This window comes from Zootermopsis nevadensis, unplaced genomic scaffold, assembly GCF_977971745.1.
Source record: "Zootermopsis nevadensis isolate Lab colony 2312 unplaced genomic scaffold, Znev_1.0 Znev_ptg000001l, whole genome shotgun sequence".
NCBI classification, from domain to species: domain Eukaryota; kingdom Metazoa; phylum Arthropoda; class Insecta; order Blattodea; family Termopsidae; genus Zootermopsis; species Zootermopsis nevadensis.
In genome coordinates this window covers 16,314,863-16,459,041 of record NW_028259133.1, presented here as the reverse complement: position 1 = coordinate 16,459,041, position 144,179 = coordinate 16,314,863, and the positions used below count along the sequence as shown (strand labels likewise).

Here is a 144,179-nt window from a genome sequence, read left to right as displayed (position 1 = left end):
TGTGATTAATTTCATTGACTTAAATTCTAAGTAGTCTATCCCCATTCAAACAGAATATAGTATATAATTCTATTTAGAATAATTCTCTTCCATGACAACAATATATTCTCTTCATCTTTTTTTTAACAAACAGAAGAATATCGATTCATTGTTATGGCAACTTTCAGTCTTAAAATTTCCCACACCTAGCAAAAGCATTCCTCAGAACTCTTATGCAACATGATAGATTGAACTCAAATAACATCAAGAGAATTATACTGAGTGAAGAATGAATAACATTCTGTTAACAGACGACTCTATCAGACTGATGGACTACGACGAGGGAAGAATGAACAACACTGCGTAACTTACCTGTTTGTGAATGGGCAGTGTCAAGTGGCTCCACTTGAATTACGAACAATGTGTGGCAGACATCCGATTTCCGTATCCGAACAAGCGAACACACGCACTCAACAGTTCACAGCACACTTCGCTAAACATTGTCCTGGCGAACCCTTTGATACAGGGCCCAGAGCAAACCGAGTCGCATCTTGTCACGAAGTGCTTTACACCCCTCCAAGACGTCAACTCCCCCTCAACAGTAGGAATGCAACATGGCGGACAGGTACATGAGCGCGGGTGCGCGCTCTGTTGGCCGCGATCGATGTACACTAGAGATTACGTCACTGGAAGTGGGGTGAGAGATGGTGGGGGCAAACCTACGGAAGAACGTGGGAGTAGAATTTACAAGTTTGAAATTTTACTCACACAAAAGCACAGACTGCAAGACAATAATTAACACTTGTTACTGGTGCCGATGACAGACACACGGCCAGGTCAGTGGCTGTCAATCAACACACCAGCCACCATGTCTCCCATTCTACTGTCGACACGCAGTGGTGTTCAGCAACACGAATAATCTATACAGCAAGAACTTTCGTCCAAGACCACTAACATGTCCGTCGCCTTTATATGAGGTGGAACCTGTCTGTCTACTGATGTTCGACTGGAGACACAAGCTACGAGGGCGCCCCGAATGTAGATCGATAAAATCCAAACGACGAGGCGACGGCTGCCTGCCTGCCTCCCTGCCCAAGAAATGCATAACCCGTTGTCATAAGTTTGAATTCCTGTAATCACTGCATGAGAGCATGACCCTTGACGCAAACATGAACCGGTGTGTTCTTCTTTATTGCATAATATGCTGGATAACCAATGACTCGCGGTAGGTTCAGTCGGTAGTGACTGGTATTTTGTAGACCAGGACCGAAATCCCAGAACTGTTGGATTTTCTTTCCACCAACACGACTGAAAAGGGTATGGGGCCCGTTCGGACACTTTCCAATGGATAAAAGGGATTCTTTCCTGACAGTAAAGCAGCTGGAGCGTGAAGCTAATGCCTAGGTATTACAAACGTGGAATTTTATTTCTATGCTCTCATTATGACTTTATGGGAGGTTATTGGGCACAGGGAAACTTAACTTCGCTGTGTAAGATAATCACTTCATCGGCACTTAAAACCTATTCGTTTCATACATTTGTGGTCTCTCTCTTTCTCTCTTGTTTTCAAGGTTTAGATGTGTCATATTTACTTTTGATTTATAATTATGTTTTATCCTTTTTTTTATTGAACAGAATTTACCAAAAACCGAAGGAAAATTTAATTTTAATCTCGCAGTAGAATTTCCTCCACTACAGATGTGTTTGTTCATAAGACTCAGTCTCCAGGACCTCATTTGGAAAAGCGTGATGCATCACGGGAGTTGAGACTGCACATTTGTCGCCAGAAAAATAACAAAGACCACGACTCGACAAAAGCCTGCGGAATTTATCAAACTTGATCATGTCACCGATTGGCTGGATGTAATACTCGTCTGACGGAAGAGCAGATTCGGTGACCACACATCATTACGGCCTACACGTGGGGCAGAAACACACACGATCTGACAAGGATTCGAAAAGGAAAATGCCAATATAAGAATCGTGCTGGTAATTATTATGTTGCTATTATGCTTTTCAGCCGAATTGGCGGCTGGAGCGTGCACCAGTCACATGTACTACGTCTTGGTAGGAAGTAAAGGAGGGAGGTGGAGGGAAGATGTAGCATTGGTTTCTTAACAGACTGAGGTCTAGCTGCTCATCAGACCTCCTTTGCGCTGATTGGTCACTCACAAACAGCGTAACTCGACTCAGCCGCCAATTCCGCTGAAAAAACAAAATAGTTTCCGAAAAATTACGAATTTACCACAAATTGTTAACAGACAAGAAATATAAAATGAACGTTGGGTGTGTAGTGACTGGTTAGCACTCCATATTCATATTCGGGGAGTCTTCGGTTCGATATTTCTCGTGAATTTACTCCGGTCCTCCAGGAAAATGCCGGAACAATTTATTAAAATAGGCCACGGCCTACTCCTACATATTTTCCAGATCGTCATCTATAAACATCCAGCAAATTTTCGTCTCGGCCCACAACTGGCAGACGGAGGAGGTTTCTTTCGGTGATCTTCTGAAACACCACGCAAATTTAGACCAGACCAGCCACTGTTTTAAACGAGACACATTGGACGTAACACGGGAAGGCTTGTAATGAATGGTTACTTTAATATGCTCCACTCATTCCTTAGCAAAACTACGCAACATAAAATTATACAATAAGAACTACTGCAAAACGGAGCCGCGAATAAAAGGTGTCACCGGTCCTTGAAGAAACGGGGTGTGAAAGCGAGAAAGAGTCAAGCAGTCAAGGCCATCTGAAACAAATGTTCCTATTTCTCTCAAACAGAATGGAAGTTACATGTACAATAAATGAAACATATCATAGACCTTTGTACTCCCTTGTACCCTCGCTGAAATTGCGAGAAAAACAAGTGAGTAGTTACGTTGAATAGTTGACAGTTCTTTATATGTCCAGGAAATTCCTGATTCTTATATAACCCGACGATGCAACACATTTGTTGTCACGAAATTCCATCACTGAACCACTCCAACCCAGTTTGTACCTTCACAAACTAAACTGCATCTTAATAAAATCATTCGATCTGTTTCCAAGTGTTCCAAGAGGTGTTTCCACTAGGTTTTCAAACTAAAATTTTGTGTGCACATCCTTTCTCCCCCCCAGTGATGTATGCCTACAAGTTCGGCTCACCTCCATTTCCTTGAGTCACAATCATCCTAGTCAAGCTCCCAACAATGAATCTTAGAAATGTACGTAACTGCTAAGGTCCAGTCCATTGTTTCTCAAACTTCAGAGATTTTGTTTTGTTTTACGACGAATAAACACTCTAGCTTCTTTCATCTTAACTAGCAATGAAACTGAACCGTTTCGATACTCTGTAGGATTTGGTGATTGTTGGTGCCGCTCACAACAAAGATCACAAGACAACACAGAAAAATGCACACTTTACCGTGAACGACACCAAGTACAAGTACGTAGTGTGCCCTATATTCTTATAGAAGACTTCATTCAGTAAGACAAAAATATAACATAGATGAAGTCCAACAAACTTGAGAGTTTAGAGAACGCTGTCCTTGGAACACTTGACGAGATAGACATGGGATTGGGGGGGGGGGGGGGTCACTTCCTCGGCACCTGCAGACCCTTCCTTTTCGCTTCAGTGAATGCACAAAGGCTCCGTTGGCTTACCTGCAGCAAGCACCTGCTGCTTCAAACAACTAAGAAGAAAGCCCAGGGACGCACACACAGAATTTTCTGAATACAGGAAAAAGAATTGTAAATTAAAGGTGTTTCACTTTCAGAATAGCAGGCAACGTCAAACCAGCTTAAAGAAAGTAAAGCACGCCAGTAAACGCTTCCAGTAGCTAATGTATACAGTTCAGCTTCCGATGACAAAAAGCGAAAGGCTACAAAATAACCTTTCTCACAATTGCAGTTTTACCATCTCACTAGCCTTAATTTCCGTTTATTATTTTATTAACAACAAAAATCAACCAAAATTGAACTGATATATAAATATGATAAAGTAATATGTTAATATTTGTTTACATAAAAGTTATATGTGTGTGTGTGTATATATATGTATACTTTAGTACGATTAAACGTTGTAAAGAACGGACAAAGTTATATTTGACCTTCACGAGCCGGTAGTCAAATTTTGAAGATTACTCTCTTCTGGGTTATTACCCCGTGTGGTCGCGTATAAATTGACCGACATTTCAGAGGTGCTTACTACCTCCATTATCAGGGAGATAGTCTTGTGAAAAATGACGGAAGATAGTCACCTTCATACTCTGAAATCTCGCTTAAAATTTTGGCAGCACACCCCTGTTCAGGGTCATAGGCAAAGGTAGAACAATGTCTTGGAGAACTGTTTACAACCAAACCTGCAAAGCGGTCACAAACACGTCTAAGAAGATGGGCTCTCTTTGTGTGTGCCTGTGGCTTCAGGTCAGGTGTAGCAGGAGATGCCCAGCTAGACCCAACAATGACGTGGCGAAAGTATGAGTCATCTTACTACGGTGTTTGTGCCGTATGGGAGGAGCACAAGGAGAAGTGCGAAGACCGGTTTGTGCAGCATCGAATTAAACGCACAAAATCTTCATCGTGTAGAAAGTGGGCTAGTCTGTTAAAAAAAGGCTGTGTAAGCTAACATTCCACTGGTAAGTGCTTAACTAACACAAGGTAATACGAACAGCGTGGATTATATAGGCCATCAAAGCAGAAAAGTAGGCCTATGTATTCACACCTAGTCACCTGAATTCAAAATAAATTTATATGCAGACGTGCTATAAAAATAGGTAATAAATATTTTGAAGATAAAGTATTTGGATTCAATAACAAAAAATTAAAATAATATCAAGTAACAAATTGAGAGGAAATTAAATTCAGTAAGTGCGTAATATTTTGTTTTGCCTTGTCCTATCCAGAAGCGTAAAGGTTAAGATACACTTTTTTTTCTGTTGAGGGTGTTTGAGAATAAAGTGTTGAGGATCATATTTGATCTAAAACGGAAGAATTGAGGGATGAACAAATTAAATAATGAGGAGAATCAGTGTTTGTACCATTCACTTAATAATTAAATCAAAGATGAGACGAGCAGGACTTGAAATGCAGAGGTGTATATACTTTTTATTGGAAAACCAAAGGAAAAGGAGTCAATTTGAGATAACTTCGTTTGTAGACGGGAAGATAATATCAAAGTGGGTTATAAGAAAATCAGATGTGGAAGTGTGAACTGGATTGCACTAGTCCAAGGCAGTTTTAATTGGACGGCTTTGGTTTTGGACGATAAACCTGTCGGTTACTTAAAATAAGCAATTTCTTGACTGGTTGAATAATTATGAGCTACTGACGGAAAACATTTATGGCTTTCTATCTTTACTGTCGATAAGTGAATCGAATCATAGGCGCCGCTAGGATTATTTCCGAGATGCCAGAAGGAAACACGCTGACAATCGGAAGTCATTCAAGAATAATTTTATAGATAGACATAATAACCGAGGCTGTAAGCACCTCTGGAACGCCAATCAGTTTTCACCAGACTACACGGAGCAACATTCCAGAAGACACTCATCTTCAGTCCTGGAATTGTGTGTGTGTGGGTACATACCTAACCTAATTTAATTTAGTGTTATTTTGATACCAAATGGTACCGGTACGCTATACCAAGCCCATAACATCAGTGGACATGATTTATTTATCTAGAAAAACGGACAATGACCTTCGAACCTTCTTACGTAAACAAATGTTTTAGGTTTGAAACTATTGTCATTGAAGTGGGAAATGTAATGATTAGTACAATTTACAACATGTTTGTAATTTTCTTTCAGTTACAAGTTATCCTGTACTTCAAATAAAAATGTGTTTGTTTTATGATTGTAGTTATACCATTTTCATTAATCTCTTTGTCTTTATTCGGGACTACGAAATCATTTTTAAAGATGTACTGTAAGACAAGAAACCTCCGACTGAATGCAAAAGTCGATATCGAGAACTGAACCCAGAATCTGCAGAATACTAAGCGATATTACAACAGCTACATCGCATCTCAGAGAATCAGTCGAGATGGATGAGACAGACTGGGTCGCGTAAGCAAGTGAGAAAGACTTCCAAGAAATGAACAAACATGGATCAATAGAAGTTGATTTAGCTACTCACAGGAATTCCCGAAATGTCGACCAATCGAATACTTTTCCACAGGCGAATAATGCGCATGTACGCTAAACGAGCCACTAGAAACATTTCAATACACACAACAGCCGAAGTTTAACAAACGTTTGGTATTATGTGTGGTACAGAGGTTCAATTCCAGAAGCAAACGTACTGGGGTTTTCTGGCACGCAGTTCCAGGTTGAAATATATTGGTATAATTATGACATGAGGCCGTTTTCATCGCTACTTTTTGGTATCTTTATACTTTTAAGTAAACAGTAACGAGACTAGTATGTCACCTCAAACAGGGAAACAGAAAATTAAGCAGCTGCTCTGAAGGTTTATACTACATAATTTGTCTATGATTATAGCGCAGCGACCATTTTTTTTAAAAAATAAAAAGCGACGGTACGATATAGGCTGTGTAGCGGGACCTGGAGTCTCATTTCCCCAAATTCAAGACACGGAATTACGTTTTACACCACTCATTTGACAAAAAGTGTCAGAGCAGTGACCCGTCAAAAACAAAAAAGTAGCCGTCATCACGGTTATTCATATCTTTTCGCGATAACCTTAGTCCTTGTAGGAAAGTGCTGGAACAGTGTCATTAAATTTTCTTCGTCCTTTGAATCACCTTACACGATATTACGCTGTAGGGTTAACTAAAGAGCTCGAAATTGACTATATTTGTTACTCCAACTATAAATACATTAAACCAATTATGTTCTTACAAATTAACTAAAAAATGATCAAGGTGTCTTTCCGAACGTACCAGATATAACAGTTGTACCTTGCTTGACTCATCACCATAGCAACTTTGTATAATTTGAAACTATGCAAATTAAATAACGTTATATAACCTACAAATAACGTATTCCCATACAGAGTATCCTTGTCAGATGATGCAAACATTAAGTTACCAAAGTTTTGAAACTTTAGTTTGTACCACCATCCCTTCATGCATGTCTGTTCACACACTATACTCGTTGTTCTGTGAATATACTTACCTTCACTCAAAAATTGTGTACTATATCAATGGAAGATGAGATTCAAAACTCCCTTACAGCACTAAAGCTATAGTCTAGACTAGACTATAGTGCTTTCCTGAGCACAAGGGCTATCTTGTATTTCTTTTAAACGAAACTATCAAACATGGGTGGCATAGCTCCACAAATGACTGCACTTTACAAGATGAGCTGCAGTGAAAATTTCATTTTGCGGAGAATATTCTAGGTTAAGAAACTTCTATCAGACTACATGGCACTATAAACAAGAATACACCCCATCTCTGTACTTAGTCATGAAAACCTCAATTTGTATTTTCAATATGCTCTTGCTTCTATTTTAAATATATACGGCACAGCATGTACTCCAGTTATTTACATGCTTTTGACCTACTATGCAGCACAAATTCAGTTCTCTGTTAACAATACACCATCGAGCCATTACAAACTCAACTATATACAATGTTAAAGTAAGGAATAAGAACTGTCTTCACTGAGCAACTTCCAACCTTTCATGTTTCCAAAATGATTTTGGACAAAAAAAATGGCATTTAAGGATACTGAAGTACCTTCTATTGCTGAATTTCCACAGTTGAAGGACTGAATCCTTTTAGGTGTTATTGTACCTGCAGTCTGCTGCATAGCACTGAATTTAATGGAATGTTTTAACATTTTCATGTCAAACCTATAATTTAGATAGATTTACTGAAAATGGGAAAAGATTAATGTTTTCAGCAGGATATTTGTGCATGGCAAGACTGGAACTACACATGAATGTCATGCACAGCAGAAGCAAATTATTTGGAAACTGTTTCAGAGAAACTAGTACAACTGCACGTGTAATGGATTGTCCAGCCTTTGCATATCAACCAAAGAATGCCCACAAAGTCCAACATAAAAATAAGCCAAGTTCACTATATTTAACAAATTATGGAGCTACAGCAATTACAATTTTTCATTCAAATTCTCAATCATAAAATCCAATGCACCATCAACACTGAAATAAAAATATGAAATATATTTCTTATTGAAATGTGTCAACATACCACTTTCATAACCGCAACCTACCAATCACCAGCAGATTTTACTTTTCAAGCAATGACTAGAAGCCATTATATTTCAGTGGGCACAAAAGACCTATTTTCCAAACCTGTACACTCCTGACAATTTTACTACTACTAAAATTCAACTACAAAATCCCAATACTATTTTAAAAATTCTCATTACTACCAAAGGCAGCAATTAGCCATCCGTCTTCAAGTCATACTCACACTCATTACAAGGCCTCCACTTCTCATTCTTCCAGCATGTTGATCAGGAACATTCTGAACCAAAGGAAAGGACTTGAGCACATATGGAAACCACATGCAAATTTTTTTTATTTCCAACCAAATTTAACATAAAAAAAGAACAACCAAAAACATATCCACTTTCCTTGTAATATTTTCAATTATGGCCTACTCCTCTGTACAACATTGGCATTACATTAGACACTGATGGGCAACATTATCAGCACCTGACAAAAAATTATTGTAAGGGGGTGTTTTCCTAATCATTTAATGAATTTACTGAACAAAAAACACAAGTCTCTCATGCTGCACATATCTCAGATTATGATGTAAAAATAAGATTAAATATAAATAATTCATGTGGTATGCCTGTCTGTGCCCCACCCCCTGCAGGTCAGCATCATTGTGGCTACCATAAGGAGAGCAGGCTGCTTACTCATTTCCCCTTTTGTGAGGGAAACTGAGAAACAATTAAGAGGTTTAAATCAAGTCACAGTTGTAGCATTTGTTACACATTTTTACACATAATTCCATTACTGTCACTCGCACATAAAATCCAAAACACATTAATTTTGCAGCAAATTTTTTTTTGTTCACAGTCAGTATATGGCTCAAATGAATATTAAACACTGCACTGGCTATAGGATACATGTTTAAGACTTTTTCAACTATTAATGCTCACATAATTCAATGGCATGTAACTGCAGAGCACAAGATGGTTTGCTCACTTGTGTACCCAAATGTGCAACTTGATTGGGTATGAGTAATGAAGTATCACAAATGTCACTATTATGACTAATTTACTTTATCCACATCCCAAACAAGATGGTTGATATTTTCAGAGCTGTAGTCAATGTCGGAAGCTACTACTCTAATGGAAGCACATTTCATTGTTAACTAAAACCAATTTCAAGACTTCGTTCGATGTGTCGACCAATCCGTACAAATTGTGTACTTCCCACATCACATATTGCCAGCAGCTTGAAACCCCAAGTACGCGAGAGTGAGCCTGGAATTATCTCAAACTGGTTATACAGATACAGCTAAGACTTCAGAAATTGATCAGTAATGGACCATGTAACAAAACTTGAACATGAAGGCCTCTGTTGAAGCTGGGACATGCTAAACATGCCCGCAGCAAGAAAACCAGGGAAAAACAAAAAGCAGCCAGTCAAATGTATATTAACACTCCCCTTCCAGCCCTCAATAAGCCCTGGTAAAGAGCCCCTGCAACAAACTCATAAGCAACCCTAATTATCTACAATATGGGCATCAAGTAATAAAGTTTAAGTATCACACTTAAAAAAAACTGTGCTATATTGAAAGTTGTCTGAAAGTCAATTTGGTGCAATTCCACAATTCCTGTCTAAAACCAGACCCATTATGTTAGGTCAAATATTAATATTCCACATACCATACGTTATTGCTAGTTTTTTAAAATGTTAGTGTATAACCAGAATCAATACTGTGGTTAAGAACACTCGACAATATTCGTAATTCATGCTCAATGAAGTCACTGGTACAGGCAGTACACAAGATATTTCAAAATCATATAACCATACAAAAGTCAAAAAATGCAAAGAACACGTTTCCTATTTAATATACCAGAACACGGTTACTTTGCCATTATCTCCAATATCGGAATGATGGATGACATTCCACTCAAATATAAGGCAACTCATGAAAGTTAACCTGTAGCTATAGGAACAATAGTAACTGTCAAAATCCTGAATCCAAAGCAAATGAAAACCTGTGATACCTACCAACACAAATAAAATCCCATGTGTTGTCACTTTATAACTGAATCCAAAATTTTCAGGCAACTTCCAATATATCACAAAACCACACAAGAAATTGAAGTAGCTTGCACACATTAATGCTTTTGTTAACAGAATTAGAACCCAACTGTACTAGTTTACAAGCGCATGCCGAGCGTGATATGGGCTTGAGATGTGACTATGTTGGAATGACCGCATGTCTCACTATTATAGATACATATCACTACCAACTGTATGTGCATACGACTGTTGCCCATATCCCACCACCAACATGCAAATTCAGTACCATTCTTTCTTTCACTCTGCACCACTATTTGTTCCACTCTTTAATTCCCAACAAGGGTAAAGGGCAATACATTATTATGCTTAGGTAGCTATCTAACCTGTAATCTATACATATTTGTCAAAAATAAATTTGTTAGTTAATTCTGTACAATGAAGGGGAGGATGTCATTGCCAAAACACACACACATTATAAGATCATTCTCATACGATCAAGCACACTGTAACAAACTGTCAACCTGTAACCTTGTGGTCCCCCCCCCCCCCCCCCCCCAAATGTCCGAAACTCTCTTCAAGCACCAGACAACTTTATATTCTCTTTGAAGCTCCTGTTCCTGCTCCTTATACATGGAAAGGTTTGCAACGTTCCTGGCTTCGTGTTCCCATATCAGTCTTTCAAAATGGAGGAGCATCATTAGCAATGCAGGCTGACAACGAAGGAGAACCAAATCATCTCTACCCAAGTGACATCTTTTAGGACATTCGTACCGGGTAATAACAACAGGTTCTCAAGCAGTGTGGCTCTGCAACTAGGAAATTACACCAGAAAGAAACATTACAAAGAGAAATAATTAAGAGAGGGAGCTATGATAAGGGTTCATGTCAAAGATTAGTTTAAAATATTGATATTACCGTATTATTTAGATACTATTACTTGGCAACAGTATAGAAAGGGTCAAAAGGAATACATAGGCTAATAATCTTGAAAACCTTCCAACAAGCCTATACATCATTATGGTAGTAAGAGTTAAGAAATTCACATATGCACACTATCCCTGATATAATACAGACAGTATTTTTTAAATTCAGAATAAGGGCTATCACAGTTACTGCACAAGTATACACATGCATATATACACATACATATGTGTACACACACACACACACACATACATACACACAAACAATTTTTACAGATGTGTACGATTTCCTCCACCCTTCCTCCAAACCCCTCCCGTACCCCAAGTAGCTTTCAAATGCAACCCCTCATGGAGGGCAATACCTCCATAAACTGTATCACATTTTTATATTAAACATTTCTGCTGTAAAATTATTCATAAACTGAAAACTCCAACTGCAATCAAAAGATACATGGTTAGCAATGCAAACTAGCAATAAACCATTAGTGCCTACCTCATGCATGGCCATGATTATATAGATAAAATAAAAAAATCCTGATTTGCCATTCAATTACATGTGATACATAATTCAGGCAACAATCTTCAATCATCATCACATCTGCTTTACCGTATAGATGTAAGTTTAGATAATATGTATTCTAGGTATGCGTGTATGTTATATAAAAGTCTGTCTTGTATTCTTTAGTGTTCACAGCTGCAACATAAAATAGCACTGTTGATCAGTTTTCAGGCACTTGGTGCCAGCTTTGGGCTTTATTGGGAGTCAGTGTCTCACTAGGTTATACCTACTGTGCAGCGTTATCTGCCGTCTAAACACCTACTCACTACAGAACTGCGGCTTTCTTCACTTTCCAATTCAGAAGCGACAGAAAATGAAAACAAATTCAGGACACTGGATACTTCCTTCCCTGTCAATTATCTCTGAAGAATATTTTAAAACTGATGGCTTGACAACTTTCACTATCACAACAACAAGATCTGATTGCGCTTCCTTACTTAATCGGGTCAGCCTCAAATTGTTGTATATCCATTTCGTTGATCTGAAGAAAATGTCAATATCCTGCCAAAGTCATGTTCCAGAAATTGCTGAGAAACAATAATGGTTGGGCGAACTCTGTGGTGGATGCATCTGCGAGACCTCCAACAAAATCGACTGCTGTGAAAGTCAACACCAAGTGCAGTACACTCACCACCGTCATATGCACCAACCTTGGTTGGGCACTGGACATGTTATTTAAAGATCAATATAACATGATTTTGGCGTTACTTAGGTGAACGTGGGCGAAGGTATTCGCGGAACCGAGGCACTCTGTCTGGACCATCTCTTCGCCTCAATCCACCTCTGTCTGAGCGTTCGCGATCATAGACTGGACGAGGACCTCCCCGTCCCACATTGTATCGTACCGGACCTTCTCTAAACTCTCGCTGTGGTGGTTCTAATATGGAAGAAATATTGATAGACTTTACTAACACAATGACCACCCAATAAATACAAGTAGAAGTAGGCCTTACTTTACCTTCACTGGCAGAATACTTGGTTTAAACAAGGCAGCCAATGAAACCCACATCTAAATCAAGCATATCAATCCACAATTACCATCAAATTAACCCTTAATGTCCACATGGGACAGACATCTTTCTCATTTATAAGATTACCAGGGAGGAAAGAATGAAGAGATGGGCAACCTGTTTTCGAAAGGGGGATAATCATCTGAAAACTTCTGAGAAAATATTTTCATGCAAAAGTGAGCACAAAAGTTCTGTATAATTCAACTTTAACTTCTTAACAACTTGTAAGATTATTAAATTATTTTTAAATGTTCTCTAAATTACATGGTATTTAAGAAATGGGGGAGGAGTGGGCCTCCTTTCCCTACCTGAATAACACACAAAGCTCAAGAAATCCTGCAGGATTAAAAATTTAGAACCTAAACATATTAGGAAATGTATGCATAGCATAATTCAGGCTTGTCCATCAGAATCTGACCTCTAACCTTAACTAAGGTAACCAAATGAACCATGGTAATCAAGGCAGTGAGAGATTACCCACTGTCACTGCACAATTTACAAGCATGGCTTTAACAACTAACCTCGTACATCACCATGCTGCTGCACTACACGTGTTGTGCTTCCTTCCTTCTTCCGGTCCCTCTCCTTTTCTTTTTCCTGTTCTGTGCTCTGTTTTTCACGCAACATACGTTCAACCTTCTCCTTGTGGTGCTGTGCAACTTGTGCATAACTCAGGCGTGTTGGACCTCCTGCTGCATCCTGTTCAACACCATCCATCAAAAGCATAAACTAAAAGGATGTGAAGAAACAAACAATGACCTGCACTATTTGGAGTCAAAAAGTGATCACTAGACATATAAAGACAGCCAATATATCATACATGTTGCTATGCGCTGACTCAGCAAACTCAGCACAAAATAAAAATCTCAACCTCTTCCCCTATCATTACTATTAACCATGCAAATGCAATTCAACGTTTCACCAAAGAAAAATTGAAGTATAAAGCAATTTTAAAATCCCTACTTCCTTAATAATTTCCACACCAAACACCACCAACAGCCAAAGAAAAAAGTACAGCCAGTCTTAAAATTACATTCACTGTAACATTTTCCCACTTTCTTTCTTGGCCATCTGGAGAATGTGATAGGAACGTTTGTGTACAACCGTCTTTTAAATTTACAAATAACACTATTATATAATCACAAACTAATAAAAGGAAAGAAAAAGTGCATGTGGAATATACTTTGGTCCTTTCACCTTTTGACCAAGAATGTTGGTCTGGTGCCAGGGCCAATGGTTACCAACAGTTTTTCTCCAATTCTTTGCTACACTGTCACCATCAGCATCAAACTATCATTACTAGACATCATATCTAATGCTGAATTGTCATTTCCTAACATACCCATGATGGGTGGGGCCATGCAATTCTTCTGTCCAGAATGGTTAAGTGGTACATAGTCATTGTATCATTCATACTGTAGAGAATTTTTCTGTGGTTAATACAGACACAATGCAGACAAAATGGTCAATACAAGTGAATAAAATGTTGGCTAGTGACACTTACAACTTCAAATGACTTCAATGTGTTACTGACAGTAATGCCCATGCATTGTTGAAGTTCACAGGCACTGACAACATAACAGCAGCTCACCGTAGACCAGCAACGGCCATCAGACCAGTGGACTAATAGCTAAGTGCCCAATATAACTCCTGTGCAACCAACATCCACTGAAGTGTTACTAAATATGGTTCTGTAAAGAACTTACCTTTATGCTCTGTTAAAAAAACCACAATCTTGTGATTTTAAACTTGTTTTTTGCCACTGATGATGACCTCTTGAGGTCATAACGCATTTGGCATTAGTGTCCTTCAGTGTAAACAGTTTTGTTTGTATGCATATTTTATAGCTTGTAGCAGTTAGAGTACATACCAGTTTGTCACCCTGTGGTGTCTAGCAGCAGATGATTCACTTGAAAGCAAAGCAACTGGCTATGTACCTGGTAAACAGTCAACTGCTGATCAATGCTGTTTCAAGAATCACCAAATCACAGCATGATCAAAGAAGGGTTAGATGAGGCTGATGAGGCTATCTCATTTGGGGACACAGGATTTGCATAATTATGGTGTATATAAACTAAATAAATAATTTAAAAACACCAAGTTTAGCTTACTGTTGCAGAACAAACATCTGCCTGGGATGGAACTGAAGTCGGAGCGGTATGGCTAGCCATGGTAGCAGAGCCAGTGCTGGATGTAGTGGCCACCATCAAACGGGCAGGTGCTGGTGCAACATCTGTCACCACCACAGCACTAGTCATTGTGGCAGCATTGGTCGTGGTGGGCACTGGTTTGCTGAGCGAGGTAACTGCATTTGCTGCAGCTTGTTTTTGTTGCTGCTGCTGTTTGTTGGTAACTGATTCTCCAGGCTTGCTACTTATAGACCCACTCACACCAACTATTTCACCATTTAGGAGAATATCATCAGTCTTAGTAGATTTGTCAGCCATACATTTGACAACAGGAACTGTCCTGTAAATAAATGGATTCCCAGTTTAAAAACGAGTAAAAATAAAGCAGTATTTTACACAAGAATGAAAATGTGGATAAAACTGTGAAGGGAAACAGTCTTAGATTACAGTAAAGCTGTCCCACTAAATGTCATGAGGGTGAGGAGCTATAGCTCCTACTCATTCTTGACTTCATCATTAGATGGAGATGAGTGGGAAAAGGTACTGAAAATATTATGGCATTACATGCACACAACATTCAAGCACACCTCCACAAGGACCAACAGATGGGATAACATTTACAGGCAGAACTTCTAGAAAAAGCAACAGATGTTCTAAATTTTATTAGGTGCAAGTGGTAACATATAACACACAAGGCACAATAAAATTAAGGTTTTGCTGTGTGTCTCATTTGACGCCTAGGCACAAAAGATAGTGACTGTACCTAAGTAACACAGAGACAAAAAAGAGAGAGAGGATTACCCAGAGTTTATACATGTAAATCACTGAACACTAAATTCAACGCAGTGCAACCAGATCTGACGAGAAATACTTCGAGACTGATGAAAGCATTTTCAGTATAGAAACAATCTACAACAAAGTGAGAAATTTCTTTAACATTTTTTGTGTAAGGCTGTACAAGGAAAATTGCTGATACTAAATCGCAGGCTTAAATTATCTAACATGCTACAACAAATAATGCAGTTAGTAACCAACAGTGATATGTTTGGAATTTTCACACATTTTCAACACAAATGAACATACTTATCTGGAGAAGGGGGTGGAGTCTGCAAGACTGTATGAAGACCTGGGTCACTGCTTGTCCCCACATCTTTCACTTCTCTGTCACATGAAGGCGCAGGGGATTGAGCTTGGGAAGGGAGTGGAACTTGACTAGTCTGCTGAGGTGGTGCTGGAGGCTGTTGTGCCTTTGTCTCAGGAGTAGAGGCTGCTTTTGGAACAGGAGATGCTGGTGATGCTGCGCGTGGAGGAGTGCAGACAAGTACACCACTGTCCTTTTCTTTAGTGTTTGTGCTCTTCGGTTTGGTAGTGCCTTTTACGACATCTGACAACCTATAATGCATAAAATAAAGCAAAAAATTGCCCTAAGTGCAATTACATGGCATCTGTGAAGAAAGAAAACATTTAATACTGAACACTAAAAACCATCACCTCATTAACAAATGTAAATGCATGTAGACACTACTTTCATATCAGCAGTTATCACTGTAGTTCAGTACTAGCATGCACATGCACCAACAGCTCAGCAATACGGGTATGAGACAGCATACTAGAACAAGATGCTGCACTCTGTGGTGTAACAGTCATCCTTTTTATAAGAAAAGCTTATAAGACCATGCAGTACTACGGAACAACCGAACAAATCACTGAAAGTATCAGCCTTAAAAATCTAGAACAAAGTAGAGAGTAAAGAAACAAGGAACCAAAAATATGGTCAATAGTGCAGAATCAAGACACACCTGACAATGTTAATGATTAATTCATAAAATTAGACCACTGTGTCTCTGCTGGGTAAGACGATATATTGATGAGTAGGATCAAATACAGAACACTAGATGCATCAACCCACGAAAGAAAATATACACATCTGGTAAAACAAAACTCTCAATGGTGGTTGATTCATGCTGGAGTCCAGATGGTTCTGTACAGTAGCAGGGTCCCTACTGCATTTATTTGAATTAAATAACTCAACCAGTGGGTGACAAATAGCACAACCAATGATAGTTAATCCTTGCACTGGTTACATTCACGTTACCTGTCAACTTCACGGTCTTTTTAAATATATAATTTAATTATCAAAGTTACATTTAAACACATGGAACTGACTGAGACATAGATCTCTTATTTTGGGTTATATTTCATATTCAATATTTCTGTGACATATAGTAACCTGAACTTGAAGTCACATATGAAACATTCACACAGAACAGAATACAATCGGATAAAATACCACACTGACATATGAGGTGGACAAGTAGTGAACTGAACTCTATGTTAAGACATAATATTCAGCTTATCCAATGAAGGCATAAAATTACAGCACAATATAAAACACACAAGTTTTTCACATGTTTTCAAATACTTTAAATGGCTTGTGTGTCCAATGAGATGATGATTTACCTTTTTTATTACATTTTAAACACCTTTCTGTAAGAGGCAAACACGTCCAAAGCATGGATTTGCTAAACCCTCTAGAGCCAAGGTCAAGAATGCACAGACTTCTAAATCCATTCTATGCCTTAACTGTTAGGAAACTTTACTTTTAAATGCAAAATATAACACTACTCACACGTACTAATCACTAAACACCAGTTGTGACTAAATGTTGAATGACAGTGGTAACAGCTTCTAATAGAATTGTAACTAATCAAAATCCAGTCTACACATGGATTAAGTTGCTAAAAAGTCCCCTGCAAAAGGTATTCATGTCATTGTAATTGCATAAGGGTAATTCAAACAAGAACAAATGCTTTACTACAAGGGCAATTTGAAAATTACTGGCAACACTGCAGAAATCCACACTGGAGTTAGCAGGAAACAACTTTGCCAGAATACAAATCACGCTGCATTATCAGCCTGTTTTCACAAATGCATATTAATGTTAGTACTGTACTGTAACGGTATGAAGCATTAGGTGACACACAAAACCGTACTTAGAAAAATGTTCTGGAGGTATAGGCAGAGTTGCTTCACCAGAATCCAGGCTGCATGATGGTAAAAATCCATGCAATACAAAGGAATATAAGAAGCCTGTGGGCAAGAAGCTCTGACAAACTGTGGATGCATGCCCTTCAAAGTGGGAGAGAACTTTATGTCTGATAAGCCAACTTCAATTAACAACAGAATTATTTCTTTTTAAATTTCAACATTACACAAAAGTTTAGTCCTTATTATGTAGTCCCGAAACCATACTGCTACTCTAGACTGTGGACTTCTTGGCTATAATGCCACGCAGACTTGTAGGTGGTTACCAACATCTGGAAGAAAGCTACTGCCTCCATCTACATGGTATTCCACTCCCAAGACTATACAACATAACCCTTATGGCCACAACCCATATTTTTCACAGCTGTAGAAACTTTGAATCTCATATACTGATAATTTATGTGGAAACTACATACATTACAGAATGCAATATCTCATTCACTTTCAAATCACAAAGAATTTGCCTTCTTGCACAAGCATTGGTGACACTTTACAGATTTCCAAAACATTTTCTGCAGAGTGCTGATTTTTAGTCCCAGATATCAGAACTGAGCTGCATTTTGCCAAATTGCCTTCACTCTTCCTAGACTTTGCAACTTAATATAAAAGGCGCTCTCACACACAGCTGATCCATACATTAAAGATGAGTGTTCAGGCAAAACTAAACAGATAAAATAAAGTTCACTTGGACATTCTGGATAAACAGCAACATATAAACAATGTTTTACATCTTTCTACATTTATTTTACGCTGAATTCGTCTGATGCCCTTGGACGTAAATATTTAGATGATCATGTGTTCATCCTGATGAAAATGTTACACAGAACAGCAAATCTATTGAACTACATTCACAAGAAATGCCTGATACTAACTCACCTATTTTCCCATTGTGAACTTGAACTGTCCACTTGCACAGTCTCAACTGGAGGAGTGCTCTTGCAACTCACACCAGCTCCTCCTTCCAACCCTGGTAATGGGGGAAAGGCAGTGGCCTCTAGATCAAACTGTATTCCCTTTGAGGAATCTGTTCCAGTGCCGTCCCTGTTTAGGGGCTGGGGACTACCTCCTGAGGTAGATTTTCCACTCCCCATCATGGATGACCTTCCAGGACCAATCACCTCATCCTCCTTCCTCCTTCGCCGATGTCTACAAAGTCAATATCGGAGAAATCAGCCGAGCTCACCAATTGCAGCAACATAAAGTTACACACATGAACAGGGACAGACCTTCCCCTACATGTGCATTACTGATAAGGCTCCGGCATCTGTAGGTTCAGTCCTGCATCTGTCACTGCCACCATTTCTCCAGAAGTGATGTTATGCACTGTATTAGCCACCAACCAAAAATGCCAATGCACACTACACAGGTACCACATTCCCCCCTTAACAATTTGAGGCTATCCACATCATGCAATTTCATTCCAAAGCACATATTTACACACATACACACAAAATTACTGCTAACAGCCTAATGGGATTTCCATTATAAATAATTTCAAACCATTTCAAATTTACAACAAAGAATAAAAACTTCTACCTACAGGGCACTTCAATAAGACAACTATCCTCAGGACTATGATAGTAAAAGAAAACAATACACAAACCAACATTTCCAATTTTATATTTTTAATGACTTATTTCCATTTACAAGGAAAATACTTTTGATTTTACAGACATGTTGCTGGAGGCAAATTTGTAGGAGAGGGGGATTAAATATGGCCAACATTATTACAATTTCAAAATTTGTATTTTAATGGCTATTAATTCTTCTTTACAAAGAAATATTCACTATTTTAACAGACAAGAGTGGAGTGCTTAATAGACTTAATGAGAAATAATTTATATTTGATTGTTATAAGTGCATAAAGTTTTCATAGAGCAGAGCTATGACTATTCTTAAGTGACATGTTGGTACAAAAATAACTTTTTCAACCAAGATGGGCTAGAATTTAAAATTCCCACGTAATACACATTTATTGCAATGCCAAAAATTCTCAGAGAACTGCTGTACACAAAAACCTTGTCATAAATATTTACAAAAGAAATCACAATTATATTGGAAGGGGATGAGGAGTAGGGGGAGAGAAAGATTTGTTAAGAATGCATGCTGTTTAGTCTAATTCAGTCATGCCAACAACACTTTTAAGTTGAAGTTTCAAAATTTTGATTAGATCAATAACTGTTTAAATGCCAAATGATGGCAACCACCCTCATGTATGTCTGCATCCACTCTACATACATTTCTACAATTTTATTCAAGTTCATTTCTAAGAGACAGGAATTTCCATGCTGCCTGTTATAAGCATTTTAATTCTGTGCATAAATTACAAAGTTTCTATAAGGGATATTTTCTCATGACTAATATTTTAGTAGGACTCTTTGCCTGTAGGATCCGTGACCAACCATAAAACCAGCCAATCCAAATTTACATAAATACCACCACCACCTTCCAACAAAAAGTGACATCAAAATAGAGCAATGAAATCAGCACAATAACTTTTGTTATATGAACTTCAGAAACCAGAATCAGTTATTCACTACCGAAGTATGCAAATTAAATTTCTCCAGTCAAAAAGTGAGACACCTCTATTAGAAAGCAGAAATTGTAGAGAATACAAGCGTGGGACAGGTTAAGACAAATGTTTAATTCCATTGTTTTGAAGAAAAATAAATGTCTGCCAAAGTGATGAATATCCCAAGAACCCTCCAGGCAGCAGAAATAATAAAATCAAAGGTTCATGATTTTGTTAAAAATGAAAGAAGACTGGCTACCTAAGAAATGGTTGAAAATGTAGGAATTCCTTACAGATTTTGCAGAATCATTGGGAATGATGCATGACTCAGCCAAATTCAATCCATAACCGCTGACATGGGAGAAGGCTGCCTGTATGTGGCATCTTACTAGCTTGAATGTATAAAAACCAGTAAGAACATCATGAAAAATACCTAACAGGTCATAGAATATAAATCTAGTAATGAACCAGACACTAAGCAGCAACCAATACAAAAACAATATTAAACATGCCAAAAATATGTGTGCCAAATTCATACCAAACCAGAGTGATGCCATTTGTCTTCAATCATGTGCAACATGGTCCACAAGACAACCCCATTACATGCAACTTATACTTTGTTACTTCTAAATTCAAATGCTTCTCTCTTATTTGCAATGCAAGGGCCTACATCCTCAGGTGATAAGAAAATGCAAACAAAATAAGAAGTTTGAAAGTAAAAGAAGACACAAGAAACAACATTTTCTTCTAATGCTTGTATTTTTTATCTTTACTAACTTCTGTGGATTTGTTGTTCATCACAGATTGAGCATCATTACCTTACTGGTTTGATGTCTTGTGATTAAGTATAATGAAATGCTTCTAATATTACTACAGTTTACAGAGGCATACAAATGCAAAGGCACCAACTAAACTTCATATTCAGCTCGGGTGACAACTGCTGGTATAGACTAATAACAGCAAGAAACATTTTAATCAATCCACAAAATAAATAAACTGGTCAGAACTGTTAACCTATGCGATTACTGGAACATAATGTCCTTTCTAACTGTAAGAAATCTGTACAAATTTTCTGTCTCCCCATTTTATGAAAACCTTGGACTAAGATGAAGGGTGAAGGAAAATAACTGAAGTAAAATAGCCTTTACACTATGCATGGTTTTCCATGCACTCAAAAATAAAATGGGGGGGGGGGCAAGGTGCAACGAAAAGTTGTTCATAAAAAATACTGACTGGTGGCACACTGTAATCACACTTCAAATATCAAGTAAACCCAGTTTCTGTAAATGTCTCACATCATCCTCCAAAATAAACGTAGTACTAAATGCTTCCTCACAATGTAGCATGCACATGCTTACAGACAAAAGTTTATTTAATAATGCAATTATAAAGAAACTGACCAAACAGTTGTACAGCAAATTATTAAAGAGCCACATTTCTGATAGTTTTCCCTAGTTTTATGCACAACTGATGAGCAATAATTACCACCAGGATATCTGTAATTACAAAATCTAAATGTCATTGTTTCAACCACTGTTCCACATACCTTCCACAAACACATGCAAGTAGGCCCACTCATACAAATTACATATAATCATCTGTCTATATACCATTCACCTGTCTAAACTAAGTTCCTGAATAATGCCTGGTTAGGTCTCCACAGAATCAGCATGCAGGGCCTGTATAACCAGACCAGTAACACTGAGATAGCATCAAGTGATGAACATTTTTCATTTTTATGCACTCATTTTAAACCAGTTCTAAATAGCACCACATAATGAAAACCGTCAATGTCAGCCTGCTGAATCACAATGAATGCCACATGGACCAGTAGGCAGATACCAAAGTTTGGAAGAATATACTGCCCCCCTCCTACAGGAATTCAGATAGATACATTGGTATCTACATACAAGTCTACATGGTGTTACAAATCAGAAGACAAAAATTATCTTCACTGCCATGAGGAAAACTGCTACTGCTGCATGGTAGGATGATTATGAACCAAAATGAAATTCACATGACCAACCTTCATTGCAGACTTCTTAATGCAAAACTACAATTAAATGTTCCATGTAGCTTTGAGATTAAATATGGACGGATGTAACCTCCCATAACACATTCATTTATACCCTTTTTATGAAGAACACATCATAACTGTATATTAATAATGATAAAAGTTCTCCCCTGTGCTTAAGCAACACACCATGAAGGCAAGAGCCACAAAGGTAAGGCACCATGCATTCTTAATCTTGACTTTAGACAGAGGTAAGTGACAAGATCTATATTCCATCCACCACAATGAACAATATGGTGTAGTCCATCTAGTTATCCTTCCTTTCTTAAAGTCTATTAGAAACAGAAACCACTGCAACGAAAGAACATGTGGTGCATAAAGGCATGATAATGTTAATAAATCTCCACAAACAGTGTCAGCTGACAACACCTATCTAGAAAAAATTGGTTTAATACCTTCCATGCCATGTACATTTTAAAAGAATGTAATTTCTTTTGCAATTTCAACAATAACTTACATATTTTACTTTAAAGAACATAAAAATAGTTGGCCTATAGTGTCAAGAACTGGGAGGAAAATCTTAAAATCAAACATATTTAGTCAGAAGAGGTCACTGATGCAACTTGCATGCAGAGTTAAATTAACCAGTGGATACACTAGTCAGAAAGACACCTTTTAAATTAACCAGAGTAACATTTCTGCCACCATGAAAAAATATTTTCAGGAAATTCTCTCGCACTGGTGTGTGACCTCAGTGCCCATAGATATGATACATTTGAATGCGTTACCATCTGTTTAAACTGGAACACCTTCCTACTCGAACGTACTACACTCCGGCATTCACATGGAGAGAAAACAGATTATTTTAGTTCATGACAAGCAAATCTTATGATGGTGCATGTATGTTCCATGACTCAGCTATCTGCAGTAAATTACCACTTTCTTCGCACAAATTTGCTCCTATATGGAGATGTACTCTCTGGACAAAACATTCAAAACAACTATCACTCAGTGAGTGGAGTACCTGTAAATTACTTCAGTCCACGGTTTTTATCACAATATAATGTGTTAATTTCTCTGCTTTTGTTCAATTTTAACCATATATAGCAATTCTCAATTTCAGTTCAATGAACAGGGAAATACAATGTGCCTGAAAGTCATGATGCAGTTTTCAAGTTTTGCTACTTAGTAGCATCAGAAATATGGAGGGGTGTGTGTGTGTAATAGTTTACCTTTTATTTTTATCAAAACCTTTGGTAACTAATCAAGTGTTTACAGTGTAAATAAAATACCATGCATTCACCTGCCTGAAGGCTCTAGACCTGGTGAATGTACGTACCCGTTCCAAGTACTGAACTCTCATTCACAATTTGTATTTAAGAGCAGGCATGCAATAAGTCAGTATTCTTGGTTCCAAAGAAACTTTCAAGAATGCAGAGCTGCTACTGTGAAGAATAATGATTCTGGAAAACGTAAGTATGGATGAAGTCTGAAGGTTTCTGATGATGCATTATAATATGACTCTGGTCTGATGCTAGATCAACCGAGGAGCCCAACAAAAACGGTTTCTGTCCTTTCATTTTTACCATCAGACATGAAGATATGGCTTCTGAAATGTGATTTTATTCACAATTTAGACAACGGACAAAGTCCAAGAAACCAGTTTTACAGAAGTTGGTAAATGGTTTCTTGAACATATATTAAGAAATCAAGCAATGTACTGTGATTTGCCTGTGTACTAATAAGAAGCTACTGATGGTTTCTAATTATATTCATGCTGTGAACACCTGTTTGTTTCAGTAATATTTTGAAAAACAACACAGATGCAGTTGCAGTCTGGGAATGCTTTGGTACCTGTAATCTTCATACAGTGAAACCTCTATCCATCATTCCCCGAACTATCGTTTTCCCGGATGCATCGTCCGTTTTGTTCGGTCCCGAATACATCCCATATAAAATAATGTTACATTTTCCCACTTCTATCGTTCCTCAAACTATCGTTTTATTGCATCAATCGTTCAAAAATCTTAGTCCTAGCCCACAATTTTCCCGCAATGACCGTTCTGAGAAATCATAACGAAATTTACGCAATATTTTTAGAATTTAAAATGCTGGGTTTTGAGATAAATTAATACCGAAACACGCACAATGTTTTTGGACTACACAGTAGCGGTAACCTGTTATGTCGCCCAACCAGCACAGATTCTTTTGGAATGAGGGGTCAGCGGTGCAGGGGTGATAGTTGGAGTGAATGGCGGTGCTCATTGTCAGAAATTTTACGAGTTTAATTAGGGTGCACTCATATTTCGTTCCAGCGATGCCAGATGGCATGTGCAGTGTGAATTTCTTCATAAATGCTTTTATTATAAGTACAAAGGAAAGGCGGGCGACACTTTTCATTCTTCTGGTTCATCTCGTTTCCAGTGGTTCAGTGTCTTCCTATTATTGTTTGCGGAGGGGGTGGGAGTGGTGAGGAAGAGGAAGATGACGAATGCGAGCCCGAAACTGTGCCAAGTTTTGCCAAAGAACATGCTGCATTGTCAAAAGTGAAGTCGTTCTTTTATGCGCACATCAGTGAACGTGACGAAAACATTTTGAAAGTGGAAAGGGCTCTGTTTGGCCTAAAACGTAAAGTTTCGACAAACCAGTTGTCCATTAAAGACGTTTTTGGTAAAAAGAAATAACTTTGAAAGAGAAACATTGTTTTTTTAAATTTTTAATGCTTTCCCGCAACTATCGTTTTTATTTCCCACCCCCGCCAAAAACGATGCATTGAGGTTTCACTGTATTAAATGCTGCTAGTCTATGGGTGATTGCCATGATCACCATCAATTTATTTCTAGTCACTGTAACTGTGTTACCAATATAAACAATATTACGATTGTCAGAACTCTTGGTTGACTCATGATCGCTCTCTGGCATGTTGCGAGTAGTGCTCATGAACATCCATTCGGTATTATGTGCAGTGCCACTCCACATCACCCTTCATAAAGACTACCAATATCCTCTAAAACTTCACATATATGCTAGTCTTTCATCAGACAGTGAGCCACGTGCACTAATATTCATGTTTATGTAAAATGTGAAGTCCCACACAGAACCAAACAGCATGAAAGTTACTAAGCACAGCGAATTATACTTTCCATTTGATAACAACAAATCTAAATAAACTCTATCATAATCTGGCAATGTGATATATGCAAAAACCTTCATTGTATCCACTGCAATGATTTAGAAACATCACCTTTCAGCAGAGATTGTAATCGCGAGCATAAACAACAGACGGCTGGTGGATCAGCCAGTCAAGACATGCAGCAGAACCCTTGGCCACATGGTACTAGAGGGGTTAAGGACTTCTGTATAGCAAAGGAATCTTGCCTTGTGACAATATTTTCAAATATGATAACATCTGTATAAAGAAAACCCACACACACATTCAAAACTCCCGAGTTTCACATATGTTGAATTCTTTTACCATATCTAGCATTCACCATTTGTATATGAACCACAGCCCATTCACACTTCAGAAATAAATATGAGGAAAACAATTCACAATGAAATGAATTCAATGTAATTATTACCTTGGGGGCATAGGTTCCTTGTTAGTTGAAGCTTCTCTTGACTGTCGATACGAATTGTCTTCACTATCTGAACGCTGAGAAGGGCCACCAGGAGTACTCTGACTAGGTCCGGTGCAAACTGGGTCACTGTTATCCTGCAGTACAGAGGGGTGATGGCTCTTGGAATGATTGTGATGACACTCAGCAGTTACTCCAACAGCTGGCTGCTGTGGCGGTTGCTGTTGCTGCGGTACCTTAGACACAGCGCTACTACTGCACACACTCTTGGCAACAGCCGAGCCAGTGCCACCTACTGCACCACTCACATTCCCTGTTCCTCCAAGATGATATGAATGTGGAGTGTTGGACTGTCTCACCAAGCCAGCACCATTATCCATTAAATTTCCACGGTCACCACCAGGTTGGTTCCTTTTGTTTCTGCAGAATACATTACCACAAACTTAACCTCAAACATTACGGCATAACTTAACTGGCGGCACATGAATCACTGCCAATCCCCATTCTAGTTAGTGATATATGCAAATAAACTGCACAACTACTTAATGAATAGTGATTTTAGTTTTCTTTTCTCCTACAAATTAAACAAACTATGAACATTACTACCAATTTTAAAATAGGGCCCAGTATAAGTTTTGTAAATAATGTTTAACGCTTGGGTCTCACAAAGTAGAGAATTTGACTACTAGCTTTAAGAACTCTATTCAACTATGTTACTACTTTTTTGTAGGGTCTCTCCAGGCAAGTTAGTAACAATATTTTCATGTTATATACTGACTTAACAATGACAAGTGTCTGACAGCTCAAATTACTTAATAAGCCCTTGTGAAATACTTGTTACCTGTGATGACATACTTAATTTTAGTATTACAAAGATATTAACTTCTATATTGTATGTAAAAAACATTTGAGCATGCTGACAATTTGTAGTATATTACCATGAAATTGAAATCCACTCTACTGTTATATCATATCCTAATATCAATTTGAAGCATCCAACACAAACTGCAGTCATATTTTATAACTAACGTACACTTTGTTTCACCATAATTTGCCCCACATGCTTTTGCCAGTCTTGGCCATCATCACACACTTACAGAAGTGCTATGAACAATGTTATTGCTTATGAAGTCACGTTATCACTAATTTCAGCCAATCAGAGCACTCAGCAGGCTTCAGCTAATAACCAAATCCCTTTTAAAAGCATTTGGAGCTCAAATACTCTTATGAGAGTGTTTAAGATAGCACTTAAATTTTATACACTGTTTTTATCAAAATGATAATTTTACAATCCACAGTATAAACAAATGGTGCTGTAAAACAAAGGGCAACCAATTCTACCCCTAAAACAGAAACCTAATGTGCTTCAGGGCGCATCTGTGTAATGCTGGTCCCCAATGTGTTAACATTTGATTTCATCAATATTCAGTTTCCAAAACAGAAAGCAATAAAAAAAACTCCTCTAAGAACTCTTCAATAGCAAATTTTCAAATTATTGCTAACACCATTACCTGCGAGGGATAAATCTTGAACCTGGTGGTTTACTGAATGAACCCTGTGGTGCAAGACCATTCACAGAAAACACACTGCCAATATCGAAGTAAGCGTGACTTGCTGGACCCCACGGTTGGAGCATACTTGGAGGATAAAATGGCTGGTGCTGTTGGAAAGTCTATAAAAAAAATAATCATACACATGCCCGCACACACAAATGTTTAAGTAATATATATTGCGACAGTTAACAAAATGAAAGGCTGAACTTGTAATTATGTGAGATTTCATAATGAAGTTCTGGGACAGCATACAAATAATTTTCCAATGGAATAACATAATTAAAATTGTCATGTTTGGAGGAGAGAGTTAACTACTTAGTGGGTACATGGTATAATGCATAGAAAGAGTATCACGGAATTTTTCAAACAAAAATGTAAGAAGTCCTCACAGGCAGGACCATAATTATATTCAATAAAAATTTTGATAAGTGTGACCTAACACATACAGCATGTCCCAAAAAGATGTATATACATGCACATGAATACATGTAAATAAACACGTAAACTAAAAAGTACCTTATTCTCATCAACTTCACTCGAGAGATACAGGCTCTATTAAACCATTAAATGTAGACACGGATGATTATCAGAAAAGTGGCAGGAATTATGTTCCATTCAGTGCACAAAGCTGTATATAGCTTAACTGTCCAGAAGTTGGCTATGGCTGAACATAGCAACCTAGATCACAGTATCCTGCTAAATGATTCTAGTACTCTGGCAAAGAAATAGACATGAACATCAAGGAAAGATACAGACTGAGCTCCACCCTAACACGAATAGGGACGAGTTCTACAGGGGCCATGGACGCAACAAATTCACACTCTGAAGGAACAGGCCTTAAAGACAAGATATACTTCCTTCTAACCTGAACTTCCTACTGTATGTGGAATTCAAGATTAATGGTTAACTTTGTATTTCCAAGCTACACAAAATAAAAGCCTTACACCAATCAGGGCAGAAATGCAACTGATGCAAGTCCTTTATGGTAATAATTATGTACCATCAATAGAGCTGAAAGGCACACTTGGAAAAAATGTGTTTCAAAGCACAAAAGACATGTGTAACATTCTAAAATAAACACAGCAAAGTTTGGTACACAGTTCAAAGAAAAACAATGGAAAGAAAAGGATGCAGAATATGAATAAAAGAAAATTTCAGCAAAAATTCTGCCAATGTGAAATAGTAATATAAATGTTACTTACATATACATGAACCTGATTTCCATAGTTAACTGTAGGAGGTATTGAGCTACCATTAGTATACAGAAACCTCTGCTGGCTGCCCTGGTAAGCAGTGGGGTCATAGAGTGCTGCAGGTGGTGTGCGGTAACCATTCTTCATTGCTGCACCCAAAGCAGGAACTGGTGGCATGGGCAACCTATTCATGGGTTTTGCTTTGATACGGGCCATTATAGGCTTACCCTAAAACAAAAGGTGACATAAAAATACAAAGACATTCTCTATAAGACCTTGAAAATGTTTTCTACTTTCCCATGACACCCCATTTTCTGGCATCCTATGCTTCATTTACACACCACTAACTTCATGTCACATAAACTACACACTTACAATTCAATTAATGCCAAGTTTGTACAGAACCGTTTAAGCTACTGCTCTCAAGTATGAAACTTGAAAATCAGGGCACATGTGACTTACGAACTGTTGAATAATTGGATGAAACAGAGACGAACATGAAGTTTACTTCATCAAGAACCTGTGATAACATGAAATACACCATCATCTTGCCATTATGCAACTGCTTGCAAACAATCTTTACACAAACCAGATATTCTTTCACACATGATGCATCTTATACAATGTAACACATCACAGAGAATTTTTTTTAATTATTCAAAATGTGAGAACACAATCACTTAATTAAATACAATATATCTTCATTCAGTCAATCTGAAAAAGTGCACATGACAACACAACAGCTGAATTTTACCTGGAACTCCCTGACTTCTTCCCTTAGGAACCTGTACGCTCTCTGGGCATCGTCATCAGACTCAAATGTCACATACCACGAGTTATTATGTGCAAATTCACATGATATTAATCTGGGACAACCTTCACCAGAAAATAAAGCCTGCAACATAATTCATACATGGCACATAACCTGTTTTTTTTTTATAGAGAACGTACTCTTTAATCATGTAACATCTGAATATTTAGTCAGTATGAATTACAAATCCCTCATAATTATTCATTTTTATAAATATTTTACAAAGGCACTTTTATTTTCAGTATTTACTCTGATACACAAATTGTAAAACATTAAAATATTTTAAACCCTGTAGCTGATGCTGCATAAATGATATGTGAAAGTTCAACTTTGTCAACCAGCCAATTCAATCCACTACTTCCAAATTTCTTGTCCTTACTTCCATAAATTTTAATCACCGAAGTTCTATACATATTAATTTTCTAATATTCTCATCCTATTATGCAAACTAAAACTGTCCAGCTACGTGTCACAGATGTTCTTTTTTTTTTGGGGGGGGGGGGGGGAGAGATAGCTTCTTCTCATTCTTGACCTCAACACTACATAGGGGTGAGTGGTCAGCATCACACACCAACCATGCTTCACAATTGAGAAAAGGGCCCGTTACACACTGAATATTAGTCTGGGTGGGCACCAGGGCTAGAAGAAAAATTCTTCAACCCTGCCTGGGATCAAACCCTTCACCCAGTCCACAGTCTGACACTGAACTAAGTCACCCCACCTCATCCATAACCTCTTTTATATCAGCAACACAGGACAAACTGTTTATAAACAGCATAGTTCTTTTCTGTGCAACATCCTCTATTCCTTATTTTATTATTTTCTCCTAGAACAAGTACCTTCCTTAGGATGTTTCACAATACAACAGAATAAAAAAGTTTCTGAAACGAGTAAGAATTTCTCAAACTGAATTTCATGATGAACTTCAGTTTTATAAATCCTTGCTGTTTCAGGTATTTCAGTTCTTAAATAATTAACAATTATAATGACTTTGGATTCTGCTTCTGTAACATTTGAAACTCAATTATTACCTACATTTATTATGAAAACATATTTTACATTAACTTGTAAAAGACTTTCACATTTATTTCTCACAATATATTTTTACCTATATAACTGTAGGCGTGACTATGAAAAATTAACAACAGTGATTACCAACACACACATGACATTTCAAACAAGCATATTCATGTTCTATAACTAATCTACTGTGACAATTTTGGACATTTTAAGAAGACACTACAAATTAAAGAACAAATCCTTTCACAATGATAGAAAAACTTTATGCTAACTAGTTGCTAAAAATATACATACTTTAACTTCATCTAAAGGTGTATTGTCTGGTATTTCACGTAAAATAACTATGCACCGCTTATGGTTTGGTCGCACCTTCTGACCCTCCTCATCTACTTGAACATTTGGTGATTCTAGAACATATAGGAAACAAACTTTTTAGCACAGTAATGTGCCATTAAATACAAATTACTTTATGTATATTTAAGGATGAAGTTGAGTGGGAGGAAGAAATTATAAATAAAACAGTTTTCACTCAAAGTATTAATTACCGGTGCATAATCAAGCAAGCACAGATGGGAAAATGTTTAGACTGCTTAATATTAACAAATATTAGCACTTTTATTTTGTACCTGGGAGATCCATGGTTTGGATCTCATCCTGGTGTCCATTTATCCTGATCTTGTGATATTTATCAGTCCCTTTAGAGAGATTCTGGGTTATCACATTAAAATACTGGTAGGCCATAAAAACTTCACCTACAGCAAACCAAGTCTGTGTACATATATTTGAAATAATACCTGTATCCTAATTACACGTAAGGCCATTACAATTACCTCTTAATACTTCAGTAATTAATTTGATATCCTTTGTTAGTTTCTTCACTTGATTAAAATTTGCAACAGTCCAGATGGGAACATATTGGTCATTATCCATTTGAGACAGCAAGTAGGCATCATTGGCCAGATTCTCTCTGAAAGACAGTTACAAAATTAGCATATAAAATCTTGTATCAACTAAAACAGCACAGCAGAATTTGTAGATTTCATACCTTTCATCCTGATCTACAAAATTTAAGTTCAGACTTGTACTGTACAACTGTGGCAAATCAGCCCCCTTACCAACTACCCAATTATTAATGCTTTAGAGCCCTATGGTAACTATATATACCACCAGGTTTAACCCAGCATTTTGTACCTATGGGCTTCATATAATTCTCACTGGAAATAGATATTATTTCCTCAAACAGCATTAATTAGTTACCTTTCCACTGGAGGTGTTGTGTTTTCTTTGAGGTATAGCCTGGATTCTTGGATGGATGAGCTTCAAAGGGTTTAATACACAAAGAATACTATATTTCACTATTCATAAGCTCATATACAATTGAGATGCACACCAACGCAATCCACATCCAAAGTTACTTATGGGCATGCCCCATGTACTGTATTTATACACTGATGATTCTCTATATTTTAAAACATGGGTCAAGTTCTGTAAAAACTTCACGGATCTATTTCATGCATAAAAAAGTTAACCTGGGCAAGATTTTAAATTATACCGAAAGAGCTACTTAATAATTCACTAGTTTCAATTATTATTAAACTTGGTTGAGTTCTGGAGAACTATTCTGTCTTATTCAGCATCTCTGTACAAACACCTTAGTTTAACACCCCTCCTCCAACCCAAACTTCATGAATTATTTTGCATACATATTGGTCTCTATAATTACAGCATTATGAATTGATCTGCATGATTGATCCTAACATTCATAACTGATAACTAGCCTCTACCTTGCCTTCACTTTCCATCTAAAATCCATCAGTGAAAACTACCCTCTGCCCAATATAATTTAAATTTTCTTCCCATTTGAAACCTGCCACTAACACTAATCCACACCTCTTCAATATCAAAATCAATGATAATTAACGTATCAATTATTACATAATCATTCACAGAATTTACACTATCAATGTCTGGATCCAATAAACTCACTTTATATCTAATCTTTCAGCCAACACAGCTGATTTACTCCTGCTACTAAAAGACTTCCATGGCCTTCAACCCTGAAACTTACTACTCCATCAAGGCAGTCTTGCAATAAGTATATAAAGCAAGAATTCGTAACAAAATGTTACATTTATTGGAATTAACCATGACAGACAAGGCCTATGACAAAATAACAACCAAGCAGTTATAAATACTTCTGTACTGGCAGCACAAAACAGAACATCTTTACATAATATGGCACCATCAATTCCCCATCTTGGATGTACATATAGATCAGCCAGAAACAAGTATTAGGACTGACCACAGTTCTGATACATATTGCACTGGCCTTAAGAAGTGTCTACAAGGTATACAAATGGTGAAACAAAAAAACTGTCAGCAAAACAGCGGAGTATTTGACTTTCTACATAATGATTTGTAATTATGGAAACTAGAATAGAAAGCCCATATTTTCATCATATCAAACACACATTTCCTTATATTTTACAAACTTGCATGGACTTTTTATATACATACGACCAAACTTTTGTATTTTTTTTGGCCCCTAGTGCACATTCTGACAGAATGATCATAATCCTGTAAATCTTTTTGGACAAAAACCACAGATAAGTATACCGAAGAGTTGCAGTTGTATTACAGTTGCCTTTCTTGGATTAAGAAAACATCACCATGGACACGTATGTGAAAGAGCACATGCACGGAAAAATGTGTAAAACACAAGGTTCATGGAAATTAAGGTCAACCCAACAAAACAATTCGACTACCAGTTTCAAACATACACAGCTCTTCTGAGACTAACAACTTACATAAAATGGTCACTGAAGAACTTACCTAGAGAAGTAATACTCGAGCTGAGATGAGAGCATTTGCTTTAACTGCTCCAGGGGGATGCCACCATCTGGCCCTGAAGGATTCGGGTCAGCGGGCGATCCCCCTGGCGGAGTGTTGGCTTGGGCGTAGGTCTCCAGCGAGTCTGTTATGCCATTCAGTGAGCTATTAAAAGAATATAACATTTTTGAAGTACCATAGTTTAGATGTTCAACAGACTAAAGAACTGAAGCCTCGGCCAAGAAATTTTTTGCCAATCTACCTTCATCTCGACAAAAACATTATCACAAGCATACACAAATCATATCAGGTTAAGTAACTGATATTAATCTTGCAGTTCTAATTTATCTAGAACTAGGGTGTAAGGCAACAAGTAATATTTCAACATAAATGGAACTTTAAAATAGCATACTTACTACTTTCTGAGTTCTAAAATAAAACCATAGTAATTTAAAGGAGTATTAATGTCTTACGTCTATTGCATGGATATAGCCACAAGTCTAATTTGCTGAAATTAATGAAATTCTATTGCACACTGAACAGATGAGTTAAAGAAATAGCTGTAATACTAAACTTCTCCTCTATGCTTAGCATGTGTTTTGTAGGACATTCCATTCTGTAGGGAGCTTTTATCAGGTCTGCAATGGAACATGTAACATAGATGACCATTCTAGACTTTCATAAAATATAATTTCTTGCCATTTCCTCTTCCTACGTCTCTTTCATAGTGCTATTTACTCTTGCATGCTTTGGCTTCACTCAGTCTATCAACTAATGCACTGTCTGTGTTGTAAACTGATCACTTGCAGAAGCTATTTTTAATCTTAATATTCTATTACATCTATTTACCAGCAATTCCATTTGTTCTTCAGCTGTTATATCTAAAAACTCTAATATTACCTATACTCAGAACTCGTGGAAGTAGTGGTGGCCAGGGGATCAGGGGTGGCAGGGTACACCGCCCCTGAAGGGAGCTTCCCAATGTCCCCATTCATGTACACGTAACCTGTAATTAAAACATGGCTGTCAAAGCGAGATACAAAACATAAAATGATGTGGAAAAGTTTCTGCAGCTATGCCATTTGTCAACAAACATACTTGAACCATTACAATATCTACACTTTATAGCTTCTTAAACACTCATGCTGTGCATTATTTTTTCACTCCTTTACAAAAGTATACAATTTTAAAGCAACTATCTGAACCCATTGCAAGAGTATTACTTTGTATGCTTCCTCCCAATTCACCTGTAAAAGTTGGCCAAGACAATTTCTAGTTTCTTCAGTCCCATTTATGATCTTGTTTCCAGGATCTTGCCACCAAACTAATAAATTAACCTCTATTACAAAAGAATAGGGGATTTAAACTCCTGTACTACTGTACTAATGCCAGATTTGAACTCAAAGGTACAACAGTTTTGCAGATTACTACTGCAATACATGGGAAGCTGGACTACATGGCTTACGAAGATCAATAATGGCAGGTTGAACACAAACAGAAAATCAAGATGCATGGGACATGAAATATTTCAATGTAATTTACAGCACAGTACTGGTGTCTGCATGGAATACATAAAAACCATGAGACTTGGTTGGGGGAGTTTGTCCATACAAACCTATGATTCAAATTTAACAAATCTTCACAAAATTTAAAGAAAATGTTATTAATTTAAGATAAGAGAGCAATTTTTCTGTCCTTATTCACATGATTTTTTCACCAACACAATACAAAATTAACAATGAATATTCATAAATTAAAAGGAGCGCCAACATAACATATGTTTGCACTACAAATATTAGAGAACATAGCTACATTTCTAAAACCAATTAAAAATATTATAGCTCTCCACCAGGACTTTTCAACTTCCTTGAGTATGTGACCCCAGATTTCCAGGAATCCAAAGGAAGTGTATGTGCACACATGCTTTCTTGTGCAATTACTATTAAAAACATTTATTTTTTCTCTAAACAGCAATATGTAGGCCAGAACTCTACATTTACACACAGAGGTATACTTGTAACCTACAGGTCAATAATTACTGTTCTACATGATGCAAGGCAAACTCTTGCCACATCAAAGAAATTTCAAAATCTGCATCAATAATGTTAAAATTATGTATCTGCACAGTATTTAACATGTTGGCTACCACAATGGTCACCAGTAGGTTTCATGAGACAATTTCAGTACCATTAGACACACTGATGGGACAAAGGTTTATCATTATATAGATGGGAGGCTTAGTCTTCACAGAGTGAAATAATGCATTTCTAACACCACAGCAAAAACAGGAAAGATGCATGATGTTTGTGATAGCCACTGGGGTGTTGCACAGTTCATACAGTGAGAGTTCTGGATTCTCTATTACAGTCACATGACAAAATTTACACCTGGGAAAATCACTTGGGTGTCAACATGTTGATGGTAGTTTATTAACAGCAGAGGTTAGTGTTAAATGAGGATAATATGAACCAAAATGGAAGAAATGGAGGAATAGATCTTTAGTTCTCATGGTGGTTAAGATGGCTGTCTTCTGGGTTGTACGGTCATATAGTCTGGTATTTAGAAATTTACTGGTTACAAAGGTGCTTGCTGCCTCCATCATCAGGATGATAAGTAAATGGAGGAATGGTCTATTTTTCAAGGTAATGCCTGATATTCGCCATTACAACTAGAGGTCTGTGCTCAAAGAAATAAAGAGGGTGACGTGCGCAATAAACTACAATGAAACAAAAGTTAAAATGGTCCATTTCAAGTTACAACCCTCATATTCACCCTTGCCCAAAATACACACCCTCCTAGGACAGCTTATGCTCCAGCTCTGAGATTTTGAATCACTTACAACATGAACAAGTCTGAATTATTAATGATGAGTGATCACTCCTAATAACAATATATGAAATACACTGGACTAGGTCCTGCAAGAAACATAAGAGCAGCTTTTCCAGTATTAATGTTCAGAAATTTAAGAATTTTGATTTCTGACATGACAACTGTAAATACATGTTGAAGCCACAGAGCAAATTAAAAAGAAACATATACATTATAAATTTAAAAAAGGACCAAAAGCTAAAAACAGGACATCGTTTTCTGGATACTTGTATTAATTATCTTGTTTGCTTAGTACTCCTCATTGGTTGTCACGGGATTTTCAATCAACACTACTAGTGGACAAATGTGGATGTTGTACAGTAATCTCCAATACACTTGCATATTCACACATCAGGAAAAAGTGACAATGAGATGCAAACTCTGTCAAACAGGTAAAAGAAAATGGGGGAGGGGGGTATATAACAAACAATTTACTATTCATATAGAATGGCGATCCAGTTTTGATTATAATTGATCAGAAATGTAACAAAAGCTGAGATGAATGGGTCTGAACAAGACAATTTTATTTCCAAAACAATGTGCTCACAGAAATATGAGTGTAACACTGAATTACTTTTGTGGAAACAGACAATTTAACAGGTTCTGAATAGAATAGATCCTTTATAGGCATATGCCTATGAATTAATAACAGAAGCACAGTATGTCAATCTAATATTCAATTAACTTAGCATCAGTTCTGCAGCATGCAAAAAAAGTAACGAATCATTTTGTATGACAAATGCAGGGTGAAAACCTCTTACAAGATATTTTTCTTCACTATCCTGTGCAAGAATGTTTACAAGTAGTTCTTGTGACAACAATTTATTAATACCTAGCTCCACACACACATACTCCAGAGCGTAACAATACAAATTTGACACACAGCTTTATGCTGAAATTATAGCGAGGATACACCCTAATATGGGATAAACCATTGTTTCCAAGTCTGTACAGCCCTGCATGGAAGCTGCTAGTCCATATGCAATGCTTCACGACGATAATGGAACGGTTTAATTTGATTTAACATGCTTCACTCACTAAACATAAACTTAAAACGAATGAGAGAAATTCAAACGAATGAACACTTGCAAACTCATCACAAGAGCATGACTCAATGTACTGCAGAAGCCATTTCTGATCGTGCTCTACATATTTCACGTATTTCAGGAACTCTAAGAATGCTTGTACTGAAGTAATAATAAACACCATACAAATCAACACATTCAAGCAAATCCTATGCCTGTGAAAACACAGATATTTAATTTCCTACACAAACCCGGAAACCATGTGCCTTATCATTAAGCTTCTTTTATCGAACTTTTCTCAGTGAATGGATGCATTCGTAATTTCCAGGCTCACCCTCTCAACGAATAAGTTTTCTAAGTAAAAAATTACAAAATTAAGGTATGTGTCAATTTGAACGAACAATGTGCAGCCAAGTTCCACAAAATTAGTAAATCTTACCGTTGTGAAGAGTCTTCAAACTCAACACTAATTCTCACGGAAACCTGCAAAATGGCCGACACAGAAGGCACATGCCACAGAAACGTTGCATCATGGGGTCGCAACAACGGTTTATTCCGCTATCTATTGGAACGAACGCGAACGTATACATCCAAAAAAACTTGCGAAACGTAATTCGTATCTTATGTAACGCATATAGTATCACCAATAAAATATAACGTAATTAATTTTTATATCAGAATGAGCTGCTTATATCCGTTTTGTTCAACACTTCAGTTCCCAGGGTATATAACAATGAATTACAGGATGGAGAACCTCAAATCCTACAATTACAGGATGATAGTACATTGAAAAGAATGCAGAAAGAAGGGTCGTGGCCTAATTCAAGGTTCTATCCAGGCTTTCACCTGGAGGGAATGAGTAAAACCACAAAAAACTTCAGGTAGGATAGTCTGTGTCCGGGTTGAGATCTGAACCCGCGCCCACCAGAATACGAATTACTCGACTACGACGTTCAGTACTGAGTAATACTGACCACGCACTGAAGGCGGTCCAGGGCTGCATCACGGTGCTTTATTGAGGACCGGGGCGCCGCCCAGAACACTTTTAAAAAACAATGATGTCAAATACAGACGGTCTAACTTATACATCTGTACGTTGTGCGTCTTTTAATTCTGCATTTAAATATGTAAAGGCATCATTAAATAACATAGATAACATCATCATACTATGATTTCAGCGTGGAACCTGGCCGATCCGGTACTTTGGCTATATTTTAATGACCTCTGAATAAGGGGGATTTCCAGATATCATTACAGAAGGAATTGTGCGTATTTGGGAATACCAACAAGTGAGTTTCGGAAAAAATAACCTTATACAAAATTTAATACTTGTACTTGTCTTATGATATAGTAGGTTTATCATTTTTTCCTATTACAAATTTTGTAAAGAGATGATAATGTTGCGTCATATTGTGATGATTATAATTGTTTAATTTTAACCGTCTAATCACAATAAAATATTGTATTAAATATTAAAATATTATTACTTATATATTATTTAATATATTTTAAATATTAAATGTTAATTGTAGTAATAATATTTTAATATTTAATAAAATATTTTATTGTGATTAGACGGTTAAAATTAAACAATTAAACAAATTTTGTAAAATAGTATGATTAAATTACATCTGAATTTCATCTGTGATTCTGTCATTTTTTTATAAAAGGTCTTATGTAAATGTGTGTACACGAAAACAGCTGTCTTCTCGGTCGCTGCGCCGTGTAGTGTTGCAGAATTTTACCGACGTTTCCGCGATGCTTGCAGCTTCCATCATCAGGGCGATGAGACCATAGACAAGAAAGACTACACGACGACACAACCCAGAAGACAGCCATCTTCATACTCGCCACCGTGGGAACCGAAAATATCACATATGTACATACCGTCCAAAGAGGTGAATTCTGCGTTAGTGGTGTCCCAACTTGAGGGCACATCGATGCTGCCTTCAGATTGCTTGCTTTCGAACACGTCGGCGTTGGGGTTTAGGTTGAGGGCCGCACCGCTGAGACTAGGAGTCACCTAAATAAAACAAGCACAGTGACAATAGCCGTCATCTTACTGGAGCGATTTACTAGAACGATTTACTATTATTATTTATTTTCAAGCCAACACTCATAAAAAAATGTTTGCACGAGTCGAATAAATAAACACGGGTACCACAACTCGCTCCAGTAAGTCGTCTTCGCAATGAACTCATGTGAACTAGCCTTAACCGTTTAAAGCTGAATGGGAAATATATTTACCAGCTGCGTTAACATTCATTAACTCTGCATTTTGTATTTATAGACTTTGAATGATGAATCATTTACTTACACAGCATTAACAAGTTAATCAATACAGTGATAAACTGTCGTGTTTTCTTTGCGGTACGGATTGAAGTCTGATTTAGACGAGCTTCAGTTTCATAGGGTTAAGGAACTCGATCACATGCTACTGAATGACCATCCTCACTCCTGCAAGCAATCTGCGGTCTACGCCTTATAACTTGCGGGTCGAAATGCTCGAACGCCTACCCATCTGATTATGACCGCAATAAAACGTGATAAGAACAAAGATTCAGCTGAAGTTCGCAATGTGTGAAGACAAATACTGTAATTATCTTAAGATCATTGACTATTAATGTCTATTCATTGAACCTCAACGGAATACATCCTCGTAATTTTACCATCGATTCATTATAATACCTCAGGATTCTGACAAAGCTATGGTCTTACTCTATTTTCAACATATTTTCTGTTGGCATGGAAGAAGAAAACAATGAAATAAATTACAATTCTGTCTGAAGATAACCAGATTTGGAAGATTAATTACAAATTCTGCAAACCACTTAAACACAATCGCTAAGAAACAAAAGGAAATGGAACATGTGGCAATGATACCAGAAAACTTATAATAGTTATAGACAGCAAATATTATCAAAGTTAAAGAATCCAGATATTTAGAAAACACAATTTCAAAAATTAAAGAGGCCGTGGATTACAGGCCTAACAGAAGAATGCCACAAAACAGGAATAGTCACATCGGCAAACTCTCGTCAGACTAAACACGGCTACATAATATCGATAATAACACTCAAATATGGGGAGTCAGATACGAGCAGAGACGAGATTCCTTGGACCACTGGCGGGATTTACAAAATTTGATCACCGAAGGACTGTAGACATAATGGAATGTTTCAACTTAAAAAAGTGGAATGCAGATTGTCGAAAATCAAAAAAAGATAGAAGGAATGCACAGAAATACACTACCAAAATTATCACTGCAGTATTACAAATCCACTGGCAAAACAAATGTTACTGAGGTGGTCGTCAACAAGATTCAAATGGAAAGACCAAAGAGTTGATGGAACAGACTCTTAGACTAAAATCCAAGTAAAACAGGTCGAGACGTAGAGGTTATGTTTTTAAATTACGAAACCAGAGTGATGTTGACAGTAGTAAGTATTACACATTTCTCTACAAAAATTACTACCGCTATGGGAAAACGAATCTCGCACACAAAATTTAAAGTTCTGAGGGTTTCGGCTATAAAATGACCAGGCCTGTACTGAAGACGCAGGTCGATATTAATGGATAACTGTTAAAACGACTAAGGAAATTCCTTCTGAAACAAGCAGGCTGGTGAGATGCTACGTCAGCCTTCGTTAATATTTTATTTTATAGACCCTCATCTAAACAAGACTTGAAAGGTGTAACCTTTTCCTGAATGCACAGCTTCAACATTCGTCCTCTGAAAATTCTGAATTCTGAATGCTCCTACCTGAAATAAAAAGTTATAGTGGAACCACGGTTCGGGAAAATTTGACGTAAATACGTCTCTGTATTTAAATTATATTTACGTCTCTGTAATGTAATTTAATGTAAAGTAATGTAATGTTATCTTCAATGTCATCCATCTTGTTACGAAAGCGGATTGTTGACGGCAGTAATGTAACACAACAATTCTGAGTAAATAGATGACGTTTCCTAGGTAACATAACAATGCACGTAAGCTGACCATTGTTGTCGGTCCATATTTACACATTGTTGTCGATTTGTTGATACGGATCTTACACATTTTTCTGTCACTTTTTCGTAACACTTTTTCGTAACATGTTTTTGCGGAATGACCCTTCCATATAGACGTATTTACGCCAAAAAATCACATCATACTTATATCACGCAAACGTAACCATAACAGCTTACTGTTCACAATACGCGTAGCAACACACTACAGGCGATGTCATAACATAAACGTATCTCGTCAACTTAGGATTTATTCATTGACGCTTAAGAACTTACCTTCCTATTCACAAAAGAAACGTGAGAATTAAAATCTAATGCACATACATTCCACAATTTTTCCGAAAAATGCATGGACATTGGCCTACTCTCTAAAAGTTGCTTCTATCTTCACTAGAAATTGTTTATCGGAAACTGCTTTTTGCGAGAACAGCACAAACTTATCAACAACATCTGTGTATAGAGTACGATATACGTTGAAAGTCTCTTAATCTGGGAATTCTGAAGATAAGCATTCTTAAAGTATGACGTCTGTTATTTTATTTCTAACTATATACATCACACGTTCTTAATGACTTCATTCACTCTTGAACCAATAATAATATAATTTATCATGTCTTAACTGTGATTAGCGTGCTAGAGTCGTAAGCATGTGGTCATAGGATCGAGACAAGCCGATTCTTTTTTACACACAGCCACCATGTTACTGTCTCACATTATACAAAGAACTAGAGCAGGGCGCTCCTTTCGGAGCTCCTAGGGGGGTTTGGTCAAGTTTGTAAAACGCAACCAACCTTGGTTAGTCCCGAAGGGGAGTTAGTTTAGTGTCTCATTCAAGTGATTTAATCCCTGAGTAAGAAACTAAACTAACCCCCCCGAATGGGTGGTTTAAACACTTGACCAAAACACCGAAGGGGGTTGGTTGCGTTTTAAAATCTTGAGTAAGACACTAAACTAACCCCCGTGTATAAACAAATATAAGGTGATATTGTTGATGACGTCATTTTTTGACGATGGCTAATCCTTTCGGAGCGCTTCTTGTAATCTGATATTTTACTTCTTTACGTCGCTGATCAGAGGCCAACAGTTCTTGGTTAGTCAACTTTCTACGTCCAAACCCACCCTTGCAAGTCTTCTTTTTTTCTATTGTTTTTTGTTGAATAGTTCTGATGTTTTAGTTCTTTACGTAGCTGCTTAGAGGCCATCTGTTCTTGATCAGTCAACTTCCTACGTCCAGCAACACCATTGCTAATCTTCGTCTGTTTTATTTTGGTCTTCCGTTCTTGTTTAATACGTTTTTCTACGTTTATCAATGTAACTCTCCCTTCGTTTTTCTTTATTTGTTAAATAGGTCTGATGGATTAGTTCTTTACGTCGCTTTTCATAGGCCAACTGTTCTTGGTTAGTCAACTATCTACTTCCAACCCCATCCTTACAAATCTTCGTCTGCTTTTTTCCCCTTCTGTTCTTGTTGTATACGTTTTTCTATGTTTATCAATGTAACTCTCCCTTCGTTTTTCTTTATTTGTTAAATAGTCTGATGTTTTAGTTCTTTACATCGCTGTTCAGAGGCCAACTGTTCTTGGTTAGTCAACTATCTACTTCCAACCCCACCGTTGCAAATCTTCGTCTGTTTTTCTACGTGTGTTATTAATATGGTCTCGTTTAACAATGTAAGTCTTCTTTCGCTTATCCTTATTTGTTAAATAGATCTGATGTCTTAGTTCTTTACATCGATGTTCAGAAGCCAACTGTTTTTGGTCAGACAACTTCTACGTCCAACCCCACCCTTGCAAGTCTTCGTTTGTTTTCTTCTGCTCTTCTGTTCTTGTTCAGTAAGTTTTTCGCTTTTCTTCATTTGTTAAGTATGTCTGATGTTTTAGTTCTTTACGTCGCTGTTCAGAGGCCAACTGTTTTTAGTCAGACAACTTTCTACGTCCAATCCCACCCTTTCAAGTCTTCGTTTGTTTTCTTCTGCTCTTCTGTTCTTGTTGAATAAGTTTTTCTGCGTTTATCAATGTAAATCTCCCTTCGCTTTTCTTTACTTGTTAAGTAGGTCTGATGTTTTAGTTCTTTACGTCGCTGTTCAGAGGTCAACAATTCTGGTTCAGTCAACTTTCTACGTACAGCCCCACCCCTGCAAATCTTCGTCTAAAAATCTATCATAAAGTCAGTTTTCATAATAGTTTTCGTAATCGTAATATATCGAATGAGTATCAGTTTACCTTGTTGGAGTTGGTACTTCAAATACTTGATAACTTCTTCTTTCACTTTACTGATGTTTTAGGCCAACTGTCAGTCAATATTCAAGAATGCTAAGTGCTCCTTCTGGAGCAGTGATAGTGCGACTGGCTTGATATTTTTTATTTCTTTGTTGTGAAGCGTTATATTTGTTTACTCGACATTGTTGTGTTCCACAACAATGCCGAGTAAACAAATATCTGTTGGCATTGTTGATGACGTCATTTTTTGACGACAAATTGGTTGAAGACAACGACTAATCACAAATTTTTATAGTAAAAAAAAAATGACTGCAGAAGAATTATGTATTAATATTTTTCGAAACTCTATTAACATGCATTATTGCCATGACCCTACTGTGTCAGTCCCACCAAACAAGTACGTCTGTTTTCAAGTTTACATTACAGACTGTAAGGAATGAAAAATTGACAGTGGGGTTCCGGAGAATCTGACGTAAATACGTCTATACGGAAAGGAAATTTATATATTGGCTTTATTCTAAATATTTCCTTTAGACATGCTTTACAGTTGAGTAAAGTTTGATTAAGACATTGCTTTTAACCTTGAATTAGTTACGCTTAAGATGGGTCTGTGGTAGCTGAAATACGTTATAAAATTGTACACTTTAGAGTATCAACATTTCGTGCAAACACCACATCTATACAAGATTTTGATCTAGTAGTAGTACATTGAGGATTTGACATCAACATTAAGCCTAGTGTTTCCTAGGTAACAACAATGCCGAGTAAACACGACGTTCCCTAGGTAACCATTGTAGTCGATTTGTTGATACGGATGTTACACATTTTCGTTCCACGTTTTCCTTTCACTTTTTTGCCGAATGACCCTTCTGTATAGACGTATTTACGTCAAAAGACAGGTTTTAGGGTAGAACCTAATGGTACAACGTTCGTACAAAATTTCATCCAAATCCGTCTAGCAGTTTTCGAGATAAATTATAAGGAACGACGGAAGGACAGTCAGGGTGTTTGTGCACATCGCGTAATTTTTTAAAATTCAATCCGCACCTCAAAGAAACACCATATTTCTCCGTTACTAAGATCAACTATTTAATGCTATCAAAGGAAACAATAGCTATTAACGCTGAGTCATATGAATTCAATGTCAACAAGCTGCAGAGTTACTTATTATTGAAGTAAATGGCGTATTAAGGTAGATAACTCCTTCTGTTGATTAAAACAGTAATCGTAACCTAACTGATTAATTGCATGGGCACAGAGTCCTTCGTCAGAAGCTGATAATCTCTCAATTGGTCAGAAAATTCCCCGTGATGGAATACATCCTGTTTTAACTATCAAATTTGTATGTTTGTATCTTGTTTTATTTTACTATATGCGAAAACTTGATGACCATCACTAGGCCAGGCCTGTTTAGATCAATCAAATACAACAAACTGTTAGCACCAACTGAGATTTTGGGTGACTCTGACACGACTCTCCTGAGGTTGAAGTGGACTCGAATTCTTTGTGTAAATACAGTGTGATGTCTTTAAAGCATTGCCTGCTTGGAATGTTTGATACGTTTGTCGTTTACGAAGTCATGAACTAAAAATTCGCAGTGTTCGTAAAGAGCCCGTTTTTGGAAAAGCCAGATAAGTGACTCGAGAAATAAACTGGTAAAAATATTAAATACTTCAAAATGGGCACAACTGTACCTAACCTGAATTCGGTCAATCGTATCCCGTCGAACACAAGCTTGCTTTAGCTTCGTACATTATTCATGTTTTGCGGTAAAACAAATCAAAGCATAATTTTTGACAAAGACCAAGCATTTTTCGTAAGAACATATCAGGAGACAGAAGCTAACGTGAAGATATTTTTAAGAGTCATCCGTCAATTCAGGAGCGTTCTGAACCCTGTCAAGCCTATATTCGAATATCTCAGCTCTTCCGTCCATCTGTCTGTCTGTCTGTCTGTCTGTCTGTACTCATGCAATAGCTCGGGAACGGCAGAACGGATTTTCATAAAATTTTATACTGGACAGTTTTACGAAAAGAATTGTACAGCATTTTCAGTTTCTATTTTAAATTTGTAAATCTTTAACTATCTCCTTATATAAGTACAGTTTGTTATTAAACAAATGATCTTGTAAATGGAGACGAGCTGTGTCTTGTTTGAGGTGCGAAATTAATTTTCTTGTAATTCTGAAGGCCATAACAACGTCAGATCGACATCTATTTTGCTGGTTCGTTTATGACAAGCCTAGATACTAATGAAACATTATTTTTAAAAATATATTGTACAATTATTGCAAAAAAAAATTTAAAATTTGCTTTCAACCCGTTATTTAATAACAAAGAAAAAGTACTCATGTACGAAATGTGACAATCTAGAAAGTCTGAGGCACCGGATTTAGTGATCCTCTTGGGTTTAAAAGGTGGTGACGTCTTGCTTAGATTGCACACTCAATACATCGGTATACTATCTAACTTGTGGCATTTTCAAACTGGTCTATGGGCACTACAAAACGTCTTTCTTCTGTAATTTTGTGGAATTCGGTGAAATAAAAGATTAGCAATTCACCGTTGTTTACGTACATGTAATTTTTCTTTGTATCAGTGAACCGGTTATTTTTGTAATACATTTACTTAAATGATGTTACCTCACAATATATTGTTTCAAATTTTACAAAAACGAGAAAGTTATCACTCATTATATTGGGCTTGTTCCAGACGTATCGACAGTGAAATGTGTAGACTTCACTGACAGAACAGCGTTTAACACATGCACTCTTACCCAAACCAACATGATTTACCGATTCACATACGTCATTAATTAGGATTCTTACCGAGGAAGTGGTTCTAGTTGATGTACACAATATTCCGAACTCTTGAAAAACTATGGGACCTTCGAAAAACCAGTCAATCAAAGTTTCCATCACTTGACCACAATCACTACCAGAAACAAATATCAGCGTCCAGGGGCACAAACATCGCATAACTAAGTTAGCCGCATCCACACTGCACTCTGGCAAACGAGTAGACTGCATTTGTTTGAGCGCCGCGCGGTCGACGTTGGTACCGCATGCACTGCTGCGCAAACTCGATGTTTCACAGGACTGTCCGTCCGTCCGCATGTAACAAATCCGAAACTACTGAACGAATACTGCCAAAATTTCGGAATGGAAAGTGGGTCTCCTCAATATTTAATTTTGATTCATATCGGCTCCACCAAATCTATACATTCTTTTTTAACGAACATATAAAACATTGTTCACAACGAAAAACAGGCTAATGTATATCTTTAGATATTCAGCTATGTTTCGAAATATTTTCGATACGATGAACATTTAAAAAAATAGAAGTACAAACGTCATACCAGTACAACTGGATGCGCGTTCATTTTATTTGTGTTCTGTTCCTAGATAAACTACACAATCACATATTTAAATAGTAACATCATTTAAAATGTACTTTTATGGAACAGATAAATACAATTGTCGCGATTCAGTTCCTACACGGTGTTAACAGGCATAATAATTTCGATTTAAATGCCATGCCATAAGAGCGTAGTTACAGTAGCCTAGACGTACAGCAGAAAGAACGTAAATATTTGAAGGCAGCAGAGAAAATTTAACAAGAAATTATTAGTATAATATATTTTCATACAATTGTTTACATGTTTACATACATTTTTTTGGAGGGAACGGCATACATTTGCGGAAAGGATAAAAGAATTGAGGAGAATAAGGGATTAAGATATGAAAGAAGTCATTCCGCATTAAATTTTAACCGAATATGTGGGTACATATTATGTCTCACGACCAAATTTCACACTCCTAAGTTGATTAGTTACCACTACCAAAAATGAACAAGTTGTAGAGTTGTTGAGGCCGCTATGTTTTATATTAAATTGCAACTTCATATTTTCTCGTCATTATTGACAGGTAATTTGACACTTGTACAAATGTTACTTCAATTTATTTCTGGTCTGACGATACAGAATGAAACATGCGACGTTAAGGGCACCGTAAGTGTTCCCAGATAATTTGGAGACCGAAATTCGAAACAGACGACTTATGCCTCCATCCTACTCCTTTCCGATTCATCAATCACATATCATCCTACTATTCGACCCTACATAACCTAAGCAGTCAAAATAGCGCCTTTAAATAAACCATTAATCAAATATTTGAAATATTTATGACAGATATTTTTGCAAAACACTTTGAGAACACACTACAGTGGAATATGGGCGACAGATCTACTCATACAGTTTAATAAAAAAATATCAACTGACCTTGTTCAAAAAGCACCAGATGCTTCCGTTTGTTCACGTCACACGGAACAATAGACTCTCACTTTGCGGATATCCTATGCTGTTAATGGCGATAGCCGCCAAACGGAAAACCTTCGCGGTTTCAATAGTCACTCACAACATTGCTACAGTGTCGACATTCTCTCTCATTATATTCTGCCATCGCTAGTTCTTTGGCACCTCAGATGAAAACATTTCCCACTTTCAACAAAAATTGCGTACATTTAAAACAGGTAAACTGCATTGAGAAAAGGATGTTATGGAGAATATTTGGACCCAAGAAACAGCTAGCAACAGAGGATAAAGCAAAATAACAAACAGCCCCACAATTTATATCCCACATCAAATCTTATTAGGACGATTAAATAAAAGCATGAGGATGAGGGCTGGATTCATCTGCGACGGGCACTTGTGGGAAGAAAGTGAAACTTCTTGTTCCATAAAAGACGGTCAATGCATTGACCAGTTGAGTGAATATTACGTCCTCAAGAAAATATCTGCTTCACGTAATTTGTGTGAATACATGAAAACTAAATTGAAATGTACCAAGCTCGTCACTACATAGTGGATTTTAAGTTGTGAAGATAGTAATATTTACAGCGGCATGATTCTAACCTATTTATGCACTACCTCAGTACAACAGTACAAAATAGCAATTTAAAAACAAAATATGCGTAACAATGGTTCCTCGCTCTTATAGCAGTGTAGCTTACAGAACAGAGCACACCCAATAACATCCTGTCAACAGTAACATTAGATCTCAGTTACGAACGACAATTAATGGTAAGTACATTAACATTAAGATTGTGTATAATAGAATATTATGTATCTATTATCAACGGCAAAACATCATTACGTATTCTACTAATATAAAGCAACTTAATTTTGGAGTTGATTGCGTGTACTCATTCATGTTATCTAACTATCCTCTTTGAATTATTGCAAAGATAATTTAGAGTCAAACGAAATGTGAGCCATAAATGCCAGACTATAAGAAGGAAACGTCTAGGATTATTTTTAAGATTCCATGACGACATCATCAGGAGTAATTCAAGAAAACTTGTAAGCTCAGGATAGAGTGAGTATTTATCTTTCGAGATTCGAAACAAATGCTGTTCGATTGCAAGTGAGGTACGGAACTGATATGTTCGGCGCGTGCAATTATGTATGAGTGCGTGTGGAACAATAAATCAATAACTTATATATCCCATTTGAAAATAAGACTGCTACAGTACTCGTAAACTACAGCAATGAATAATCGTGCCTCACAATATAATACAATTCAATTACAGTGTAATTTGCTTCATGGTCTGTAAAAAACATAAAAAGTCTTAGGCCGCAGCACTCAACTCGAATGTTCCTCTTGAATAAAGTAGTACTTATTCATAAATCACCGTAAATCAGGCAATAATATGTACATCAGTGACAATACCTGATAAGTTCTTTGGTAACTGTAAGATTCCCACAAAATGCAGAAATAAAGCTTTTGCCTCAACAATATGGTTCATGTCAACCAGGAAAGACAATTACTGTGTATGCAACAACAAATATTTTTTTAATTTCCAACAACAGGGCATTTTGTACAAGAACACGCCCTTCAACTGTATTAGAACATGCCAATTACCGAAAAGAAGTAAAATTGTACTTAGGTTTCTTTTCGCAAATCACCAGCTGCTTCTACGTTCAGGAAAATCAAACATTAATGCTTATAACCGGAAGTATATTTCTCTTTTACTCAGTACCTTCAGTGGAATAGCCTACTATTTCATATAACATGTCCCCATGAAGTAAGCCAATTGAATGGAACAGTCCTTCCTGAGAATCTAATAGTCACTCAGCCAGTCAATAAATTTTATTGAACTCGAAAGTTCATCATCGTGTTCAGAAGAGCCCGTCACTGCCACCTACCATCAGCCAAATTAAGATAGTTCACGCCTTCATATCCAATTATTTAACATTCGTTTTAATATTATACTCCTATTTGCGCCTAGGTATTCCATGTGGTCTCTTCCTTTCATATTTTTCGACCAAAACCCTGTTCGCACTTATCAATTCTCTCATTCGTGCCATATGCCCCACCTATCTCATCATCTTTCACTTTATCATTATAAACAGGTAAAATTGAAGCTCTAATAAGACGAGATACATATTTCTATTTTAAAACCTATTATTGCTCCTGAGTTATTGTAAAATAAATAGGCCAAAAAAATCACAAACTAATAGTCACGTGAGTAAATATAACTTCCAGTTGTTATTATTTCTATTAATATTTTTTCTTTGCATCTTCTTGTGCAACCTTACTCAAGTTCACAATCTAAATATTTATATGTATTTCCCGTTAAAATATGTTTTATTTGTTATGAATCCTTTTAAGCTTGATTAGTTATGGAAACAGTGTGCCTAGATCCAACCATGTTCATACGTAACTATCACTGTCCGATTGTCACTATGCATATCATTATCATCATCATCTATCATTCTCAATGCATCACCAAATAAAAGTAAGGCAAATTAACAAATTTTCCATATCTTAAATGAACCCAGCAAGCCTACTATAAAATTTACTTATTTAACAACTCCGAGGCACAGAAAAGAATTTGATGGCTCCTGATGAACACAATTCACACACACATTTTCCTCTGCCTTCAATTAGACACAAATCAGATGGCCCCACAAAATATTCTGTGCAGAAACTGTTAATTTTCATTGTTATAAACATATTCAATCCTCACAAAAGGGATTTATTACACCACCAGTGAAAGGCACAGAAGATATTGTACATTGTAATTAAAGAATAAAGAAATGTCAACTAACAGCGTCTTACCGTTTCCAGTTGAAGTATTTCCACCCCATCACAGCACAAATTGTGCTGGTATTTTACGCACTTGGTTTGAATTTTGATTACTCTGCAATTTTCACCGTGTAGGCTACTGCAGAATGATCTGAGTGACGTCAGCTCGCGTCGTCGGATCGAACATATTTAGCTTTTTGCGTCGGCCACTTGTTGGCGTTGCGGTCTCACAGTCAAATAAAACACACGAATGGAATCCAACATTTCATATTATTTAAGCAGTGTTTACATCTGGTTACACTGTGTATAGAATCTGACAGTTACAGAAACGTGGAACAATTCTGTCTCCACTTAAGTCACGACACTCTAAGAGGTCTGCACGAGCCGAAATTTTAGAATTTCACCTGGCCCAAGCCCGAAGTTTATCTTTAAATTTGTTACCGTAACCCCGCCCCCCAAGACCGAGTTACTTTTATTCTAGCCAGAATAAAGCGCGATCTATTTACAAGTTACTAAATACTAAGTGAGTTTGCCCTGACCATCGTGCCATCACTACATATTTTAATGAATAAATGCCAATAATTCTTTAATTAATTATTTAACTACTCTCTAAGCGCATATGAGGTTATTTTGGCATTCGAGGAACAGTACAAAGATACAGGATGCCAAGTTTGTAAGGTGTTATCTCGAATTATTTCTGGGAGGGGCAGCTACGGAAACCCCAGAGAAAATCAAATCTGTGAGACTTGTTTATGGGACTCGACCGTGTCGCTAGCAATAGGCGAGAGCAAATGCGAACAAAATTTTCTTTGCGAAAAAGAAATGGTCCGAGAATGCCCGAAATATTCTGAGAAAAGCCTGATTACTATAATTTGATCTAGGCCCGATCCTCGAGTGGGTCGGGGCCGTGTATAGTAACTCTGTGGCACTCCATACATTTTGAAATGTTACGATAGAGAAGCTCCATTTTAACCCTTTAAAGTCTACCGGTAACCAAACGTACAACCTACATTAACAATCACTAATTATGCATTCTGCCAACAAAGCTCGTTTATCAGCTAAACAACGATTATTTCCTTAAACAGCAATAACAAATGAATCCTTAAAATGGTTACGGGTTGTGCTTTCATTGAGGTAATGAATGACGCGGGGTTCAGAACACAACACAAACATCTTTCAGAATTAGAATGTTTGCTTAAAACCACAACACGGCGTGGCTCCACTTTCGCAATATGACCGATCAGAGCAACGCCGTTATTCCGCCAAAGTCGGGGAATTTCTTATATACGAAACTATGTGAAACTAAATTTCGGCCAAAACTGGAGCCAGCCCACTTTTGCACTGGGCCCTTCTGTTGTGTCTACGTCGTTCGTTGTACATGGCGTATATCAATGTGTTGCACTCGATCACCGTCCCTCGTCCGGATTTTCTGACAGCATTTTTTTTTCACGGCCAGTTATTAGTAGCAGTTCGGCGATAAGCAATGCAGTTTTAGATAACAACCCATAATTCGAGGAAACACAACCTTCAGGGAAGTGTACTGCATATTTTACAGTGCCACGCGATTGTACGCAAAAAAAAACTAAACAAAGAAACGGACACTCTAACGAACTACAATATTAGTGTAGAACAGTTTTCTCTAATAATATCTCCTTATGAATACATGTTGGCGTCATTGTTTGCCTGCGATGTTAGGTTCCTCACACTTCCTCTTCAGGCTGCGTTTTCGGCAGTTTCTAACATTTTGCCAACACTTTATAGCAGTATTACCAATAATTAAGAATCACGCAAGTGTATATAAATTACGCTATCCACAATCATGTGGTCTTCGCATAATGATATGGACAAAATATACCCAAAACGGCAAGACCAGGCCTGTCCCTTCGTCTGCATATTTAAGATCGAGAGTCGTAGAACGGGTTTTCATGAAATTTGGTATAAACGTCATACCACTGAAGGTTACTCCAACCCCATACTTTCTAATTTAATAAATTCTGTAACAACGTTGCAAACGCACTAACATTTGAGGTTAGAGCCATTTAGTGTCCTGTAATGAGACGAGGTGACAGATTTTCGAAAATATGTATATTTTATTACGCTTGTTTATGTAGAATATAAAATTACATGTCTGCAAAAATATGCCATTGGAGATAGGCTAACAGTCGCTCAGAAAGTCAAACGCCGTCTTTTATGTAAGTTAAAGATTCATCACTGTGTTTCCTACCACTGGATCCCTTCCTGAGCCTGATTAATCCATCCCACTCCCACACACACATCCACAATCCCCATCCAATATCATCCTCCCAAACGGGCTATTCCCTTCAAAATAATAATAAATGTTAAATTGCCCTGGGTTTTCGTACCATCTCATGAAGACGCATAGGAGTTGGGTGGAAACAAAGTTGGAAATTCGTGTTATTAATCTCGGAATTAGATGGAGGCAAATGGTCACCTTCATGTTGTTTCTTATCGCCTAACTCCCTTGCAGATATGCACATCCAGAATAAACCACATCATGCGAGACGTGGCAATACAACTGCTGCAAACTCTTGGGCAGAAAAAGTGCTTTCCACTTAGAGACAGGTCCAGAAACAAATTTCTGAACTGTTTGCATTGTTGTAATGCAATTTTATATGGCCAAACATAGACAGGTATATATTTTACGACATGACTTTGATCAATAAAATTGCAGTTGTTGCTACTAATTAAAGGTACATGTACAGCGATAAGGTGTGGCAAGCATGATTTAGTGTTGTGCGCGATAATTGTTGCTACCATATGGCAAGGACGCTCCCATCCCACGTGTTCGTTGTGACGTCTCGCGCGCGCCGCCGGGTTCAAGTTGGTATCGATCCAAGATGGCGCGAATGGACCAACAAAATAATATAGGGGGGGGGGGGGGGGGAGAGTTCTGTGTATATTGTGACCTGACCCCACAAGCCAAGGAGAGGTGAACCTCGAAGGAGGCCGGCAAGAGTCCACACAACGACGTCAAGCAGTGACATTGTTCAGAACAGACAGCAAACAACAGTGTTCTCGTGACATATGGCAACTTGTCTTCCACTCCTAACCTCACCTTCTGTATGATGTAGCAGCGTGGATGGTAAGCAGTACAGATGTAGGTGCCATTGGCGTCCAGGCAGGCCGTTAGCGGATCGGTCACCACCGTTTTGTGGGGTGGTTGAAGTTGCCCGCTGTTTCTCTGTTGGGGCATCTGCGATGAGTCGGGAACTGCTGAACATGCCGACCTGTTGAGTCCAGGCACTCCGCCAGCCGCACACGACGACAGCAACGTCAGCCCAGCTGCTCGTCACGGCCCCCTCCAGCTGCGGACGAGGACGCCGGCGCGCTGGCATCTCGTCATCTCGTTCGGCTGAGCCAGGTTACGTCGTCCCGTCCGCAAACTTCAACCGGACAGGTCCTTGGTGTACACAGGGAAGTGCAAGCAATTGCAATGCGAGTCGATCGGTTGAAAAAACAGAACTGGTGCCGAAAACGTAGTATGCGGTGTACCGAAAAACAGACTTTAAATATCATGTATTCCCGAATGCCATTTACACCGACCGATTAGAAATGGGGATGAAGTAAGTCCAGGCTTTCCGTTACGTTTATCATATGTGCATGTGCAAGTAGAACATATGGTTGCAAGCTAGCGGCTGGATTGGAATTCTGGAAATTGCCATAACATGTCCAATTACTCAGGAATTGATTTACGTTTAAGTCGTGGTGGAACAAATTGTTAAATATTAATTAGTTACAGTTTATTTAACGACAATCAGTGTTTAAAACTTCTCAGTAGGCAGGGGCAACCTCAATGTAGCCTCAGGACGAATCTTGTTTTCGCATCATGACCGCGGGAAGTTATTATCAGTAGCTGAAAAAAATGAAATCCGAAATCGAGGCTAGTGTTATGCTAAAAACTGTCGAAAAAGAAACTAGATGAAGTGGACAAACAAATTGAATAAGATTATACAGAGATTAGTAAACGATATGAGTTTCTCTTGTATGTGTTGGCTTGAGTAAGTCCGTCTTATCAAGCATTAGATATAACATCTACAGTTCAAACAACGTCGTTAAATAACACAGGAATCCATCAGTTTGGTTGGTATTTTAAGAAAAGGGATTGCGTTCTCTCCTTTACACTTCTTTCTTCCATGGAGACTGATCGTTTTGAGTTGTTGGGTCGGGTCTTCGTAAGTGGAACTGTGTAACTCCACGTATATACTTTGTTCGAAAACCTGAGGCATTTCAACGTTTCCTCCGGTCTAAGGTACAGAAAATATATGTACAATGTATCATGCATTGACATTTCATCCCTCGGAAAACGTGTTGCTGCTATATCGATTCATCAATTAGAAGAGGTCTAGAGCCATTGACACTTTCACTATATGATGACGTAACATTCTGTAAGTGTTGGTCTAAGATTGCTTGCAGTTTTCGTTCCACATACCGCTCAGCCACCAGTGATACGTCCCTACCCACAATTCTACCTCTGTCTATTTTTAATTATACAAACTGAATGTGTAGGTACGTAAATTCTAATAATCTGCAGACATGCATTTTGAGTAAGCGCAACCGAAGTTGGCATCACTACATTTCGATCGAATTTGGGCTTGAAAATGAGATTTTTTAGTTTGCCGTCTAAAACTGGGAAAAATAATGTTTTACAGCATGGTATCTTACCGCGATTTTTTCAAACCAGAAGAGCCGGTGTTTCAAGCGAGCTATCTCATGCACAGCACGGGAAAATATTCATGATGTTACGTTGACTCTCAGTGTACAGATCTAGAATGCCCACCACTCCCAAACCGCCTGACTCACAGATTTGTAAACGTCTAATTAGTCTCAACAAAATCGAACTTGTGTAAAGGGAACTAATAATGCTGTCAGGTTGTATTACAGTGTTATGTTGTAGATGTAATTAAATATTCATAATGTGAAACCGTTACTGGTTTACATTCTGTAGGTGCAAATCACTTACGATTAACATTCATTTTACAGATGTATTCCTGTTGATCCGCTGTCATTACTATATGACGAGCCCTTCAGATAATGTTCTGCGTTCCTTTACGAAGGCCTCGGAATTTGACCATATCTTTAGGGGTCAGTATGTCTAACGCAGTTTGTTACATGCGATGTTGAACCAAAGGTTTGTTCTGCCAGACAATGATGTTTCTCAATTGTGAGAAAAACATGTAAACTATCTTCGCAAAAACGAAATGGCTCGCATTCGGATGACACTGCGTTCGACTTGGGTGAGATGAATATATCTCGATGCTTTGCAACTCGACCTGTTGGAAGTTAGGATAAAACTGCTTGACCATCTACAATATGTAGCATGTTTACCATACATCATTCCAACTCACACAACTTCGGCAGCAGATACAGCATTAAAATAAAGGAAAACTACGATCCTCGCAAACTCATCGGTTGGAATTCTTATGCTTGACGAATGTTAAAGACAAAAGAGGTTAGCTATGCCTTGAGGAGGATGGCGTTTGTCCTATCAGTTGCACGTAATATAAGTTCTGACCAAAACACGTTTTTATTTAGTACCAGACATTTAACGGAAATACTTTTTATGCTGGTAGTGTTACCGGTTTGCTGTTGACAATCAAATTTAACCTTTGCATCTGTCATCTCATCCAGCAAGGAAATTATAAGATGCTGAAAAGCTCTTATCATACTGCTGCTGCACATCAGGGTGGAATTTCAAGGTCCAATCTCAAGACAAGATAAGTATGATCGGTGGACTTACCAATATGTTTTAAAGGTTTTCACCATTTCTGACAACACTCCTGCAATATTGGGTGAATCAAAGTGAACCCGGGGGTATGAGCACATACAGCCTTGAAAAAAGGCATTCTTTCCATTAAAATAAAATGTTTCTTGCATATTAACCACGGCTAAAAGTGTGAGCATATATATATTTTTAATTTAATTCTTCAAATTTTGTCACAAGGGCATTCTGATTAGGGCAAAACGTTTTGGAATGGAAATAAATGGAGGTGACCTACTTTAGGAAACAGGATGGAAAGCCTGAGAAAACAATTAATGCTGTCAGTCAGGATAGTCAGTCTTTGGCCTTAATCTTGTGCATTAAAGTCTTTCAACAAAGAACACTGGATAAAGCTCACAATATTATGGCAAAAGGCTATTAGTTCCTTCCATGATTCTGCAACTTTGCCAAACATTTTCATCTCATACCAAACTTAACCTTCCAATTACATCCAAATGCCAACTAGCCACTAAGATATCACTATTCAATTTAGCAAGAATCTAAACTATATAATGAATGATCAATCAATACAATAATTTCTTGTTATTACATACTAAAAGAAAGTTAAATCTGACTTAAGTTTACACTCAAAACCTATGGTTTTAACATAAATACTTCTGCTGAACCAAACTGATGCATGTTTCATGCAGAATTACCTACTGTTACAACACAAGAGCTTTTATGCATTGATGTAGTGAGTTTATATGTAAAAAATTAAAACAAATGGCTTTACAATATTTTGTAAAAATTCTCCATGCAACATCAGTTCCTTCTCAAGTTCTTTTGTATACATGACCAGTCATTTTTAAAAGATGCTCTGAAGCACTGTGAACATGATTAAGACCCACACCCCTCTACCAATAGCACTTTTAACCAATCTATCAGCATCTTTGTAACCATTTTATTATTGGTATTCTGATGGGGCCATCTACACTCACTGGTGGACTTATATTCCTCGATTACATGCTACTCCAAGATACAATGCAATCTGAAATCACTGCACCCATAAACAATTGCCCTTTCTATTTTATAACTTTAAAAAAATGTTGTATCCACATGAAAACCCCTATGTCTGGAGTTTTTCCCCATAGGGGAAGACACCTATATCAAGGATTTTCTATCACCGTTGTAGAATGTAATGACCGCCCATCACTGTTCTAATGGATTAACCCCAAACACATACTTCAGTGCATTAGATTTTGGTGTCACCTTTTTTCTATTGCACAAGTTTGAAAAATGCTTAGCATGGCCCAATTTGTAAGGTACACTTTGGTTAGGTCATGTGGGATCTTATCCACACCCAGTGAAGGCCCTGCAAATTCTTACATCACTTGAATTGCAGCTGACAACACACTGTCCATACAACTCCCAGTAACTGTTCTTCCAATATAAACTTATATTTGACTCTCCAAACATTAAGCAAAATTCATTTTTTGGCGATAATGCCAGAGGTAAAAGTGCGTCCACATATTATGTCTTCAAAGCACAAAATTTTCACAATTTTGCATCCAGCAGCAATGTGGCGAGAGAAAACATAATTAACTGTTTACAAATGAGAAAATAAAGTACCTAAAAGCCTTGACCATTTTACTTTTGCCACACAAATGTCCATTACATGCAATGTGAAATAACCCCCTTTTCCATTCTTGGTGTTCCACATGACCACTTTCCCATACAAATTTCAGCCCAGACATCTCTTTCCATTCAAGCTTTATATCCAGCTCACTCGATGTTGCAGGCCAGTGTTATGCGGCTTCAAGAACTTCTTGTCACACCACATGCGTGTTAGGCATCTGGATGTTCCATAACCTCCTAGATTTACTTAAACATGGGGGGGGGGGGGAGGATTTATACAAAGAGACAACACACACAGTAACTCCCAAATTATATCTGTTATAACAATTGTTCACATTTCCCTCATAGTGGACAATTCACCCAAAAATGCTTACACTGATAGATCACACATTCTAATCTCACTTAACTGTGGCTACTCGATGAAGAACACAGTTAAAAGCCTGTAAAACATCAAAACAATAAAAACACTTGCTACTGTTCCATAGGAATTAGGATACAATATTATCACATGTGCTGATAAACTTTTATTTGAACAACTGAACCATCATACACTTGAACCAGTCCATTCAACTTTTTAAATCTAATTCATTTAACATTCAAGTTCATGAATTTTAGAACAAAATTAAGTTAACCACCCAGTCTTAAAAATCAGGAAAGATAAACCACCTATTTGAAATGAAAAAATTTAATGAAAAACAAATTCTGATAAGCTTAAACAGTCATACTGAAGCTTTATCCGAACTGCAACTCATATCTGCATGATCCCCCCTAAAAGGCACGAAATATCAAATTGGAGAGGTTGGAGATTTGAATCATCAGTATGCAGTGCTGTTATGCCAAGTCAATACCATACTCAAACTAAATGTACAGTAAAATGCCAAAGGCCTAAAACAAGGATCAACTAAAAACCAACAGACAGCCGAGCTTCAAAATGTATCTCCTATACAAAAATAGTTCTTGTAGTTACAAAACTGCATACATCCCCCATTAAATAAAAAAAAAATTCCAATGTTAACACTTTTTCCTCCTAATTGGCTCATAAATTTCTCTAAAATCATCAATAGCGCTGAGATACATGCTATCTCACACAAAGCACGCACATTGCCTCTAATTGTAGGACAAACAGCCTGGGATTGAATTGCCTGTATCTAAAGAGCGTTAAAAGGATGAAGAGCTAAGATTATTGCTTGCTTAAAGAAAAAAGAGGGGGGGGGGGGGGGGGGGGGGAAAGGACAAACCAGTAGCGATATTGTGCCCAAATTCAACAATTAATAGATGTCAAGTGTCCCACAACAGATACCGATAACACCTTGAGATTCTCTGGTTGCAGTTAATTTAGTGTGTTGGGAGGATCATTTGTGAGATAAGGTTATTAAAAACCATGAACTTTAAGTTGTTCGGGCTTCGCAAGGCCAGCTTTGGTTAACCACTGGCAGATGTTTTCCCTCTGGTCACCCTGGAGTTGCAGCACTTCACCGTACTCGGGATGTTCAATCACAGTGCCATTGCAGGCGAACTCCTGAGATCAAAACACCAAAATTATATTGCTATACAGACACACTAATATATGCCAAACAGATGGATACATGATAACAATGGAATTAGTTTACATTATTTACGATCTCTGGATTTTGGCTTTATTTGCTATCACAAGGCCTAACATATCCAATCTCCAATAATCTGTCACTTAAACATGATTTTACTTACATTTATTAGTCATGACACAAGCCAGTTCATGTTATCAGAAGTTTAAATAAATCACAAACCCTGTGACAACTATTCCGCACATTACATGATACTGCTTGATAAAATGGTTTAACTATTTAACTACATGGACACCTTACTGTAGGTCTATTCTCCAAGTCCAAGATAACGTGTTATCTCTGGCAGTCTTTAATGCCCAATTGACAGTAAAGTCTGTGCCACAGATATTTTATATAGCACAATTCCGACACCTGGAAAATCAGAGGTGTGATAACCAGGCTCTAATGTGTGCAAATTATTTAACATTGTATTCTAACCTTTTTACATGCTCGAACAATTTTCTTCAAGTCATACTCAGATGATAGACCCTGTACAGTAGTTAAAGTCTTTCGACCATTACGTTGCTGAATTCTTATATGCACGAGACCGTCTTGGACATCATCATCTGAACCCTTGATTGCATCAGCAAAGGGGTCTGAAAAGAAAAATGAACGTAAGTACAGAATTACTCATTTGTACAAAATAGTAGCTATTCTGTGAAATAAAAAGGTAACATGAAGTAACCTCTGCAAAGTTTAACTGGCTTGATCCTGTGAAGTGGTCTTGGAGGTCAGTGGTATTAACACAGGACATCAGTCACAGGTCCCCACTATTTTTCTTATATTGTGCTACATTTTGTTGTATGTTAAAACTAATTTTGGCATTCTGTTAGCAAATGTACTTTGTACAGCAAAACTGTAATAGCATAGGGACTTATGCATTACAGCTACTGCTTTTCACAAAAGAAAGCAGTGACAAGTCTGTTTTATTGGTTGTTAATCCTCTTTTACCACAACCTTCAACCAATAAATCCTGGGATCATAGTTCAGTAAGAATCAGAAAACAAGACATTTACATATGCTAACAGCTTTAGAGGCAGTACTTTCCACAGTAATACACACTCCAACAGGCTGCATGCCTCTATTTTGCAATAATATATTCCAGCAATGAAAACATATTTGTGCCACAATAAACACAAAATGTATTTTAGAAAATTCCTGTTATGAACAACAGTATGTATATTTTTCAACATCAGGGTCAGACAGATGCTCAATCCTATACAAATCATAAAACTTGATCAAAGTTCAGACAGACAATGTACTGAAGTGGTAAATATGTGAAACAGAAAGTAAACCAAGGTACCAGTAAGTCATTTTTAGAGACTATGAAGAACAGAGATGGTGTGGCAGTGTTTGAAAATGTAAAGGGTTCAGAAAAACACAGACAGCAATCAATTATGATTAATGGAAGGTGTATAATTGTATGGAAACAGGGATTCTGCTACCTTACTGCACCACTTCCTTACATTTTAAAAATCCCAAAACAACAGCATGTGAAAGACAAAATATCTACTTCCAATCAGCAAAACGAGATGCTGCCTTTATTGTACAGTGAATTTACATATATAACACTGTTACTGTGATAGGAATATGTACTGGGGGGGATTTATATTTGATACTTAAAGCCCTTTGCATGCAACAAGAGTATATATGTTAGGTTCTTAGTAACATGTATTGCAGTCCATATACAAATACACATTATACAAGAACTTATGTTAGGTTGGCCCTTGTTCAACTTGCACATAAGTTTGAACACACTTATAATTCTCTTTCTTGGATTTCTGTACAAGTGGTTTGTTGATGGTGTCATGATTTCCTGTTAGTTTTTGAATATAAATGTATGAGTGTTACATAGTGGAGTGGAATGGGCATGGAGAGGGAAAATGCAAAGGTCAAGAATGAGAGTGAGTGGAAGGGTGGCAAAGTCAAATACTGATTCCAAAAAAGAAAAATTGACAGTGGAACCACAGTTCCGGAGAATCTGAGGTAAATACGTCTTTGTATTTAAATTATATTTAGGCAATAAATACAATGAAAGGAAGTTTATATATTACCTTTATTCTAAATATTCCCTTTATACATGCTTTACAATTGAGTAAATAGTTTAAGACATTGCTTAATTAACTATCCCTCATACGTTCAGCATTAGTTTTTGGTATTTTTTTGGGAACTTCAGGTTCATTATATAATACTCCTATTTTGTGATATGTAAAATCCAAAAACAGATATGGAAAGACCAAGAGGTAATACGTATTTCGTACGCAATATGTCCAGATCCATCTCTTACGGTTTTCGAGAGGCGGGCGCTTAACGTGATGAACAACAATAATAAATAGGAATCCCTTACCTCAAACTTTGTTCAATTTAAGAGACCACGATGTCCACCCGCAATGAACAATTTAATTAAAACTAAAATGGAGAGAGTGGAGGGCAGTATCACAGATTCTTAATAATTCTTATATAAGATAAGTAATTGTGATATTCTAAAACGTTTTTAACAGCACAATATTATCTACTCTACGACGCACCTTCTACAAGCGATTCACAGCTCAGCTCTTTCCGCAATAACGAAAGCGGATTGTTGACGGCAGTAATGAAACACAACAATGCCGAATAATTAGCTTCTTAGGTAAAGGAGTAAAGCATTGTTATGCACGCAGGAGTTCATATAAAAGCTAACCATTGTCGGTCCATATTTACACATTGTTGGTATGGATCTTACACATTTTCCTAACGCTTTTTTGCCGAACGACCCTTCCGTATAGACGTATTTACGTCAAAAATTCCCTGCGTCTGAATCGTTTGAAAATATTCCCATCTCTACAGAAAATGATGCATTAATAACGGCATCCAAGTTCAATGCCCCCATCCTATTGCTGACTTTCATTATCTAGAACGTGGGAGCACTTCTAAACGGGGCAATACATCTCTACCTTATTAGCAGAAAACTTAAATAATACATCACATACACAAAAACTGTACGTATGCCGACCAATTTTTAATCGGAATAGCACATAGTCAACGATCAGTAACCTTCAATGAAGTCGATTTCGTAAGCCGCGTCCTTGTAGCACCAAACACGAAATGTGCATTCAATTTCTGACCGTTTAATACTCAATACATAGCACCTTGCCTGACTTACCACTTATAGCTTGTAATCGACATGATACGTACAAACACTTATTCAGCGAATGATTAAATTAGGACAATGGCCTTCTTCGACTCACAGCAATTTTTGATGCGCAGTAATCCACTTGCCGCTGGACAAAAACCCTAACATCGAGTAACAATCTTCACTTTTAACAAATACAATTTTATAAAAACTCCTTATTTCTCGGAAATGAAATCGCTGCAATAAGTAACTGTACATACACCTAAACCAACCCAGCTGCCATTTTGTTGGGATCTATAGATTCACTAGTTCACATTGCATTAAATTAAACTCACCGAATGTGTTCAGATTCTGGATGGACATACGACAAATAAGATATGTCACGTTTCAATATACACCTGCAAAGTGCAAAAGTTACAGACGATGTTCTCAGATGAACAAAATAATTACAAAACACACAACAGAACCTTTCACTCCACTACCTTGTTCAGCGGAAACCCGGATGCTTCGTGAATGACGTGTACAATGACGTCATTGCAAGGCGGAAAAATTGTTAGTGACTACTGTCATCTAGTATCAAAAATTTGAAGGAAGCTGAACTACCTACAAGGTACAGATCATCGCTACAGATGTCAGCAGTAACCGGCCGCAAAGGAAGATTTCCCAACCGTCCAAAATCTACTAAATTTAATTGCTTTCGTAATTCAAAACCATTCGGCTTATACAAATCACAAGATTCACCCGTGTTAGCTAACGATATTATAATAATCACATAAAAACCAAGATTCCAATTACCTATTTACATACATATCGATTGTATGAACCCAAATGTTGAAATATGATGTGGAATTAAGGAAAAGCTGTCCCACATGCCACGTAGGCGCTTCGGGGGGGGAAATCAAGATATAACTCTTAGTCACTCTCATCCTTGCACTCGATACGGCTGAGTGGTCAGTGCCATGCCCAAATCATGCTTTACTCCTGGGAAAGCAGCTCAGTACCCACTGGATAGCAGGCTGGGTGGGAAGAATATATGAAATAGGTAACAGAAATACAAAACACTATAAATATTTCACATAAAACAATGGTTTTCATCAACAGAGTAAGAGGACCATGTATTTAAACATCTTTTAATGCTATATTAAATTGTGCCATTTTATTCAAAAGATGTTCGAGTCTTGAACAAAATGGAATCTAGTAACAAACTAAACCAATTAAACAGAGAAATGTACTACTTATTAAACCTTCATAAATAGTGAAAATATGGAAATATTTTGCAAAATACAGCAATGTCAAGCGGAGGTACTATGTAGCTGAAGAAGTGTTTTGGCTTGGGCAGTTTGTTGCTGAAGGTACTTCTTTCATTGGACTGCTCCTGGATTCTTGGCCTTCATCAGGCATGGAATCCTGGCAACCAAATATATTATCAGCTACCTACTACAGTATAGTTTTAGTACAAGTACTCATGACGTAAGACTTGAGGTTCTCACAGCGGTGAATATGAAGATTTCTGTCTTCTGGGTTGTTGCGCTGTGTAGTCTGGTCGATGTTAACCAACGTTTCAGAGGTCATACTGCCTCCGTCATCAGGGCGATGAATATTATATTCATCGCCCTGATGACGGAGGCAGTATGACCTCTGAAACGTTGGTTAACATCGACCAGACTACACAGCGCAACAACCCAGAAGACAGAAATCTTCAAGTACTCATGACATTTACACAGCAATTCAGATACTTCAATCAGAACGAAAACATGAAATTTGTCAGGTGCAGGCAGATGGATGACTATGTTAGACATCTATTTTAATTCTTACTAAATAGAAACAAATATAATTTTGATTCCTTGAACTTCAAATTAACAAGTCTGTACTATAGCTAAGTTCACTGAAAAGGATTCAAATATGCAGGGAGTTTTGAATACAAAGTAGTAAAAATTAAAATATATGCAAGTCTTTTACATAATAAATGAACCAAGAAGTGAGAAAGGGGAGGTAGGGTATGAAGTACATTTCTTAACAAACTCCCTAGAGATATTCAACTTACCCTATCAACTATAATCTGCTCTTCCATACTTTCACTGCTACCAGCAGTGAGAATGATGAGAGAAGCTTCAGAGAAGTCTGATTCATCAATGTATGTGACTGGAATTTGTGTTGAGACCTGCAACACAAGAACCAAAAATTTTGAATGATATGTAGTGCCTTAGAAAAATATTCATTTCTGTACATACTCATGTATTTTCTTCTGGCATATGATGATTTTAAACAATTCTTAATACTGTTGTGCCAAACCTCACTAAATGAAAATTCTGTGCGTTCCTGCAAGTGGACCACAGCATCACTCTCTTCAGGCTCAGCTGATTCTGGCCTAGAACCCTGCTGAAGCTTCCGCCAGATTGTAGTTTTTGGAACCTGTAACACCCACACAGTATTTCTTAGAGAAGGAAGAAAGCTATTTTAAGTAACATTTTTAAAAAAATTCTCAAGCAGTGTGAATTTCTTAATCATGAGGTTCATAATCTGAAATTTCTTAATCACACCTTTAAGATCATTAGATTAAAAGTAATCTTTCAGTTATAGTTTTAGTTATGCACCAAATTAATATTAGAAATCAGATACTGTTAGTTTTCAAATACCCTGCTATTCACTATCTTCGTATTGTCAACCTCACACATCACTATAAACCTTTTGACCATACAATATAAAAATATTCAGTAGTAATGACATTGGAATGGTTTCTTTCAAATTATAATACATTACATTATTATTACTGTATATGATATAACAAGACGTTTTTTAAATTTTTAAACAAAATAGTTATCCTGACTAAACAATGTTCAGAAGTATTATCATGGGCTTAACTTTAGAATCTCTAACATAAAATAACATCTCAAGTTGTTCAATGACAGTGACACCCAACACATTTTTCAGTCAGATAGACATGAAGAGATAATTTCTAAACACTAATTTCATCTTTGGTTGACCGACTCTTATAGTTCAGTGGTATCCTGTTGTACCTGAAACGTGACAGAAGCCACAGCTTGTGACATCTTTCTCTTTTTACAAGCTGCTACAGCTTCACGAAGTCTGTGCTGCTTGAAACCACCAATATCAGGATCTCGTTTCCGCAGACATGACCACGGGAGTCTTCCGGCTTCTACCAATCTAACTTTTTCACGAAACAAAGTTGTCTTTGGTATCTGCAAGTATAATTAATTATATTACTTCAGATATGGTTGTATCTGAAAAAATTAAGAAGCCAAATATTGAGCAATAATTTAAAACTGCAACCAACCAATTAAAATCACTACCTATAAATTGGAATTAACATTCTGACTATCGACTGTAATAATAGATACGTGGAATGTGCCAAGAAACACAATGTATATACGTCCACATAAACTTCTATCTCTCCAAAAATATCTCCAGTCTCAACCACCTGCTACAGGCTTGATGGTTTAACTCAGTTTTATATAGCTGATTGCAGTATTTTAATAATCGGCTGACCTCATATATGTATTCATCACAGTTGAGGATGAGAATTCTTATGTTTTACAGCAAACTTTAGTTTATGCCGGGATGATTAATAATGAATTAAATTGGATAAGGAAAAAGTTATCATGGACTAATTTATGGTCCTATCCTGACATTTGTATAAAAGGACTCATTAAGGATACCTAGTTTTTGGACTAAGATTTCAACCCAGAACCTTCCAACTATAGAGCAAGTGTTAACCACTTTGCCACAAGGTTCAGTCCATAGTCAGCACAAAACTAAATGATATACAGTAGAACACCACCTGGGGATTGATAAAAAAATGGTGTAAATTATGGGAAAGTGTAAATATCAGGAAATGAGAAAATTATAAGCTCAGTGCTTACCTTCACCATAACACCTTACTGGAATGTTCAGCAGATTAAACAATGTATGAATATTTTTACAACATATAATGGTTAGAATCTAAGAAAAGTATACAGTATCAAAATGCAAGTTAAAATCTGTCAAAAATTACATACATTTTGCAGAGAGTATACACTCAGCCAACAGCTACAACAACAACAGTTATGTTCAATTTAAAGCAATCACACATCAAATGCTAAAATAATGTTTTCAGGATGGTGACTAAGTTGTCGTCATTGAAACTAATAGTTAAAAATAGAAGAGTACCAGTCAACCCCCCCCCCCCCCCCCCCAAGAACATTATAGCCACAATATTAATATAAAATGACACCAAGGCCAAAAGGGAATATCAAGATATATGCATAACTGGAGATATGGTCTAACAACATGCCTCTCTCTCTTAGGTCCAAATATTCTTATCAACACCTTGTTCTCAAATGTCCTCAATTGACCTCCCTCCCAGGGTAGAAAAAAAAAATTAAAAAACTCTTTACAGCTATATGATTATGTTAAGAGAGTCTGCTTATCACCTGAAACTGGTGAGACACTTTGGTGAGGTTTTCCCCTCTTTCCAATGCCTTTACTGCTGCCTGCTTCTTATCCAAGCCATATGACTGCTTCATCCTGGCTCGACGACTCATTGCATAACTACCCATTTCCTTCTGTACACGTCGCCAAAGTACCGTCTTTGGAATCTTAAAGAGTTCAGCTGCCTGCTGCAAACTTGCACCACCTGCAACAACAACTTAGAGAGTGGGAAGGATTCTACTACAGATTATATAATGGAGCAGATCCTTGCCAGGAATATAAAGCAGAGTGATAATTGCTACCCCACAAAATTCAAAATGGAGTCAACTTACCTGCAACAGCTTGAACTGCAGCTTGTACTCTTTCACCAGAATGTTCCTGTCTCGTGATAGTAAGAGGAATGCCTTGTGCTCGAGCTCTTACATACAGAGTTGAGCGAGGAATGCGATATGTTGCAGCTGTTTCCACAAGAGCTCGCCCTGCTCGAAGGTCCTCTAATGCTGCCAACAACATGTCTTCACTGAAGAAAGAAAACTTCAACAGGAATGATAACTTATTTGAAAGCTAAATTCCTGCAGAAATAGCTATGGTAAAACATAAAATCAGTCCAAATTATCATCAAGAGAAAAGAAATTTCAAAGGACAGTCTTCCTCACTCTTGCACACATTCCAGGGCAAGTGTAATCCTTTGACATGTCAAATACCATAGAATGAAATGCTAAAGCTGTGTTAATAATACTGAAATGAAATGTATAGGGCACTTGAACAAATAAATAAAAGGAAATACATCTTCCTTACTAAAAACAGTATTCTGAACAGAAAACAACAAAGAGAAGTCAACAAAATTTCTACTTTAAACTGCCAATTTCACATAGAGATATGCAACTGATGAAATATAAAAATTATTGACTTCTGATTATAGTCATACAATGACTAAAAATTTGATTACGTAACCTCCAAAAAAGAGACAGAGAATGACCCACACTGTGTTGAAAAGCCACAGATGATGATAAATGACTATAAATATGTTCACATGAACGTTGTCTTCTAAACCGAGTGCCATAGGTGAAATAAAATACACCCACCTACATATCTCACAAAAATAATTGTTTTGCATTACATCTGTGCTACAACTGAAGACTTTTTTCTCAGACTCTGCAAAAATTTTGCAAATGCACAGAGACAGTACGAAAGACACTCTTCAACAGCCCAACCATTATGTTTATAATAATTCTCCATGAGGTATATCAGAACATGAATATTTTTACACATTTTATAACTGACGAAGATTGTCCTACACACTTAGAAGCACACTAAAAGTTCACATTGTCATCCAGATTTTACGTTGGTAAAAGAAATGTGCTATGCAAGGATACAAATATTCAACAAAATGTCATTATGGGGAATAAGCTCCATCTGAAATGCAGAGTAGTACTACTGTTACTTCCTCGATTTTAATACACACATCTTCAAGTTTTAAAATTTATGAAGTCAGGGTGGATGCAGAATCATTTTTCCTGAAAACCTATTACTAAATCATGGTGCCTTAAAATTGAGGAAATATAGTAATTAAAATTCTCAATACTAACCTGTAATACTTCTTACTTGTTTCCCTTCTGTGTTTCTTCTTCTTCTCATCTTCATCTTTCTTATCAGACTGTGGTTGATCCTTTGACTCCTAAAATAATATTTAACATTATAGTAAAATATAATAAAAATACTACAATGTCACTGTTATACTTCTGTTAAGCCCAAAAGAATCTTACATCAACTGAGGTTGACTGCTGTTCATTCACATTTAAAATTCAAATAATTTTATTATATTAAATTAAAACTGAATTAAAAGTAAAGGACCTCTGTATTTAGTCCTCTACCACGATGATGTTCAGAGTGGCAGTTAAAGCTCTATTAGACAAGGTCTCTTCTCTCCATAACATTGAACCAAAATTTAGTTTGAATTTTTGATCTCTTTCTCTCTTTCCTCTCATGCATGCTACATGCCCAACTTGTCTCAATCATCCTTATTTTATGAACCTAATGGTATTTGTTACAGAGTACAAAATATGAAGCCCCTCATGCAATTTTCTCGAGTTACCTGTCACTTCATCTTCTTAGGTTCAAATATTCTTTCTTAATAATAGAAAAGTAATACATTTGGAGTGAACTTGCCAATTTTGTATTTACTGTAGAAGGCTCTTCATGTACTCTTTCAGAAGCTTCCACAAAAATATCTACTGATTCTGTCTGTGACACATCTGGCAACATATTCAAACAATGATTTGACTCTGGATTTCCTTCCAATGCTGGAGATGACGACAGAGTTTCTGGATTAGATTCATCACTATTTTCATTTCCCAACATGGGTAAGTGGTTACTGACCTGATATAATAGAGATATTTTATAATAATGAGCTGAATCAAATAAGTACAGAAATAATATACATAATGAATTCACATACATAAGATGTCCCTTGATTAGTAAGGCTCAACTGGTGATCTGCAGCTCAGTTTTACCCATACATAAATTCTAAATCAACTCTGTACACAGTGATCTGAGATTCTTATGATACTGAGTATAAATATGGCTCTCTTCTGGGTTGTAGCACTGTGTAACTTGGTAGAAGTTTACAAAGAATCTTTGAAATGTTAGTCAACTTCTACCAGACTACACACAAAATTATTTCATATGCTGCCATGCTTAATTTGGAACTATATATATTCAACATATAAATACATAAGTTAAGAAGAAGTAGTAGTAGTAACAACTTAACATATAAAAGCCACAACATAAATTGAAATTCAGTACTTACTTCCATAAGGCCCCTTATTTGCAACACTTCAGCTATTTTCAGGACAGATGAAAAATGATCGGCACCAACATTTAGCTCTCCACGATATATGAATTCAACTATCGATCTTACATCATCAGAACTCATTTCACTTAAAATTATATAGGGATGAGAATCTTCTGTATTGGTTAAAATATCCTGAAAAAATTGAATCCTTTCTCATGCAGACTGTGATGTAAAAAAACAAGAAATACTACACTGCTGTTTTATGGAAAAAATTTTATGCAATTATATTATTTTCTAGGCATGGTACTATGAATGAGATTTAAAAATTAACAAGACACCCTTTTCATAATATCTTAATATCCCTGTGGATAAATAAAGATGAATAAAGATGACTTTCTTCTGGGATATTGTGCTGCGTAGTCATGTAGAAAATGATTGATGTTTCAGAGATGCCCCATCATCAGTCACCTTGATCAAGGAGGTAGTAAATACCTCTGAAATGTCAATTAGTTTCTATGAGACTGCATGGTGTAAGATCCCAGAAGATACTCATCATATTCATTACCATGAGAATGAATCTCGGCAGGATGAATAAAAATTAGTGAACACATGGATCAACAAAGTGAAGATGGGGAAGACAATAAGGGGCTGCAATAAAGTCATGAAAGGGAGAACTTTTAAAAGGCATGTTGACTGAGAGGCAAGAATATGATACCAGACTAAAAAGATAAACTTTCAACAAGTATGACCATACCTGAAAATAGGGGCTACATGCTGATAGAACAATACGATGAGCATGAATTTTTTGACCCTCAGTACATAAAGTTACATCCACCATAGATTCTGCTTGCAGGAGCTGTGTAAATATTTCAGCCACATGGCTTTGATAGTTGTTCCACTTCAAGCAGTAATGCTGAGGCCTGGTACTCATGTCAATCTAATGGGCAGAATGCAAGACACAATCACTCATTCCACAAAATATAAAATTACAGTTCCTTGTATCTGAGTATTTTTGTTCTCAGCAAATATAACAACTGTCCATAACTCCAATGCAAAGAATCGTTACGCCGTGTTTACAGTGCTGCACCCTTTGAAGGATTCATAAGTAAACACAACGGCGATATGACAGAAGTCCAGTCGGTAAAAATGTTAACTTCTATCCATTTGTTGAAAGTCTCCCAATAAAATGAGAGTTCCTTAAACAATGACATGATTATAATATACAATTCATTACCCCCTTACTGAAATGTACTGAACCATAAAGTAGTCTGATATAATACGATACAATATTAAAATAACACTTTACGTGTTATTTTAATATTGTATCGCGCTCGGCTTTCATAATAAAATTAAATCTTACCGTCCCACAGACAAAACAGAAGAAAAGTTAAGTCTGGCTCGCAACCGTAACATAATGGTCATGCAGATATAAACTGCTTTGTGATCAGATCAAATGGCTCATCAACAGCCGATGACTTGTTGCGAAATCTTCTGTGAATAGGAGTTCTTGTGAATCATGCCAAGATGTCTCCACATACGATGTATGTTGCTCCAAATAAGGTGTAACAGAATACTGGTGAGTGACTGTAACGTTATTTATTGCCCAATTTATGGGTATCTGTGATAACAAGCATTATTGGAATGTTCGGACCAATTATGGAATTTTGAGAAGCGAAATGTGGCATAATTCTGAAAAGTGTTAACGTGGACAGTTTGAAAACCCATCAGATCACCTAATGCATTTGAATTAATTGTTATTTTATATTTATGGAAACGTACTGATGATCCTTCGAGTTCCGTAAGTCATTAGTGAGTTATTTGCATTTTTTTTAGCTGGTATATTTTCTTGACAAAAGTCATGGAAAGGAAAGAAAGCCCATCTCAACTGCAGAAACAAAGTAAGAGAGCAAAGAAGACTATGAAAGGATTGCAGGCAGACCAGCCATTAGAAATACAAGGACGTTTAGAACTGACAAAACAGATTGCCAGAAAACAGGTTTCTGAGGACAGAGATGTTCAAGTGGAGGCGGGAGATCTCGTACATAAACAGAAGAGACATTTTAAGAATACGTCATATGATAGCAAGTCACATGATAGAAGAGACATTCCTAAGACACTCATCTCAGCTCTACTGGAAGAATTGAATGATGACATAATTGGTGAACCTACTGGATTTGATACAGGTAAACAAAGAAGGCAACATTAATTCTGGCAATACATCTGCCAAAACTAGATACTGGGAATGACTCGTTCAAGTGCCTGAGCACTGTGGGTCCCAACTTTTCGTTGGCTTGATCTATAGACATTCGGTAGGAGTCCTTGGATGAGGGATCGGCCTGTCGCAAGGCCTCTACCTGTACACAGGACAGCATAACACAGAAAAATGCAGACAAACATCCATAGCTTGAGAGTGGGATTCAAACCCACTGTCCCAGCGACCAAGCGGCAGAAGGCCCATGCCTCAGACTGCGCAGCCACTGCGGACCCCAAAAACTAGACACGGTTGCCCAATCCATTCACTGATATGCAGATGTGTATACTGAGCAGTGACATGAATAATGAATGATATGAAGCTAGTATGCAAGAGATGACATATTTATTACTGAGACTAAGAACAGTAAATCAACCTTGTATTTTTAAATGTTCAACCATTAATAACATGGCAACTGTGCAAATATCTGACATGGGAATGACACTAGCATCACTTAAGATAGGGTCCTCTTTTATAGCTGTACATACAAATTCTGTATGAAAAGTTTTGAAATTAAAAAGTATAAGCATGCACTGATGTGAAAATTTGAGAGTATACCCGACAAAATGTATTTCTATGATCATTGATATTTTGTATGGGTCAATGGCAAAATGGATCATTGTACAATATAATGTTTAATTTTCAGTTGTAAATTTCACCATATAGACTGAAGCATATGAAGAAATGTAGGTATCGTAGGTTCTTCCCAGAAATTTTTGCTTACTCATGTGTCCCACATATCAGAGTTCAAGTGTAGTAGAGTAGTTAATATGAACAATGCCTTCAATTTTAATATTTTCATGAAGACAGTGGGTTTCTGCTACTGCCTACTTATAGGAGGATCATCTAATATTTTTGTCATCAGGTAACTGTTCCACTTTGGATCCACCTCCTACTAGTCTTCCCTCAGACAAGGTGTATGTTGAATGTAAGAATGGGTTTGCTACTACACCAAGGAGAAAGATGTTCCATCCATTACATTATACTGAAGGAGACATTATCAATGTGGAAAATTCAAAGTCTGTTGGGACACCTCTTGAACTTGCCATACTTGTCCAGAAGTGGTGCCATCCATTCTACACATTATGTCATGGCTTGCTTGGTGGCATGGCATTATTGCATATAATTCTGGTGAGTCTGAACCCAAACAGATTGCTTAAAATTTGGCAGGAAATTCTGTCATGAGGAGTTAAACACACAATAATGGTTTGAGTGTATATAATCACAATAACATCCTGTCTGGGGCCCACCAACTCTTGTTTGCAACAGTACCAGGGACTCTTTCCTGGGGGTGAAGGTAGCCAGACTATGAAGCTAGCAATTCATCTCGGTGTAGTGTTGAGGTTAGGAATGAGTGGAGATTTATTTCCACTCAGAATGCATTCATAGCATGGAGTTTAGACAGTATTTTGTGTAAATTTCAAAGTAACTGATACTGGCACGATTTAATGTTGAATAAATATGTGCAAATGTTTGTAGAAATGTGGGTTTATATTCTCAGCAAAAATTTGATGGTGAATTTTAATATGTTACTAGATAAACAAAATTAATGAATGACCATTTTGTTTACAAGTGCAGGTGTATTATGCTGGGGACTCCAACTTTGTGTACATGTATACACAATATGCCAGAATATATCAAACTTTATTCCATGTCCTGTGTATTTTCTGCTTCATCTCTATACTGGACAGGTAAGGTTTTAAATCATAACTGTAGGAATGATTTAGTGATTGTGTCCTAAATTAAATGGCATATTGAAATTTTACTATTATGAACAGTATTCAGATCAAATTAGATGATGGTACAGCTTCAAGATGACACACATAATACATAAGAAACAAATCTGGTATCAAGAAGTAGTAACACAAAAAATAAAACTAAATATCATGCAGAATGGAGATTGTACTCACAGAACAACATGATACATGATTATGCACATAACACAGGTAAGAGAATTAATGAATTGAAAACTATGTTAATTATAACTCACTTTAATAGTCACAAGAATGAATTAAACTAAATGAAGTAAATAATATTTTATGGAAAATATATTTAATGAATTTTCTTTCACTTAATATTTTTATGGTCTTGTTCATTTTGATCATCTATATTGTTTCATGAGGTTTCTTTACTGTTTTCATGTACATGATTTCTGTATCTCTTTTACAGATGTGATGCTAAACATATGCATGTTCCTTACTTGGCAGACTTATTTAGATACCATATCACTACAATTCTGGTTCTTGCTGTTTATATGTCCACACTTGTCTTAACCTTTGTGACAACAAAATGGGATGACTGGCTGGTCCTTTCACCATACAGCACATCAGTTAAGAATGTTTCGGTATGCAAACATTGTAGTCAGGACTAAATATAAATACTGTTATATCAGTTATGAAGTGCATGATTAAGTTACAAGTATGGTGGCTTACCTTATTGTGTTGGGATATTTATAAAAGTGGGACTTGAAAGACATGAAATTGTAATATTAAAATGTTTAAAAGAAATAGGGTAGTAGGTTGTGGACTGGATTCATTTCACTCAGGAGAAGTACCAGTCATGAACTCTGTGAATATGGCAATGAACATTAGTTCCATAAAAGGCTGGGAATTTCATGACTAGCTGAGTGACTTATCAAGAAAGTCTGCTTCATTGATGTCGTTAGATTTTGCTAGATTGGCACATTTGTAGAAAATAGGCAGTATATATTTCCAGAATTTTTTTATAAATAGTATTACAGTTTATTTGAATTTTCTATTTACTGTTCTTCAAAGTTCTTCTGTTCATTAACTTTATATTTCTGTGACATATCTTGCATCAAATACATTTTGGTCCACAGAATGAACTGAATGATCATTTTTTTAGCTGATTAACAGTGTATATACATTTATATGCATTTGTTGATTGTCTTGTGCAGGACACTGCAGATGCATTGAAAGTGTGGAACAACCTGAATCTATTTCGCAACATTGGAGCTATTTCAGGATGGGTACTAACTGCTTTCTTTCCAAATGAAGATATGCTGTACGTTTATTTGTGCAATATGATGAAGTACCAGACTGTAACTGCACATGTTGTATCAGCACGGTACTAAGTGTTGGTTAATTTTTTCTAATGGGTCAATAGAAATTGCATAATCAGTTTTTTAAACCTACACAAATGATTCATTAGTTTGTAATGTTCTAATGAGAAGAAGTACGGACCAGAAGACGCATCTGTTTGTCAACAAGCCCAATGCACAATTGTAAATTAACCTTTGAAAATAAATGAAATTATCTGTAATATAATAAAATATTAAATTGCTATACATGACTCTCACCACCATATTCATTAATGAATTCTTACCTCAAGACAGAGCCATACCACTAATCTTAACATCCAGTATCTGTTTCCAGAACCAACTGTTCTGCTCTTTAACCTTGTTAATTTAAATTCACTGACCTTCCTACACTACTTGGTGTGCAACCCAGACAACACATCAACCCTTTAAAGCCCAGTGTTAACTACATGTTAAACCTGCTTTACGTAATTATGGGTTTCATATAAATCTCAGTGTAAACATCAATTATTTCCTTAACAGCAGTTCTGTCATGGAGAATCATTTTATACCAATGAAATGAGAGTAAAAGGTCATACATATAACTAATTACATCTTGTAATGTATATTATCTACATGTTACACCAAACTAATTAAAAATTGTTACAATTAAATATCCAAGTTGAACATGCCTTTCTCTTTTGTGTGCTGTTCAAAATCAACCAAATTTTAGTTTTATAATTGTGGCATTTTGTTTTTTAAAAAGTACTCACTGATACCCACAAACATACAGGTGCTTAAGTTATGAAAGGAAATTTGTCTGCATCCGGACTTATAACCATAATTTAACATTAAGTAACACGACTTACTATACTATTCACACTACATAACCTAAAATTAATTAACATGACAAACAGCAGCAATGTATTTACTTTAAAGCAATGAGTGCAGCTCTACCTACCACTCGAGCCATATATGAACGTGAAGCAATATCATACACCTAACAACCACTACACGATGCAACGACTCTGTGGTGATTCGACCAAGATGTACGTATTGTTACATACAGATTATCCGAAAGATGGCAGAACGCAGTAAATGTCCAGTGGTGGCTCGTGGAAAATATTTTATAAGCGGTATTGAAAAGATCGAAACCAGACATTGCACATTTAAATGTCCCAAAAGTTCGTCTTTATTATGACTTTCAAAATTCAATGAACGTTTTATTTGTGTTTTTAGCAACTGATCTCATTCTGAGTGAAGTACGGAGGTATTTGTAAACAAAAGTGTTGATCTTTTAGCTTAAGAGATAAATGGCGAAGATAATAGGGATTACATAATGTGGGCTTCACTGCTTATTAAGTAAGCTAATGTTTATAAAGCAATATTCTAAATTTGTAAACAAAGGGGCGATATTTGCTTGTGCATGTCTTTTAATAGCACGCTTTGGTGCCGCGTAGGTAAAGATCCACCCACTCCTGACCTCGGGATTATATGGAGGGCGCTAAACCCCGCAGTTTCCAAGGGGTGGTCCCAGATCAGGTATTGACATGGTTGCTAAGAAAAAATACCTGTACTTTCTATACTTCGGATCGAACTCCGATCGTCTAGCCCCATAGCCAGCCACAAATGTAATGGATAATTAAGATGATGCATTCGGTGCAATAAAGGAAGTTGAGATGCATAAAAGACGCAATATGCACATGAGAATAAATAACCAGATGAACAAATGCAACCTCCATACTATTAGTTCATTTCATACACTACGTGCAAAGAAGATACAAACAGGCAACATAAAATGTTCAGCAAAATTCTGTAACTCAGAACAACTGACCTATATCTACATTATTCTTTGACTGCTTTCCTTGACACTTCGTAAACTTTTTAAAGTTGAGTGGAAACTATATGTACACCCTGCTTTAACATTCAGTAATTCTGCATTTATGGGTCTTGTATGATTTTAACTGCAAACAGCAATTATTTCCTTAACCAGTGTTAAGCACTGAATTTTTGTAGAGATGAAGTGTTGTGCTGTCTTTGTGAAACAGACTGAGTTCTTAAATGTTCTTGGTTTTAAAGAGTTACACCTGATATCCATTTTTATTTAAATCTATAAGTAGTCAGGGAATCACACAGACAAAAAGTTTATGATTTCAAATGAATCCATAATGTAGAAAAGTATTCTATGGCTCTTGCACAATATGAAATTTAGTATTTAGTACAGTAAATTTTTTGGATGTTCAAAGTAGTGTAGGCTGATTCATCTATACTGGAGATACAGACTGAGAACACCATATTTAATATTTGCCATTTTTCAAAGCCTATCCATGCAGAACAGCAATGGCACACACAAGCTACAAAAGGTAATTTTATATGCTAAAGATGGTTTTTCAAATGTGGATAATGTCAGAAATTGAAATTTTAAATACCTTTTAATATCATACTCATGGGGTGGAGGGGGAAAAATATGAACAAGTCCATTAAAATTAAAAATGAATTAATTTTCTTCATATCTTAATCCTTTACCCTGTATCTTCCTTTCCTAACTTTGTTTCTTACCACTTAAGCATAAAGAAAGACCATAATGAACCCTCTTAAATATAAATGCAATTATCTGAAGATGACACACAATTTAAAACTAATATAACAATAACTTACTGATCATCATCCATTTCATTCCTAAGACTGCTGAAATTATGAGTGTTCAGGAACTCATTTATTCTTGAGTAGTTTCATGTATAAATATTTACAATAGCCTGATACATGCATTAAGCATCCATATAGCACAAAATCTAACATGCTCTGGACAACATAATATTCCAGTTCATGGAACTGGATGCAGAGATCTATTAACAATAGGGAACGTGTTCACAACAAAAACACTCTTTTATTTTATTAAATGCCTTCACAAGGAATTTACACATAATTAGTGTTCTCCTTGTGTAATATGATCACTTATAACACCTAAAGAAATTTTAAAAAATATTATGAAGTAAAGCCAGCTGCAGATCTTATAAATTACTTCTAAGTAAATCTGATTATAAATAATTATTCAAATGCAGTAACAATTCAATGTGCAACAAGGCATTGACACAGTCCACAACAGAAAAGCCCCATACCTTCCAGTTCTGTAACAAATTAATCTATTACTACTACTACCAAATGTTAAGAGTGTCTCACTTCACACTGCTTGTGAAATTTGTTTTGAAACTCTAGCTGACCAACAGTATTATGAAGGACTCAACACATCAAGCTTCAACTAATAGGTCTAATCTAAATTGATTACATGTTCTTCATATCTACCATGAGTAACAAAACACCTTATGGACCTGTCCATATGTGTTGTATTTTTATAATGGGGCAGGCAGTCTTCATAAGAGGTCATTGCTGCACAACAATGGAAGACACATTGCTGATCAACTGGAGCCAAAGATCATTGTGGGAACATAGTGATGCGCAACAATAACCTAGGTTCACCTGTACTGTGAGTTTAGCAAGAACTGTAAATTAATAATTTTTCAATTTAGTAATCTAATTGTGTTAGTAATTTGCATTGGAACAAATTCTAGCTATATTATTATATTTTCCAGTAATATTTTTGAAGTTTTCACATCGACACCATATCTGTATAAAATCTGTATGCTTACACTCAATCTTCCCATGCTGAACACCAAACGTTTATTAGTTATCACCATAAAACAAAGCTGAAAAACAGATTTCATGAAGCTGCCATGTTGTTTGAACATAAAAAAGTCAATATACTCTTTCAAAATATATCACAGAAAATTTCAGAACCATACTTTTAAAGCTATCAGCATTGCTCCAATTTTGACAGTGCACATGGCCACCATGAAATTATTGACAATAAAAAATTGAAAAATACAAAGATGTAGTGTCATGATATGCATAGCAGTTTCATATAACTCAAATCAGATGGTCCAGAAGTTATTATAGAGGGGCAAATATACAAACATGACGTTACTTTAAGCCTGTATTTTCTTATCAAATGAGGATACAGGCTAGAAAAAGTGTCATGCATTGTATCCTTTACTTTTTCTCCACATGTTCTTCTTACAGCTTACGATAAAAAAAAATTGTTGCTTAGAATTTAAGTTTCCTATACCATTCTTTTCAGCTGCATACTGCAATTTTGGGGGGAAAATTCAATGTTATTCCTGCTGACATGGACTCTGAACTTGCAGTTCAACATTTAACCAAAAGACAATAGAATCTACTGCAGTTAATTATCTCTCATATATGTAGTGTACAAGCAATACAAGATTTTTTTTAATCTGAGTGATATGGTCTCAGAAGAAAGCAATTATTTTGGCTAGTGCACTTAAAGAGTGCAAATCCATAAAAACCATTTGTTGGAAACAGATACTGCTAATTGAGAACTGTAGATGAATGTGATTTAACAAACACATATAACTAATTTCAAAAATTATTTAGTATACTGGAAGACATTTTACCATTAGCCTTCAAGAGAGTTCACAGATGGAGAGGGCCAAAAGGGGGAAAAGTTGCATACCACATGAAATATAAAGTCTACAGTTTTTGCACTACAAGACAAAAAGCAAGAAGTACGTGTAATAATATAATATAAGCATAAAATTATGTTTATATTGTTTGGAATATAGAGTTTATCTGCTTCAACACTGTCAAAAAATACTGAACTCTGATATACATTTTAAGAGAGATCATGTGTACATGAGAGGTGAAATACATGACTAGGATGCCTTTCTTCTAAGACATATTTCACCACTAACCTCTAAAATCAGATAAAAGCTACCATACTGCCCACTACAACGATACACTTAAATTTAACTTGCATATAAAGACAGGAATTAAAATCCATTTGAAACCTGTGTACAAGACTGAAAATTTATTTATGATATTATGTAAACAAAATTCCAGGGAAAGATGGCTGTCTTATGGGTTGTATCTATCATCAGGGCCCTGATGATAGATGCAGCAAGGACTTCTGAAATGTTGGTAAACGTCTGCCAGACTACATGGTGCTACAACTCAGAAGACAGCCATTTTTGGACTCTACACTGTGAAAAAATCAAATCCTACTAAGATCCCAGTAGCATAATGCTAAGCAGATCTATTATTCCAACTTCTTCAGAGGTCTTTAAATCTAAAGATTACAGTATCCTAAGAGGCCCATACAAATGGCAGCATAAATGTGCACAGTAAAAAGAAGTAATGGTGTCCTGCTACATGCGATATAGGTGTGAGGGGTGAGTGGTCAGTGTCATGACCCAGCTGCACTTTACCCCCAGGAAAGGACCCCAGTACCCACAGGACAGGAGGCTGGGTGTGTCCCAGAAATGGTACTGAAGAAAATAAAACTTGGGAGTCAGATATCTGCAATAACTTCAATCTTCTGGAAACCAGCATGGCAACAAGATGAAAGACCCACAAGTTTTGGCATGATTTAATTGCACTTTATAAATGTTTATCAGCACTAGAAAGTTAAAAGTTAAGAATATAAGAACACAAACTTTAAAAGTGAGTCTTATGATAAATTAATGAATAAACTGAAGGGAACTGAAACAGCAGTTGATTGAAACATGGCAAGGAAAAAGAATTTAAATTATTGGAATAACAATTAATTTCATTTTGGATTCTGTACCTAGAGCCTGCATTGCCATTTTGCCACTGTAACATTTTAAATGAACCTTGATCTGTAATATTATGCCAATCTGAACTATTCAGAATTAAAACAAACCTGCAAATCCAAGAAAAGACACAAATTTCAAATGGATGGTATATATAGTATATACTGAAAAAGAAAAGTCACTCTTTTGTGAACTTGTACAATCTACTATACTACATGAGAAAAATTGCACATGTATCACATAACTGATAACAGTTTAACAATACTGTGCCTTATATACATCTTGAATCCTGGAAAAGAGAACACAATATTAACAAATTTGATATACTAATAAATTAAGAGATAGCTGGTCTCGAACTCTGCAGCCTGTAACATTATTAGCTAAAACTATCTGAAATACAAGAATAGAATGGTGCATTAGAGTTTGGAATAAACACATTATAATGTGTTCTTTGCAATTTTACATACTCGGTGGCCTTGTTTTTTTGTTTCTTACTAATACAAATCTTGTTTCAGGGAAATTACAAATTACTTCACCATGCAATTAAGCATGTACTGAAGAACAATACTGATCTAAATCTTGCACAACATCTCTGAAATACAGTGAACCTCTTTTTTCAATTATACTCATTTGCCTTCTGTCTGCTATATCCTATTATCATGCTTATAATGTAATATTTAAATCTTACATCATAAATTATATATATATATATATATATATATATATCACACTGTACTTAAATTATCAAAACTAATCACTAGTTACATATTAACTGTATTTTCTTCAACTGCAAAAACAAACATAAAACAATACAAGCAGAAATTATTTTAATTTGTATTTCAGTAAATAGGCAACACTCTGAAAAATGTTTCAAACTGAAGTTATGTATTTTAATTAATCTATACTTTATTTCATGTACAAATTAATTGTAAGTTGACATGTCACAGAGGGAATCAATAAAGCATAATTTCAGATTCATGCAAAGTATTCTATATATCTGACAGATAATGGAAAAATTCAATTTGTTTTTAATTTTAAAGCAGCCTCCACGAAGTACCAAAATGTATCTAAATCTATAATGGGACAAGGTCTCAAAATTATGAAGATAAGATAACTGCAGAAGGTGGTAAAATATGAGAACAAAAGAAGCCAAAAAGAAAGGAAATGAATAGATACAGATGAAATGATAAGAATTGTTTACTTACAGCAGAAATGTGATCTATTTTTCAGCATAGACCACCTTCAAATTCGTCATCACTTTGATGAGACTTTGTTTCATTTGATTCTCCTGCAACTGGTTTCCTTCCTTCCTGCATGATAAAAATGTAAGATTCCATCAGCATCCTGCTCAGCCAGTGTTTAACAGAATTCATACATCTAAAACCTCATTTTAGCTGCTGGCTTTATAATATCAAAGTTGTTAAATTAACTACAAGAATGACTACAAGCCAAAACAGAAAGGTATACTGGTTTCGCAAGGCATCCAATGAATGGTTTCAGAGAGGAGGAAGAAAAAAAACTGTTCCTTGGGGAGGGGGGAAGATATATATACACACACACACAATTTTAAATTATTGAACTTGTGTATGTGTGTGTGCCCACTGTTACCATGGCATGGTAAGCATGTACCTCAGCATTGCCAGCAGCTGCAGAAAGGGCTCTGGGTGACACATATGATGGAGCAGCATTTTCTCGGACAGATGGCTTGGGTACAGGCACCTCACCTTCAGGCAGTGGCAAATCTCTAGCTAATCTGGAATATTCGACATCCATATGCTTGATGAAAGGACTGCTGAGAGCTTGCCTGGCTGCTTGGGGATCCTCCTCATCAAAACCCTGCAACAGCATCTCCAGAGTCTGTACCTGTTAGCAAAAAGAATTACAAAAATCAGCCACAACGAAATTTAAGGAAAGGTCACATCACACCTGAAGCTAGTAACATCTGAACATGGAAAATAGAAAGAGCAGATGGATGTGTAAATAACTGTTCTTTATGGTGATACACGATTTTATAAAAATTTTATAATAAGAACATCACATGAAAACTATGTACATGGTATAATATATATATTTATCTTGTTATTTGTAACTTTGGTGGAAATATTTGTTAGTGCATTTTCTTAATTTTATTAGGAAAGGGATGCATAAGTACAAGGCAAATAAATTATCATTATGACAATGTTGTTGTTCTGCATTATGATGCTGTGTGGACTTGTAGGTGGATACTATTTCAGAGAAATCAACACAGTATGATTCTCCAAAATGCTGGTATCTGCTTACAAGTCTACACAGTACCATAATCCAGAAAAACTGTCATCCTCAGCTCTGTAAGAACCTAATATATTACCATAATGCCCATGTATGAGTTCTGACAGAAGCCATAATATAAACAAATGGATTGCATTTTATAGTGACATACAATTTATATAATGCAGTTGGGAGGAACATAGATTGCAGGTGTTTGAGAATAGGGTGTTGAGGAGGATATTTAAGCCTAGGAGAGAAGATGATGGGGTATGGAGAAAGCTGCATAATAATGAGCTTAAAAATTTGTACTCCTCCCCCAATATTGTCAGGGTGATTAAGTAAAGAAGAATGAGATGGGCAAGTCATGTAGTGCACATGGATGAGGCAAGATGTGTTCACCATGTATTGGCTGGGAAGTCTGAGAGGAAGAGACCACTGGGGAGACCTAGATGTAGATGGGAGGATAATGTCAGGTGGGATCTATCGGAAATAGGAGTGGAAGGAGACTGGATTTTACTGGCCCAGGACAGGGTCCTATGGAGGCCTTTGGTTAAATCGGTGAAGAACCTTTGGGTTCTGTAAGCCATCTAGTTAGTTAGTTAGTTGCTTATTAAAAAAATAGTTTTACAGCTGACCTCAGAAACATCACAGCAATTTCCCCATTCTTTGAAAGCCTTCTCTGCAGCAACTGTGTCTCCACGTGCCAACTGTACCAATACCAATGCAACAGCCAAGCGACCAATAGCAGCTATGTTTTCAGACTGCTGGTGCAACCCTATTTCTCTGCGTAGAGCATCAGCTGCCTGATCATACCTGAAGCAAAAACCACAATCTTGCCTTTCAGGGTAAGATAATTTGATTAAAGCATTAAAGTACATAAATATTTTATAAATAATAACTGAAGAAGAGCCACAAATTATAGTTTCAAGTTTAAAATCTTATAACAGCACACATGATCACAAAGAAATTTTAATTTACTGTATGAAACATATAGAGAAACTGTACAAAGATAGGATTTGTCTTCAGTGGCATGATGTTCACACTAAGTTTCATGAAAATCTGTGAACTATTCAAACATTTTGGGAGACAGACAACTGAATGGACACATACATGACATCATAAACCTATATTTCCTTAAAAATAAGGAAATATGGCTGTAAATAATTACACATCCTATAATTATATATAATTTCTTAGTCATTTTACTTTATCTACAGGACTGATCATAATTACGTAATACAAATGCTTATGTCACACTTATCTCCAGAGGAGCTCTGTCCAGCTCAAAGATATTTTTGTTGTCTACACTTACACTTGTTCAGAATGTGGTCCCCTTATTTTTTTATATAGTTGTGTATTAATTTACTGAGACATAGCAGCTCAGTAGTTATAGGCTGGACAGCTAGTTTGAGAGTTCTGGCTGAGTGTGATGGAAATGTTGTAGCATATTAATAGACATATGAAGATGTTCCCCACACATTACCTGTATCCAATGCCAGAGTCAAGAGTGTGGAGCCTTATCTCCATAGTTCTTATTACCTCCACAGAGCTGGAGGCAGTGCCAGTTAACAAAGTTACAACTAAAATAGCTTTCAGGATTATTTTTGATACAAAACCTTAACACCACAATGTGGGAATACCACCAAAAACTACTTGAAAACCACATCCATTAAATTAATTATATTTAATAAATATTGTGTACAAACTTTTGTGATAAGTGCTAGTTCATTGCAATGTTCAGGGAAGAAAAACTAATTTTTTGTCTTAATGTTCATAGCCATTTGGAACTTACATGGGTTACAAATCTTTAAACTATTGAATATAAACATTTAGGTGCTGGATAAATGGACAGACATGGAATTCAAAATCCACTTTCTTATCCTCAAAGCACATAAAGTATTCTCCATTAAAATCTATTATCAACTTTCCCTCAAGTAAATTATTTCTTATGAATAAAGAAGTATAGTAATAAAGCACAACTCACATCTGTAGTTTGACCATGATACGTGCAACTTTACTCATAAATTCAGCCCCTTGTCTGGGACTATCTTCAATCTGTAACAACAGTAAAAACAAAATATCACTCATACATTTTTCAGTTATCCTGCAAACACTGACATGAGCACTGAGATGCCCACTACATCCTGTCCTATGCCAAACAAAAGTTTATGGCATAACTCAAAATTATGCTTAGAAAGTAATATGGCAGATGGAAAAGAAATATTTTTGAAGAAGAGCTACAACTGTAACATTTGCGACTGATATGAATGAGAATCTGAACAACGATGTCAAAATGACAATGTGGATTTTCTTGACAGAACTGAAAAAAGAATTTGCCTTCTCACCTCCTACCATGTCTTTCAGCCACATACTGTGGAATGAAGGAAAAAACCAGAAAACAGACTGGTAGAAACTGAATAAATTAAATGAAACTTTACTTAAAATAACTGAAAACTTAATTCACAAAATTAATAATTTGTGCATGGATAACTGACAGCAGTCCACTATATATATTGAGGAAAGTTAAGCAGGTGATGTAACAAGATTGTCTGCTGAAACATTGAGATTAAGCTATACATGCAAAACTGATACATACTAAAACTACTTCAGCAGCACGCTGATACAGTCTGAGTGCTTGCTCAGGATGCTGTGACTCCAATAATTTGGCTGCTTTATCCAATGATGCAGAACCTGAATCAGGAGAGCCATGTTGCTGGTACAAGTTACACGCTCTTTCAGCCAGTGATGCCACATCCCTGTAGTCTCCCAAATCTTTGCACACAAGCACTGCTTGATCAATACACCTACAATAAAGCACCAAGATCCATTTAGCACATGAATTGTAATACAATATGATTTACAGAACTACTCTACTACAGAATATGAATCTTAGTTCACGTATGAGTGGATCTGTGAGAGTAGGTGGGTAACAGAGTATGTACATGAATTTGCAATGAGGATGCAACAGCCTTGAAACAACAGGTACATACATTTCTTAAATTCACAATTTTATATGAATGATTTATGTTCTAAAAACCTACCTCATAAGTTTGTTCATGCAACATGCTATTATTATCGATTGTAGAAAATTAAAAAGTAAGATTTTATGGTGAACTCCAATGGCATAATGTCCATATCAAATTACATCCAAATCTGTCAAGCAGTTCTAAGTTGAATCATACAGACAGACATGGTAAGTCTGATATATGTTCATGTCATGGGCACCATGCAAAGAATGATGCAAGCAACTTATCTCAGAAAAATAATAACTTGGGAAAAAACAAATAAGTGGAAAGCAGGAAATCAAATAATCCTTTCTGGTTATAACAGCACATGATACCTAGCACATGCATACATAATTATTATCCCCCACCTTCCAAAAAGGCATTAAAGTAAATACTTTGTGCAAACTTGGCTAGAATAGTGTGAAATATGCAAATTCAAGCATGTTTTCAAGTTTATAATGAGAGGATTTGTAGCATTTATGGTGACATCAACTACAGACCTAATGTTAATTATGACTGGCCATAACATACACATACACAAATACCAAGTAAGCAGTCTAATAGACTGACTGCTACTGATTAAACTATTAGAAGGAATTGTTTTAGACACTGAGGCCTTAAATATCATTGTCAAAATGGTGTAAACTTATATACAATGTTTGTCACATTGCAAACATGTTACTGTAATACTTACTTGGCAGCATGGAATAATCTGAATTTCATGTTAAGAATTACATTTGCTTGCAATTAGCTATATTCCAATATAAAACACTAAACTACATGTTGTTGGTTATTGCCCATTGCCTCTATTTGATATACATGACATTTTGGTATGCGGATATCATGCCTATTAAGTACCTTGGTAGCAGTTGAATTTATTCCTGGCTGGGAAAAGGTGCCTCTCAGCACTAAATAAGATACAAGATGATAACTCTAAGAGAAAATAATATTTATAAAAACATCTAGCTTTTCTCACAAAATCACCACCTTTGCAAGTTGGGTGAGAGACATTCTCGTATTTATTTGTAATCCTAACCAGCTGATCAAATGTAACATGACTAAATGAAATGAACTAAAAGGAATCACAATTTTATTTTATCACTACTAAATAATAAGCAAATGAGGATTTATGTAACACAGATGTTTCTCTGAATGCTTAGCATATGTTGTAAAACGCCCAACTGACAACATATAACCACATTACAAAGAACAGCACATAGATTATAAAAGGATACGATCTGTTTTGCTTGTGGCAATCAGCAGCTTTTAACAGACATTCTTTACACTGCTCAAATGACTTGCCATTTTTAAAGCAAGTAGCTGCAACAATTAAACAATGCATAAATATCTATCAGTGAAAAGGCAGCTCAGCATAAATACAAGGAACTCCCAGTTAATAAACTGTATCACACTACCTGCTTTGCTGTATTCATCTGCTGCAATATCAAAGTCTGGTCTCCATTTTAATAAAGAAGTCTTCAGACTGAAACAGAAGAATATAAATCTGTCTACTGAATTAAACTGTTGCTATATTTCAACAAAACAGCAATGCTGTTTAGACCTACCCAAATAAGAATGGTTTGCACATTTTTATAAAAATGTGTAAACCATACTGATGGTCCCGCGCCGTAGCCGCTCGGTCTGAGGCATCATGCTTCGGACCGGTGATACGGAATGCGCGCTGGTTCGAGTCTCGGGGGAGAAGAAATTTTCTCATGAGCTTTCGACCAGTGTATGGGACTAGTGCCAACCCAGCATCGTGAGGAAATTGGGGAGCTACAATGAGTAGCGTAATCCAGTCAGGAAAGCTACCAATGGCTGGGGGTTCGTCGTGCTGACCACACGTCATCCTATATCTGGTTGGAAGACCATTCGCCTCTGTTTAGGCATGTGAACGTGAGGCCAGCAGTCAAGCTAGTCGGCTTTGGCTCTCTGGAGCTGTTACGCCACAGATTTAATTTAATTTTAACCATACTGATGTGTTTACTAAACAAATAAGGCTTTGTGCAGTTTGTATCTTTATTTGTAGCTATCCTTCCAATTCCATATCTGACTTAATGCAAGCTCTACAAGCTTCTCTCTCTCCAACTTCTGGTTTCCTCACATCTCAATAAGTGGCTCCAGCCTCCTCCTTTATAATACACAGGACACATTCCCTGGTCTATATATTCCCTAACACCCCTAAGTCTCAAAATGCCCATTTTTACCATCCTATACCTCTTCTAGCCTCTTGAGTGCACGTATAATTTCTTTTACTTGATGCCATGTTAATGGAGACAAACGATGTAAGTGTAATTATCACATGAAGTACTACTTAACAACTTTTAGTTCATTCTTATCAAGATTGAAATGGTAATATTTTTTATATAATTAAGGTATATTTAAAAATGCCAGCAGTAGGTCATGCTGTATAGTGTTTAATGTTGGAGTGATTAGTGAATAATGAATCGGAAGGAAGCAGTCAAGGCCTAATTTAATGCGCCATCCCAGTGTATGCTGGAGGGGTTTCGGATAACCACAAAAAACCTGTCAGGTCAGCCAGCCTATGGGCCTAGACCTGAACCCAGGACTTACCAATCACGAGCAGGAGTGATAACCACTTGACTGCAATACTGTACTGTTCATGACTTTGAAGACATGGTTTGATAATACTGTAAGATGGCATAGATTTAGGTCCGTGATCATAAAACTTGTATGCTTCGCAATTTTATATATGGTGGTAGGCCATTAATAAACACGACAAAGTATGAACAAAATATCGAAACTCAAAAGAACTCATAGACCTATTGCCTCTGCATCCCGTAAGCTTGAAAACAGTGAGCGGAGGATCTTTTTTGTAGTCTCAACTACTAGCTATACAATGCTGTACATACTTGTGTTACAATAGACACCTACAATCAGCGATATAGGCCTATTCGTTATAACTAGCCTACCCATCCGCCCCCGCCTCCCACACCCGTTTCCAATCTTCTCCTTACCAGCCTTCTAATTTAAAGCATCATAAAATGTAGAAAAAAGTACAGGCGAAAGTTTGTAATGTCACATTTAAAACTAAACAATGAAATTAGATGTGTATAGTTATGATAAACCTCACTAAATACACTCGACTACAAGACACTTCGAAGTGACACTAGAGAGCAGATGTATTTCTGACGCTTAACATAATCACCTACAAAACTTACCTCTTTTCAGCCGCTTTTATATGATCTAAACCTTCTTCTATCTTCTTATTAACAGCCATAGTACACAGACACTACTTTGCAAATTTCTGAGCCGTATTAAAATGGATTTTCTCTGATACTGTAACCACACCAGCGTCTTAACTCAACGACGGCACTACCAACATTATTAGTTATTGTTGATCGAGGAGCCGCTTATGGGTACTTTGAAAGTTATATTAACCTTTAAGTTATACGGTCTTTCGGTATTCAGACTGCATAATAAAGTTGTTAACAATTCATTTATTTGATTATATAGATTTATTTACTGAAAGATCTAAACGCCTACAACTTAGTAAGTTGTTTATAGCGAGTTGTCAGCTTCCTCGGATTGCGAAAAATTGAAAGCTTTGCTATTCAAATCTTTAATTGTGTCTATAAATATCATACACAAATAAAATATAATTGATCTGCGGTGAAACACATATGTATGAATCAATGAATTCTAATGTAGCATCATATTTGTGATGTCAATCTTGCAAATTGACTTGCCCTCTCTGTTGTTTGAACTACTGCACTATATTACCAACTTATGACATTCTTCTCCATGAACGTAATTTTCAAATATTCCGAAAGAATGTTAAGCAAGATCTTAGACGATATAAATTTTGACTTAAGAATAATATAGTTGTATAAAATAAAAAAAGTTTAAAGTTTATAAAATGTTTGTGACAGACGTATTTGGAGAAACATTTTTCTCAATTGGCAACACCAATGTTTGGAATTGTGACAAATATATGTATATACAAACTTATATATGCAGTTAATCATCGAAGTGAATATAAATAAACAAATTGTATGCAGGTAAAACAAGTGCTAATAAATACGTGCATCTTGTTGGACGGTAAAAGCACCGCTTTTTGCACTTTCTGTTACCCCATCATTTTTACTTCCTAGTTATAGATTAATAAGCTATTGCTTGCTATGTTAATATACTGTAGATTTCCATGCATGCATTTGTAATGTATGCAGTAAAAAGCCGTGCATGTGGTAATAGTTTGCGTGCTTTCGTTTTCTGAAATTAGTTATGTAATGTTAGGTTATTGTTTAGGTGTATAGGCTTTGTGATGGGGAAAAAAGACCTAAAAGCTAATCCCCTTACATGTTAAAAATTTTAGTACATTGAGTTAGACTCTGCTGATTCACTTGGATATTCCTGTCCCATAGTTGCCACAGTGTTGAAAAGCTTTCCAGTACTATTTTCTTCTATCTTCTTGTGACACGAGATTTCTGTTTCATTACCAACTATCAGGTCAGTTTCAGTCATTTTATTGTTGCTTTCAACTTAATCTAAGATGTCTGAGTTATTAGGTGTTAATTCCCATTCCCAGACTTACTGATATTCATCATGTATTGCACTCAACCACAGAAAAATATGGTAGATAAATGAGTTTGTGTTTTGTCATGTATAAAATTTTGTAATGAGTCTGCTAGCATTTGCTGCACTTTCTATCTTTGCTATGGAAAGCAGTTTAATATGGTACAGAAGGTATTCATTTAACAGAAAACATTGATCCAGTTCCTTTATTCAGAATTCTGAGATAAGGCATTACAGTTTTTGGTGTTATTTAATACATGTTATTATTTTGTAGGTGGTGAAGATGTGCCCAAAAGAAAAGAGTAACTGTAACAGTTCAACAATACAATGGCTAACATGAAACAGAACCTCACATGCAGCCGTAGTAAGCCCCCTCCTGCACGTAGTTCCAGTTACAGCCTTGGTAGAGTTCGAGGTCAGATGAATGTTGATCATCCATCATCAGCTCTTTTGCATACAACGCAAGTTCAAGAAAGGTATACTACAGACACATGTCTGCTGCTTCATCATGCCTTATGTATCACAAAGAGTTCCGCTAACTGGATGTTTTTATCATAGCCACAAGGTTGCAGGTGATAAAGCTGGGAGTGGAGCCTCAGGATTTGGAGACAAGACTTCCAGTATTACTTCAATGACAGCTTCACCCAAAGAGATTTCAGAATGCCTCAGTGGTTGGTTAACTTACCTACAGGTAAGTTGGCAAGTGCATCAATTAAGGTAACTATGAAGAAGGAGTATGTGAACACACAACAATGTTTTGAGTTCATGCTGAAGAATGTATATGTCATGTAGATGTTGACGGGTCTTTGTGGTGCTGGTTCACGACTTTCACACTGCCTGGGGACACTGGTGCAGGACACTTCCTCCCCATGCCATGCAGTGGCTACTCAGTGCCAGGCAACCTGGGAAGAGCTAGTCAAAGCTACTACAAATGCTAGCACAGTAGTCAAGGCACAGGTGATACCCAGTCTTCAGGAAGTGAACAATGCAAGTGACATTGATACAGACTCTCAGAAGTTGCATGAACATAATCAGGTGCGTACACATCCTGTCTGAAGTGTTTGATTAATTTTTTCAGGTATAAAGAACTTGTATTTAGAAATGATGTTACGTTGAAGTTTCCAAATTAGTAAAAGTATGAAGATGACTCTTCTTGGATGTGCTCTGCAGTCTCATAGAAATTGACCAATGTTTCAGAGATGCTTACGTCCTCCATCACCATGAACACTTTAATATTAGCCTAGGTGAAGAGTACAAATTATGACGATCCTGTTTATATTTCATGGGAGTATAGTTTAGGAACCATTGATTTAGAGCAGTGTTCCGCAAACTTTCTTCACCTGCGACACACTGTACTTTGTCAAAGATACATGAAAGCACACCACAGAATTTTGACCTTGAAAAGGGGTTACAAAACTGTACATGACCATAAATATGTCTACATATAAATCCTTGCCCCATTAATATGCAGGCATAAAAAACCAAAACATAACACATGTTGAATAAATCTATCAGTGATGAATGTGTATATTACGGATTCTAATTATGAAAGACTAGATATTGCTTTTCTTCCAACTATGAGGCATACTGGTTGCAGAACACTGATTTAGAGAATGTGTCTATAAATAACGAATTCTAATGATGTTGAAATGTTCTTATTCAACAGGTGATTTGTGCAAGCCTTATGACCTTCATTAATCTCCATTATCAGTTCTGTGTTGCGTGTTGTGACTTTCTTGGAGCCATGGCTAATTCTAATTGCTGCCAGATGAATGAAGCAACTCCAGCACGTCACAATTCAGAATGCATTGTTGGCATTGTTCAACAGTGTTTTGCCCAACCTGCTCCCCCCCCTCCTCCACCAGTAGGTACTCACCACTCAGTTCGTAGCCCACTTCATTTCCCACTGTGTTCCTTGCAAGGCCCGCAGCGCCGCTGGTCGGAAGCTGCAGCTGGGGAAGTTTCAGGTGAAACAAATGATGGTACAATGCGTCGCTGGTCAATGCCTTGGGAAAGTTCAAGATTGGCAGACCATCATAGTACTTGGCATGGACGACTTAACCCTCCCTCAAAACTAGCTGTTCCGTCAGCAAGCTCACAAGACAGAAGTCGGTCTACAACTCCTGGTAAGCCATGCTCCTTTATGTGTATGCTTTTCAATAAAGACACAGTAACAAATTAAATTCTTAAATAATCAGAGATGATGGAAACTAACAGATGGAAAGTACATACAAAATTTTGGTTGGAAAACCTGAAGGGTAGAGACCACTAGAAGACTTGAGCATAAATGGGAAGATGCAGTACTTTAATTGAGCCGTTAGCTTCTCAAGAAGGCCCTCTTCTCCACGTAGTCAGTCAGCATAATTGAAAAGGGTATGCTACTGCTATTATTTCAATTTTTCCATATAAGTTTCTCAGTACCTATTTTCTGTTTTACATGCTTTTCCAACAGTGAACAGTCCAGATAACTCAATTGAACATACACAAGGCAGATATGTGTATGAATGTCAAACTTGCTATTAATCAGCATTTTTTTAAGAAACAAGATGTATAAACTAATCATATTTCATTTTCTTTCTTCTTTTTATTTGGGGGGGGGGGCAGTTGATGGTCAGGGTATATGTTTCACTGCCACCGATTGGCTATATTTTTTCAGTTCATACTCACTGAACTGGTTTGTTCTTTGCAGACTCAGTGTGGCATTCATCCCTTGCAAGCCAAGAAGAACTTCAGGAAGTCATTCAGCTGTTGTCTTGTCGACCCGGAGTCAGTCATTCCACACAGCTGTATCATCCTAGCCAACATCTTCCTGGTGAGCCTTTTACAATGTGCTGCCTCCATCTGGTATTCAAAATTTCTTTGGACCAATTACTAATATTACAGCAAAAACTCAAAAAAGGTAACAATATGTCAGGTAGATAGCAAATAAGAAGTATACTTAATAGCGCAGTGCTTCTCACACACTTTGACACGAGATGGTGATATTGATGACAGGAGTGAATGAGACTGAGTCCTTTGGTACTGCAGCCACCCTCTTGTTTTCAGCTTGTTTACAGATGCATATGGAACATTGGTGGAATATCATTTAGAATAAGGCTGCATGAGCTAGAATAACTCGGTCAGTAAAGTGGATGACTACAGGCTTCATGATTCAGGTTCAGTTCGTGGCAGGGGATTACATTTTATCTTTGCCATTTTGCCTCCAGACTGGCTGTAAGGGCCACCTGGCTTTCTTTCAAATTGCTACGTGGTGGCTATCTCCTCGGAAGTTAGGCAGGCAGAGTACAAAGATGACCACTCAACTTCATCATAAGACTTCGCATGGTGGTTAAGTACGGGAACAACTTTGTCTTTAAGTAGGGAGGTTACCAGTTTTAAGTAGCTCATACTAGTTTGATTTTCAGTTCCACTGAGAAGAATTTTTTTACAGGAGTTACACTAACCAGTTGTCCATATGATGGTCCATCTCCAGAATGTGGAGGTTGGAGCGAAAATGTTCAGTCAGATGAGAGAGGAGGCAGTTGTGGACCTTCACGGCGTGGCAGCAGCTCACCTCAGCCGTTGGCAGTTCAGCAGCACCTCCATCGTGCCAGCTGGCATGCCCCTGACACGCACTCTCACATGTAAATCAGCTTCTGAATTACTAATAGAGTGAAGTTTATACAAAGAACATTAACATTTTCAGTTTCATTAAGTATGTCTATCATTTCATAATTGCATATGTGTTGTGTTAGTTTTAATTACACTTATTTTAGACCAATTCCTGAATTATTTGGTTTTATTATCCCATTACCATTCTATATAATGTTTATGTTTTTACATAATAAATTACCACCACATACGAATATTTTTGTCCATTCCGTTCCAGTTCCTCTTGATTTAGTATAAGTTGCATAGGAAAATTTAAAAACTGTCAGATAATATGCCCCTTGTTATAACTGGAAATGCAGTAGACATATTTACCTATACAAATGTTACTGTAATTTCCATGTATGCATGATTAATTAATGTGACAACATTTTTGAATCCTTAAAATATAAATAAGTATATCTTCAACTGGCTCATAACTTTTCTTGAAATTTACATGTATGTACTGTACCATTGTACTTGCATATTTTATATAATGTCAGTTAAATGCAGAAATTAGATTACTACTTGACCTTTCATGTTGAAAAGGCTTTGATTATCACAAATATTTTTATCCACAAGTACATGTTAATTGTGCCAGAAGAAACAAACATATTTATCCTCTGTCTACAGATTGTTTACATCAGTTATAAAAAATAAAAGATTGCTGCAAGAACTTACAAATGCATAATGACCATATTTTTTTGTTGTAGTAGTCAGAACTTTAAGAAAAACAGAAATCTCATTGTAATTTACACTGCTCATAAGAAAGCAAATTGCTCTCTGCTGCATTCAGACCTGAAGATTTATGAAACTGATCTTGTATAAATTTTCTCAACCATATATTGAGAAAATTGAAAACTACACTGAATACTGTCATTGTGAAACAACTAGTAACATAAAAAATAAAGTGAGGAATACTCCCAAGGTGATTTGTTCAGCCCTCTGCAATTGTGTATATGGCAATGAACCTGCTGAATCACATCCCAAATAGTACTGATTATGGATTTGTAACTGAAATAAAAATTATGCTATTAAATGTCTATAATAGATATCAACACACAAATTGCTGGTGATCACAAAAGAATTCAGTGAGTTCTGGTCTGAATAAGTATACGTAGTATAAGTAAGCTAGTCAGGTAGTCAAATTCCCCAAAGGTTCACTGCCATGTTCACAAGAGGCCATCACTCATCCCTATCCTGCTTACATGAATCCAAACCATTTCAGTCAGTCATAGTTCAAACTTCACTTAAAAAGTAAAGCTGTCCCACTATGCGCCATGTAGGCGCTTGAGGAGAGAGGAGGTATAGCTCCTACTCATACTTGACCTCAGCACTAGATGGGGGTGAGTGGTCAGCATCACGCCCCAGCTGTGCTTTACACCCAGGAAAGGACCCCGGTACCCATTGGACACGAGGCTGGGTGGGCCCCAGAGACAGTCAAACTTCACTTAGATTTATAAATTATATCTTTGTGTCACTGAATGTTCACCAAATTGAAAAAAGTAATGAAAAAATGGCACAACAAGAATTATGTCTTTATGTTATGTACTTTTTTATACACTGAATCACTGTATGTTTTCATATTTGTGATTTGGTTCTTATTCATTCCTGCCTGTAAATAAGTCCTTGCAGGAAAAATGTATATGAAAGTATCTTATCTGTGGATTGTGGTTTTCTGGGCTGTGATGCCATGTAGTTTTGTAGGTATTAACCAATATGAAGTCCACATTTTCACTATCATAAAAACCTCAGATCTCATACAGCAGGTTGTTTGTTTATTGATCATGTTATTGATTGTAGATGCTTTCTGTCTTGTACCACAGGTGGGGTGAGCATGAAGGCCACATTGGTGGTGAGAGGAGTTTTGACCTCTATCCTCCAGCACTTGATGCTGGAACTCTGGCTTCAAGGAAGAGCAGTTCTTCAACTGACTCTTCATCAAGCCATTCATTACACAGTCGATCCACTACAGGTTCTGAAGGAGGGGCTGTGAGTTTCAGTATTGTTCTTGTTTCTTCATAGTAGTCTTACACAGTTGTAATTTCTATGATGTATCTACCATTAATAATTATTACTGTGTTATTATATGGGCCTTGTTTCCAGTGGCATCACTTGTATCAAATAAAATCTCAGCGATTTTGTTTGATGATTGGTAAGAAGTAAGCACCATCATGGTAAAATTAATTATAATTTTTATAGACATAATAAACCATGTGAAATTTAATGTGGAGATAAATGATAAATTTAAACATTTTGCATGCAGCAACTTTTATGTGTTAAGAAATACAGTGCAATAATGGTGCAAAACTTGGGTGTTATACATATAAATAAATCATAACTTTTATAATTACTTATTTCTAATTTATGCCATGCTCTGTATAGAGACATACATGCTTGATGGAAATTAGCATCATAAGTTCCTGGAATTTTTACTACATGACTGAATGTAGAATGTATGTTTCTGTGCATTTTGTCTAATGTCGTGAAGCAAAAGTAGTACTACATGCTAAAACTCCGCTTTCACAGGAGGTTCGGGCACATCTGTACTCTATGTGGAGTGGCAGTGACCTGACTTTCATGAAGCTTCCAGAATCAAATGAACCAACAGACACCATCCAGGCAGCAGATATCAGCACATCTACCTCCATTTCCATCAACAGTGGAGATGGCCTACAGAGATTCTCACAGCCAGATATGACTAACACTTACTACAGTAGCTCAAAATGAACAACAAATTGTACTATATCAGTAATAATGAAAATGCATATTCTACAATGTTATTTTAAAGGTGTGTGACAGCGGTCTAATATTAGTATGGGGGAATTTTCTTTTAGCTTTGTCTGTTGTATGAATAATATTTATAAAATACACAGTGTTTCAGAGGTTGCTGTGCTTGCCTTCTGGTAGATGATTGGTTGATTATTGTATTACAGAGTCACATGGTAGCATGACTGAAAATGATGAATTGCAAAGGATGCGGAATAAAGTCGTCATTGCCTGTTTTCCTCTCAGCACCAGAAGCTTTAAATCAATTTATGTAACCTGAGGACAGATGAAATCAATCACATAATACAGCAGCAACAGAGAATACGTTTGGTTTACACAGAAGAAAAATGGAAACAGAGCCAGCCTTTGATATGTTGTGTATATATTTATATTTTGTCAGATAATGGACATGTCCAAAGAAAATTCAACCATAAGGTAGGTACAAGGTTCCTTTGTATGTAATATTTAATGGGACAAACTCTTACACATCTTTTGTTTAGAGGGTTTATCAATCTTAATTCTAGATTTAATTCTTGAAAGTAAAACATTTCTTATTTTAAATACATGATATATGCTTCCATGTTTGCAGTCAGATGTCTGGGACAAGACTACTTTTTATTTTTGTTTTCTTTCTTTGCTCTACACTTTCTCGTACTGGAAAATGAGCTGTCACTGTAATTTTAATTCATTTTGTGGTTTCATCAAATTATTCATGAAATATGTGTAATCTTTCTATTTGATGTCTGTGTATTGTAAATTTCATTGTTCATGGTCACATGTTTTTATGTGTCCTTTAAATAAAGTGCACAGAATGAATGTCATGTCCATCTGCCTCTCCACCCCTGTATTTTATCTCTGAAACTACTTCAACAGATTTTAGTGAAATCTGGTACTTGGGAGTCTACAACTACACATTTTCAACTAAGTTCATGTTGGTCTGTACTAGTCCATTACTCTATATCAAAGTCAAGTTGAAATTGATTACACTTTTAAAAAATAATTCAACATTAAAAACTGGTACATCATGTCATATACATACAAGATATAACTGACATATGTAAATTGTTCAATTCTAAAGGGTTTTGACGACGGTAGTTCACACTTAAAATTATTTGTTGTCAGGACTTTTTCCATCGTCGTGAATTTTAAAAAACAGACAATGGAAAAAGTCCTGACAACAAATAAGTTTAATTATGTAAATTGTATTTGAAACATTTTTTAACATGGCATATATTAAAAAAAATTAACAATAATATTTCTGTACAGCATAATATCTGTAGATTTGTATCTGCAATAAGTGAACATCAGGGAGACTTGCAACTTGCAATAAATGTATCTGGGAAATATGTGTAATCCAGTGAGGAACACCTTTTTCTTTCTTATTCTATCTTATGCACCTCACACAACAAACCAAGAGTAGATGAAAATTCTCTGTAATCAGCAAACTTTTGAAAACTGTTATTTTATTATACACTTTGAAAAGTGTATGATTATCTACAGTATGTACCAAGGGCACTCAGTTTCTATATATTGAATTGTAATTTTCATTAATAAGATTTTTGTAATAAAATACCATACATTTATATTTGGACTTAGATGGTAAATAAAATAAGTATTTTGAAAATTTCAAATTTTCCCTAATTGATATTGTGTCAGTGTTTCATTGTATAAGTTATTGAAGAGAGCCCTTCAAGTTTGTAGTAGTATGTGTTATATCACACTTACATAAGATCTTGTAATGAGGCCTGACCTAAAAGCTGGTGGTAGGATCTTGTATTTTAGAAATGGGTGTGTATTATAAAACATTGTTCTGCTTGACCCCCCTTCCCCCTCCAGTTTTACTTGATAACTTAGATAATTTTCCTATTGCATGAAACTTATGTATCTCTTATGTTTTATCATAATGGTCAGTTTCATTAATTTCTTGCCTCCCTGAAGAGTGCTTAAAAATGAAATGTATTACTGTTTAGTGATTATCATGTACAATCAATAATTTGTACTGAAACATTTTTGTAGGAAGTTCTGTGCATTGTTTGTGAAGTTCATATTCCTGTGAACTTCTCTTTGGTAGATGCTCCTGTTAACTTGTTTCCATTTAAAAAAATATATTGCCTGTTGAGTTTCTGTTATTAGGTATACTACAGAATAGTTTCAGTACACTTATACACTGTTCAAGTTTACTTTGTTGCAATAAGTGTTAACATAACATATGACATGTAACTAGTCCTGAATCACAGATAAAAATTAAGACAATTTTAATATTAGAAAAACAGTCCTATACAGCATAATGCATTTGACTCCTTCAAGGTTTCTTAATAAGTAAATGAGATTGATGAATCTTGAATAATTTTATTGCTGGCAATAAAATTAAGACATACTGGTAACCATTACATTTTGTAATTCAACAGTAAAGAGACAAAACACTTAATAGTTTTGAGTCTAGACAATCATATGTATATTCTTGTTATATCCTATAAATTGTGATTTAATTAATATTATCATTTTATTCATGATCTCTTTGAATTCACTAAATGCATTGTGCCAGTTATATAATTAATTAAAATGATAAGTGGTTACCTTGAATATTTATTAAGGAGTAAAGATTAATCTTTTAATACGATTACTAGCCAACAGCAAATTAGTGAGAATTTAATATAGATATGTAGTTCACTTTTGTAAAGTTGTAATTTGAGGTCCTAGTGATGTTTATGCAAAATGAAATTAAAGTAAATCAACCTTTTACTTTTCTCTGAGTAGCTGTCATAGAGAACATAATATTTTGAAAATTGCACCACTAAATCGACTAGGTTTTCATTAGCTAGCATGTGTTTTCCTGTACTAAAATGGTACATTATGTATTTCTATTTCTTCATGTAAAAGAAAGTCTACCATTTTGGATTGATGTTAAGATTGTATAGGCTCATTTTAAAATATGACTGTATAGTCGCTGTTTGTTTTGTTTATGGAATTTTAATACCTTTGCTTCCTGCATTAGTCATAAATGAACATATATTCTGAAGTTCTAAGAGCAGTGAATATGTTCATTTTGTCAATTGTGGTCTTCTGGGTTGTCATGCTATGTAGTCTTGTAGGTGGTTAACAGAATTTCAGAGAAGCACCACATTCAGATTCTTACCCAGAAGACCATAATTGACAAAATAAACATATTCACTGCATTTTTGTTCCTCTTAACTTGCACATAGTTTTAGTTCACAACTGTGAGGAATTATGCTTACCACAATCATAGGTGGTTGGGTGACCCATCTCAGCCACTAAAAATATATTGTGATTATGAAATACTGCAGAATTACAGTACACGGACAAAACAGACATCTGCAGGTTTCACAGAAGCCTTTCATTATATGGAAATTTGTAAGGTAGAATATTTATTATAGTTTTATCCTGTTTCGTTTGCTCATAGAAATATTTCTGTAGAATTCTTGCAACTTACCTAATTAAAGTGTGTAAGAAAGATGCAGTGTAATTTTCATTGTGCCTTCTGTACTTGTGTTTCTGCAAGCTCTTGTTTTCATGGCAATTTCATTTACTTTCTTACAGTAGATATAGTATGAAAAATAAGCAAGTTATGGATTTTTGAAATGGCAACATCACAGTTAGGTTCTTACCTATGTGCTGCTGTATAAAGAATGTTTAAACAAATTTAAGGAATACATTTGATCTCATTTTACATGAACATCACTTTCATTTTGAGAAGTTGGCTGCTCCATATTAAATTCTAAGGCTCTGAGGTTGTAAGACATTATTCTTATTAATGTTATAATAGTTAGTACTCTAATGTTATTAGATATATTTATGCTATTACATTTGTTGTCATGTTGATGTGTTCAAATGTTATAATTAAAAAGGGAAACATTATATTGAATAACAGAAAAGATTAATAGCACTTGGTGAGTGTGCAAAAAAATAATAATACAGGAATGGTTATGTGGGAAGATCAGTGTAATCTGTTCTCTGTTAATCTTTGTTTCTAGAAAGAGCTTTGATTATGACCCGAGTTTTACAAACAAGATAAAAGAACATGAATGTGTTAAAATCTCACATGCCTTTTCTCTGGTAAGTGCAACTCTTACTTTGTCCACAGCTGTAATTATAAAATACACAAATTTCAACCCAGATCCCCATGTTTTCCTTGCTTCTTTGCTTTATGATGTTTTTGTTATTAAAATGTTTACATTGGATTATTTACTGTAGTGGCCATTATACCTTATTCTTAGGGCTCACAAAATGTATTAATTTAATCATCTTTCATGAGAAAAATTGTGGCTGCCAAGTTGAAAATTTCTATTATACATGAAACATGTTAAGCTAATATTAAAATTAATCTTATTCGTGGGGGAGTGTGAATTGGATTATTCTGGCTCAGGATAGGGAGCGGTGGGCAGAAATTAACTTTAAGGTTCTATAAAAATGTGGGGAATATATTGACTAGCTGAGAATACTATTAGCTTCTCGAGGATTCTGCTCCATGGAGTTGGTACATGTTAGACACCTGAGAACTGAAAATTTTATGTGATTGTTGAACGAAGCTAACATTTGTTCATAAGTATATTTAGTTATGAATAGGCAACTGAAAATATAATACTGACTGTAATATTGTATCCATTATGCAGAAAATAACCTGCATTCAGTCATGAAGACTCCAAAGGATTGTAGGGCACTGTAGAAGCTACATGTATTGCATCTTCACTTTGGTTCTCTGCTGATGATGTAAAAGGCCTGAAATATGACATTTAACAATTTCCATTATTCACATCAATAAAGTGATGTCTTATATTAAAGTGAAACATTACACACAGAAGTCTTGCACCATTACCTTCATTACATGTTTCTCAGATTTTCCAAGATAAAATTTGAAATGGAAAGAAAGAATTAAGTGATATAAACTGGCTAGGAGAGAAATTAATAGTTATCTTTATGTCAGTAACTGCAAAGGCATGATAGAAACCCTGAAATGTTGGCTGAAGATCCAGCAAACTATTGGCATACGTTTAAATTGTGTTCAGCACCTGAAACTGCCTCAGCAAACTTTTGATATGTTGGCCAAATCAGGTGGAACATGACACTGAAAGTAGAGGAAAAACTGGGATAAAGTTCAGATTGATGAAATATGGTTAGACAGCTATAGATGCAGGTGGCTTTTTAATCAACCCTTTTTCTCAAATGACTAAAGAGAGAGAAGGAAGTTAATGTGTGTCCAGCTATGTTAAATTTGGTGAGATTTCTGGGTTTTCACAGTAGCAAATATGAAGATGACTGTCTTCTGGGAAGTTGCACTGTGCAGTCTGGTAGAATTTACTCAATGTTTCAGAAGTGCTTACTGTTTACACCATCAGAGAAGCAGCAAGCGCCTCTGAAATAATGGTGACCTTCCACCAGACTATGTGGCCAGCATCCCAGAAGACAGTCATCTAAGTCAAATTTGGGCTTAGTTATATTTTAACTTTAACAAAGGCTGCATATTCTGGTAGGCTCATCCACCTCATGTATGTGCCCATTTTTACTGTTGTCTGTTACATAATACTCCCAATGTTACAGATTACTTGCCCTTCTCTCTTAATAAGAGCCTAAGTTTCTGGAACAGGCTCCTCCCTGAACAATAAGTTCCTGCCTTTTATGGAATTTGAACATTCATTACCATGTTTACAACAGCCCACTGTTGCACACTATCCTGAATCAAATGAATCCAGTTCATATCCTCTGACCCTTTTTTCCTAAGATCCATTTTAATGTTATCCTCTCGACTGTGCCTAAGTCTCCCAGATTGTCTCATCCCTTCAGCTTTTTGAACTAACATTTTGCAGTCTCTTCCATACATGCTGTATGCCCCACCCATCTACAGTAATCATATTAAGTCTAAAATAATATATTAATATGCTTAGCATTGTGTATTTCATTCAAGGAACTACTGAACTACTTACCCATGCAGCAGCAGCTGTACCTAACATGGATCTACAGGATCTCATACCATTTCCTTAACTTTTTTGTATTTCATTGGCCAGCTTCAAACCCAACATAAAATTGACAGAAGTCAGTGATTAAAACACACCTATCATTACAACTATAGTAGTAATAATCTACTTACCTTCTGTGCTTTCTAAACAGTACTATTCTCAGCCTTTGCAGTGAATCATACTGATAAACTTCTTTAAATATAACCATGTATTCTGGCAGAAAGAGAGATGTAACAGCTGCGATTGAAGCAATTATGCCAAATATTAATGATGGTAACTGAGAATAATATTCGCCCTAGAAAAATAAGTCAGAAAGAGGAACAAATTATTGATGCCTACTACTGATCATATGTATGTGTATTACACCTGTCAACATTATAATCACTCCTTTACCATTAATTAATTAACTGATTAATAGATATCTGCAGTGAAAATTAGAAATACATTATGAAATTTGATGTATGACAGTAGCCTCAGAATTCTTTCCGGTTACACAACACAGAGCAAATGGATAAACACTGTTGAGTATTAAAGTTTGAATTTAAATATTTTTGGCTAAATAAATTATAACAGTAAGCATCTGCTTATTGTTACCATGAGCACAGTAACTATATATGTAACATTTAAAGCTTTAATTTGTATTCCAAGATTAATATTATACCGTATGGAAATAGCAGATTTAAATCCTGTATTACAGGGCTGGTGTTGGTGTTTTAACTCTGGAATAAGCTCAGCTGCACATAACTGTGATGACCAATAAAGGTAAATGGCATAAGGTCTCTGCCATACTATTAAGTTAAATTCACTGCATCCTGATGCCATCTGCCCAGTTAATTTGGATGATTTTCAGACACTGTCAGCATGTTAATATTTTCTGCTTACATGGCACGAGGATTAATTAATTTGATTAACTGACTACAGAGACTAATCAGTGTTTAAATAACTCATTGATCAGACAAACTAGCCATGACAGTCTTTATACAGACCTAACCCATATTGATACCTGTGAGTTGTCACACATTCTGAATGTTTTGTTTCTTTTAATCTTTCATGCAGATAATTGCTTTAATAAAATGATCCAATATTAACAGTGCCAAAGGAAGTTGTACCTGGTGGAGCTTCTTGAATCATATACATTGGACTACAAAGTGTTAACATATCTTTCAGATGCTTATGAAAGATGAGTGCAAAGAGAAGTTAAACTTCTTATAATAATGTAGTGTGCAACTGTATATGAGAAACACAGTATTATGATGTACACAGGGACCTTGCTATTCCTAGCTGCCTCTCAGGTATTACACATATGGCTCAGAAATGCTCACTGTAATAGTCTGAATTGCATGGCTGAGATAAATTTAATTTTTGATGAATTATTTTTAAACCCACATTCTGAAAAATTATCCCTGTTAAGAAAAACATGTTACTTTCATGGTGGATACTTTAATTTACTAAAAAAGAATATACAAAATGATTGCTTATGTTTAAAAGTGTCTTCTCCCCATGATTTACCAACTCAGATTCTAAGTTGCAGAAATGAATATGCTCAGTTTGCAGCACTGTTCTCAGAACTGACAATGGAAAAATGTATGTACTTATATCCTGGCAGAATACAGATACATTTTAAGAATAAGTACATATTTTCAGTCAATATTAAGTGACTTTTACTTACCATATAAACAATGCCAGGAACAATGGCAACAGCTAAGACCAATGGACTTTCTGTATTGGCTGTAGAAATTTTGTCAAAAATGTTGATCCTTTCCCAACGTCTTTGGACCATTGTATAATATGCTACTGTCACTGCAAATCTGGTCATTAAACCAAGCGTTAGGCTTAATATAATATATCCTGCAAAACAACTGAAATAATAAATTTATAACATAATGTGTCATAAAGTTATGTAATTAAATAATGTTTATGTGGACATGTCAATTGAAAGGAACTTTATTTATTCTATATTTAGTGATACTAGCATTGGGATATAAGGGCAACAATGTGAAAATTACTAGAAGACCTCACCTTCCTATGATGTTCTCTGTATGATGAACCATCACCCAAATGTCAATATATTATTACTGAGTAATTAGTTCAGTGCTCTGCAACTTCATTTTAGAATACATTAGAAAACTAGGAAAATCAGAGATGACAGAAAACTGAACATAACATGTCACTTACTGGTCTATACCAATGGTGTTAAGTTATGAGACAGAAACAGAAATACCATAAAAATTAACACACAACAAGATCATATACCAGGCAGTATCACAGATAGTGTATTTACACTTTGGGTTCCATGTCTTTGACTTACCTGTAGGTAATATGGCATAGCAAATGCTTAAAATAGCTGCACACATGAGAGAGACTGTAAGTACCACTTGATAAATTTTAATATGTGACTGTAGAATGAAGGGCAATATCCAGATTGGAATCTCCATCAAGGCAGCATACCAGTAGGAGACAAAGATATCTGAAGGATTTGATCTTCTGCCAAGAGCCGTAGTTACCAAGTTCAGAGAAGTGTAATAATTTCCGTGATAACACAAACCACACAGCACCCTGTCAACAGAAAATATCTTAAATTGAAATGTAGTGGGGACTAATGCTGTAATTATGTTACATGAAATTTATTTATACTAACAGCAGTTTAAATTAAAACAATTTCTGTCATCTACTTTCCTTCAAATATGCATGTGCATGCACACACACACAATATATGAAGATTGTTCAAATTAAACCTGTTCAGGGGTTGCTCTGGGCAAATAAGTAGAGACTGCTAAGACACACCCCATGGACACTGAATCAAGCATCCCACTAACATATAACCTGATTAATCTCCTCCATACACATGTCCCTGGGCTGTAGCTGTAACCACTATACCACTGTGGCCTTGTTGTCTCTGTCTAATCAAAATCTATGGCCGTTTAGAGCTTTCTTGGGGGATGGTACTACCCCTTCCAGCACATGAAGCACAGAATTGTCCTGTACAGTGAAGGCCATGTGGGAATAGGCACTGTTGAGTGACATGTCGCATAAGCATGCCAGGATATGTTCTCTTGATGATTTGAATGAAGGTCTCAAGAGAATTCAACATTAGCACTAAGCATTGATGATTGACAAACGTACGTACCAAGGAACTAAATGAGAGCTCTAGTCCTGTTTGGACAGATTCTGCACAAGGAATGCTAGCATTTAACTGTGTCACACCATCCAATCTTCTTTAATGTGTCTATTCTGTTGCACAGCTTATAATCAAATACTGATGTGTTATGCACACAGCCACATGACTGACCATCCATATTCAGTAGCGACTCCGAGAACATGTTTCATTTGAATTCTCATGTGAGGCTAGCAAGAATTATAAACAGACAGTTATTCTATTTACTGACTCACTTTTATTCACAATATTTCCACTAGCAGATTCAAATTAAATTATATTTGTGAGATATAATGTTGAAGTTGGGCACTGTATGAATTTAGGCCTGAAGAGGAGCTGAAAAATGTCATTACACTATGGACCCAGCCATGATTTGAGGTCCCAGATAAATATGATTTGCCTGGAATTATGGTAAAATACAAATGAATTAGCTACAAAGCAGAAACAGTTTAAGATAAAAGCCTACCATAGTATGTTTTTTATAATGCGGAACTGTTTCCTGCAGGAATAGCAGTGCATATTTTCAGACTTCAACAGATCATTTCTACTGCTGCAGTTGCTCTGTAAATGGCATAACTTCATATTTCTGTGATTCCCCACCCAGAAGTTGTAACACTCCATCAGAGATTTGTGATTTAGATATAAAGGTTCTTTTCTGTTGACCTTAGCGATACTCTGGAGTAAATGAACTGCATTTTCATGATCACCTTTGATAAACATCCACCATGGAGACTCGGGAACAACTCTAGAAATTCAGGAAAAGTATGATTTTACATCTGACTGGAACATGATATAGAAAATTCAACATCATATAACATTTCCTACTTATCTCAATTCATCAACTGTACTGCAAATCAATGTAGAAGTACATCTAAACACATCAGTAACTGGATAGAAGTTGATGGCTACGATGCATGATGAATCTGAACTAGCACACATTTAAATTTTTTGTCACAATGAATGCTAAAACAAATGACTACATGTATTTAGTTATGTTCTGCTTAAGTACAGAAAGAAACAAACAACAGTGTACATGATGGATACACATGCACTGGACTCACCTTGTTAGCATGATGAATATAGTCGCTGATAATGTTGTTGGAACTAGAGTGAGCCACCACCAGGATGTTACAACATGGGCTATCCAAGGGGACATTAATGTAGCTGTAGTATGAGCCATCATCATAATAAACAGTGGGAAAACTCGATATTTCTCATCGCAAAATTCTAGAACTTTAAAAGAAACAAACATTGGAACTACCATTAGGTATGTGCTTTTCACAACTATCATTATTTCAAATAAACTCACGTGATTCTATACTTACATTAATTACTGAATAAACATTTTGAGATGTCCATAAATTGATCTTATCTACAATAATAACCATGTGGCATGGCATGAAAGTCTAAGATCCTTGGGATACTGCAGCTTATAATCAACCACCCTATTCCAGGGGTCACTAAGTGTACATTCACAAGCAGCTTGGTGCCTTCAGAAGCACTTTTGGGTGCACTTCCAGGAGAAAGCCTTTTTCATCAAGTGTGGTGTATAATTTTAAAAGAGGTATGACACCATGTCAGTTAAGTAATGAACTCTTGAGTTATTAGGTTAACAGAAGCAAACCAAAATAATTATACTGGGATTTGCACACAAAGTATAGACCTATGAAATTTTCTCGGTAAAATCAGTAAAATGGAAATATTTCTTGAAAAACAAATTTCCTTATAAAACAACAAGATGGCTATGCAAAAATTTTCAACTTTCAGTCTGACAATGGCAACTCTAATAAGAATGGCATTTTAATGGACTTCGTGGTTTGAAAGTGGAACATATACCACATAGATACTTTAGACTGTGGAATGCACAATACTCATAATGTTAATGTATCAGAATAATCATTTTGTATAGGAACACATATAACTGTTACAGCAATTCCCACAAAGATGGTGACATATTTGTATGAAGAGTGATTAGTCTGTGTTAGGTTCAAAAAAACAATACACACAGACTGATTTTTATGTAACCTTTGAAATATACAGATCAGTGTGTATTTGTATTGTCCATTCTGGTTACATGGTATAATTATGTCAGTGATAAAACTCATAACTAAATTGGATGAGTACTGTGGAAATATCACAGGTAATGTGCATTATAACTGGCAACTAAAAGATTGCCTATGTACATGATAAAAGAACATACCTAATAATAGTGCCAAATAGCTGGTAGTAAGATGACCTAAACCAACTACAAATCTTGAAATGAAAAGCAATAAAACTCCTGATGCTAGTAAAGTTGCAGCTCCTCCAAGAAAACATAGAAGCATCCCCACTATCAGAGAAATGCGTCTTCCACAGCTATAAAACAAATACAACACAACATGGTGAAAACAAGTGATTTACAGACTCCTGGTGGTAAAGTTATACAGGTGTATGCATCATGAGCTTTGAGATCTAGAGTATCCCACTGATTTATTATTATTATTATCTCGGTTGAAATGCTGTGTGGACTCACAGGTAGATATCAAGGTTTCAGAGAAACAAACTTCAGTCCTGAAGATGGAGACAGTGTGTTTTTCCACAACACTGGTATCTACCTCAGAGTCCATATAGTGTAACAACCCATAGGAACACAGTCAGGTCTAAGAATCACTTTTGTCCATTTTTAAAATTTCAAATGTACATAATCATTCACTTCAGATGAATGAAATCATTACAGAAGAAAAATTGTATATAAAGTAGGGAATATTACATGAATGCCTTTAATATCATAGTAGCTCTGTTAATATATTGTAACTGTTTCAGTGTGGCAACTGATAAGCCAAAACACAGTATTTGCAGCAAGACACACAATAAAGAATAAGAAAAACAGTAAGGCAAGTGGAATGAAACACAGATTGAAAGTTTTAACTAGCTCATCGGTCTTGTGGGTCAGTCAATCTGCACACTTAGTTGAGAATGATACTTGAAACTGCTAACTGTGTTACATTTTCTTTAGATCTAATATTCCAAAATTTCAAATATGAAAGCATTCTTAACTCATAAATGCTCTTATATAATAGTCTTAATGAATACCTGTTAGCTATATGACCACAAACACATACACCAACTGAGGCTCCTAACCAGAAGGCAGTGTGGAGTGTGTATGCTTTCCACTTGAAGTTGCACACCCAATTGTTCTGAGAAAATAAAGGAGCACTAATTTAAACTTCATTTCTCACATTTTAATTTCAGTAATTATTTTCTAGAGATATGAATTAGTATGTTATATTTCCAATTATATAATTTGAAATTTTGGCACAGGCCACATCATTTCTTGGGACACAGCACAGACAATTTTATTAGTATGTACAGAACTGTAATTCACACTGATCCAGTAATTTATGTTGCTTAAAATTTAAACATTTAATTTTATCCTAGCAATAATAAATGGAGAATGACATCAAGGGACATATATAATAATTTGATATTTGAAATGAAGTTACAGTTCTGAAAATTCCACAAGTGTCCTCCAATTTTCTAATTTTTAACAGATTTTGATGCATCCAGAGTGTAGTGATCTCATTGAAACACAGAATGGAGTCAGATGAACTGAAATAGATTACACAAATTTGCTTACCTTTATGCCCTCATTCCATTATGACAGAAGGAAAACTTTTCAATAATGCTTAATGAAGTTGGAAAATTATTAGACTGGCATTTGAGCATCATATGGGCTTCATTTTACAAGATCATATATGGATGTCCCTCATGAATCCATAAAAGAATTATTACTCACCTCGCTTGTCAGGGTATGGAATGTATGATTGAAGATCCAACCTTGGTCACACCCACGTACTGGGTATTTCTCATTTTCAGGTGTCACAGGGATATAACTAGCTGGTTTCTTTGCAGCAACCCAGCTGACATATGCACCCACAAGGTCTCCATCGTAGCGCTGGCACTGGCTGAAGGACAATAGAGAAGCGTCTGCAGTCCATGGCAGGTGTCCTGACACACAAATGGTACACTCAATAACGTTTCTTCATAAATAAATTTGTCTAAAAGCCACTTGATTCACTCTGGAGCTAGGTGATCCATGCTCAGAATGTTAACCAAATCGTAAAAATACAGCAAGTTTTCTAGAATGCAGCAGTGAAGAAAACTTAGCACTACACGCCAACCTAGCATGACAGGAATATATAATTATTCTGTCAGGACGGCCGTAATTATGGTGGCAGCAACAACCCCTGAAACGCTAGTAAACTTCTATCAGTTTACACGGCGCTACAACCCAGACGACAGCCATCTTCATATTCGCCGCTGCGAGAACTTGAAATTTCACAGATTACTATTATTCAACAGACTGCTAAGGTCAAACTACACGTGTTACCAACTGCTGCCCTAAGTTTCGATTGTAATTCCGTGTGCACTTGCAAGTATATGTGGATTAAAACGTTTCGGGGGTACATACTGAATCCATCTTCAGGGCTAACACGCGAAAACATTGAGGTCATGAACTGACCTGTTGGTACTACTGGTATACTGAATTTCTTGGTATTCTCGCGTGTTAATGGTAGCTGTTCTTCAAGAGCTGCAACGTCGGAGTTCCAACACCAGTGATCGGGTGTCACTAAAGAAAATAGCTGTGTAGCCAACGATAGAGCACAAAGTCCATTTATTGTACCTACTACCACAACACACAAAATTTTTTGATATATTCCAAATCCTCCAATTTTCTGCAGGAATCCTCCTTCCACATCGACATTTACTGCCGAATCCATACTTGATGGTTACGGATAAGACAGAGAGCCAAGGCGTTTTATAGTCCTCAAATTGTGTAATAGCAACGCATGCAGCTGTCTTGCTGTCACATTGGCGTCGATTTCATGTGGAAAACGCAAAAGCGGCTTCTGATTACGTCACGGAGATGACTAGTTAATTAGAGTGCTTAATTGGGCGAACGTATCGTGATAATAGCCGTTACTAAAACTATTGCAGTGGCGACTGTTTCAAGTTCAGCTGTGGGCAGAAGGAACATTGTCAAGGATGATGACAAAGGTACAGCAGCGTCGTTGTGAAAAATGGAGCATCATACTGTAGACTAATATACAAGTAACCATTCATCCGAATGTAAAATACGATAAATTCCCTTAGTTTGATAATGAATTAAACAGAATTTATCAGGGCTTGCGTGTATAGCACTTCATTCTGAAAGTAGTACTCGTGTATTTCGTTATCAAAAATTCCTTAAGGATTCTTGAACACGTTAGAAAAATAGGCCAGTAGCAGCAACTCGACATATTAATACGGTTTCTCACATAATGTATATCGGTTTTGTGTTAATGTTTTTGCTCATAAGGCGTGAAGGCCAGTTGAAAGGTCTTCAATGTCATTTTTTAATTGCACTGGTTTGACTCATCGGTAGAGAGCCCGATTTTGTTCGGGAGGTATCCGCTTAGAAACTCTACTAGGACGACCGTTTTCCTTGGGATTCGCGTGGTTATCCTTATTTATTACAGACAAATTCCGGCGGAATAATGCATTGAAAGAAAATAATTCATCACTCATAATCATTCTCACTTTTGATTATAATTTAAGCAGCGGAATGCTGTTAAATAATTATAATTCATCAAAACAAGTATATCACTACGATTTAAATCACATTCTAGTTACATCAAATATTGTTACTGTGTACTATTTTGTTTAAAATGACAAAGCAAACCCGACTGTTTGATTCGCTTTTGAAAGGCCCCAGTATCAAAATTAACTTGTTCTGATAATTATAAATTACAACGTAAAAAGGAAGAAACAATCGCAAATATTATGTCCTAATTTTCTAAGTATATGATAAATATACGTATTATTGAATAATTATAATCCAGTTCCTCCACTGTGTTAAAGAGATGAAGGAAATAATTTTTGTACACTATTATCCAGTAATATCAGTCTCTTACAAATGAAAATCCTAATTCGTTCTTTACAGATGCCGGTACCATTTAAAGGATTCTCTCAAAACTTTCGATCATTTTGAGTTCAAGTTTGGTTGTCCTGTTAATGTGGAACAGCCGGAAGCATCTCGTTGATAAATGTTCCGAGTGACCACGCTATGCACAATACAAAAGCAAACACGCTAGCATCAACAAGACACTACAAAGACCTTAATTGCAGTAGGAGACGTCATTACTTAAACTTGTTAACACATTCCACTTCGCCCTTACTTAAATTCTTGAACCCTGTTAATCCCATCAATTGAATACAGTTCAGCCTAGTTCTGTTTTATCACAAAATATGGGCATTTTTAGGTGCTGCCCTCATACATTTGTTTAAAATCTTCATTCTGCCCCAAATGATATCCAATAACGTTATGAATTCCTAAATTGTTATTACATTTCAGCTATCGCATGACGACCTACATTTCGCCGTATGACAGTACCATTTTTGTAAACCTGAGGGAAGTGTACATTTTTACATTCTCGTGAGGAATTTAAAAAATTCATTCATGCCGACAAATAAATATGGGGCAGAAATTATGCTGGATGATGGTCTAAAGAGAGGATAGAAACATGTAGGCAAAAAGTCTGCATTTTGTCGACAGACGAAACACAATTTTATTAAAAACAATTAATCGTTGCCCAAGAAGGAAAAAGATTGTCCGCATTATCTGTAAATTCAAAAACGTTCAATGAATAAAGACATGGGGCGGTCGAATAGCAGCTACCTTTATTACCAACTGAGAAAAGTTACTGATCTCCACCAAGGAAAGATGGCGGAACGTGTGAAATTAAGTTTCAGCCAATAATGGGTTGCAACTCTGTATTGGATCCACGACGGTACTCTATAAAAAGCTTGTAAAGTAGTTGGCAGCTCTGTGTCAACTTATATTATTGTTGATTTGTGTGACGAATTTGTATGAAAACATCGGAAAATGCAGTGTGAATAGCTGCAGGTAATTCCACACAATTAATAGTAGAAAATAAATTACAATTTAATTGACATACAACACACGGTTTTAAAAAGCAATGGAGAGATGAGAAAATACATACACTGTTTTGGTAAGAAAACCCGATGGAAGGGCACTTGGAAAACCTAGACGTAGATGGGAGAACAATATTAAAATGAACCAGAAGAAAATGGGGTTTGAGGTTTGGTCTGGAGTCATCTGGTTTTGGATGGGGTCCAATGTCTCTTGTGAACACAGTAATGAACCTTCAGGTTCCATTAACGGTGGGAAATTCTTCACTAGCTGAGCTACCGTTTACTACTCAAGGACCCAAATTCAATTTTTTCTCTTCAATGTTGTGGTGTGTAACATGATGCTCTTGTGCAATTTTCTTATGTTTATTACAATAACCCCATTATTCCTGATATCACATAGGTAAGAAATGTTTGTTCCCATTTGTCAGTATGAAAATACCTTGTCTCCCTGCTTTTGCATTTAAATCTGGAGGTTATCATATCCAGAATATAAGAACAAGATACAGATACAACCTTCATGTGCCAAATTCTAACCTCAGTAAATATAAAAAAGGAGTTTACTATGCTAGAGTTAAGTTATTCAGTAATCTTCCACCTACTATCAAAAGTGTAAATCACTATATAAAAGTGATTAAGCCAGCATTAAAAGAGTATCTCCAAAGACTCCATTCTGCTGTTTGTTTATTTAATGACCATTTCTCAACTGTATGTGTTATAATTTTGTCATCAATAACAACTTGATCTTTAATTACACTCTTCGTTGGGTCAGATATTTGGAAGTTGCTGTACCACAAGGTAGTATGTTGCATGCAAATTTCACAGTCTCATACTTGTTGGTTTTAGTTGGGCTGTTCAGTGTCATGTTGCAGAACACTGCCTTATGTTTAGTGATGACTTTTCCACTCCTGTTTTTAAATGGAAAATTGCAAAGGTCAAAGAGCAACAAGTTGATCAGAATGTAATTCCCTCTGCTGCAGTACACTATGCAGTTTAATGAAGCAAACCCATTGGCAGCATCGTGCTTGGGAATTGCTGCTCGAGTGGGGAATGAGAAAGCTGTTCAGAAATTGTTGAAGGGTGGTCGACACGTGAATATTGGGGATAACCGAGGTTGGACACCCCTTCACGAGGCTGCAGCAGCAAGTAACATTGGTTGCCTCCATTTGCTGCTTAAGAAAGGTACTATTCATATAGCCGTGTTGTGCACTTAAATAATGTTTCAGAACACTCTGTATTTCAAATCCTCAGTGATTAATACAGCTGTAAGTTTGCAGTTTGCTTGATACAACCACTGAAATCTAATTGTTGTAGCAGATTCAAGGATTTCTGCTGGATAAGACTAATAGCTGAAACTTTTGTCAGATGACGGTAGAGGATGCAGAAACCAGTTTTCATCTTCTCTTAGCCAGGCACACCATTTCACTCTGACAGGTCACACTGCCAATTGGTCATACTACTCTTTGAGGTGGTGTTACTATAAACAATGTAACAGGAGTTTTTGTTTGTTGTCACATTATGTAAAGAGGAACAGAAGTCTCTTCTGATAATGTACATGTTTAAATGACCTGCTCATGCGAGTAGCTGAACTCAGAATGACTAATGTCATTACAGAGCAGTTACTAGTGACACAGTCTCACCCAAGTTCCTTTACTGTATAGTGTGTGTCTGGCAAACACAGCCTGCCCCCTTTATTGCTAGCTGACACCCCACCTTTTAACACACATTACAGTAAATATGTTTAGAAACAAGTACACAGAAAATTACAAAATAACATTTCAGATTATTCAAATTCTGTAATAGGTATAAGAGTTCCTATGTTAAATTCAACATAGAATTACCTAATATAATGAGGGCTTCAGAAATATGTGCATGCTCACCCACTACTCACCATAGGCAAGTTAGGATAGGCTGATGGTGTTTGGTCTTGGTCCCTGGGCATTAAAATTTCATAAACAGATGACTGATCATGTGTAAAATATAGAAAGCTAAGTGACAAATGTTACTTTTGTTCCCTGATGTTAATTATTAACAGTAAATGTTGAAACTAGAGGAGTAGATTTTTTGAGTGGTTAGTAATTGTAAGTTATGTTTCTGGAATCCTGAATATAGGTAGGGGTTATTTATGGAATGACAGATAATCCATATAAAGTGGAATCATCTTAGGAAGAACAAAATAATTTCTATAATGAATAATTGCAACATTATTGCAGGTCGTCGGTATGTGAATCAGAGGACTATGGAAGGAGAGACACCACTGTTGTTGGCATGCATGCATCAAGATAGCATGGAACTTGTATGCATGTTGCTTAATCATGGTGCAGATGTTAAACTGGGGAATAATGAAAATCATACACCACTCCATGAAGGTACAGTAGTAGTCATTGTTCAAGTATTAAAATATACATGAATGAAAATTTTATCATTTATGTATTTTACATTAAGTGCATGAAATGAAAACATTGTTATGTGCAAGGTAATGTTAACAGCACCACGACTCAGAGTAGACAGTGTGACAACTATGGTGTTGAAGGAATTGGAAAAGTGAAATGGGGACCGTTCAGCGTTCATGTTCTGTATTGCAACAGAATCATTTGGCACAAGAAGCACTAAGCCAACTGTATCTTGGATTAGCTGCACACTGATTGGTGCACTACCAATGACATGTTCATTTTTTAAAGTGTGACCTGGTACTGTTTAATTTATACCTTATTTAATATTCATTTCTCCATATTTAATATTTGATTTTTCTAATTTTAATTGGAAGTATGTTCTTAAATTTTGAAATTTCTATACAGTGATCATTATCACACTTGGCACCTCTGTATATTAATTTCTGTGTTCACAAGTACCTACTGTTGGACCCCATCTACAGCTACTAGAATCCATACGATCACCATACAGGTAAAATTATATCTTTGCTGCTGCATGACATAATTATAAAGTTTTGTTATGTTTTCCAGTCTGTAAAAATGGAAAATTCCAGCTGGCAAAAATATTAATTGAAGCTCGAGCCAACTTGAATGAGAAAAACTACAACGATATGACTCCACTGCATTTTGCAGTGTCTTCAGTAAGTATACTCTGCATATACTTCAAGAATTTGTACACACTGAGAACTGCATGTTACATTATTGCATACATGCACTTTGTCATCACAATAATGCCTCCTGATGCAAGTCATGTTTAAATTATTGTTACCATTTACCATCTGCTTGAAAAAGTAGAAATATCAATATTAAAAATGAATCTCAGCCACATTCAGTTATGATGTTAAGTATTAGCAGCTCCTGGGCAGATGTGACAAAATTATGGAGGAATTAATTTCAGACATTATTCTGATAAATGTGCTGATAGTAAATCTATAGTTACTAGTGAAAATACTTTGTAATAGTGAGTGTTTTATTTAGTAGTAAAAGACTGTTTTTTTATAACTATATGGTGGACCTGATGCAAAGAAAAGAAAGGTTATGTTTTAATAACAACCATAAGACCCATATAAAGTGGAGATGTCATAGGAAGAAGAATGTTTTGATAATAATGATCAAATACTGGTGATGGTATAAGTGTAAATAATTCTCATTTTTTCCTGAACATATTTCTGTATTCCAGTCTTTAATTGTTCAGGTGTGTGGATTAGTTTAAAAGTCTTGACTGTGTGAAATGCTATGTTTCTTAAAAATTTTGGTGGGAGAAAGAGGTGGAGTTTTAACTAAGTAGCCAGTCTTCAGAGTGTTTAGAGCAATTTGTTTTTAAGACACATATGTAGTTTTATATTTATATTATTTTCTTATTTGAGGAAAATGCGACACTGGTAAATTACCTTATCAGTAAAGGGGCTGATGTCAGTATTCAGGATGAAGTTGGTCGAACTCCATTGTTCTTGGCCTCAGAACTGGGGAACTGGAATGTGGCAGAGCCTATTGTAACTGCATGCCAGTCTGTGGACACACGGTTTGTGAAAAGTATTTCTTAAGTGTAACATCAGTAACTGTTTCTTTTATATTTTGGAACCTGAAGGTTTGCTATTTCGGCATTGTCTTGAGCCACTTTGCTGAACATTTTAATACTGTCCTTCCATTCAAGTTATAGTTCCCACTGTCTTTTAATATGCCCTCATAGAAATGTTACCCACTTTTTGTTTTACCCAACATGCAAATTCAGCCCATTTTAACCTTCCTTAACTACTGTCCTAGGTTAAGATATGTTTCACACCTACAGAGAACACTAAAATTTGTATCTTGTTCGAATATCAACCATGGTTTTACATGGACTCTCTGTCTCTCCAGGTGGATGCCAAGCTAGTAACTTAAAAGCAGATATTGCTGTATCCTTCCAGATCCTTCACCATTCTTTATTCACAGTCATCTTCCCATTTGGCACTATATAACCTGTTCTCTTGGAAAGCACTGTTAAAACAAACCAAAAGTGCTCCATTGTGCTTGGTTTAAGACCTTTGGTTTTAAATTTATTCTGTTTTATGTTCTACTCTGTCAGCTGTACTACCTGCAGCCACAGTTACCTGGGTCTTTAAACACAGCTGAAACATGAACAAGCAACACTGAAGATCTTCTATACACATGCTTCTTCCTATGTTTCTTTACAATTTAATACATGATGCATCCTACCTCATTGTAAATACACGTGGTTTAGAGGCAATAAAATATTTTATCTTTTTTAAAAAATGTAGTTTAAAAAAACAGATAAACCATGTAATGTTTGATTCAATAACTTTCCTTTAGCTTTTATATTTTTATATTTCATAACACACATTGAAAGTCATGTTTCCAGTAACACCCAGTGTTGTGTGGTAATCACCCTGTTTCTTGAATGTTATATGTTATAAAATGAAAGACCAAAACATGTTGCTGTAATATGTAAAATTGTTTAAATAAATTATTGTTGTGTGTGATGGTAAACTACAATTTATATTACATATATTTCAGTAAGAAACACCCAAAACAGGATACTTGAATATAATATTGTTGGAGAGAATGAATCAAAAGAATCTTGCAGTGGTTGACCATAAATGTGTACAAAATTAACCAAACTGATGAATTAGTAAGAAGTGACAGTTGTTACAAACACATGTACCATCTGCCTGCCTTGCCTTGGAAAGGTAAAGCCTAAAACGATTTACAAGGTCAAAACTTTTCAGTAACAATAAGATGCAGTGGCAGAAGAAGAGTATTTGAAGGTCAATAAATACATTAAAGAAAGCAGTTTTCATTGTTTTTCTTGGTTATTTTACTTTTTCATCCCTCACAATCCATTGTGCTTGGACAGTAGCTTTCTGCAGATAGAATTACTACACAGAAAATGATACAGATAAACATGTTTTATATTTTGTGTCCACTGTGGTCAGACTTTTGTTTCACTTTGTACATTTTCTTTTGCAATGGAACTGATATCTTAGCTATACAACATACAGGGCAGTGGATGGAGCTACAGCACTTATGCTTGCTGCCCAGCATGGGAACTTGAAACTAGTAGAAGAACTACTGGAAAAGGGTGCTAATCCAAATGTGGCAGCTAATGATCACACTACAGCCCTCCATCTTGCCATACATTCAGGACATCTAAGGTAGGCACATTTCATATTTAAAACTACTCAGTAGACTGCAGTGAAATGTTGTGTTTGAGATCTACACTAAAAATTGTTGGGTGAATGTAATTTGGTTCATATCAGCCAGATATAACCACTACTTCACATAGTTTCCAAATCAAATTTCACCTTTTTCTAAAAAATTTATTCACTTACATAAAAAAGGTACATTATATAAAATACAGATCTCATTAAGATCCTCAAATTTGATCTGAAATATTTTGATATGATGAATATTGAATTAAAAAATCTGATTATGTAGTGTCTATAGGTTTTTAACTCCAACATTATATTTGTATCTGCCTTAAATGAAAGTCAAGACCAATGATTGTACTATCAAATATGAATTTACAAGATAAAGTAGAACCACTGCAGGTTTTAATGTTCACAAATTTCCAAATATTCGTGTAAGATTTGAGGTTTTCGCAGCGGTAAGTATGAAGATTTCTGTCTTCTGGGTTGTTGTGCCGTGTAGTATGGTAGATGTTTACCAACGTTTCAGAGGTCATACTGCCTCCGTCATCAGAGCAATGAATGTGCCAAATGGGTGGAGGAGGCCAGGTTTATAGGAACAGGACAGTGAGTGGAGTGGCCCATCCCTAGCCACTGGGAGCAGGTGTCAAATCAGGTGTGGGTGGGGACTAATAAGAGCATGTGGGCATGTGTGAGAGAGGTGGAGAGAAGGGAAAAGAGAGAGGGTTCGAAGCACAGCCCTTGTGAGGGCCTCAGAGAGTGTCTGGTGGGATCTCGGGAGTTGGGCGGAGGGTGTGCTGGGGCCCTGAAAAGGGCCAAATCATTGAAGGTTTTGTGGGTAATCAGCTTCAATATTCACATATGGTATATCCTCTTGATTATTTTTTGCATGTTGATTGATTATGATGAGTGTGTTTTCTTCACTAGTCCCTCATACCTATGTTATTTGTTGACTGAATAGTACTATTTTACATGTGTATTTTAATGTTCCAGTATTGTGAAGTTGCTTCTAAAAGTCACAAGCAGAGATTCGTTGTTTCACCAGTGCACACATCCTAATGCAGATGTAAGTCGCAGTCTGTGTTGCCTTGCAATTGATAGTGGATGGTAAGTCATTCGGAAAAACGTTTTCTCTTGTCTCTCTCTCTCTTCCATTTTGAAGTACATAAACACATAATGAAGATGTCATGTCTGTCTACATGTGTCATCTCTGAAACTCCTTTCTACCCCTTCATCATTTTCACTTTTCTGTATTTGACAGGCCATCCACTACCTTTCCAGTTAATTATTCACAGACATTTCTTGCCTTTCAGTGCTATTACTTAATCTAAGAAAAAGTATTGTTAAATAATCCAAGAATCAATTATTGAACATTGTCATTGGTGTGTTATGGTTCATAGCTTGGATGTATTGAAGATACTGCTGTCAAGTGACCTGGGAAATGAAATTCTGCATCTTCCAGTATGCTATGATGCAACCCCAAAAAGCCAGCCACGCCTTGAGCTGCTTTACTCTGAATGTTCACCAGTCAGTTTCCTGCTGTCTACCAAGATGGACGAGTTAAAAGATGACATCATTGTATACCTTGATCTGCTTCTCAGTCATGGTAATTGTCACAACCTGCAAAAATCTTTCATCTTAGTTTTATTTCTGCAAATTATGTTATTGGCTACAGGTGTTCTTATGCATTATCTTCACAGTCCATTTACAAAGAGAAAAAGAAGTCACAGTATTTGGTCACATGCTACTAATGACAAGTCAGTAACTGAAATTAATAATTGTCAGGGGCATGACATAGCTCTGTCTCTCCCTTCATCCTATGGCTGTGTTTGGTCCATCTCCCAGCCCAAATACTATATAAATCATCCACTTCCTAACAATCCTCATTTCAGCCCTGAAGATGGAGGCACTATGTTCTGCCAAAATGCTACAATGCACAACAACCCAGAAGAGTGCCATCTATATTTGCATTGTTGTCAAAACTTAATTCTACAGATTACATACAGTCTGAAGTCCATATTTTGCTGTATCATATTTGTATCTTTTGGAACATCTTTGTTCTGTAGGTTTCCCAGTAAATGTTACAAAAAGACAGTCCCTGCCACCATTAGTTGCTGCCATGTTGGAGCCCTCACATAAGCATCTCTCATCTCACTGTGTGGATATGCTTTTGGCTCATGGAGCTGATATTGACTATACCACAACGTAAGTTACTGTGTTATACATATTTTTCATTTTCTGTTTTCCATTGTTTTTCCACATGTGCCTCGATATAACTAGAAACAAGTATAAGGTATAGTAAACTTGGTGTGGGCCTGTCTGCACCAGCCACTGTAATCTCTCTATAGATTGTGTCCATGTTTTTAGTGCTCATGTTGCAACAGGTCTGGTGATATCTAAAGAGAGTGATGTCTTATGAAATTCTCCTATGCATAAAGCAATCTGATTCAGCTGCAATACTGCCCAAGATGAAACAACTTTCTTCAGTGGATACAAGAAGTTTGGTGATTTGTGTTTGCAGCTGTGCCAGAGTTCCTGACCCTCTTCTAGCAGCATGTGTGTCAGGTCATTGCTCTGGGGTACTGCAGTTGTTACGCGCTGGCAGCAATGGTTTGCCAGATGATTTGTTAAGACGGCTTGTGATGCATGACCATCTGGATCCACCAACCCCCATGTTAATAAATGTGGTCCTGCTTCTGCTAAAGCTTGGCATCACGGAGCCTGATCTGTATTGCAAGCTGCAACAGTACTTCCCTGAGACCAGCAGTAATATTCAAATAAAGGCTGTTGCTGAATTATTGGGTAATTATAAAAGGTGTTATGAAGACCACATGTGTAGAATATTTTAAAGTTGCTTGAGCCCCTGAATATTTTATACAAACTACTGCTCACATTCTCCATAACTTCAGTATTTTCAAGTAAAAATACAGATGTCATAGTTCTCCAGAATTTAATTAATCATGCCTTATGTATCTCTTAAACTGTCAATTGGGCTGAAATTGGATGGAAATTCAGGTGGAAATAATTTCAATTTTGTAAACAATCCTTGAAATTTGGCAGTACATAGCCTGGATCTCATGCACATGCCCTAGATATTTTTCATAAGGTATGAAGATTACAGATTTCCAGGTGGTTTCCCTTCAAGCTTTGTATTCACTTCATGTTTATCACATCCAGTCTGTAATGCCAGGATACCATAATCCCCTAATTGCCTAAATGTATTAACTGAATTTCTTCACTGTTATTGTGTATAACAGCACATCAAAATTTGAGAAAGCTTACTCATCTCTTGTTCCTATTTCACAGCTCCAGTTCAGATGTGTTCTCTTCAGCAATTGTGTCGAGTAGCAGTGAGGCGGTGCCTTAGTCAACCATTAAGCCAGGCATTGAAACAACTCCCAGTGCCTCACTGTATAAAGAACTACCTAACATATGAAACATTGTAAAGAAATTAAATTGTTGAAAGTTTCTTTAACCCTGTAACTCCATGTGCTTTTCCTGTATGTTATGTATGAGGCAATAAGAAAACCACTCCATTATTTATTCCAATACAGTTCCATAGAACAGAATAAAAAAACTTCTATACAAGGAATCTAAATGATAATAAATGTCAGGTTTTGACTTTAAAATTTATAAAATATTTGGGGGAGGGTGAGAACCAGTAAAGCATATCCTCTTCTGAGTTGATTTATTTACATTTTATTCATGCTGTATGCAGATTTTTTATTAGTTGTTTATTTGGTTATTTTTTAATCTGTTTACTTTTTTATTTTAAGACAGTGATGATCTTTGGGATGTTCTGTCTGTAGTTGGGAAGAAATTGTTCAAACTTGAAATAACACTAATTGTTTCAGTTGTTTCTGTTTTGTAGTAAGAAACTGGCTAATGTTTCTCAACGCGTGATGGATTTAAAGGAACATGCACATTATGAATAAATATAGGTATCAACTTAAGTTTAGTATTTTAAGTCTAAAACTGAGTAGGCACCTCTAACAGATGTTCTGGTATAAATAAATGTCTATAAACAAACTGGCTTACTGAATACCCAATATGCACCTAAACCTATATTTAGTTCAATATTAGAATCTATTTTGCCACTGACCAAACTAAACTGTAACTACAATATATAATTCCATAGACCAGAGTCCTTCCTGTGAAATCTGTATTCGCTGCTAATAAAAAAATTTACTGCCTTTTATGGAACCCAAAGCTTCATTACCATGTTAACAAGAGCCCACCAACAGTTTCTATCCTGAACCAGATAAATGCAGTCAACACCCTCCCTCCCTAAGATCTATTTTAATATTACCCTACTATCTATGCCTAGGTCGTCCCTTCCCCGAAAGCTTTCCAACCAAAATGATGTTCGCACGTTTCATCTCCCTGATCATCTTAATTTTTAGTGAAGATTATGAATTATGGAGCTCCTCATTATAGTCTGCTTCACCCTCTTGGCACTTCACCCCCCTCTTTTAATGACTGCCCTTCCCTTAATGTAAGGAGACAAAGGTTTCACACCCATAAATATTACTGTTAAATGTTAAATAAAAGTCATACAACAATGTAGTGCATCATATATAGAGTGGAAAGGATTCAGCAGTGTGCAGATCTATAAAATATATTCATTTGCACCCATTTTTTCCAGAATGTTACATCCTTAGGTTTTAGGTCTACAGAGTTCTAATATATGGTGTAAATGAGAGGTCTGTAACCAAGGTCTTCACCAATCTTCCTATTCTAATGTAAGACCTCATAAAGCACAATGCTTTCTATTATAGTAATTGAGTTACACTTATTATCTTTTCTGTGCCAAGGCTTAGGCAGTTCTCGGCACACATCAATGTGAGATGCCAACATAAACACACTGAACACATTTCCACAGCAACTATGGAAATAAACATGTAATAGTGACACAATATCCACAACTTGAGGTAACAATATTTGCAGCATGGAGATTCTCCACATTCAAATCAAGTTTCAGAAAATCTGCTTAATAATATGGTGCACCCTGGGCATCTTTGACAGCAAAAAGGTGAATAAAAATGACACACAACCCCACAGATGATTCTGTCTAGAGGTTGTATTTAGGTTAATGATATAAAATCAATGTACCTGTCATTAGAAAATAAATAAATATTATCTATGAGTGTCTATGACATAACATGTAAAAGTACTATTTTTTAATTGAAATACTACTCTCCCCTTCACCACACTAGAGATCAGATTATCTGCACTTTTCCATAAAAGCATGGCGCACCTCCTTAAAAACACTTTATATTTACCTTTATGAATATGTCGCGCATGTATTGAAGAATACTGATGATGATTATTTGCGTTTCAAGTAACAATTTGATGTATATAATATTGAAGGAAACACGACAAACACACACCCCCATCTTAAATGTTCCACTTGTCATGTGTTGACCAATTAAATTTCTTCTCTTCTATAAAATTTGTCAGAGAGTACACTATGGTTTGCATGTACGATCGTTTTTATTCTGATAACAAAAAGCGTTATTATCGTTGGTAATGAGTGAGATTATTAGTTCCAGGAAGTTTAACTGTTACATTGTACAGTTTAGCAATATGTAATACCGAAGAGTTTTAATTTAGATAAGTTAAATCTAACGACCACCACCCGAAATTGACGGGTAGCAACAAATTCAACTGCTAATGTCTTTTAATCAGCATATATTTATTGTAATTCTAACACCTATAAACAGCAGCAGAAAGTAAACTAATTATCATAAGAAGACTACGAGGTTGTCCAAACGGTTTCTGCTACTTAAATTAATGATTTCGTGTCTACGGTTTTTTCATCAGTTTACAAGTCACGCATGAGCATGTTCTATTGTACTCTAGTCATCGGTGATCAACTTTGGAGTATGATTATATTCTTTGACTTTGGAAATTGAGGTTATGTAAATCTCGGTATAAACTGTATATCGTGTACTGTACGTTACGACGAATTAATAACATTTTGGAAGTGTAATGACATCTTGGGCATCAAGAGTAAGAGCTGGAAAGATGATCTTGGTTGTTATCTTCGCAGTGCATATAGGAACTTATTATTTAAAACCACTATTAATTTCAGACAAAAATATATCTAAAAGTGATAGTAGTGAACACAAAAAGTAAAAGAACGTTCTTTTAACCATTGTCAGTTTATGTTGACACTTGCATTTACATTTCTGCCATGAAATTTACTGTATAAGCTAAGCACAATAATAAATAGCTTTTCTGTTAGCCACTGATTTAAAATATGCTTACAGTATTATACAAAATGTGAAAACATTAACTGTGGATATAAACATGCTGTTGTGACTAGAAAAGATGTAACATCATCATCCACATGAATTGGAAAATGGTTTAATGAAACCAGAGCTACAAAATTTGTTCAAATGTATTAAAAGTGAGTATTAGGGTCTCTTTGAAATATCTGGAAAGGGAAGTAATGAATTATTTCAATGATATATTTCATGTTTACCAAGTACCATCAACATTCCAGACAATGTGAATTATATATGAATGTACAAATTAAAATAATGACAAACTGATAACCCAATTTACATCTTATAAAAAAGCCAAATCTGCCCTGAAAGACACATACAATCCTTCAATCATTAATATTGAAATTAATATAAAAAGACAAACTGTATTGTTTGTGCTATAACATGGCTCAACAAGTACATCAGAAGCCAAACAAGCTTGACAGTAGCTTAGGATATGCAGAAACATAACTTGGTATGTATGCCCAAATCATTGTGTAGGGTCAACATCTTGCCAACTGGTGAGCCCCACTCCCCAAGCAAGACTTGGCTAATTCTGGATGAAGTTCTGCACACCTTTCACTGACAAGCCTGTCTGATTACTACTGCATGCCTAATTGTAATATTATGTAAAAGGCTAGTGCATTGAAACCTCATATTAAAAAGGAAGTTAATATGATTAGTAATTAAAGTGGACAGGTAACCCAACAGTCCTACTTTATACTGAGTTGAAGCACTGTCCTTGGATATCTGATTGAACCTCACTGCTTCACCAAATGACAGACTAGAGAAATTTTATAATGAAAAAAGGGTCTCAAATATAAGACCTGATATTATCCAACCCATAACCACTTCCTTTCAGTATGCATAAATCTTTCACCTGGCACTGCACATTACAGCTGAATGGTTAACACTCCTAATTGGCATCTGAAAGGTTCTGGGTTAAAATATCAGCACGGAGACCTGCCTTTAATTTTTCATGGTTTTCCTCCAAACAGATGCCTTGAACCAAAAATTAGACCACGACCAATTCCATATCCTTCATTAATAATCCTACATTTCAATGTTATACAGTGTGAACTACCAACAGCACTGATAAACCAACCCATAAGCACAGGTTAAGCTGCATTATTTTACATACAAGTAACCAGTGAGCAGTTACACTATGGTACTGTTCAAACACACACCTTAAGTTATTGCAATGTACCACATCAAATTATTTCCTTTCATTATCTGTCTTGTAAGCACAGAAGAGTACATCCTACAGAACATGGATGGGGTGTGTGTATACATGTGTGTTAGAACTAGGTCAGGTGAATTTTTTTTATTTTCCTATTTCCATAGTCAGAAAATGTATCTACATATAAATTCTGTAGGATACCTTAATAATACAGGATGTATTATACTTGTAATCAATGTAAATATGGCTTTTACATGTAATGGAATTAAATATGGTGCATAATAATGTGGAATAACAACCCAATAGCCAGACAGGTGGTTTTCCTGGATCATTGTCAGTAACAGCTTTATGGGAGTTAAAAACTACAATATGATCTCCATGGAAGAGGATCCTTCTTGAGAAGCTGAGTCACTTAGTTGGTATACAAGTCACCATATTTTATGGAATCTGAAGGCTTATTACCATGTTCAAATCAGCCCACTACTGGGGTAACACGATCACCCATGATTTTGTTGCCAGTATAAATGAGAGGGATAATTGAAAACCAACATATGGTGACAGAGGCTACTGATCTTGACATAACAGAAACAGTCTTTACTTTGAGTATTCAGTGTTAGGTCATATATGATGATGATGCAAGGAAGATGTAAGATGTCATTGATGGCTGTATCTTGCTTTATTTTGCCAAAGTCACTACATCTGTAATTGTAGAACACCATTTTTTATTCATGTGTTTTGAATTCAGATCACAAAATACCGAATTTTGTTTCATAGAGATTATAAGAACAAAATTTAAATTGTGCTAGGACAGCACCACTTGTACCAGAATTAATACAAATCCAAGTTATTGGAATGCATATAAAAATCAAGACCTGATAAATATTTTACTACAGCTATAACTCAGACTAAGAAATATAATTTATAATCACTGTATCTTGCTTTGTCATAAAATATATTGTCAAGTTGTCAGTTTATTGAAACATTCAAGGTAACAACACACTGCAGATTTATTCAAGTTGAAGGAGACAATGCACAACCATTGTGACCAATGCCAAGCCTGAGTTGCAACATACAATTTATTAAGAATATATGTCACTTCGTTTTGTACATATTACCATTGATAGTCTTGGTACCACTAGCTTCTTACACAGTTCAGTGCAAACAGCCTGATAACTGACTGGTCTTTTCAAAAACACTTAGGCTAGCTGAGTTATGTGATAGCATATGACATGCGTGAAAAGGAGTTAATGTACCATGTTTATATTCAAAAAGATTAGATACCTTATTAAAGCTATAACATGCTAATGTGGGTACAGAAGGAGTAGCAGTTCAATAGCACCTAGCACCTCGCAGTTTAGTTAGTTGAAAACCAAGTAAGGTCCACTAAACTTCCCAGAACAATGGCATCACCCTGACCTATTGTATCAACCTGGCATGAACACAATGGCTCACATTCCAATTTTTAGTGCAATGGCAGGGCACTGGAAATTTACATTTTAAATGAAGCTACTATGTCATTATTTTCACAAAATATTCATTCTTTCTTATTTAATATCTCCCATGCATCATCATCCCACTTGGAGTTCCAGTCATTCCCTTTGTCCTCAGCTAAATCAATTAACAAACCTTCTTTTGTACTCCCAGTTTTCTTCTTTCCTTTTCTTGTGGATGGCCCATTGCTAACACCCTGCAGAGAAGAATCTGAAGGCCAGCTGCCCCATTCATTAGAAGATTTTGGACTGCATGCTATCCTATGTCACACAAAAATGTATTAATATACCACATTTTTAATTTATCCATTTTATTATAGACCATTTCCTTCTGTGTTATTCTTTATAATATTCTCACAAGTTAACATCAGCATAAATAAATACCTATTTAGACCATTCAATTCCAGTCATACATGATTTTCTTGGAAAATATCCCAATGGCATATTAGAGAGAGACAGAAAATAGCAGCATGATCAAAATATTCTGTATACTTGCAAGTACAATGGAACCTCTTTTAACCGACCTATATGGGGGGGAACCATAGATCAGATGAGTGAGGGGAAGCCATTTTATTAGTTTATCACTTTACAGTACAGTAATATAACAAAATATGCACACTAATGCACAGTTTTTCACATGATGTACGCAGTATGGTGCCTCCACGCGGACTGAAAAATTATGTTGGCGGAATGGTCACACGTACCACGTGGGTCCCATTTACTGACTCTTGCCAGTAGAAACTGATCGCAACCGATCTGGTTGATATTTTGTTAATTAATGCAGAGTTGGACAATCGAGGGTCAGTCAACAGAGGTTTTACTGTATATAGGGTTTATTAGACACTGCTTAAAATAAGGCAATCCTGTGTGGTAGCAGAGAGAAACCTTAAAAATTTTCTGATATCCTAGATTCCTCTCGGCTTGCATTACATCAATTTATAAAGTACATCTGAACTAATGACTTATATTATGAAGCAATAAAGTTGTCTGTTCTTGCAGTACACACAGAGAACATAACAAAAAATCCACATAATATTTGTATATGGTCTTGAAATTAAATATTAATAAAACATATAAAACTATGTGGCATACCACATCTCACAACATTTCTCAAACCTGACATAAGATTAGATAAGTAATTAACTAACTAGCCGGCTTAGGGAACCCGAAGGTTTACCACTGAATTAACGAAAGCCCTCCATAGGTCCCTGTCCTGGGCCAATGAAATGCAGTCACCTTCAACTCATATCTCCCACAGATCCCATGTAATATTATCTTCCCATCTACGTCTAGGTCTCCCCAGTGGTATCTTCCCTTCAGGCTTCCCAACCAATACCCAATGCACACCTTTTGCCCCATCTGTGCATGCATCATGCCCTGCCCATCTTGCTCTTCTTGACTTAATCACCCTGACAATATTGGTGGAGTACAAATTTTCAAGCTCATCATTATGCAGTTTTCTCCATGCCCCATCCTCTTCTCTCCTAGGCCCAAATATCCTCCTCAACACCCTATTCTCAAACACCTACAATCTGTGTTTCTCACTCAGAGTGAGAGACCACGTTTTTCACCCATACAAAACAACAGGAAAAATTACTGTCTTGTATATTTTAATCTTCAGGATCTTAGAAATCAGATGGGAAGACAAAATATTTTGAACTGAGAAGTAGCAACCATTTTTGGAATTTAGTCTCCTCCTAACTTCTTCATGAATATAATTTTGATTTGTTATTGTTGTTCCCAAATATTTCAAGTAATTAAAATAGCAATTTTGAGATGCATAGAGCAATGAAGAATTTCAGAATAGCATTACATAATTTCAAACCTACTTGGAATTTTGCTGTTTCTCTTCAGAATTCCAATTTAGCCACTCCTCTACATCTCTTGAGGTTCCTTGGTTATCAGTAAGCAGTGGTGTGGCAATGTTATCCATTTTGTTTCTGTAATATCAAACACATTAATCTATCACTTATTTCTTAAACATAATTTAACAAGGACTATGCATTATTTGTCAAATGTGCATAATATAAAAGAAGAATATTCTGTTAGAAAAAATTAATACTAGGTATGTAAATGTAAATGCTATTTATCACTATAGAATGGAAAGCTCTGTACAGATTAAATGTGGCCACAATGTTACAAGTATGTGTATATGCACATGCATGCGCACACATAATTTCAGGATCCTACTAGTGCTGCTTCCACCTCCAAAGTTCTCATGCCCACTGTTTGTATTATTACTGGCAGAAATTAGCATGAATGAAGAATGGGTGGTCTTAAATGGTATGATATTTGCAGAAAGTTAGGAATCTATTCATTACAGAAATATTCTTTTATATACAGCACTTTTTAATTGATAAAATATATATTAAACAAAGCACGAAGTAGCATTCTACTTGTAATATCAAATTTCCATTATACTGGTAATACTAAACACAAGATGCTTATGGTTTTCATCAACAGGTCATGCCTGCTAATACCACTTTTAGTTTACAAGGATATTACCAATGTGGTAGAGGCATTTATGTTACCTTGGTGCATTACCCCCTTCTAATAGCAATGAAGACTTTTCAGTGGAAATACCATCAGAAGTATCTCCCTTTGTTGGAGAAGAAGCAGTGTTTGTTCCTGATAAATCTCTCCACCCTCTTCTGCCTATGTCTCCTACCTGTAACATAACAATTAATACATGCAACAACATACTTATACCTACATGATTTCCCAACTTCAGTTCTTTAACAAGTATGTTGCACAGTGTAAATTATGTGGAAGTGAAGTCCATCAAGTGCTTGCTGCACTTCAAATGGTTAAAGAAACAACATACAAAACATATTATTCTCTCAAATTTCTTTACACTTTCCTGGATACAGAATACTAATGAAGGTTTCACTGCCACAATTTTGGAATGTATAATAAAGAATAATTATAAGCAGTGCAGATAAATAATTTTACTTTAAAACACGAGAAAGACATACAATTCACTGCTGCTTGCCTAAATTATTACCATCCCCATTCTTGCACCCAAAACTCAAAATAAATTGCATGCAGGTCAGATACAAAGTGAGGTGGTGAATATCTGAATGGTTCATTCTAAGGAACCACATTAGTAACTATAATACAGAAAGAGGTCTTGATTATACTGAAATAACAAGACAACAAATGGCTGACATAAACAGTAATGTGCCAAAAGAAAAAAGTAGTTAAAAGTTCTTTGTATAGTGTTGGGTCCTATAAACAGTAATAACAGATTAATCAACAATTAGAATAAGAACAGAAAAGTAGGATGGCATACTTCTTAAAGCTCCACACATGACTGTAGTGTGGTTTGCTAAGTCCAATATATTAAACACATAACATTCTGTTACCTTCGTAGCAAGATTTGAGACCTGTGTACTGACATCTTCTAGCAGCGATCCTTCCTTCACCTGACAGAACAAAGCCATAAAATAATCATGCAGGACAAACTAAATGAATGCATAGGTAAAAAGTAAATCACAAATGTGAGAGTACCTCTACATAAAATTGCAGATCTTAATCTAATACAGAAACACACTGTTTATTTACAGTTTATTTAATGATGCTGTTAGTAGTTTAAACTAAGCAGCACTGAATGATGGGATGATTAATGAATAATGAACTGAAAAGGTTATAATGAAAATTAATGGTCAAATTTAAGATATACCAAAATTTGCGTAGAGGGACTGAGGAAAACCATGATAACCTCATAGTGGTAACCACTTGGACATAATATTCTGTATAATACTGTTTATACTAAAGGATTAACATTCATGCAATAATGATCACAAAAGTGTACAAAACATTTGATATTTGTAACATTAAATATCTAAGAAACAAAATTCACAGATTTACATTTCAAAGTGAACTCAATATAATCCACCGACTCAACTTCACACTCACCTTACTAGCAAGCATGAGGCAAGGACAAAGTATGCACCTCTGTACGTTTAAGTTCTACTAGATTTCAACCGAATGACATGGCTACACAATGTTCTTTGATGTTGTAACCAGCAACATATATAAGCATCCCACCTCATTATTTAAAGCTATTTCTGAGCAAACCGTGTCAAATATATATAAAAATAACTCTCGTAACGAGTAGTTTGGGAACCAACTGCAATGTGGAAAGAGTCTGCTTTGTTGTTAATATTAATGCATATTACGTTATTTTTATGTTGCTCATTATCACTGAACATTATTATTCTAACAAACAACAATTTTTTTACAATTTCATGTCTTGTGCTCCATGTGGAAGGTCTATTGAGATGATGATGCTATTGATAAAATTATGGCTAGATAAATTTTGGAAATGCTTGTCATTATTCAGTTTAAGAGTTACTATTATCCTGTCTGCTTTCCATAACACTAAACATGTGTCTTGAAATAACAGTTTTATTAGCTGCTTCCTATAACTGTGAAGCACAGTCTTCTATTTTATGGGAAAAAGTGCTTGGAACCAAAGAGACCAGACAAATATTTGTGGACAATATAGGATATTACATAATGAGGAACTTCATCAGTGACAGAGGTCACATAGTACTGTTAGGACAGTAAAATCAATATAGACAAAATAAATATATACAGAATCTTTGGTGGGAAACACCTTTCTCGGAAAATGGCTATTTGGAAGACTGGAGGATAACATGCTGCTGCCTACAGGTATCATGTCTAAGGAACAAACAGAAATGTTTCCTGAAGAAGCAACTGAAATTAAACGAAACAAAAGATCATTCCACAGCACTTACCTTTTCCCCAACAGAAACACTTATATCAGCTACCTTCTGAGATGCTATCCCTCCTATTTTAATGGCTCCTTCAGTTGCTTTGCTTGCTATTTTGGTTGCAGACACAGAAAACACTGACCAACCCTAAAAGCAAAACAAAGAACATCACATTTTACTGCAGTCAGTCAATGCCCTTCTACATGCACATAGCTCAGAAGTTTATTCTCATTTAACCTACAGACATATTAAAGCATGCACAGTGTTTGGCTACAGCACCACTTGAATTGTAAAAACAAGGCTGTGATAATTCTGGTTCAAAATAAGGTACCATCTCTAAACATTCTGGCAATAAAATTATAGTTTAAAAATTTAAAAAAAAATTACATACTCATAACCAATGCCAGGTACTGACACCAATTTGCAAAGTCAGTAAGAACTTTAGTCAATCAATACGAGCAATCATTTTTAATGCAACACCAAATGGAAAATGTGTGACATGGTCTAATTTCCACAAACAAATACATAATTTTTTAACTATTACCCTTAAACCTCCACATGATAATCAACAAGGACAGCCATTGGCAACTAAACAATAATTATTACTGTCACCCTTACCAAATTTAACCAAAATGAACAGGCACTGCTATTATCAGATTTCAGCTGGATCAAATTAGACACATTATTATAACACCAAACTGAGGTACGCGGGGATCATGGTGCCCCCTCCCCCAAATATATAAAAGCAATCAATGAATAGTAACCTATTAAAAATGTTTGATTATTGGAGTGGGATTTACATGAATTATCTTGTTTTTAATTCAGAGAAGTCAAAACATAATATTTATATCAACCATTACAATGTGAGGACACAACTAAGTTTCAAACAGGAATATCTAATTTATTTGTTAGTTTTCAGTCTGACACCATATAACTTTACTAAAAGACTCATAATTGTGACAAACATTAGAATGAGATTAATCTCTACACTGTGAACTTAAGACTGCAAGCAGCAGCCACTGAGTTTCTTTCAGCACAGATTATACTGAGGTGTAAGCCTAGCAATCAGACTCACACTTGCTAGAGAAGACACTGCACTGTCAAAGAACTCTTGGGAGGTGCTACGAGGGGGTGGATCCATTGTGTAGCCAAAGCCAGAATAACGTCCTCCCTGGTTTGGAGGAACATCGCTGAAAATTAATATGAAATAAAATAAAAAGCACAGTATTTTAAAAATTCTACACCATTCCAGAAAAGTAAATTTCAGAAGTACTATATTATACTGTGTACCAAATTGTGACACATTCTGGCTAAGAAACGAGAAAAGGAAGGTAAGTGATAGTTGAAGATTTTCAACAACAGAGTAATGAGAGGATGGACAGGCAGCCATGTATTGAAAACAAACTGTAAATAATGACTTACTCAGGTTTCAAAGCATTCTCATTCTGCTTGCGTGAGAAAAATGCTTCTTTTTGGTCTCTGAAATTCTGTTGTGCATCCAAGCTCTGATATCCCCCACCTGACTGATAGCTTCCAGAATCTGAATTGCTTTGATATAATCCATTGTCATTACCATAGCTATTACTTCCCATGCCTGAACTACTGTTATATCTATTCATCGAGCTACTGTCATAATTCTGTGCTGATGAAGTGGCTTCATTCCATTCATGTCCTTGTGCAAGAGTTGCAATCTGAAGACAGATCAATCAGAATAACAAATTAGCCTTAATAAATACAGATGTAAGATGTGAAGACATCAAATGTGAAAAAATACTGACAAACAAGGATATTACTATAAAATTTTTGCATGACAACCTCAAATACAGGCTGGTAAAATTCAATGAAACCACAGCATGAATTATTTGTCTCACCTTATCACGATATAATGCTGCTGCTTTTGTATTGTAGCGCTGTTGTAAGGACATAGTATCATCCCAATCTGGTTGAGATTCAAAGAACTCCCTAGCTTTCCTATTCCCACCAACCTAGAAAAAAAATGCAGTTTGTTAGAATAAATTTCTGATTCAAATCTAGTCTGATCACTTGGCTCACGTATTAAAGATGTACTGGGAAGGTATAATTCTAAGACACCATTCTCAAGCAATTGTCTGCAAAAAATCACATAAAAACAACAAAATGGATACCCAGACTTGATAATATTCTTAATCTCTCTCTCTCCCCCCCCCCCTCTCTCTCTCTCTCTCTATATATATATATATAAAAAGAAAGAGTGGTAAACCCTAACTAGTTAATTCTAGTAGTAGAATCTTTCAATGGCCTATACACAAAGGAAAAGATACTAGAACCTTCAAGGTTTAACACCGCTAATATAAAAGCCTGCAACTGGGCATAAGTCTATGTCAGTTACATCCACATACCTTATATCCCTAAGAGGAATTATAAGTGTGCACCTCACTTATGTGTGTTACAGTTTTGGTATAATTTACTTATGACAAACATTTGGTTAAAAATTGGCACACACACCTCTTAATAAGTACATTTAAATCATGAAGGTAATGAATAATTATTTCTCCCAATCACACATCTTAAACAGGTCTGTTAGACATCAACTGTTCACTCACCAAGGTATATTCCTATAAACTGGCAGTGGTATGAAAGAGGGAGATGCATATGCATCAGTCACTTAGAAGAGAATACACATCACAACAGGTAGAAGCTGCACACCACCACTGGGAATAAAACATGTGTATCACAAACAGATACACATGCAAGGGATACTGTTTCTAAAATTCCATAATATTACATGCTTCTGCCAGCGAAAAACAAGGTTTTTCTTGATTAGTATTATAAACTAAACCTTTAATTTAAGTGTGAAGGTTTCTGACAATGGTACATTATAACAAGCAAAACTGTTCTTTTGGACTTTGTCCATATCTTCTGGTAGAAGGGGGGGGGGGGGGGGGGGGGCAGGAATGCCTATCTGTTGAGCACCCTGGTTAAGCTAGCATCACACCTGGTCCAGGTCTGACGATGGAAGCAGAATCTACATTCCAATATGTTGTTTAATTATTTTATAACTTAATCACACAAAATTATAAAGAAAAATTTTATACATTAACTTTTAACATGAAGAGGTAATTTAAATCCCACATATTAAATTGGAACTCAGGGATTAACAGTTAAGAGACATGGTACTATGATGCCCAATCAGCAGGATACAATACATGTTAATATGGCTTAAATGTTTTTGGTAAAAGATGTCTCCACAAACACGAAGACAGAAGCTGTCACTGAGATTCAAATTGAGCTTTTTAAGTGATAGTTAAATTTAAAAATAAATACCTTCATTTTCTCAAGTTCAACATCCTTCCATTTATCCATACTAATGGATCGAACAAAGGATAAGTGTACACCAAGACCACGATGCTTCCCAGAACATTCAAGGCAAATCCAGATACCATATGTGACAGAAGCCCATTGTGGATTGTGGGCATTGCATTCAAAGCATTTCTGTAAAGAATCAAGAAATGTATTTTATAATTGCAGCTGAACTAAAGGCCTAATATAAAATTAGATAATGAGCCTAACCATGGTACATGACATTACTAAGGCAGTATGTGCTAAAAATTTGTTTTGTTTATGATTGCCATATACATTTCATAATTTGTAAGTAGAAAGTACCCTCAAATATTAGAAAAGAAAACTTGTGCAGTTTCATCTCCAGAAGTGCACACTGCCACAATACATAATGCACTTTTCTTTGTAGATTCCCTTCCTACCATGATAAAGTAATATCTAGTGTTACTCATTTTAAGGAAAACAAGATTAAATCTGGAAACAAAAGGCCCACTACACCTAATTAATTGTTTTCTGTGGAATACTTTTTACATTGACAACAATCCTTAATGGCAGCCACTGAACAGGCAAGCTGTGCTCAAAGAGCAATCAAATAAATCAAGCATGAAGCACTGACAAAACATGTTTGCTCACCATGAAGGACAGTGCAATAATTATAGTAATTTCCATACAATTTAATTTGTTTTGGCAGAAAATGATAAATGGTGGCCAAATTATGCACATTAATCTTTGATAATATTTAGTGGTCAAGCTAAATATTATCCAACTTCAAAGAAGTAACAAACTGTTGAAAATTATAATTTAAGGCAGTTTAATACAATTAAATGGGACCGGTGCCAACCCAGCATCATGAGGAAGTTGGAGAGCTACAATGGGTAGCGTAATCCGGTCATGAAAACTAGCAATGGCTGGGGGTTTGTTGTGCTGACCACACGTCACCCTATATCTGGTTGGATGATCGTTCACCTCTGCTTAGGCATGTGAACGTGAGGCCGGCAGCCAGCTAGTAGGCTTTGGCTCTCAGAGGGCTGTCATGCCACGGATTTTCAATACAATTAAAACTTTCTTCAACAAACAGGCATAAGGAGGTTTGGAAGAATTAAAGCACTCTGAGTTAATCGTGAATTTTTTACCTAAGTTACATAATGCAGCATATTAACTGTAACTAGGTAAACTCCTTGGATATAAAAAACTTATATTTTCTTTAAATGTCAACGTTTCGAATCTCTCATCATGGCGAGCTAGGCGTACTGAGAGCTGTCAAATACAATCTGCTTGTACTCCACCCATTTCTTGTGTGAATTAAAATAATTGAAAATTATAAACAGAACTGCATCAGGCCTGATTATTTGATACGTACTTAATGTTCTTACCTTCGCGTACTTCCTGCACAACTAAATACTTACAAAATTGTCGTATGGTTTTAAATCCTGAAGGACTCGGCGAGTTCTTGGACTAGCCATTGTTTCTAATAGAGTATGGTTATTCTTTAACTTATGGAAACCCTATACTTCAAGCAACAGTTATCATATAACATTATACTAAGTATCAAAGACGAACTACCAATACTAAGTACTCAAACATATTAAAGTTCAAATCCATCTCCATACGTTACTGACGTGTCCACCCCCATATTGGCAAAGATTTCAAACAAAAGCACCATTCCAATCGGCCGGTAGTCTATGACTACTGGCAGCACAGGTTAACCCAGATGCATCTCCCATGGTATTGAGGAGAACGTAGCGCCATGATTATTGTTCTACGCCCTGTGAACGATTCACAAGTAAACACAAGGAGTACTGAATCAAAATTTACGACGTCCGATTGCATCGACCTGTTTCTTAATAACCCCTTGACAGCGTACGATCAATGTAAACAACTGAATCTGTACGTAGGGTTCATTCCGAGTCAAATAAATACTGCTCGTGTGCCCTTTTTCCATAATATTTTCTGACTACAGTTTTATTTTCTCTCCCATTTCTCCTCATCCTCGTATCACGTCACCCCTCCTCGATCCAAATATTCTCTACTGTGCCACGCTCACAAACAGTTTTTTGCCTAGGCACTGACGACCAAGTTTTATGCACATACAAAATAGGTACGGCCAAATTTAAATGTGCTAAGGATCTAAGCTATATTAAGCTTAAGAGACTTCGTAACAATTGAAACAAATGGTTGAACAAACAATTTCACTTCTAAGATGTATTACTTAAAAATTTGGGTCTTAAAAAAAGATTTACCTATTAGGTTCCTCATAATGTGACACCGAAGCTTGTTAAGGTTATATGTAAATCCACCATTACAACAGGTTCAAATATAAATTTGAGAAAGTTACCTGCAATCCAGGCAGAATTTGGTTTCGTATTTAATACCGTGTCTTCATAAAGATTATGCAATAAACAAATAGGATCTACAATGGATTCAAAACTACACGGAACACATTTGGAAACTATGTGTGTTCAACAATGGGACACAATGAAAATGAGAATATGAAACTAGACAAGACCAAGTGTGATGTGAAATAGTATTCCATACCTTTAACCCTATATGATACAATGAGCATGTATTTTTTCTTTAAAAAATAAAACCATGATAAAAAGTAAGGCCATTTATGAAAGTAACATTTAATCACTTACTTTCAGGATGTAACATTTATAGAAACATTTGTAGTATGCTTAGCCCATAATCATTTACTGCCAAGGCTGCTTTAGAAACAATGCATATATTAATGCAAAATAGGTGAACTAATTCTATAGTGTTCTGCAAATATGGGATTCTAGAGGTTGCAAAATGTGCATCAGAAAGATACTGGCACTCCAGGGAATACTCTGTTTATTCCCCCATGATCAAAGTATAGCACTTGCTTCTGTAAAACAAGCAACAATAATCTTTTATTTTACTTAAAATATATTTATGTAGTGAAGCCTTCCTCTATTTGACTGACTGGAGAACTTTTGTAGATATTTTGCTTCATACTCAGGTTACAAGGTGAGAATATGTTAATGCTGGCAGAAGTAATTTGTATCTTGACTGGACCACCGTATGGCACAAGGAGTTATATGTAGAATGGTAATAAATTCATATACAACTGACAAAGCAAATTATTCTTTACATGTGAATATGTCTGGAGAAGTTGGCTTGTTTAATTAAAATCACAATGTAAACATATACTGTTGTCTTTACATTTGCCTTCCATTTGCACACTGTTAGCAACTTCAGAGGACACCAGAACATACAATAAAACATAATTTTTATTCACATTTGAGTATCAGTCAGTAAAACACATCCGCACAGCATGTAGCTGGCCTTGATGTTCACTGCTGCTGGAATCTCCTCTTTTGTCACTCATAACTCATTTCACTTGGGAGAATCTCCTTTCTCCTTATGTTCATTTTCTTCATTATCATAAATGTAGGCTGCTTCATCTTCTTCTTCTTCATCATCATCATCTTCTTTTTTCATTGGGCAATTTAAACACCTAAATTATAATAAACAAAATGAGGTAAATTTCATATTGGTTTACCAGTTACTAAACAGGCAGACATAACTAAAGAAAATAATGAATACAGCAATATTATTAGTTCAGTACCAATAATTATTTTGCTACATTATATCAAGCTCTTTGGCTTCGAGAATATGACTTCTCTGTAAGCGTTATTTTCAGACAATGTGGTAGAATCAAAAAGTTTGTGAAATGTTTGAACAGACACCAACATATGAAATACTTGTGTAAGACTGCGCAAATATGCTATAACAGTATGCCTAAGATATTTCTGGTGTACACTCTCAAATCAATGTGTGTGTGTATGTGAAAGGCACAGGAGTTGGTATGGTTCAGTAAATATTGTTCTTCTTAGAACTCTGCACACCAGGATGGCACAGTCTGAAGAGCGAGCAAAAACTTAAGTTTTTATATGACTGAGCAAGACATGATATAGTCAGATAAATCTAAAAAGACAAAACCATGTAACTGTATGCAGTGTAAAAATTATTTAGGATTTTCAAGGATTGCCAACAACTGTAGGATGCCCTGTGGAAGGGAAGGCCAGCAAGAGCTCATAAAAATACCACTGCTTATGTTCAAGAGGTCATTGAGAGGACAAATGGCAAACAATTGATCAAGTTTCCAAAATTGTAAATGTATTGAGAAGATATATAAAATCATGAATACAAACAAAACTATTGGCACCAAGAGTCTTTTCAAACTGTAAATAGTTTTGTTTGTATGCATGATTTTATATATCAATACACTGCAAGGTATGACTGTAAACATTCTCACCTTTGGAATGTGGAAACATGCTCCTCCACCATGACAATGCACTACCTAATCAGTCTCTTTTTTTTGTACAGAAGTATCCGACATAGAGTGACTTCACTTTCTCTCTATTCTCAAGACACTGTCCCTACAAAATACTATCTGTTTCAAAGAATGAAATCCTTCTCGAAAGGGTACAGGTTCCAGTCAGCAGAAGAGGTGACAGACTGTGACTTAAAGGAGATATGCAGGTTCATAAGCTTTTTAACTTCATTGCACATGACTGATGTCTCTATGGTAAAATGGAATGCAATCTATAATCTATCTGGATGATGATGATGTTAACATTTCCCTTCAGTTATTTACTTTTCACCAACATATGCAGAAAAATGGTAGATAATTTAAAATGCAATAAAATAAAGTTAATGGACAATGTTCCTTTTGTACAGAATTCTTGCTCCCTGCTAATCATATCCTTGATCATGTCATACTGCAAAAGTAGCCTCCTACCTGCTCTCATCAATTCCAAAGTTGATGCAAGTCTCTCCAACGCACTCACAGCACCCATCATGAAACCATCTGTAGCTATGAGCCCCTGTTGATTTACACGACTCTTTGCACTTATTCCATGACATACACTGACTCAAATATGCAACTGTGCAGTTTAGTGTGACAACATCCTTCATTGGGGCCACCTCCTGTTCTGCACTCTCTGCAAAACCACACAACAGATATTGTTAGGATGACAAATACTGAAGTAAAAACATTTGTAATTTAATACAGTATTTTAATTTCCCAACAAGCTCTAGGTAAAAACATGGTAGTATTTTAATTTCCCAACAAGCTCTAGGTAAAAACATGGTAGTTCACTACATTGTTATGGAATTCAGTTTAAATTTTACAAATACAAACTGAATTCCATTACTGCTCATACAAAGAAAATTAATAACTTCTCTACCATGGATTGTCATCTTCTATCACCCTGACCAGCAAAGAATGTTGGAATACATGTTACACGGGGCAGAGAAACGCTGATATATTCACAGAAAAATTACAGCTGCAACAGATCTTAGATATTGGAATATCCTAAAGAAAGATAAGAAAATGAAATATGTTACATGTGGTAATGTCAAAAGATTCTGGGACAAAATAATCATTCTGAATCTGGTGAATCTAACACGTTTTTACACAAAGTTTCTACTGCCCCATAGCAGGTAAACAACGCACCAACATTAGTATATAGCCCTTCAGGGGATCATTCATCTGTAGAAATGGGTAAAAAATGCAGGTGTGAGATCATGAAAATTCTGTTCATGGGAAAGACAACAACATCCCCGCAAAATGCTGTTGCATACACAATAATCAACATGCAATGGAGTGTAATGCAGAAGATTCAGTCTTTGACCACCTCATTTTGAAATAATTAAGGTGGATTACTTCCCACATGCATATATGCACCTACTGCTGAATGTAAAACCCTCAAGAATAAACATGAGATTCAAGATGTCATGCCTATTAAAAAAGGTTTCCAATATCATCTTCCCTTTTGAATGACCTCACAAGATCTTTGCGGCTCTCAGTGACACACGACGGATATAGTCCAAAACAAAGAAAACAGCAGCTGGTAAATTTTCTATAGAAGAAGTAAATGCCATTTGGAACATGAATATAAAACATTTTTAAATCAGGGGCATTTTTAATGTGTTTCGATGAGCATAGTTCAATTCAACAAATAACTGAGGTAATCAGTTCATCATGGACTTGTTCAGTAAAGGCTACCAAGACTGTCACTTGAATCACAGTTAAAAGAATAGTAACTTACGAGTATAATACTTAAACTCTTTTTCCAACTTTGGCCGATAAGAGTCCATATAAAAGTCAACAGGAAAAGTGAAGGTGATCCACCGCTCTTGAGGGTCAGCATCAGACATGAGCGCAGAAAACAATGCTGGAACAGGATCAGTAAATCCTTCCACATGGCTTTTCTTTCCCAGAGAGCTGCCTGTGTCATTAGGCTTGGGGCACATGTCTGGAAAACAAGAAAACGTTACATGTAATATTAGCCATACTTTACACAGTATATAGTACAGTTTCCATCCATTCAATCACACTCTTTCACTGAAGGACATCTTGCAACATAAAAATATAAGAAGACAAGTAAAATATCAGGTTTTCATGGTGGCAAGTATCAAGATGGCTGTCTTCTGGGTGGTTGTACTGTGTAATCTGGTACTGCCTACATTTTCAGGGTGATCACACAGACCATGTAGACCACAAAATGCAACAACCCAGAAGACAGCCATCTTCACCTCTAAATTGAATGACTGCAGTTGTTACTGACCTACACATGAACAGCATTCACTGTAAAGATCCCCAAGGCAGGAGTAACACTCTTTGCAGCAAGAACAGTTCTTGAGGTCGCACTTGCAGGACTGTGTCAGCATGCACTTGCTCACAACACTAGCACACACTGCTTCATTGCAACTGTTCACAGTATCCATGAAGTTCAGAGTGGTGGCTGCCACCACAAACACTGATACCCACTGCAGCATGGTTTTACAACCTGGAACAAGAACACTCTTTGAAGCCAACTTGATATGTAAATGACTACATAGCCTTAGACCATGATTTATAACAGATCTTATAGTGACATTTCTTTAAATAAACAGACTTAGTAAGTTCTGCTTCTGAACAACAAGGAGTGCTGATACTTTGACTTCATCAATCCACCTTTTCCTTGTATGTTTCACACTTCTTCATATTTAAATACAGGTTTATGTTTCCCATTGTCATCCATCAATACTTGTTCATAATTCTGATTCTTTTCAAATATCTGCCCTTGAATTTCTTTCTTCACCACAAATTCTATCCAACAGATTTTCATTTTATCTAGATGATTCATGTTGGCAGCCTGTATTTTGCTGTTGTTCTTATGTTTCATTGCCCAGATTTGCACTCTGATCAGTCCATGTGGAATGTGTGCTCGATAAAGTGGTACTAGGACAAGGTTTTCTCTCTGAGTCCCTTGATTTCCTCTGTCAATATCATTCCACCACTGCTCCATATGCACTCATGTATTGTACGGGGGATGGGCAATGGGCCCATTAGTAGTCCATAAAGACAAAGTCTCACCCCATCACATCAATTAAAAAATAACTTTATAAATGTACTTCCAAAGAAGGTAAACAGAATATTTCATTGAATTGTTCACCTAAAAGTCCTCACATTGAACCTAGAAGACCAACATCATAAGACAACAAAATGTTTACTGATTTTTTCCGCCCCTGCATTGGCTACACTAGTAACTTTACAGATATTAACAATGGCCTTTGGCTTGATCTGTAATCAAGAATTAATTTTAACAAGTTCCTTATGTACAAATGTATTTTGCGAGAGTTTAAAAACAGTTAAAACAAACAATGTTTCATTACCTAGATTCACAATAAACATGTTAATCTGTTAATAACAATGTTGGTTTCTTCATCACGACATGTTTCTTTCCCAACTACATTTTTCCAGAAAATCGTTTGTGACGTGTCAGATATTTTCGGGGGAGGATGTGTTGTTGAACCTGACAGTACTCCTTGCGCGAAGAAATTCTGACGATGACCACTCCCCGCCGGTATGCCATGAAACAATTATGTACCTTCAGTTATTCCATCCACTTATAACGATCTTGGAAATAGCAGCACTGTTCTTCCTACAAATGAAATACCTGCACTGTTTTTCTTCCCTCTTCGAAAATAAGAAACTAGAGCAAAGCAGGGCGGGATGTTACGAAAGTGTTGCAGTGTTTGTCTGTAGCCGCCACTAATGTAGCAGTTCGTTCCCCATCAGCTTCCACACGCCCGGATGCTGTGTTGATAATTTACACAGTAAGCTCCTCTGTCTACTAGTGTCGTCATACCCACATAAAACTTCGATGAAACTAGTTTTACGCGTTCCGCATTTTTATGCATTCCTTGTAGGGACATATTGTTTTTCGAGAACGGGAAGGGTTGTCGTGTCTTTACTACCGCCCGTCCACGCTTCACCGAAAGCACTGAACGATTTTATATAAAATTCTGTATTTGTATTCTGTAACGACTGCCTGCTGAATTCAATTTTTGTGCTAAAGCAATTACAATTTGACCAGTCCATTTCATCAGGAAGGTTTACTGTACATAAAAAATATATAAAATAAAATACGATGCACGATGCTTGCATCAACCAATTTTCTCGGTCCTATACAGCCTGAGCTACGGAAGGCGTCGTTAAATAAAGTATAAACTAATATATAAATAAAACACTTTCAATATAATGAAATAATCTAGACGAAAAACAGCTGCATTTTTATCCCATGCAATTCAATGTCGGTG

At 36.2% G+C, this 144,179-nt stretch overlaps 11 protein-coding genes across 34 annotated transcripts in view; 3 read left to right on the top strand and 8 right to left on the bottom strand.

Moving 5' to 3' along the window:
* The window catches only part of wnd (Mitogen-activated protein kinase kinase kinase 13 wallenda), a 23,952-nt gene extending 23,037 nt beyond the window's left edge, over positions 1 to 915 (bottom strand). For 2 of the 3 annotated variants that reach the window (XM_087344696.1, XM_087344685.1), the window contains exon 1: positions 352 to 915. The gene's annotated coding sequence lies outside the window, so the exon portion shown is untranslated. The remainder of the gene's footprint in view (positions 1 to 351) is intronic. The other variant, XM_087344687.1, reaches the window with a different exon arrangement.
* Positions 916 to 8,450: 7,535 nt separating this feature from the next.
* Larp4B (La-related protein 4B) lies at positions 8,451 to 53,827 on the bottom strand. Of its 6 annotated transcripts, none has more exons than XM_022070790.2 (15): positions 53,622 to 53,827; positions 39,119 to 39,254; positions 34,239 to 34,344; positions 33,342 to 33,503; positions 31,340 to 31,476; positions 30,804 to 30,916; positions 29,433 to 29,573; positions 28,688 to 28,906; positions 27,444 to 27,604; positions 25,936 to 26,352; positions 18,705 to 18,974; positions 15,867 to 16,175; positions 14,766 to 15,123; positions 13,176 to 13,353; positions 8,451 to 12,521 (listed from the first exon to the last, which is right to left on the bottom strand). In XM_022070790.2, exons 1-15 carry the CDS (start codon positions 53,757 to 53,759, stop codon positions 12,349 to 12,351), a joined length of 3,018 nt encoding a protein of 1,005 aa, XP_021926482.1. In that variant the 5' UTR covers positions 53,760 to 53,827; the 3' UTR covers positions 8,451 to 12,348. The 6 variants fall into 6 exon arrangements, with proteins under 6 accessions (XP_021926482.1, XP_087200614.1, XP_087200652.1 ...); XM_087344488.1 differs by lacking the exon at positions 53,622 to 53,827 and adding an exon at positions 46,286 to 46,479; XM_087344526.1 differs by lacking the exon at positions 53,622 to 53,827 and adding an exon at positions 43,462 to 43,570.
* A 4,581-nt stretch (positions 53,828 to 58,408) lies between these two features.
* eIF1 (eukaryotic translation initiation factor eIF1) lies at positions 58,409 to 63,116 on the bottom strand. Its single transcript, XM_022070791.2, has 3 exons — positions 62,930 to 63,116; positions 59,921 to 60,078; positions 58,409 to 59,418 (listed from the first exon to the last, which is right to left on the bottom strand). Exons 1-3 carry the CDS (start codon positions 62,955 to 62,957, stop codon positions 59,272 to 59,274), a joined length of 333 nt encoding a protein of 110 aa, XP_021926483.1. The 5' UTR covers positions 62,958 to 63,116; the 3' UTR covers positions 58,409 to 59,271.
* Positions 63,117 to 63,664: 548 nt separating this feature from the next.
* On the bottom strand, positions 63,665 to 77,368 carry LOC110833144 (uncharacterized). Of its 2 annotated transcripts, none has more exons than XM_022070838.2 (11): positions 76,066 to 77,368; positions 70,571 to 70,753; positions 69,832 to 70,008; positions 69,192 to 69,401; positions 68,612 to 68,700; positions 67,355 to 67,542; positions 67,025 to 67,227; positions 65,612 to 65,794; positions 64,887 to 65,006; positions 64,639 to 64,755; positions 63,665 to 64,001 (listed from the first exon to the last, which is right to left on the bottom strand). In XM_022070838.2, exons 1-11 carry the CDS (start codon positions 76,075 to 76,077, stop codon positions 63,900 to 63,902), a joined length of 1,584 nt encoding a protein of 527 aa, XP_021926530.1. In that variant the 5' UTR covers positions 76,078 to 77,368; the 3' UTR covers positions 63,665 to 63,899. The 2 variants fall into 2 exon arrangements, with proteins under 2 accessions (XP_021926530.1, XP_021926531.1); XM_022070839.2 differs by lacking the exon at positions 76,066 to 77,368 and adding an exon at positions 71,177 to 71,330.
* LOC110833146 (uncharacterized) lies at positions 71,399 to 75,379 on the top strand. Its single transcript, XM_022070844.1, has 5 exons — positions 71,399 to 71,999; positions 72,933 to 73,198; positions 73,646 to 73,758; positions 74,237 to 74,411; positions 74,985 to 75,379. The coding sequence occupies exons 1-5, from the start codon at positions 71,675 to 71,677 to the stop codon at positions 75,159 to 75,161; spliced, it is 1,056 nt and encodes a 351-aa protein (XP_021926536.1). The 5' UTR covers positions 71,399 to 71,674; the 3' UTR covers positions 75,162 to 75,379.
* A 603-nt stretch (positions 77,369 to 77,971) lies between the features above and the next one.
* LOC110833147 (gamma Soluble NSF attachment protein 1) lies at positions 77,972 to 89,307 on the bottom strand. Its single transcript, XM_022070845.2, has 10 exons — positions 89,166 to 89,307; positions 87,399 to 87,466; positions 87,219 to 87,303; positions 86,678 to 86,695; positions 85,575 to 85,782; positions 84,963 to 85,033; positions 83,614 to 83,791; positions 82,361 to 82,594; positions 81,937 to 82,041; positions 77,972 to 81,020 (listed from the first exon to the last, which is right to left on the bottom strand). Exons 1-9 carry the CDS (start codon positions 89,222 to 89,224, stop codon positions 81,958 to 81,960), a joined length of 1,005 nt encoding a protein of 334 aa, XP_021926537.1. The 5' UTR covers positions 89,225 to 89,307; the 3' UTR covers positions 77,972 to 81,020; positions 81,937 to 81,957.
* Positions 89,308 to 90,710: 1,403 nt separating this feature from the next.
* Positions 90,711 to 111,001, bottom strand: LOC110833139 (solute carrier family 22 member 1). Of its 8 annotated transcripts, XR_015533999.1 has the most exons (12): positions 110,543 to 111,001; positions 109,817 to 110,028; positions 109,114 to 109,217; positions 108,242 to 108,396; positions 107,103 to 107,274; positions 106,508 to 106,786; positions 105,196 to 105,443; positions 104,557 to 104,735; positions 103,019 to 103,182; positions 101,523 to 101,652; positions 93,187 to 94,162; positions 90,711 to 92,671 (listed from the first exon to the last, which is right to left on the bottom strand). XR_015533999.1 is itself a non-coding variant. In XM_087344554.1 (11 exons), exons 1-10 carry the CDS (start codon positions 110,799 to 110,801, stop codon positions 101,565 to 101,567), a joined length of 1,860 nt encoding a protein of 619 aa, XP_087200680.1. In that variant the 5' UTR covers positions 110,802 to 111,001; the 3' UTR covers positions 90,711 to 94,162; positions 101,523 to 101,564. The 8 variants fall into 8 exon arrangements, 7 of the variants coding, with proteins under 7 accessions (XP_087200680.1, XP_087200664.1, XP_021926515.1 ...); XM_087344554.1 differs by having other exon boundaries at positions 90,711 to 94,162; XM_087344538.1 differs by lacking the exons at positions 90,711 to 92,671; positions 93,187 to 94,162 and adding an exon at positions 95,656 to 98,992.
* LOC110833141 (uncharacterized) lies at positions 90,847 to 100,974 on the top strand. 3 transcript variants are annotated; one of them, XM_022070833.2, is made up of 8 exons: positions 90,847 to 90,995; positions 91,078 to 91,210; positions 91,312 to 91,554; positions 92,186 to 92,645; positions 93,209 to 93,331; positions 93,992 to 94,142; positions 95,973 to 96,138; positions 96,676 to 100,974. In XM_022070833.2, the coding sequence occupies exons 1-8, from the start codon at positions 90,847 to 90,849 to the stop codon at positions 96,874 to 96,876; spliced, it is 1,626 nt and encodes a 541-aa protein (XP_021926525.1). In that variant the 3' UTR covers positions 96,877 to 100,974. The 3 variants fall into 3 exon arrangements, with proteins under 3 accessions (XP_021926525.1, XP_021926524.1, XP_021926526.1); XM_022070832.2 differs by having other exon boundaries at positions 93,950 to 94,142; XM_022070834.2 differs by lacking the exon at positions 91,312 to 91,554 and having other exon boundaries at positions 93,950 to 94,142.
* A 1,771-nt stretch (positions 111,002 to 112,772) lies between the features above and the next one.
* Positions 112,773 to 122,599, top strand: LOC110833142 (uncharacterized). Of its 3 annotated transcripts, none has more exons than XM_022070836.2 (11): positions 112,773 to 113,072; positions 113,973 to 114,174; positions 115,206 to 115,361; positions 115,956 to 116,065; positions 116,792 to 116,946; positions 118,409 to 118,576; positions 119,564 to 119,677; positions 119,971 to 120,176; positions 120,637 to 120,775; positions 121,092 to 121,372; positions 121,877 to 122,599. In XM_022070836.2, exons 2-11 carry the CDS (start codon positions 113,979 to 113,981, stop codon positions 122,014 to 122,016), a joined length of 1,665 nt encoding a protein of 554 aa, XP_021926528.1. In that variant the 5' UTR covers positions 112,773 to 113,072; positions 113,973 to 113,978; the 3' UTR covers positions 122,017 to 122,599. The 3 variants fall into 3 exon arrangements, with proteins under 3 accessions (XP_021926528.1, XP_021926529.1, XP_021926527.1); XM_022070837.2 differs by having other exon boundaries at positions 112,774 to 112,966; positions 118,424 to 118,576; XM_022070835.2 differs by having other exon boundaries at positions 112,774 to 112,966.
* Positions 122,600 to 125,022: 2,423 nt separating this feature from the next.
* On the bottom strand, positions 125,023 to 137,276 carry LOC110833145 (ADP-ribosylation factor GTPase-activating protein 1). Of its 3 annotated transcripts, XM_022070843.2 has the most exons (11): positions 136,973 to 137,273; positions 135,552 to 135,719; positions 134,120 to 134,233; positions 133,671 to 133,939; positions 133,324 to 133,438; positions 132,273 to 132,395; positions 130,875 to 130,934; positions 130,041 to 130,177; positions 129,339 to 129,449; positions 127,646 to 127,770; positions 125,023 to 126,718 (listed from the first exon to the last, which is right to left on the bottom strand). In XM_022070843.2, the coding sequence occupies exons 1-11, from the start codon at positions 137,027 to 137,029 to the stop codon at positions 126,696 to 126,698; spliced, it is 1,302 nt and encodes a 433-aa protein (XP_021926535.1). In that variant the 5' UTR covers positions 137,030 to 137,273; the 3' UTR covers positions 125,023 to 126,695. The 3 variants fall into 3 exon arrangements, with proteins under 3 accessions (XP_021926535.1, XP_021926532.1, XP_021926534.1); XM_022070840.2 differs by having other exon boundaries at positions 125,023 to 127,770; positions 136,973 to 137,272; XM_022070842.2 differs by lacking the exon at positions 130,875 to 130,934 and having other exon boundaries at positions 125,023 to 127,770; positions 136,973 to 137,276.
* A 1,391-nt stretch (positions 137,277 to 138,667) lies between these two features.
* LOC110833148 (protein twisted gastrulation) overlaps positions 138,668 to 144,179 on the bottom strand; it is a 6,109-nt gene continuing 597 nt past the window's right edge. For 2 of the 3 annotated variants that reach the window (XM_022070849.2, XM_022070848.2), the window contains exons 2-5: positions 142,163 to 142,384; positions 141,644 to 141,850; positions 140,332 to 140,533; positions 138,668 to 139,044 (exon numbers count right to left, since the gene is read on the bottom strand). In XM_022070849.2, the coding sequence (XP_021926541.1) occupies positions 138,924 to 139,044; positions 140,332 to 140,533; positions 141,644 to 141,850; positions 142,163 to 142,373 (741 nt within the window). In that variant the 5' untranslated portion in view covers positions 142,374 to 142,384 and the 3' untranslated portion in view covers positions 138,668 to 138,923. Of the gene's footprint in view, positions 139,045 to 140,331; positions 140,534 to 141,643; positions 141,851 to 142,162; positions 142,385 to 143,252; positions 143,455 to 144,179 lie in introns of those variants that run through there. The other variant, XM_022070847.2, reaches the window with a different exon arrangement.

Bases quoted from the DNA above. Each gene is read 5' to 3' on its own strand.
- Larp4B (XM_087344488.1), bottom strand. From the start codon at position 46,435: ATGCGATGTTTGTGCCCCTGGACGCTGATATTTGTTTCTGGTAGTGAT. The intron at 34,345-39,118 runs GTATGTACATAT...TTTTAATTACAG, and splicing joins AGAATTCACCTCTTTGGACG to GTTACGTGTACATGAATGGG. The intron at 18,975-25,935 runs GTAATAATTACA...TTGACTTTGTAG, and splicing joins AAGGAACCTATGCCCCCAAG to ACATCGGCGAAGGAGGAAGG.
- eIF1 (XM_022070791.2), bottom strand. From the start codon at position 62,957: ATGTCCATCCAGAATCTGAACACATTCG. The intron at 60,079-62,929 runs GTGAGTTTAATT...TTTTCTTTTCAG, and splicing joins CCAGAATCTGAACACATTCG to ACCCCTTTGCTGATGCAATC. The intron at 59,419-59,920 runs GTTAGAATACAA...TTTTGATCTCAG, and splicing joins TTGTTCGAGCATGTAAAAAG to GAGTTCGCCTGCAATGGCAC.
- LOC110833146 (XM_022070844.1), top strand. From the start codon at position 71,675: ATGGAAAGGAAAGAAAGCCCATCTCAACTGCAGAAACAAAGTAAGAGA. The intron at 72,000-72,932 runs GTAAACAAAGAA...TTTTGTCATCAG, and splicing joins ACCTACTGGATTTGATACAG to GTAACTGTTCCACTTTGGAT. The intron at 74,412-74,984 runs GTATGCAAACAT...TGTCTTGTGCAG, and splicing joins CATCAGTTAAGAATGTTTCG to GACACTGCAGATGCATTGAA.
- LOC110833144 (XM_022070838.2), bottom strand. The intron at 70,009-70,570 runs GTATGGTCATAC...CAATTTTTTCAG, and splicing joins CATGTAGCCCCTATTTTCAG to GATATTTTAACCAATACAGA. The intron at 69,402-69,831 runs GTAAGTACTGAA...CTATTATATCAG, and splicing joins AAATAAGGGGCCTTATGGAA to GTCAGTAACCACTTACCCAT.
- LOC110833147 (XM_022070845.2), bottom strand. From the start codon at position 89,224: ATGGCTGTTAATAAGAAGATAGAAGAAGGTTTAGATCATATAAAAGCG. The intron at 87,467-89,165 runs GTAAGTTTTGTA...CTTCTGTTTCAG, and splicing joins ATAAAAGCGGCTGAAAAGAG to TCTGAAGACTTCTTTATTAA. The intron at 85,034-85,574 runs GTATGTATCAGT...CTGTTGTTACAG, and splicing joins GTGCTGCTGAAGTAGTTTTA to ATTGAAGATAGTCCCAGACA.
- LOC110833141 (XM_022070832.2), top strand. From the start codon at position 90,847: ATGGCTAACATGAAACAGAACCTCACATGCAGCCGTAGTAAGCCCCCT. The intron at 90,996-91,077 runs GTATACTACAGA...TTTTTATCATAG, and splicing joins ACAACGCAAGTTCAAGAAAG to CCACAAGGTTGCAGGTGATA. The intron at 96,139-96,675 runs GTGAGTTTCAGT...CCGCTTTCACAG, and splicing joins CAGGTTCTGAAGGAGGGGCT to GAGGTTCGGGCACATCTGTA.
- LOC110833139 (XM_087344554.1), bottom strand. From the start codon at position 110,801: ATGGATTCGGCAGTAAATGTCGATGTGGAAGGAGGATTCCTGCAGAAA. The intron at 109,218-109,816 runs GTGAGTAATAAT...TTATTTTCTCAG, and splicing joins TCCATACCCTGACAAGCGAG to AACAATTGGGTGTGCAACTT. The intron at 108,397-109,113 runs GTATTCATTAAG...TTTGTTTTATAG, and splicing joins TGTGGTCATATAGCTAACAG to CTGTGGAAGACGCATTTCTC.
- LOC110833142 (XM_022070836.2), top strand. From the start codon at position 113,979: ATGCAGTTTAATGAAGCAAACCCATTGGCAGCATCGTGCTTGGGAATT. The intron at 118,577-119,563 runs GTAGGCACATTT...TTAATGTTCCAG, and splicing joins ATACATTCAGGACATCTAAG to TATTGTGAAGTTGCTTCTAA. The intron at 120,776-121,091 runs GTAAGTTACTGT...TTGTGTTTGCAG, and splicing joins GATATTGACTATACCACAAC to CTGTGCCAGAGTTCCTGACC.
- LOC110833145 (XM_022070840.2), bottom strand. From the start codon at position 137,029: ATGGCTAGTCCAAGAACTCGCCGAGTCCTTCAGGATTTAAAACCATAC. The intron at 132,396-133,323 runs GTGAGTCTGATT...TTTTGCTTTTAG, and splicing joins CAGTGTCTTCTCTAGCAAGT to GGTTGGTCAGTGTTTTCTGT. The intron at 127,771-129,338 runs GTAGGTTTGAAA...TGTGTGACATAG, and splicing joins GAGAAACAGCAAAATTCCAA to GATAGCATGCAGTCCAAAAT.